The 144,179-nt window shown below is 46.0% G+C and overlaps 1 long non-coding RNA gene and 1 pseudogene across 1 annotated transcript; one reads left to right on the top strand and one right to left on the bottom strand.

The window, feature by feature from the left end:
• Positions 1 to 54,525: 54,525 nt before the first annotated feature.
• Positions 54,526 to 117,715, bottom strand: LOC141201495 (uncharacterized; annotated as a pseudogene).
• Positions 77,566 to 105,437, top strand: LOC141201533 (uncharacterized). The gene is made up of 3 exons (XR_012272946.1): positions 77,566 to 77,852; positions 77,971 to 78,047; positions 101,450 to 105,437. It is a non-coding gene; the product is annotated as an uncharacterized lncRNA (long non-coding RNA).
• Positions 117,716 to 144,179: the final 26,464 nt, after the last annotated feature.

Below are 144,179 nucleotides of genomic sequence, written 5' to 3'. Positions count from 1 at the left end.
TCCACGGATCTTCTGTCTTCAGCTCTGCTACATCTTTGCCATCAGACGAGTATGTCTGCTGACAGATGAGCCGGCACAGAATGACGCTGGAGCACTGTTACTGTGGAGTGCCGCACTATGTTGCTTTTTTGTCATTTCATGTAGTGCAGAAATCTTGGGAAAAGTGTGTATTGTGCTCTGGAAGTGATCAGTTATAGCTAACTATGTTATCTCCTGCAGAGATAAGTCCTGCACAGAAGATGTGATATATCGGTCTGCGGCAGATAAAGAACTTGTGAGTATGTGTATTACCTATACATGCACACTGACACTATATACAGAGCTCCTGTGTATAATATCAATGGTGATCATTGCATTACCTGTACACTGACACTATATACAGAGCTCCTGTGTATAATATCAATGGTGATCATTGCATTACCTGTACACTGACACTATATACAGAGCTCCTGTGTATAATGTCACTGGTGATCACTGTATTACCTGTACACTGACACTACATACAGAGCTCCTGTGTATAATGTCACTGGTGATCACTGTATTACCTGTACACTATACACTATATACAGAGCTCCTGTGTATAATGTCACTGGTGATCACTGTATTAGCTGTACACTGACACTATATACAGAGCTTCTGTGTATAATGTCACTGGTGATCATTGCATTTCCTGTACACTGACACTATATACAGAGCTTCTGTGTATAATTTCACTGGAGATCATTGCATTACCTGTACACTGACACTATATACAGAGCTCCTGTGTATAATATCAATGGTGATCACTGTATAACCTGTACACTATATACAGAGCTCCTGTGTATAATGTCACTGGTGATCACTGTATAACCTGTACACTGACCCAATATACAGAGCTCCTGTGTATAATGTCACTGGTGATCACTGTATTACCTGTACACTATATACAGAGCTCCTGTGTATAATGTCACTGGTGATCACTGTATAACCTGTACACTGACCCAATATACAGAGCTTTTTTACATTTTTATTATTTTAGTATTATTTGTCACTATGTGGTGGCATTATGTGCTTTGGTCATGACATGACGATATTTGTCCATTGTATGTGGTATTATTCGGTCACTATGTGGTGGTAATATGTGGTCTCATGGTGTGTCAGTATTTATACCTTGTATCTGGTAGCATTTGATCACTATGTGGTGGTATTATGTGCTTTGGTCATGGTGTGGTGGTATTTGTGCCTTGTATGTGGCATTATTTGGGCACTATGTGGTGGTAATACGTGATCTGGTCACGGTGTGGTGGTATTTCTGCCTTCTATCTGGTAATATTGGTCTTGGTAGAGTGGATTGTGGTTGGTCATTTGTTTTATCTGATATCAATAAGGGGAAACCTCTTTATTTCCAATAGATATTAAATACTTGGATGTTTAACCCCTCCCTGTCCTGTGACTATTACACAGCAGCAGAGATGCAGTCACAGAGGTTCACCAGAGAAAGCAAGTTGGCATTTGGTGAGATTTTCACCTCTGTATTGATAAGACAAAACCAGGAGTGGGTGAGAAATGCATAAAACATGACCTCGGATCGCTCCACTCCTGGATTTGTCTTATAAATACCGAGGTGAAAATCTCACCAAATACTCAAAGTGCCACAATCTTCTGACAGTGCGGATTCCACCAATAAATAAGTGATCTCCTTCCCAACCTGTGCATCGCTGAGAACTTCACCAATAAAAACCCTTTAATGCAAACTCCAGTAATTGTACATGGCATTTCTGGTGAGCGCACGGTGATGGGCAGGAGCCGCCAATATAATGGGGATAACGGCGAACAGGTATCTGCAAATAGCTGAAGGGTGGGCCCGGGTGGGTGGGCCCCGGGAGTCAATGTCCCTGGTGGGCCCCAGACACCCCAGTCCGGCGCTGGACGGAAGGCAGCTGGAGTTTCATGGTGGATGAGGTGTGGATTTATTAGAGACCTGGATCCCTGTTTTGTACCTACACTTGAGTGAAGGTGTGAATGAGATTCTACAAATTTAATTTGCCTAATTTGTATCACATGAACGGCAATAAATCATCTCCAGCTGTAATTTACTGATACATATATGCCGATAAGAATGTAAAGAGTCATAAAGAGAAAAACAATAGAAACTGAAATGATACAACGGCTTCTGCTTCTGACGTCTAATTGTGGAAAAGTATTTCACTAAATGTAAGAGGATTTAATTATATATATATATGTGTATATACTGTATATATATATTATAGAATGTTATCACTTCATGTAATCCACTTATATACATTCTAATCCATATATATATATATACACACAGCCTTGACTCTTACAAAACTAAAGGGTTTTTCCCAAAATTCCTAGTTGTCCCATATGAATAATAAAACTTACTAATCGTTTGGGGTCCAACCACTGGCCCCCTTAGCAATCCAGACAATGGGTCCCTAGATCCCAGGAACCAGGCTCTGCATAGCCCTGTATTGAATGGAGTGGAGGTGTACATGCTAGACCACAACTTTATTCATTGTCTATAAGACTGTCAGATTACAGCCCCGACTATTCCCTACAGTCCCATAGGGAATAAATGACGATTTTTGGAATAACCTTTTTAATCTAAGCAGCTTTAAATGTTTATTGGAATCTCGCACTCCCTGTCTGCCGTGTAAGTGACGCAGCTCTAATGATTGTGTCATATCGCACTTCCTGTCTGCCGTGTAAGTGACGCAGCTCTAATGATTGTGTTATATCGCACTTCCTGTCTGCCGTGTAAGTGAGCGCAGCTCTAATGATTGTGTTATATCGCACTTCCTGTCTGCCGTGTAAGTGACGCAGCTCTAATGATTGTGTTATATCGCACTTCCTATCTGCCGTGTAAGTGAGCGCAGCTCTAATGATTGTGTTATATCGCACTTCCTGTCTGCCGTGTAAGTGAGCGCAGCTGTAATGATTGTGTTATATCGCACTTCCTGTCTGCCGTGTAAGTGAGCGCAGCTCTAATGATTGTGTTATATCGCACTTCCTGTCTGCCGTGTAAGTGACGCAGCTCTAATGATTATGTTATATCGCACTTCCTGTCTGCCGTTTTAGTGAGCGCAGCTCTAATGATTGTGTTATATCGCACTCCCTGTCTGCGGTGTAAGTGACGCAGCTCTAATGATTATGTTATATCTCACTTCCTGTCTGCCGTGTAAGTGAGCACAGCTCTAATGATTGTGTTATATCGCACGTCCTGTCTGCCGTGTAAGTGACGCAGCTCTAATGATTGTGTTATATCGCACTTCCTGTCTGCCGTGTAAGTGACGCAGCTCTAATGATTGTGTTATATCGCACTTCCTGTCTGTCGTGTAAGTGAGCGCAGCTCTAATGATTCTGCTTCTTGTGTTATATCGCACTTCCTGTCTGCCGTGTAAGTGACGCAGCTCTAATGATTGTGTTATATCGCACTTCCTGTCTGCGGTGTAAGTGAGCGCAGCTCTAATGATTGTGTTATATCGCACTTCCTGTCTGCCGTGTAAGTGACGCAGCTCTAATGATTGTGTTATATCGCACTTCCTGTCTGCCGTGTAAGTGACGCAGCTCTAATGATTGTGTTATATCGCACTTCCTGTCTGCCGTGTAAGTGACGCAGCTCTAATGATTGTGTTATATCGCACATCCTGTCTGCTGTGTAAGTGACGCAGCTCTAATGATTGAGTTATATCGCACTTCCTGTCTGCCGTGTAAGTGAGCGCAGCTCTAATGATTGTGTTATATCGCACTTCCTGTCTGCCGTGTAAGTGAAGCAGCTCTAATGATTGTGTTATATCGCACTTCCTGTCTGCCGTGTAAGTGAGCGCAGCTCTAATGATTGTGTTATATCGCACTTCCTGTCTGCCGTGTAAGTGAGCGCAGCTCTAATGATTGTGTTATATCGCACTTCCTGTCTGCCGTGTAAGTGACGCAGCTCTAATGATTATGTTATATCGCACTTCCTGTCTGCCGTTTTAGTGAGCGCAGCTCTAATGATTGTGTTATATCGCACTCCCTGTCTGCGGTGTAAGTGACGCAGCTCTAATGATTATGTTATATCTCACTTCCTGTCTGCAGTGTAAGTGAACGCAGCTCTAATGATTGTGTTATATCGCACGTCCTGTCTGCCGTGTAAGTGACGCAGCTCTAATGATTGTGTTATATCGCACTTCCTGTCTGCCGTGTAAGTGACGCAGCTCTAATGATTGTGTTATATCGCACTTCCTGTCTGCCGTGTAAGTGAGCGCAGCTCTAATGATTCTGCTTCTTGTGTTATATCGCACTTCCTGTCTGCCGTGTAAGTGACGCAGCTCTAATGATTGTGTTATATCGCACTTCCTGTCTGCGGTGTAAGTGAGCGCAGCTCTAATGATTTTGTTATATCGCACTTCCTGTCTGCCGTGAAAGTGACGCAGCTCTAATGATTGTGTTATATCGCACTTCCTGTCTGCCGTGTAAGTGACGCAGCTCTAATGATTGTGTTATATCGCACTTCCTGTCTGCCGTGTAAGTGACGCAGCTCTAATGATTGTGTTATATCGCACATCCTGTCTGCTGTGTAAGTGACGCAGCTCTAATGATTGTGTTATATCGCACTTCCTGTCTGCCGTGTAAGTGAGCGCAGCTCTAATGATTGTGTTATATCGCACTTCCTGTCTGCGGTGTAAGTGAGCGCAGCTCTAATGATTGTGTTATATCGCACTTCCTGTCTGCCGTGTAAGTGAGCGCAGCTCTAATGATTGTGTTATATCGCACTTCCTGTCTGCCGTGTAAGTGAGCGCAGCTCTAATGATTGTGTTATATCACACTTCCTGTCTGCTGTGTAAGTGAGCGCAGCTCTAATGATTGTGTTATATCACACTTCCTGTCTGCGGTGTAAGTGAGCGCAGCTCTAATGATTGTGTTATATCGCACTTCCTGTCTGCGGTGTAAGTGACGCAGCTCTAATGATTGTGTTATATCGCACTTCCTGTCTGCGGTGTAAGTGACGCAGCTCTAATGATTCTGCTTCTTGTGTTATATCGCCGGGTCTAAGTCTAGGAAGAGAGGACTGAATCCACCCGATTCTGAAACTCTCCTCTCCACATCCTGTTTATACAATTCTCATTATTGTTTGACGACATTAAATTATTTTAATACAACGTTGGACTGTGATGATCCTGATTTAGTAATAGGAGACGGTGAATGTGGTTGAACCAACAGGTCCACGAGCCGATATTAGAAAGCCGACAGATTTGTAGTTGTAGAAAAGAGAAAAGTAGAAAAATCAAATCAAAATAAAAACCAAAAGACGAGATAAGCCGGAATTACAGCTAGAATGTAAAGCTGCCATAAGGCTGCTACATGGATTTCTATATACATTTTTGGCATGCTACTTTTATTTTTCTTAGAAAAGCTGCCTTCCTAAAGGTGCTGGTGAGTGACCCGTCTGCTGTCTGCTGAGCGGGGGCCGTGTGCCGGAACCTCTTCATTTACAGGACCCCACAAATTATAAGTTACAATTAGTCAGAAGTGATCACTGTCCCTTTATAAAGAATTGTTACTAAATATCAGGACGGTTTATTAAAGAGGTCGTCCTCTGCAATCAATAATGCCCCCATCCATTTCAATTTGGAAAAAAGTTTTTTTGTGATTCCCTTTGGTTGTTATAAGGGTCTGTGAGGGGCGCTATCGCTGACGGCTCATTGGGCGTCTCTGACCCCGGCTACAGCCGGCTCTGACCCCGCTGAGGTCATGTCACATTCCAGATTCATGCCGGCGTGACCCAGTGGCGCCACCTCCTGTCACAGCCCAGCATCCACCGCGCGCTCTCCCTCTCCTCTGCATTCATCTACCAATTAACAGACTATATACGGTACATAAATATATATCAGCAGGCCGCTGTGAATAAAGCACATACGTCATTACAGTAAATATTGCAGGAATCCTTCATCATCTCCCCTCCAGATTATAAGCAGTGTAATGATTGCAGTAATCATCCATACCATCCACCCCAGTTTATTACCATAGTAACATCATTGTCAGTTATCATCCATTCTATGCCATTCCCCATGCTCGCTGCTCCCTATGGTTTATTGTCACAGACAGTCACCATGACGACCGGCACTAATCATTCATCACATACTCTTATGTTCCCCAATAACTGTGCAGTGTAAACTGCTGCCAATCACCCAATGAACAAGTGTAAAGAGGTGGTCCGCTACATTGTAAAATGCCCCCATCCATTTACACCTTTTAACTAACTATTTTTGGAAATACCTTATGTAGCCAGATGTGCCTGTGGGTGGCGCTATCCCTTCTTGCTCAGTCCACATCACGTGACCTCGGCTGATGTCACGTCAACTTCCGGATTTCTTGGATTCACCTAGGCATGACCCAGTCGCACGCACTAAACCCCCCGCCATGATTGACTGGGTTGTGAACGGCGTTTCACCGCACGTCACATCCCAAAAGGCCTTCACACAGGAAGTGCAGGAGCGCCCTTACTGCCATTCCCCATAAGGACTCAACGGAATATGCATCCCCCCTGGGATCTCTCTCATATGGTTTGGACCATCACAGCCTTACTCAGAGCGACTATGTGAGCAAGGCCCAGGAGCGGACCGAAACGTAAAAGTCCCCTCTAAACAAAAGAACTGTTTTTCTCCGCCACTTGCAGGTTTTTCTAAATATCATTAAAACTTTTGCATTGGATCTCCTGAGTGTGCGGTGGAAGTTTCTATCCTCTAGTGATTGTGGGGTCTGCAGCTCCCTTCCACCCGCCCCTCACTCTATAGCTGGGGGCAGGACAATTATTGTAATCGTGAACATCCCAAAATCCAGAGAGCGCTTGCGGCCGATGAAAGCAGAGGAGAGAGGGAAAGCGCGCGCTTGATTTTGGACCGATACTGGATGGAAGGGGGCATTATAGAATGTAGCGGACCACCTCTTTAAGCTTAAAAATAATCATTCTCAGAATTATATCGTCCTGTAAACAAGAGATGCGCTGTCAAGAAAAATGACCGTCTATGTGCACACAATGATGTGTTACTGATAGGGATGTGTGGATCCATGGATGTTCAGGTTCGGCAGATTCTACAAAGCTACAGTTAAAAGTTTGGTTTTGGACCGAACTTGACCCCGAACCCAATAGAAGTCAATAGGGACCCTAACTTCAGTGCTTAAAAAGGGCTGTAAAATGTTCATAGTAAGGGCTAAGGGGCTGCAAAAGGAAGCCAAATGGGGGTAAGTGCAGGACAATTGCCCTGAAAACAAATGTTGATAGGAAAATGACTTAAAATAACATAATAAAAAAAAAGAAACAATTAGGCTGAGTTCACACGATGCGTATTTCATGCGTTTCCGCGGCGTTTTTGCAGTTGCGGAAACGCATGAAAAATGCATGGTAGAAGGGCAGCAATGTTCCCCAATGGAAATCCGCATGTGCTGTGCCCATGATGCGGATTTTTCCGCAGCGTAAACGCTGCGGTCAAAAATCCGCAGCATGTCAATTAATTTTGCGGAAACGCGGCGATTTCGCCGCCATTGACTTGCATTAGAACGCGCCAATTCCGCAAGACTGCATCTGTACTTGCGTAATTGGCGCGTTCTAATGTGCGGATGGTACCCGGGTGTGGAAGAGAGGAGAGTCTCATCCACACCCAGGTACCATTAAAAAAGCTGTAAAAACAAGAATAAAATAAAAAATAAATGTATTCTTACCATCTGTCGGCCCGCGCAGCGCTCCCGCTTGCTTCCCGGCACTTGCAGTGAGTTGTAGGACCTGCGGTGACGTCAGAGTCATGTGACGGGTCACGTGACGCTGACGTCGGCAGGTCTTTCAATTCAAAGTTGCCGGGAGAACGGAGTGAGCAGGACAGCGCGGGCCATCGGAGGTAAGTATATACACTCTCTCGGGTCACACTATATAAATCCATGCTGTTTGCTGTTTGCATGGATTTATATAGTGTGACCTAGTTGTCAAGCACTTTCCAGGTGATGCTAAAATCGCCTGGAAAGCGCTTGTCAATCTGCATGCGGAAACGCATGTGAATCTGCATGTGGATCCGCATGTATTCTGCAGGAAAAACGCATGCACAATCTGCATGCGTTTTTTCTGCCAGGGAGATGCAGAAATGATGCAGAAATTTTCTGCTTCATTTCTGCATCGTGTGCACATAGCCTTATAATCTTGAACCAGGAGGCAGAGGTCCAAGTGAAGCAGGAGGTTGAGGAGGAGGAGGTGGAGGTGGCGGTGTAGGTGGAAAAAGTGGAGGAGGAGTAGGTAGCCAAAACTGTATTTTTTTTTTTTGTTTTGTTTAGGAGGTACTCTGAAAACAGGCAGTGTAATAATCTGCGAGCCACTCTCTCTCTGAAAACAGGCAGTGTAATAATCTGCGATCCACTCTCTCTCTGAATACAGGCAGTGTAATAATCTGCGATCCACTCTCTCTCTGAATACTGGCCGTGTAATACTCTGCAATTTTTTGGGTTGAAAACAAAGCGGAGAGCATCAAATAGATGTGTCAGTTTTGCTGGTGGTGGTGAATGTAGCTGCTGCAGGGAGAGAAAGGCCGTGGTCGATCTGTGTCGGCTACGTGCCCAAATGAAACACCTTCCTGTGCTGCAAGTAGGCGACAGGATGCTCTGTGTAATTTCGTAGGCCCGAGTATCGTTGGATGAATGGTGAGGCCAGAACAAGTAGAAGTGGTTTTAGGTTGGTTGGCTGAGAGTGCCTTCAGTCCCATTGCTTTGTCTTCCACCTAATCCCCTGCTGAAAGCGCAGATTTGGCACCTGCGGCTCATGGGCATCTGTCTTCCACCTCACCCCCTGGCAAGCAGTCTGAGCCCCAAGTCATGCAGCGGTATCTTCTGCTTTTTGATGACTGCTGGCTGTGGTTCCGTGGGCCATCCATCTGGCCCTGGCCAACAATTGGAAGAGATTGAGTGCACTGATGCCCAACCTCTTGTTTTGTTGGAGGATGAGTACGTGGGATGGGTAGTGTAAACGGTCAGCAGACCACTGCAGCACATCTCTGATGATGCTGACGATGAAACACTGTGCCAACTACTGCTGCAGCTTCCTGCAGTGTGCACACCGGCATGGAGGGCAGGGGTGAAGACTGGGTGGAACATTATGTGGGGGATTATTGTTATTATTTATTTTTAGAGCACCATTGATTCTATGGTGCTGTACATGAGGAGGAGTTACATACAAACACAAATAGAAATTGCAATGAACAAACTAATAGTGACGGACAAGTACAAAGGGGAGAGGACCCTACCATTGCGGCCTTACATTCTACAGGATAATGGGGAAGGATAGTAGTCTTGGGGGGTGCAACAGCTCTGCTGTTGGTAAGGTGGCAGTGGGGTCATTGCAGGCTGTAAGCTGTTCTGAAGACATGGGTTTTAAAGTTCCGCTTGAAAGTTCCAAATGAGGGGATAATCGGATGTGTTGGGCCACAGAATTCTACAGGATGGGGAATACTCGGGAGAAGTCTTGCAGGCGATTGGATGAGGAACGTATGATTGTGGAGGAGAGAAGGAGGTCTTGGGATGACCAGAGATTACGTGGTGGGAGATATCAGCAGATTAGTTCAGAGACAGGGGCGGACCTACCGCTGGTGCAGCTGCACCAGAGCCTGGCCGTGCAAGGGTGCAGGGGGGCCCTTACCGGGCGGTTAATATTGAGGGCAATCTGGCCTGCTTCTCGGAGTCCCAGGCTCTGGGGGGCCCATGGCCAGATTGACCTCTCATATGCGGCGAGCAGCGAGCGATCCCTCCAGCTCCGCTGCTGACAGAGGGAAAATGGCAGTGGAGCTGAGGAATCCGTTCTCTGCTTCCTGCCCGGCGCTTCCTCCCTGACACAGGCTCATACAGCTTGATGACGTCATCAAGCAGCTCGGGCCTGTGTAAGGGGGGAAGTTACCGGCAAGAAGGAGGATGCTGCGGGAGCGTGCTGAGAGGTAAGTTGTGTTTTTTATTTTGTTTTTTTTTGTACTGATACACTGGGGAGAGGAACAGGAGAATGAGGGGAGGTGGGGGGAGAGCAATGATGGGCAGAGCAATGATGGGCAGAGCAATGATGGGGACAGCAATGATGGGAGAGCAATGATGGGAGAGCAATGATGGGGACAGCAATGATGGGGACAGCAATGATGGGGACAGCAATGATGGGAGAGCAATGATGGGAGAGCAATGATGGGAGAGCAATGATGGGCATAGCAGTGATCGGCAAAGCAATGATGGGGAGAGAAATGATGGGCAGAGCTATGATGGGGACAGTGGGGATGAGCAGAGCAATGATGGGGATGGGGAAAGCAAAGATAAGGATGGTGGGGATGGGGAGAGCAATGATGGGGATGGTGGGGATGGGGAGAGCAATGATGAGGATGGTGGGGATGGGAGAGCAATGATGAGGATGGTGGAGAAGGGGAGAGCAATGATGGGGATGGTGGGGATGGGTAGAGCAATAATGGGGATGGTGAGAATGGTGGGGATGGGGAGAGCAATGATGGTGCTGGGGAGAGCAATGATGGGGGTTGCTGGGAGAGAGCAATGATGGGGGTGCAGTGCTGGGAGAGAGCAATGATGGGGTACTGGGAGAGAGCAATGATGGGGGTGCTGGGAGAGCAATGATGGGGGTGCTGGGAGAGAACAATGATGGGGTGCTGGGAAAGAGCAATGATGGGGGTGCTGGGAGAGAGCAATGACAGGGGTGCTGAGAGAGAGCAATGATGGGGGTGTTGGGAAAAAGCAATGATGGGGTGCTCGGAAAGAGCAATGATGGGGGTGCTTGGAAAGAGTAATGACTGGGGTACTTGGGGAGAGCAGTGATGGGGGTGCTGGGAGAGAGCAATGATGGGGGTGCTGGGAGGGAGCAATGATGGAGGTGCTCGGAAAGAGCAATGATGGGGGTACTTGGGGAGAGTAGTGATTGGGATGCTGGGAGAGAGCAATGATGGGGGTGCTGGGAGAGAGCAATGATGGAGGTGCCTGGAAAGAGCAATGACGGGGGTACTGGGAGAGAGCAGTGATGGGTGTGCTGGGGGAGAGCAATGATGGGGGTGCTGGGAGAGAGCAGCGATGGGGGTTTCACTTTGCTTGTACTGTAAAACCTGGTATATTTTCCGTGTGCACATAGCCTTACAGTTAATTGGGGAGAGTCACAGAGACTGAATAATTTATACTATTGGCCGGTGGAGATTATAGTTAATGGGGGACACAGTGCTGCTTATCACTTTATATTTTGATTACTAAGTGGCTAATAGTATATTAATGGGGGGGGGTCTACATATCTGTATTCAGGGGCGCAGTGTGGGGGAAACACGTGTATATATACAATATATGTGACCTTGTTATTTTCTAGACTGGAGATCATCGTGACAAGACGAGTCGTGGCTGGGAGATGTCGACATGAAGGTCCGACCAGATGGAGAAGAAACAGCAGAAACCGACTCTGATCAGATGAGACGTCAGCGGTAAGTGCCTGGATGTAAATATTATTCTATATCTGCGCTGTGTGACTTGGAGTGATAATGTTATCTGTAAAATCCCTTAGGCTGCATTCTCACATTTGTGTGAAATGTCCTTGTGCTGCCAAATGTTTTTATCGGATGGTCCACGGACTCGTAGAGTTTTATAGGTCCATTCACAAATCCATGAAAATCATGGATCTGAGAATAAGATCTGTGAGGGTCAGAGAATGTCCAGTTGTGATCTGATTTTGAGGATCAGAATAGGACATGCTCAATGCAGGAATGTAGCCTTATTATGTATAGCACAGTCAGGCTTGGACTGGCCCACAGGAGAACAGGAGAATCTTCCGGTAGGCCCTTGTGCAAGAGTGCAGGGTCGGCTTCAGCACATTGCGCACCCCGGCAAGTGCCGGGGCCCTAAGCAGGCGAGGGGGCCACTCACTGTCGGGCACCCCGCTGCGCTATGGGACCCGTGAGCGGAGGAGAGCGGTGTCAGTGCCCACTCCCCCTCGCTTACTCAGGGCCCCGGCAGCCGGCGGCACAATACTTACCTCTTCCCAGGCCTCTGCAGCAGCTCCTGTCTCTTCTGCGTCCTCTGACTGTGATGTCTCAGGTCAGAGGGTGTGGTGACCGCTTTCCACCGCGCTCTATCCTGAGCCATCACAGCGCAGAGCAGGAAGAGGCTGGCGACGCGGGTGAGGGGTCTGGAGCAGCGGCAGCAGGTGAGAAGTGTGGTGAGTATTTCATTTTTTTTTAATGTATGGAGGCATGGGGCATTATAAGGGATGGGGGTGTGACATACTGCAAGGGGCATTAAAAGGGAGGAAATGAAATACTGCATGGGGCATTATAAGGGAGGGGGGTGACATCCTGCATGGGGCATTAAGGGGGGGAGTGACATCCTGCATGGGGCATTATATGGGGGGGGAGTGACATCCTGCATGGGGCATTATAAGGGGCGGGGGTGTGACATCCTGCATGGGGCATTATATGGGGGGGAGTGACATCCTGCATGGGGCATTATAAGGGGCGGGTGGTGACATAATGCATGGGGCATTATAAGGGGGCGACATCCTTCATGGGGCATTATAAGGGGGTGACATCCTGCATGGGGCATTATAAGGGGGGCAACATCCTTCATGGGGCATTACAAGGGGGGTGACATCCTGCATGGTGCATTATAAGGGTGGGTGACATCCTGCATAGGGCATTATAAGGGGGGAACAGCCTGCATGGGGCATTATAAGGGGGGAACAGCCTGTGTGGGGCACTATGTGGGGGGAACAGCCTGCATGAGGCATTATGTGGTGGGAACAGCCTGCATGGAGCGTTATATGGGGGTCAGTATTCTGTATGGAGCTATATATGGGGCCAGTATCCTGTATGGGGCCTTATATGGGGGCCAGTATTCTGTGTGGAGTGTTTCGCCGGTTTCTGAGCTATTGTTGAATTTACAATAGATATCACTCATGTAATGTAAGAAGTGAAATCTTTGGCATTGTACTATATATATATATATATATATATATATATATATATATATCTGCGGTATCTGTGTATCATGAATCGTAGTATGTGTTAAAGGGGCCACTGAGACTCTTTCGCCCGGGGCCCAGAAAAACCTGGAGCCGGCCCTGCAAGAGTGTCCACCACCCTCTTATATGAGCAGCACTTGGCACAATATAATTGACTCACTATGTACAGACAAAGGGAGAATCTTATTCATTTACCAATCTACCCCGTTCATTGTTATATATATTAGTAATTGAGAATAACGTCATATTTGCATGAAGCTGAAACGTGGGGCCCTGGAGTTGGATAGTGGGGGGCCACTTGGCACCACAGTCAGACACTGCTTGTGTCTCTTGTATTCGGGGGCTCTGTGTCCGGTCTTCAGTCTTCGATCAGGTAGTTTGTTGTGTAGGACATATACTATTTTAGTGCCCTGCCCCCATCACAGAGATTGACCCCCGTAACACTTGTAATGTAACTTGGGTCAGGAGCTGACATTATGATACCACAATGGGTGGAGATAGACGTGGTCTGCCGTCTGTAAATGGCGCCCCCATAATTCCTGGTTCTACTTCAGGAATATTGAGGGTAGTAATGGCCACTTCCATCATTGTAACTGTGTAAAAAAAAAAAAGTCAAGACAAAAAAACTCACATGACACTTTTATTTTCTTTCTTTTTATTTTTTTATTGGTATAGCAATAAGCAACATTGTAATAAAAATATTACTGGCCCCTTAAGAAATTAAACTCTGATCACAATGACTCTCAGATCAGGCTTCATAAAGACCACAGAACTGGCTGTGGTCATTGAGGACTGGCTGAGAGCCATTGAAGCCAGAGATCCAGAGGAAGGCGAAGAAACCCCCCGGAGAGCTCTGCCTCAGGGGGGAAAAAAATTCCTTCCTGACCCCAGTGGTGGCGATCGGATATTTCCCTGGATCACGTCTGTCCTGCTGCATATTGCTGTATATCTACATGTATTATAAGCTCAGGCAAAGGAAAAGACAAATACACCCTGCTCAAGAGGAGTTTACAAACTAATATACAGGCTGCTCCTGAGGACATGCAGAATAATGTACACCCTGTCCGAGGAGCTTACAATCTAATATACAGTATACAGACTGCTCCTGAGGGCATGCAGAATAATGCACACCCTGTCCTAGGAGCTTAAAGCCTAATATACAATATACAGACTGCTCCTGAGGGCATGCAGAATAATGCACACTCTGTCCTAGGAGCTTAAAGCCTAATATACAGTACACAGACTGCTCCTGAGAACATGCAGAACAATGCACACCCTGTCCTAGGAGCTTACAGCCTAATATACAATATACAGACTGCTCCTGAGGGCATGCAGAATAATGCACACCCTGTCCTAGGAGCTTACCATCTAATATACAGTATACAGACTGCTCCTGAGGGCATGCAGAATAATGTACACCCTGTCCTAGGAGCTTACAATCTAATACAGTGTGGGGTGCACACATGTGTCCTCTTCAACAAAGTGTCCTGTTCGACAAGTGTCTGACAGTCATTTCAATGGCAACCAACTAACGTCCATCCATCTCTTCTATCTTCACTCTGGTATAACATCTCTGCTTGCTGGATCTATGTCATCTGCTGAACTCTCATCTTGAAACCATTTCTATGGTATAACATCTCTGCTTGCTGGATCTATGTCATATGCTGAACTCTCATATTGAAACCATTTCTATGGTATAACATCTCTGCTTGCTGGATCTATGTCATCTGCTGATCTCTCATCTTGAAACCATTTCTATGGTTTAACATCTCTGCTTGCTGGATCTATGTTATCTGCTGAACTCTCATCTTGAAACCATTTCTATGGTATAACATCTCTGCTTGCTGGATCTACGTCATCTGCTGAACTCTCATCTTGAAACCATTTCTATGGTATAACATCTCTGCTTGCTGGATCTATGTCATCTGCTGAACTCTCATCTTGAAACCATTTCTATGGTATAACATCTCTGCTTGCTGGATCTGTGTCATCTGCTGAACTCTCATCTTGAAACCATTTCTATGGTATAACATCTCTGCTTGCTGGATCTGTGTCATCTGCTGAACTCTCATCTTGAAACCATTTCTATGGTATAACATCTCTGCTTGCTGGATCTGTGTCATCTGCTGAACTCTCATCTTGAAACCATTTCTATGGTATAACATCTCTGCTTGCTGGAACTGTGTCATCTGCTGAACTCTCATCTTGAAACAATTTCTATGGTATAACATCTCTGCTTGCTGGATCTATGTCATCTGCTGAACTCTCATCTTGAAACCATTTCTATGGTATAACATCTCTGCTTGCTGGATCTTTGTAATCTGCTGAACTCTCATCTTGAAACCATTTCTATGGAATAACATCTGTGCTTGCTGTATCTATGTCATCAGCTGAACGCTCATCTTGAAACCATTTCTATGGTATAACAACTCTGCTTGCTGGATCTATGTCATCAGCTGAAATCTCATCTTTAAACCATTTCTATGGTATAACATCTCTGCTTGCTGGATCTATGTCATCTGCTGAACTCTCATCTTGAAACCATTTTTATGGTATAACATCTCTGCCTGCTGGATCTATGTCATCTGCTGAACTCTCATCTTGAAACCATTTCTATGGTATAGCATCTCTGCTTGCTGGATCTATGTCATCTGCTGAACTCTCCTCTTGAAACCATTTCTATGGTATAACATTTCTGCTTGCTGTATCTATGTCATCTGCTGAACTCTCATCTTGAAACCAATTCTATGGTATAACATCTCTGCTTGCTGGATCTATGTCATCAGCTGAAATCTCATCTTGAATCCATTTCTATGATATAGCATCTCAGCTTGCTGGATCTATGTCATCTGCTGAACTCTCCTCTTGAAACCATTTCTATGGTATAACATCTCTGCTTGCTGGATCTATGTCATCAGCTGAAATCTCATCTTGAAACCATTTCTATGATATAACATCTCTGCTTGCTGGATCTATGTCATCAGCTGAACTCTCATCTTGAAACAATTTCTATGGTATAACATCTCTGCATGCTGGATCTATGTCATCTGCTGAACTCTCCTCTTGAAACCATTTCTATGGTTTAACATCTCTGCTTGGTGGATCTATGTCATCTGCTGAACTCTCCTCTTGAAACCATTTCTATGGTTTAATATCTCTGCTTTCTGGATCTATGTCATCTGCTGAACTCTCATCTTGAAACCATTTCTATGGTATAACATCTCTGCTTGCTGGATCTATGTCATCTGCTGAACTCTCATCGTGAAACCATTTCTATGGTATAACATCTCTGCTTGCTGGATCTATGTCATCAGCTGAACTCTGATCTTGAAACCATTTCTATGGTATAACATCTCTGCTTCCTGGATCTATGTCATCTGCTGAACTCTCCTCTTGAAACCATTTCTATGGTATAACATCTCTGCTTGCTGGATCTATGTCATCTGCTGAACTCTCCTCTTGAAACCATTTCTATGGTATAACATCTCTGCTTGCTGGATGTATGTCATCTGCTGAACTCTCATCTTGAAACCAATTCTATGGTATAACATCTCTGCTTGCTGGATCTATGTCATCAGCTGAAATCTCATCTTGAATCCATTTCTATGGTATAGCATCTCTGCTTGCTGGATCTATGTCATCTGCTGAACTCTCATCTTGAAACCATTTCTATGGTATAACATCTCTGCTTGCTGGATCTATGTCATCAGCTGAAATCTCATCTTGAAACCATTTCTATGGTATAACATCTCTGCTTGCTGGATCTATGTCATCAGCTGAACGCTCATCTTGAAACCATTTCTATGGTATAGCATCTCTGCTTGCTGGATCTGTGTCATCTGCTGAACTCTCCTCTTGAAACCATTTCTATGGTATAACATCTCTGCTTGCTGGATCTATGTCATCTGCTGAACTCTCATCTTGAAACCAATTCTATGGTATAACATCTCTGCTTGCTGGATCTGCATCATCTAATGAACTCTCATCTTGAAACCATTTCTATGGTATAACATCTCTGCTTGCTGGATCTATGTCATCTGCTGAACTCTCATCTTGAAACCATTTCTATGGTATAACATCTCTGCTTGCTGGATCTTTGTAATCTGCTGAACTCTCATCTTGAAACCATTTCTATGGTATAACATCTCTGCTTGCTGTATCTATGTCATCAGCTGAACGCTCATCTTGAAACCTTTTCTATGGTATAACATCTCTGCTTGCTGTATCTATGTCATCAGCTGAACTCTCCTCTTGAAACCATTTCTATGGTATAACATCTCTGCTTGCTGGATCTATGTCATCAGCTGAAATCTCATCTTGAAACCATTTCTATGGTATAACATCTCTGCTTGCTGGATCTATGTCATCAGCTGAACGCTCATCTTGAAACCATTTCTATGGTATAACATCTCTGCTTGCTGGATCTATGTCATCTGCTGAACTCTCATCTTGAAACCATTTCTATGGTATAGCATCTCTGCTTGCTGGATCTGTGTCATCTGCTGAACTCTCCTCTTGAAACCATTTCTATGGTTTAACATCTCTGCTTGCTGGATCTATGTCATCTGCTGAACTCTCATCTTGAAACCAATTCTATGGTATAACATCTCTGCTTGCTGGATCTGCGTCATCTGCTGAACTCTCATCTTGAAACCATTTCTATGGTATAACATCTCTGCTTGCTGGATCTATGTCATCTGCTGAACTCTCATCTTGAAACCATTTCTATGGTATAACATCTCTGCTTGCTGGATCTATGTCATCTGCTGAACTCTCATCTTGAAACCATTTCTATGGTATAACATCTCTTCTTGCTGGATCTTTGTAATCTGCTGAACTCTCATCTTGAAACCATTTCTATGGTATAACATCTCTGCTTGCTGGATCTATGTCATCAGCTGAAATCTCATCTTGAATCCATTTCTATGGTATAGCATCTCAGCTTGCTGGATCTATGTCATCTGCTGAACTCTCCTCTTGAAACCATTTCTATGGTATAACATCTCTGCTTGCTGGATCTATGTCATCAGCTGAAATCTAATCTTGAAACCATTTCTATGGTATAACATCTCTGCTTGCTGGATCTATGTCATCAGCTGAACTCTCATCTTGAAACCATTTCTATGGTATAACATTTCTGCATGCTGGATCTATGTCATCTGCTGAACTCTCCTCTTGAAACCATTTCTATGGTTTAACATCTCTGCTTGGTGGATCTATGTCATCTGCTGAACTCTCCTCTTGAAAACATTTCTATGGTTTAACATCTCTGCTTCCTGGATCTATGTCATCTGCTGATCTCTCATCGTGAAACCATTTCTATGGTATAACATCTCTGCTTGCTGGATCTATGTCATCGGCTGATCTCTCATCTTGAAACCATTTCTATGGTATAACATCTCTGCTTGCTGGATCTATGTCATCAGCTGAACTCTCATCTTGAAACCATTTCTATGGTATAACATCTCTGCTTGCTGGATCTATGTCATCAGCTGAAATATCATCTTGAAACCATTTCATTGGTATAACATCTCTGCTTGCTGGATCTATGTCATCTGCTGAACTCTCATCTTGAAACCATTTCTATGGTATAACATCTCTGCTTGCTGGATCTATGTCATCAGCTGAAATCTCATCTTGAAACCATTTCTATGGTATAACATCTCTGCTTGCTGGATCTATGTCATCAGCTGAACGCTCATCTTGAAACCATTTCTATGGTATAGCATCTCTGCTTGCTGGATCTGTGTCATCTGCTGAACTCTCCTCTTGAAACCATTTCTATGGTATAACATCTCTGCTTGCTGGATCTATGTCATCTGCTGAACTCTCATCTTGAAACCAATTCTATGGTATAACATCTCTGCTTGCTGGATCTGCGTCATCTAATGAACTCTCATCTTGAAACCATTTCTATGGTATAACATCTCTGCTTGCTGGATCTATGTCATCTGCTGAACTCTCATCTTGAAACCATTTCTATGGTATAACATCTCTGCTTGCTGGATCTTTGTAATCTGCTGAACTCTCATCTTGAAACCATTTCTATGGTATAACATCTCTGCTTGCTGTATCTATGTCATCAGCTGAACGCTCATCTTGAAACCTTTTCTATGGTATAACATCTCTGCTTGCTGTATCTATGTCATCAGCTGAACTCTCCTCTTGAATCCATTTCTATGGTATAACATCTCTGCTTGCTGGATCTATGTCATCAGCTGAAATCTCATCTTGAAACCATTTCTATGGTATAACATCTCTGCTTGCTGGATCTATGTCATCAGCTGAACGCTCATCTTGAAACCATTTCTATGGTATAAAATCTCTGCTTGCTGGATCTATGTCATCTGCTGAACTCTCATCTTGAAACCATTTCTATGGTATAGCATCTCTGCTTGCTGGATCTGTGTCATCTGCTGAACTCTCCTCTTGAAACCATTTCTATGGTATAACATCTCTGCTTGCTGGATCTATGTCATCTGCTGAACTCTCATCTTGAAACCAATTCTATGGTATAACATCTCTGCTTGCTGGATCTGCGTCATCTGCTGAACTCTCATCTTGAAACCATTTCTATGGTATAACATCTCTGCTTGCTGGATCTATGTCATCAGCTGAAATCTAATCTTGAAACCATTTCTATGGTATAACATCTCTGCTTGCTGGATCTATGTCATCAGCTGAACTCTCATCTTGAAACCATTTCTATGGTATAACATTTCTGCATGCTGGATCTATGTCATCTGTTGAAATCTCCTCTTGAAACCATTTCTATGGTATAACATCTCTGCTTGGTGGATCTATGTCATCTGCTGAACTCTCCTCTTGAAAACATTTCTATGGTTTAACATCTCTGCTTCCTGGATCTATGTCATCTGCTGATCTCTCATCGTGAAACCATTTCTATGGTATAACATCTCTGCTTGCTGGATCTATGTCATCTGCTGATCTCACATCTTGAAACCATTTCTATGGTATAACATCTCTGCTTGCTGGATCTATGTCATCAGCTGAACGCTCATCTTGAAACCAGTTCTATGGTATAACATCTCTGCTTGCTGGATCTATGTCATCAGCTGAAATCTCATCTTGAAACCATTTCTATGGTATAACATATCTGCATGCTGCATCTATGTCATCTGCTGAACTCTCCTCTTGAAACCATTTCTATGGTATAACATCTCTGCTTGCTGGATGTATGTCATCTGCTGAACTCTCATCTTGAAACCAATTCTATGGTATAACATCTCTGCTTGCTGGATCTATGTCATCAGCTGAAATCTCATCTTGAATCCATTTCTATGGTATAGCATCTCTGCTTGCTGGATCTATGTCATCTGCTGAACTCTCATCTTGAATCCATTTCATTGGTATAACATCTCTGCTTGCTGGATCTATGTCATCAGCTGAAATCTCATCTTGAATCCATTTCATTGGTATAACATCTCTGCTTGCTGGATCTATGTCATCTGCTGAACTCTCCTCTTGAAACCATTTCTATGGTATAACATCTCTGCTTGCTGGATCTATGACATCAGCTGAAATGTCATCTTGAAACCATTTCTATGGTATAACATCTCTGCTTGCTGGATCTATGTCATGAGCTGAACGCTCATCTTGAAACCATTTCTATGGTATAACATGTCTGCTTGCTGGATCTATGTCATCTGCTGAACTCTCATCTTGAAACCATTTCAATGGTATAGCATCTCTGCTTGCTGGATCTATGTCATCTGCTGAACTCTCATCTTGAAACCAATTCTATGGTATAACATCTCTGCTTGCTGGATCTGCGTCATCTGCTGAACTCTCATCTTGAAACCATTTCTATGGCATAACATCTCTGCTTGCTGGATCTGTGTCATCTGCTGAACTCTCATCTTGAAACCATTTCTATGGTATAACATATCTGCTTGCTGGATCTATGTCACGTGCTGAACTCTCATCTTGAAACCATTTCTATGGTATAACATCTCTGCTTGCTGGATCTATGTCATCTGCTGAACTCTCATCTTGAAACCATTTCTATGGTATAACATCTCTGCTTGCTGGATCTATGTCATCTGCTGAACTCTCATCTTGAAACCATTTCTATGGTTTAACATCTCTGCTTGCTGGATCTATGTCTCGTGCTGAACTCTCATCTTGAAACCTTTTCTATGGTATAGCATCTCTGCTTGCTGGATCTATGTCATCTGCTGAACTCTCATCTTGAAACCATTTCTATGGTATAACATCTCTGCTTGCTGGATCTATGGCATCTGCTGAACTCTCATCTTGAAACCATTTCTATGGAATAACATCTCTGCTTGCTGGATCTATGTCTTCTGCTGAGCTCTCATCTTGAAACCATTTCTATGGTATTACATCTCTGCTTGCTGTATCTATGTCATCTGCTGAACTCTCATCGTGAAACCATTTCTATGGTATAACATCTCTGCTTGCTGGATCTATGTCATCTGCTGAACTCTCATCTTGAAACCATTTCTATGGTATAACATCTCTGCTTGCTGGATCTATGTCATCTGCTGTACTCTCATCTTGAAACCATTTCTATGGTATAACATCTCTGCTTGCTAGATCTATGTCATCTGCTGAACTCTCATCTTGAAACCATTTCTATGGTTCAGCATCTCTGCTTGCTGGATCTATGTCATCTGCTGAACTCTCCTCTTTAAACCATTTCTATGGTATAACATCTCTGCTTGCTGGATCTATGTCATCTGCTGAACTCTCATCTTGAAACCATTTCTATGGTATAACATCTCTGATTGCTGGATCTGTGTCATCCTCTGAACTCTCATCTTGAAACCATTTCTATGGTATAACATCTCTGCTTGCTGAATCTATGTCATCTGCTGAACTCTCATCTTGAAACCATTTCTATGGTATAACATCTCTGCTTGCTGGATCTATGTCATCAGCTGAACTCTCATCTTGAAACCATTTCTATGGTATAACATCTCTGCTTGCTGGATCTATGTCATCTGCTGAACTCTCATCTTGAAACCATTTCTATGGTATAGCATCTCTGCTTGCTGGATCTATGTCATCTGCTGAACTCTCCTTTTGAAACCATTTCTATGGTATAACATCTCTGCTTGCTGGATCTATGTCATCTGCTGAACTCTCTTCTTGAAACCAATTCCATGGTATAACATCTCTGCTTGCTCGATCTGCGTCATCTGCTGAACTCTCATCTTGAAACCATTTCTATGGTATAACATCTCTGCTTGCTGGATCTGTGTCATCTGCTGAACTCTCATCTTGAAACCATTTCTATGGTATAACATATCTGCTTGCTGGATCTATGTCACGTGCTGAACTCTCATCTTGAAACCATTTCTATGGTATAACATCTCTGCTTGCTGAATCTATGTCATCTGCTGAACTCTCATCTTGAAAGCATTTCTATGGTATAACATCTCTGCTTGCTGGATCTATGTCATCTGCTCAAGTGTCATCTTGAAACCATTTCTATGGTTTAACATCTCTGCTTGCTGGATCTATGTCATCTGCTGAACTCTCCTCTTTAAACCATTTCTATGGTATAACATCTCTGCTTGCTGGATCTATGTCATCTGCTGAACTCTCATCTTGAAACCATTTCTATGGTATAACATCTCTGATTGCTGGATCTGTGTCATCTGCTGAACTCTCATCTTGAAACCATTTCTATGGTATAACATCTCTGCTTGCTGAATCTATGTCATCTGCTGAACTCTCCTCTTGAAACCATTTCTATGGTATAACATCTCTACTTGCTGGATCTATGTCATCTGCTGAACTCTAATCTTGAAACCAATTCTATGGTATAACATCTCTGCTTGCTGGATCTGCGTCATCTGCTGAACTCTCATCTTGAAACCATTTGTATGGTATAACATCTCTGCTTGCTGGATCTGTGTCATCTGCTGAACTCTCATCTTGAAACCATTTCTATGGTATAACATATCTGCTTGCTGGATCTATGTCACGTGCTGAACTCTCATCTTGAAACCATTTCTATGGTATAACATCTCTGCTTGCTGGATCTATGTCATCTGCTGAACTCTCATCTTGAAACCATTTCTATGGTATAACATCTCTGCTTGCTGGATCTATGTCATCTGCTGAACTCTCATCTTGAAACCATTTCTATGGTTTAACATCTCTGCTTGCTGGATCTATGTCTCGTGCTGAACTCTCATCTTGAAACCATTTCTATGGTATAGCATCTCTGCTTGCTGGATCTATGTCATCTGCTGAACTCTCATCTTGAAACCATTTCTATGGTATACCATCTCTGCTTGCTGGATCTATGGCATCTGCTGAACTCTCATCTTGAAACCATTTCTATGGTATAACATCTCTGCTTGCTGGAACTATGTCATCTGCTGAGCTCTCATCTTGAAACCATTTCTATGGTATTACATCTCTGCTTGCTGTATCTATGTCATCTGCTGAACTCTCATCGTGAAACCATTTCTATGGTATAACATCTCTGCTTGCTGGATCTATGTCATCGGCTGAACTCTCATCTTGAAACCATTTCTATGGTATAACATCTCTGCTTGCTGGATCTATGTCATCTGCTGAACTCTCATCTTGAAACTATTTCTATGGTATAACATCTCTGCTTGCTGGATCTATGTCATCTGCTGAACTCTCATCTTGAAACCATTTCTATGGTTCAGCATCTCTGCTTGCTGGATCTATGTCATCTGCTGAACTCTCCTCTTTAAACCATTTCTATGGTATAACATCTCTGCTTGCTGGATCTATGTCATCTGCTGAACTCTCCTCTTTAAACCATTTCTATGGTATAACATCTCTGCTTGCTGGATCTATGTCATCTGCTGAACTCTCATCTTGAAACCATTTCTATGGTATAACATCTCTGATTGCTGGATCTTTGTCATCTGCTGAACTCTCATCTTGAAACCATTTCTATGGTATAACATCTCTGCTTGCTGAATCTATGTCATCTGCTGAACTCTCATCTTGAAACCATTTCTATGGTATAACATCTCTGCTTGCTGGATCTATGTCATCAGCTGAACTTTCATCTTGAAACCATTTCTATGGTATAACATCTCTGCTTGCTGGATCTATGTCATCTGTTGAACTCTCATCTTGAAACCATTTCTATGGTTTAACATCTCTGCTTGCTGGATCTATGTCATCAGCTGAACTCTCATCTTGAAACCATTACTATGGTATAACATCTCTGCTTGCTGTATCTATGTCGTCTGCTGAACTCTCATCTTGAAACCATTTCTATGGTATAACTACTCTGCTTGCTGGATCTATGGCACCTGCTGAACTCTCATCTTGAAGCCATTTCTATGGTATAACATCTCTGCTTGCCGGATCTATGTTATCTGCTGAACTCTCATCTTGAAACCATTTCTATGGTTTAATGTGCCTGCTTGCTGGATCTGTGCTCTGTTATTTGATGCATTGTATTCAATAGTCTCTGTCTGTCCTTCCATCATTGTAGACTTTATCTGATGGTGAAAGGTGTTATACTGTGTCAGGCATAGTGTGTTAGGTCTGTGCCTTTGATCAGCTATCCACTCCCTGGTGAGCTGAGCAGCTGCCAATTTAGTCACAAGCAGCTCCTACAATCCCTCTCACCTGATGCTACAGTCCTTCCTATAAATCTAGATGCATCATAAGGGGTGCACGCAGTGTGGGTTGCAAGCACGTGTCCTCTTCAGCAAAGTGTCCTGTTCGACAAGTGTCTGACAGTCATTTCAATGGCAACCGACTAACGTCCATCCATCTCTTCTATCTTCACACAGGTATAACATCTCTGCTTGCTGGATCTATGTCATCTGCTGAACTTTCATCTTGAAACCATTTCTATGGTATAACATCTCTACTTCCTGAAACTATGTCATCTGCTGACCTCTCATCTTGAAACCATTTCTATGGTATAATGTGTCTGCTTGTTGGATCTATGTCATCTGCTGAACTCTCATCTTGAAACCATTTCTATGGTATAACATCTCTGCTTGCTGGATCTATGTCATCTGCTGAACGCTTATCTTGAAACCATTTCTATGGTATAATATCTCTGCTTGCTGGATCTATGTCATCTGCTGACCTCTCGTCTTGAAACCATTTCTATGGTATAATGTGACTGCTTGCTGTATCTGTGCTCTGTTATTTGATGCAATGTATTCAATAGTCACTGTCTGTCCTTCCATCATTGTAGACTTTATCTGATGGTGAAAGGTGTTATACTGTGTCAGGCATAGTGTGTTAGGACTGTGTCTTTGATCAGCTATCCACTCCCTGGTGAGCTGAGCAGCTGCCAATTTAGTCACAAGCAGCTCCCACAATCCCTCTCACCTGATGCTATAGTCCTTCCTATAAATCTAGATGCATCATAAGGGGTGCACGCACGTGTCCTCTTCAGCAAAGTGTCCTGTTCAACAAGTGTTTGACAGTCATTTCAATGGCAGTCATTCAGGGCAGGAGTCAGGTAACCGACACTTTATACTCTCTTCTAATTATGTACTTTACTCCTGCATCCATATTCCTGTGTCCTTTTTTTCATCCACATTGACTGCCCTATCCCCCCTCCATCACCACTCATCCATATCTGCCCCTCTCTCCTTCCCTCTCCTATGTACAGCTCCCATACTCTTTTGAACTTCTTGAAAAATCTCAGTCTATCTTATCCAAAGGTATTGCACAGGAAATCATGTCACAAATCCAAAAACTATCTCCTCTTTCTCTTTTAACTGCTACTACTCATTTCAGGGGATATCTCTTCTAGCCCCAGACCACTCTCCACCAACCTCAACCTCTCCCTTACCTCACATCGCAACCCTGCTAACCTTATTAACATCAGCTGTACTCCTTCATCTACCTCCTTCAATTGTGCACTGAGGAATCCACGCTCTATATGCAACAAGCTTCCTTTCCTGCACAATTACTTTCTGACCATCGCTTTCAATCTGCTGGCCCTCACTGAAACCTGGATCCAGGATTCTGACACTGTCTCCCCTGCTGCTATTTCTCATGGCGGCCTGCATTTTTCCCATTCCCCGAGACCTGCAAACAGACTTGGTGGTGGGGTCGGCATACTCCTGTACCCACATTGCACCTTCCAGGTCATCCCCCCCAGTACCATCACTCTCATTCCCTTCTTTTGAGGTCCACACAATCAGGCTCTTCCATCCCTTCTCCCTCAGAGTAGCGGTCGTATACCCTTCCCCAGGCTCACCCACCCAGTTCTTTGACCATTTTTCTGCCTGGCTGCCGCACTTCATGTCCTCAGATTTACCAACCCTTATCCTGGGAGACTTTAACATCCCCATAAACAGCCCCACCTCTTCATCCGCATCCCAGCTTCTATCTTTAACCACTTCTCTTGGCCTCTCACAGCTTTCAACCTCTGAGACACACAAAGATGGAAACACCCTTGATCTGGTCTTTGTCCGGCTTAGTTCAATCCCCCACCTAAATAACTCCCCTCTTCCCCTCTCTGATCATAACATTCTCTCTGTCACACTCACAAATCCTTGCCTGCCCCAGCACACTCCTACCTATCACACATTCAGAATTCTACAAGCCATTAACCCTCATACACTTACAGACTCCCTTCACTCATCACTGTCCCCGATCTCCTCTTTTTCCTGTCCTGATCTGGCTGTAAACCACTACAATGACACACTCAGAAGCACGCTGGACCAAGTAGCGCCCATCACCCTCAGAACCTCTAAACACAGAGCAAAACAGCACTGGCTCACACCGCAAAGCCGATTTCTCCAGCGTTGCTCTAGAAGTGCCGAACGCCTATGGAGGAAAACTCGCACACTAGAAGACTTTATCCACTACAAATTTATGTTAAAAACATATAACTCTGCCCTTCAAAGCGCAGGCCCCCATCACGGACATTTGTGCCGAGTACTTGGCCTCCTACTTCACAGAGAAAATAGACACCATCCATCAGGAAATCAGCTCCCAGCCACCAAGAGCCGTGACTCCCATCCCTCCCCACATCCCCTCTGCATCACTCTCCACATATGACCCAGTCACAGAAGACAAAGTCTCCAGGCTCCTCTCTTCTTCCCATCCCACTACATGCACCACTGACCCCATCAACTCACATCTACTCCAGTCTCTTTCTTCAGTAGTCACTACTCGCCTAACTAAAATCTTCAACCTCTCCCTCTCTTCTGGTATCTTCCCCTCCTCCTTCAAACACTCCATCATTACTCCATTATTAAAAAAGCCCTCTCTTGACCTTTCCTGCACAAACAACTACAGACCAGTCTCCAATCTTCCCTTCATCTCTAAACTCTTGGAGCGCCTGGTCTACTCCCGCCTTACCAGTTACCTCTCCACTCACTCTCTTCTAGACCCATCACAGTTCGGCTTCCATCCCCTATATTCTACAGAAACTGCACTCATCAAAGTAACCAATGACCTTCTGACAGCAAAATGTAATGGTGACCGTCATTCTTCTTGACCTCTCTGCAGCCTTTGACACCGTTGACCACCACCTCCTACTCTCTACGCTCCACTCAATCGGCATTAAGGACACTGCTCTCTCCTGGTTCTCCTCCTACTTATCTGACCGCTCTTTCAGTGTATCGTTCGCTGGCTCCACTTCTTCCCCTCTTCCTCTCACTATTGGGGTTCCTCAGGGTTCAGTCCTTGGCCCTCTTCTATTCTCTCTCTACACAGCCCCAGTTGGACAGACCATCAGCAAACTTGGTTTTCAGTACCATCTTTATGCTGATGACACACAACTATACACCTCATCCCCTGACCTTACCCCCGCTGTACTACAGAACACCAGTGACTGTCTGGCCGCAGTTTCTAACATCATGTCCGCTCTCTACCTGAAACTCAACCTTTCCAAAACTGAACTTCTTCTACTCCCGCCGTCTGCTCACCTCTCTAAATCTGACATCTCTCTCTCCGTGTGTGGCACCACAATAATGCCGAGCCAGCAGGCGCGTTGTCTGGGCGTTGTGTTTGACACCAATCTTTCCTTCACCTTCCACATACAATCTCTTGCCCACTCTTGTCGCTTGCACCTGAAGAACATCTCTAGAATCCGCCACTTTCTCACCTTGAAAACAACAAAAACCCTCACTGTTGCCCTGATCCACTCCCATTTCGACTACTGTAACTCTCTATTAATTGGCCTCCCCCTCACTCGACTTTCCCCCCTCCAGTCCATCTTTAATGCTGCTGCCAGGGTCATCTATTTGGCTAACCGTTACTCAGACTCCTCCGCTCTGTGCCAGTCATTGCACTGGCTGCCCATGAATTATAGGATCCAATTTAAATTGCTTGTTCTCACCCACAAAGCTCTCCACAGTGCGGCACCACCCTACATCTCTTCCCTCATTTCTGTTTATCGGCCTACCCGATCTCTACGCTCCGCAAGCGACTTTCGACTAACATCCACACTAATCCGTACCTCCCACTCCCTGCTTCAAAACTTCTCCTGAGCTGCACCTATTCTTTGGAATGCTCTACCCCAAGAAATTAGGATGAACCACAATTTACACAGTTTTAGGCGCTCCCTAAAAACACACTTGTTTAGGGCGGCCTATCACCTTCCCTAATCGAAGTCATTTTATCTTCTTATAACCCATCCCTTATTTCTCCACACAACTCTCCACCGAACCAAAAAGCACCACAAATACTGGCTGGTGATGAGCTCATGCAGCGTTTATCTATCCCTCATCCCCTCAAGATGGCTGGACCATCCTTGCAAATAAGCCATTGTACTTTGTGTCACCCCCACCTCATTGTAGATTGTAAGCTCTTACGAGCAGGGTTGCCATTATTTTTGCTGTAATTATTGTATTATCTTTAGCTATGTTACTTATGACTGTTGTTTATGAACCTGTGTATTGTTAAGAGCTGCGGAATATGCTGGCGCTATATAAATAAAGATTATTATTATTATATTATACAGGCTGCTCCTGAGGGCATGCAGAATAATGTACACCCTGTCCTAGGAGCTTACAATCTAATATACAATATACAGACTGCTCCTGAGGGCATGCAGAATAATGTACACCCTGTCCTAGGAGCTTACAATCTAATGTACAATATACAGACTGCTCCTGAGGACATGCAGAATAATGTACACCCTGTCCTAGGAGCTTACAATCTAATGTACAATATACAGACTGCTCCTGAGGGCATGCAGAATAATGTACATCCTGTCCTAGGAGCTTACAATCTAATGTACAATATACAGACTGCTCCTGAGGGCATGCAGAATAATGTACACCCTGTCCTAGGAGCTTACAATCTAATGTCCAATATACAAACTGCTCCTGAGGGCATGCAGAATAATGCACACCCTGTCCTAGGAGCTTACAATCTAACATACAGCATACAGACTGCTCCTGAGGGCATGCAGAATAATGTACACCCTGTCCTAGGAGCTTACAATCTAATATACAATATACAGGGTGCTCCTGAGGGTATGCAGAATAATGTACATCCTGTCCTAGGAGCTTACAATCTAATATACAATATACAGACTGCTCCTGAGGGCATGCAGAATAATGCACACCCTGTCCTAGGAGCTTACAATCTAATATACAATATACAGGCTGCTCCTGAGGGCATGCAGAATAATGCACACCCTGTCCTTTGAGCTTACAATCTAATATACAATATATAGGCTGCTCCTGAGGGCATGCAGAATAATGCACACCCTGTCCTTTGAGCTTACAATCTAATATACAATATATAGGCTGCTCCTGAGGGCATGCAGAATAATGTACACCCTGTCCTAGGAGCTTACAATCTAATATACAATATACAGACTGCTCCTGAGGGCATGCAGAATAATGCACACCCTGTCCTAGGAGCTTACAATCTAATATACAATATACAGACTGCTCCTGAGGGCATGCAGAATAATGTACATCCTGTCCTAGGAGCTTACAATCTAATGTACAATATACAGACTGCTCCTGAGGGCATGCAGAATAATGTACACCCTGTCCTAGGAGCTTACAATCTAATGTACAATATACAAACTGCTCCTGAGGGCATGCAGAATAATGCACACCCTGTCCTAGGAGCTTACAATCTAACATACAGCATACAGACTGCTCCTGAGGGCATGCAGAATAATGTACACCCTGTCCTAGGAGCTTACAATCTAATATACAATATACAGGGTGCTCCTGAGGGTATGCAGAATAATGTACACCTTGTCCTAGGAGCTTACAATCTAATATACAATATACAGGCTGCTCCTGAGGGCATGCAGAATAATGCACACCCTGTCCTTTGAGCTTACAATCTAATATACAATATATAGGCTGCTCCTGAGGGCATGCAGAATAATGTACACCCTGTCCTAGGAGCTTACAATCTAATATACAATATACAGACTGCTCCTGAGGGCATGCAGAATAATGCACACCCTGTCCTAGGAGCTTACAATCTAATGTACAATATACAGACTGCTCCTGAGGGCATGCAGAATAATGTACACCCTGTCCTAGGAGTTTACAATCTAATGTACAATATACAGACTGCTCCTGAGGGCATGCATAATAATGCACACCCTGTCCTAGGAGCTTACAATCTAATATACAATATACAGACTGCTCCTGAGGGCATACAGAATAATGTACACCCTGTCCTAGGAGCTTACAATCTAATATACAATATACAGACTGCTCCTGAGGGCATGCATAATAATGCACACCCTGTCCTAGGAGCTTACAATCTAATATACAATATACAGACTGCTCCTGAGGGCATGCAGAATAATGTACACCCTGTCCTTTGAGCTTACAATCTAATATACAATATACAGGCTGCTCCTGAGGGCATGCAGAATAATGTACACCCTGTCCTAGGAGCTTACAATCTAATATACAATATACAGACTGCTCCTGAGGGCATGCAGAATAATGTACACTCTGTCCTTTGAGCTTACAATCTAATATACAATATACAGGCTGCTCCTGAGGGCATGCAGAATAATGTACACCCTGTCCTAGGAGCTTACAATCTAATATACAATATACAGACTGCTCCTGAGGGCATACAGAATAATGCACACCCTGTCCTTTGAGCTTACAATCTAATATACAATATACAGGCTGCTCCTGAGGGCATGCAGAATAATGTACACCCTGTCCTAGGAGCTTACAATCTAATATACAATATACAGACTGCTCCTGAGGGAATGCAGAATAATGCACACCCTGTCCTAGGAGCTTACAATCTAATATATAATATACAGACTGCTCCTGAGGGCATGCAGAATAATGTACACCCTGTCCTAGGAGCTTACAATCTAATATACAATATACAGGCTGCTCCTGAGGGAATGCAGAATAATGCACACCCTGTCCTAGGAGCTTACAATCTAATATACAATATACAGACTCCTCCTGAAGGCATGCAGAATAATGTACACCCTGTCCTAGGAGCTTACAATCTAATGTACAGTATACAGACTGCTCCTGAGGGCATGCAGAATAATGTACACCCTGTCCTAGGAGCTTACAATCTAATATATAATATACAGACTGCTCCTGAGGGCATGCAGAATAATGTACACCCTGTCCTAGGAGCTTACAATCTAATATATAATATACAGACTGCTCCTGAGGGCATGCAGAATAATGCACACCCTGTCCTAGGAGATTACAATCTAATATACAATATACAGGCTGCTCCTGAGGGCATGCAGAATAATGCACACCCTGTCCTAGGAGCTTACAATCTAATATACAATATACAGACTGCTCCTGAAGGCATGCAGAATAATGTACACCCTGTCCTAGGAGCTTACAATCTAATATACAAAATATAGGCTGCTCCTGAGGGCATGCAGAATAATGCACACCCTGTCCTAGGAGCTTACAATCTAATATACAAAATATAGGCTGCTCCTGAGGGCATGCAGAATAATGCATACCCTGTCCTAGGAGCTTACAATCTAATATACAATATACAGACTGCTCCTGAGGGCATGCAGAATAATGTACACCCTGTCCTAGGAGCTTACAATCTAATATATAATATACAGACTGCTCCTGAGGGCATGCAGAATAATGTACACCCTGTCCTAGGAGCTTACAATCTAATATATAATATACAGACTGCTCCTGAGGGCATGCAGAATAATGCACACCCTGTCCTAGGAGCTTACAATCTAATATACAATATATAGGCTGCTCCTGAGGGCATGCAGAATAATGCACATCCTGTCCTAGGAGCTTACAATCTAATATATAATATACAGACTGCTCCTGAGGGAATGCAGAATAATGTACACCCTGTCCTAGGAGCTTACAATCTAATATACAGTATACAGGCTGCTCCTGAGGGCATGCAGAATAATGCACACCCTGTCCTAGGAGCTTACAATCTAATATACAGTATTCAGACTGCTCCTGAGGGCATGCAGAATAATGTACACCCTGTCCTAGGAGCTTACAATCTAATATACAATATACAGGCTGCTCCTGAGGGAATGCAGAATAATGCACACCCTGTCCTAGGAGCTTACAATCTAATATACAATATACAGACTGCTCCTGAGGGCATGCAGAATAATGCACACCCTGTCCTAGGAGCTTACAATCTAATATACAATATACAGACTGCTCCTGAGGGCATGCAGAATAATGTACACCCTGTCCTAGGAGCTTACAATCTAATATACAAAATATAGGCTGCTCCTGAGGGCATGCAGAATAATGCACACCCTGTCCTAAGAGCTTACAATCTAATATACAATATTCAGGCTGCTCCTGAGGGCATGCAGAATAATGCACATCCTGTCCTAGGAGCTTACAATCTAATATACAATATACAGACTGCTCCTGATGGCATGCAGAATAATGCACACCCTGTCCTAAGAGCTTACAATCTAATATACAGTATACAGACTGCTCCTGAGGGCATGCAGAATAATGCATACCCTGTCCTAAGAGCTTACAATCTAATATACAGTATACAGACTGCTCCTGAGGGCATGCAGAATAATGTACACCCTGTCCTAGGAGCTTACAATCTAATATACAATATACAGACTGCTCCTGATGGCATGCAGAATAATGCACACCCTGTCCTAGGAGCTTACAATCTAATATACAATATACAGGCTGCTCCTGAGGGTATGCAGAATAATGTACACCCTGTCCTAGGAGCTTACAATCTAATATACAGTATACAGACTGCTCCTGAGGGCATGCAGAATAATGCACACCCTGTCCTAAGAGCTTACAATCTAATATACAGTATACAGACTGCTCCTGAGGGCATGCAGAATAATGCACACCCTGTCCTAAGAGCTTACAATCTAATATACAGTATACAGACTGCTCCTGAGGGCATGCAGAATAATGCACACCCTGTCCTAAGAGCTTACAATCTAATATACAATATACAGGCTGCTCCTGAGGGCATGCAGAATAATGTACACCCTGTCCTAGGAGCTTACAATCTAATATACAATATACAGACTGCTCCTGATGGCATGCAGAATAATGCACACCCTGTCCTAAGAGCTTACAATCTAATATACAGTATACAGACTGCTCCTGAGGGCATGCAGAATAATGCACACCCTGTCCTAGGAGCTTACAATCTAATATACAGTATACAGACTGCTCCTGAGGGCATGCAGAATAATGTACACCCTGTCCTAGGAGCTTACAATCTAATATACAATATACAGACTGCTCCTGAGGGCATGCAGAATAATGCACACCCTGTCCTAGGAGCTTACAATCTAATATACAATATACAGGCTGCTCCTGAGGGTATGCAGAATAATGTACACCCTGTCCTAGGAGCTTACAATCTAATATACAGTATACAGACTGCTCCTGAGGGCATGCAGAATAATGCACACCCTGTCCTAAGAGCTTACAATCTAATATACAATATACAGACTGCTCCTGAGGGCATGCAGAATAATGTACACCCTGTCATAAGAGCTTACAATCTAATATACAATTTACAGGCTGCTCCTGAGGGCATGCAGAATAATGCACAACTTGTCCTAGGAGCTTACAATCTAATATACAGTATACAGGCTGCTCCTGAGGGCATGCAGAATAATGTACATCCTGTCCTAGGAGCTTACAATCTAATATACAATATACAGACTGCTCCTGAGGGCATGCAGAATAATGTACACCCTGTCCTAGGAGCTTACAGCCTAATATACAATATACAGACTGCTCCTGAGGGCATGCAGAATAATGTACACCCTGTCCTAGGAGCTTACAATCTAATATACAGTATACAGACTGCTCCTGAGGGCATACAGAATAATGTACACCCTGTCCTAGGAGCTTACAATCTAATATACAGTATACAGACTGCTCCTGAGGGCATACAGAATAATGTACACCCTGTCCTAGGAGCTTACAATCTAATATACAGTATACAGACTGCTCCTGAGGGCATGCAGAATAATGTACACCCTATCCTAGGAGCTTACAAATCTAATATACAATATACAGGCTGCTCCTGAGGGCATGCAGAATAATGCACACCCTGTCCTAGGAGCTTACAATCTAATATACAATATACAGGCTGCTTCTGAGGGCATGCAGAATAATGCACACCCTGTCCTAGGAGCTTACAATCTAATATACAGTATACAGACTGCTCCTGAGGGCATGCAGAATAATGTACACCCTGTCCTAGGAGCTTACAATCTAATATACAATATACAGGCTGCTCCTGAGGACATGCAGAATAATGTACACCCTGTCCTAGTAGCTTACAATCTAATATACAATATACAGACTGCTCCTGAGGGCATGCAGAATAATGCACACCCTGTCCTAGGAGCTTACAATCTAATATACAGTATACAGACTGCTCCTGAGGGCATGCAGAATAATGCACACCCTGTCCTAGGAGCTTACAATCTAATATACAATATGCAGACTGCTCCTGAGGGCATGCAGAACAATGCACACCCTGTCCTAGGAGCTTACAATCTAATATACAATATGCAGACTGCTCCTGAGGGCATGCAGAATAATGCACACCCTGTCCTAGGAGCTTACAATCTAATATACAATATACAGACTGCTCCTGAGGGCATGCAGAACAATGCACACCCTGTCCTAGGAGCTTACAATCTAATATACAATATGCAGACTGCTCCTGAGGGCATGCAGAATAATGCACACCCTGTCCTAGGAGCTTACAATCTAATATACAATATCTGAATGTAGCTTAGCGAGGGGTGGTTGCGGTGGAGCGCGGTCACAGGAGGCCGGTGTCGGCGGGCCCTGGGCTCTCATAAGATGTCGGCGCCGGTGAGCAGAGTAGCTTTTCCCATTTATTGCCCTGCAGTGGGCTTTGGGAAAATGGACGCTTGAGGCGGCGCATGCATCTCCCGAGATCTCAATCTGCACATGCGTCACCTCCAGCAGCCATTTTCCCAAAGCCTACTGCAGGGCAATCTATAGGAAAGGGGACTCTGCTCACCGGCGCCGACATCTTATGAGAGCCCAGGTCCCGCAGAATCGCCCCACTCCTGTCGCCGCCGACTGCCTAAAGCAGTGGCCCTGCCTCCTGTTACCCCGCTCCACCACCGCCACCCCCTGGTAACCTACTGTTAAACGGACTATAAGAGGCACCACCATTTTATTTAAAAAAATTATTTTCCACCCCAAAATTTGGGGTGCGTCTTATACTCTGCAAAATATGGCAATGGCAATGCAAGTCTATGCGCTTGTGGAAAAATTGGACGGCGCTTTGACATCGGAGTGTGGTCCGATTTTCACCGACTTGCAGAAGGGAGAAGGTGAGAAACCTTTTCTTTCTCCTCTCCATGTCCGAGAAAACCTGATACCACTCTGATGAAAGTCTGCTCAGAGTCTGTCCCTCTATTATACCAGGTGCCGCTGCTTCAATTCTGCTCCTGATTTCCTGTGGTTCCAGTTCTGGTCTTCCTGCTGCCATCAAGCCACGGCGTTCTCCGTTGTTTCTGCTCGGCCATCCTGCTGCGCCGTCGTCATCTGTCCGTGCTTCATTACTGCTGCTCATCTGAACTAGATGAGACATAACACCTATCATTACAAAAAAGAGGATTACATGATAGGTCCTATTTAAGGAATCATCCTGATGCACAAGAGAGAACACGTCGCTCAGAGATGTTTGCTGAGATTATTTTAGGGGTAAATGATGAAGTTCTAAACTTCACCACAAACTCCCCACAGCTACACAATGTGTGAACAGGGCCTTAGTGTTAAGTGAAGAGCTACCTACATAGACTTGTCTTCCTCAAGATGCCGCCTCTGGGACACAAGATGGTTCAGGATTAGAACTTTACACATTCTGTACCAACTGTGATGTCATGTGATATCTATGATGTCATGTGCCCTGTGATGTCATGTCCCCTGTGATGTCATAATAACTGTCACTGCTGTGTTATGTATCGAGTTTCCAACATCAAGGAAGAGTTGAATTAATAAAACGAAATCACCGGCTGCAAATAACCACCAGCCTCATTATTAATTGAGTCATGACGCAGATAATAACCGAAACATTTCCACTCTTTTATTCTAATCCGCATCACCTACTGCTCTATGACCTAAAGGAAAACACCGGCGCCATCCTGCAACTCCTGATCACCATAAACCGTCAGCTCCCGGTCACTCCTGATCCAGCAGGACCATGAGAGCGGATAATGGAGAACTGGACCCGTCTGCTATTAAATGGATGTTCTGAAAACGCTAGGTTCTGACAACATTAATGGCAAAGCTGCCCAAAAATGGAGCCAAATGGGGGGGTGTCAGCCGGCCCTCCCCTTTTATTAGAGCACATGGGGGTCATAGAGGGCAAAGCCAGCCCATTGCTGAGGGTCTTCCAGACCAGTGACACATGATCAGGTGATCGCCAGCAAGTCCTCATTTAGGGAAGGGTTTCTCCAGATTGGTAGCCCCCGTTAGGCCGGGCTCACACTGCTTTACTAAAGCCCCCAAATGATTTTCCAAGGAATCTGCTCAATAACATTTTTTTGTAAATCATAGACTCATTATAACAATCCCAGCATGGGACACGTGATCCAGCGCCATCTGCTGAGATTTTCAGGTTAATGATGCAGCTCTGAATCCCACTACTGACCCCCCATCTATACAATGTATGAGTGAGGTCATAGGTGAAGAGTTCCCGACCTGGACTTGTCACCTTCAAGCAATCAGCCTCGAATGAAACAAGATGGCTCAGGAGTTACACTCTGTACATTCTATACCAATTGTGATGTCATAGGATGTTTATGTGCTTTGTGATGTCATCAGAACTGCCTGTTTAACCCCTTCCAACCCAATGACATACTTTGATTTTGTGAACAGGTTATTTGGATGCAACAGCGCAGACAATGAAGGGACAATAGTAATCATCCAAAACTATAACTATAGGGACACATACACACACAGCTGAAACCAGAAGTTTCCATACACTATATAAAAAGACGCAGGCTTTTCTCAATATCTGACATGAAATCAGAATAAACCTTTCCCGTTTTAGGTCAATTAGGATTTTACCATCATTTTTAATATTTGCCAAATGCCAGAATAATGAGAGAGAGGGAAGGTTTTCAGGCATTTTTATGACTTACTGATTCCAGTGATTCAGCTCCAGGTGCGATATCACAGTGTTCAGGATCCAGCAGGATGGATCAGTGTTCTGGTCAGTATGAGGAGTGAGCCGCTGTCTGCAGCTGGAGAGATTCAGTGACCCGTGCACTGCTCTCCCGGGATGTCTAATGCTGGGAGGAGCAGTCAGCAGCACTCAGCGCACTAGCACATGACATGCTGCAAGCACGGCAGCTCACACGTGTCACTGATTACTATTCACCGCTCCTCCCAGCATTAGACATCCCGGCAGAGTACGGGAGTCACTGGATCTGTTCTGCTGCAGTGCAGACAGCAGCTCACTTCAGGGACTGACTGATCGCTGATCAATAATGCTGAATCTCTGCCTCTGCGATACCGCACCTGGAGCAACCAGGGAGAGCGGTGCTGCTGCTGGTAAGTCTAATAGTGATTGGCAGCATCGCAGCCAATCAGTGTTAGTTTTGTTTGTGGCCTCTTCCCCGTGCTAACAGCAGAGCTGAGGTAATGAGCCATGATGTGCTGAGTAACAGCGCTCCCCCCTAACTGTGTCACAGGCTGACAGTGAGAAGCACAGGGAGATGGATGGCTGCCTGCTACACCACTCACCAAAGGTCAGATATATGTAGCTGAGCAGGATTATCACATAACTAAGTGACCCCCATCAACACCAACAGTGAGGGGCTTTACTCATTGGTGATAGAGGGTGAGAGGGCTCAGTCACTAAGGGAGGATTTCCCTCAATTTTTTGTTTCACCCCCGACTGACTGAGCCTCCCCTGTATTACCCCTGAGTGCCCCTGTATCAACCCTGACTGATGCCCACCCTGTACCACCCCTGACTGATATAATGTCCCCATTTTGGTATAATGTCCCCCATCCTGGGCTCCATGCTATAACCATGTCTCCCTTCTGGTATAATGTCCGCCATTCTGGTGTAATGTCACTCATCCTGGTATATTGTGCCCATCTTAATATAATGTTCCCAGCCTGGTATCTTATCTCCCATCCTGATATAATGTCCTTCATTCTGATATCATTTCCCCATCCTGATATAATGTCTGCCATCCTGATATAGTGTCCGCCATCCTTATGTAATGTCCGTCACCCGGATGTAATGTCCGCCATCCTGGTATAAGGTCCGCCATCCTGGTATAATGTTCCCCCAGCCGGTAGCTGACTTCTGCGGGCCGCCAACACCTGCTGCTTGCCTCTGATTGGCTGGCCGCATATCTTGAAGTGCAGGGAGCCGGCGGGTCTCTGCGTCACAATACATTTCAGCAGAATGTGTGTCAGAGAATGAACATCCAGGTGAAATTGGTGTCGTCGGGCCACGCACAAGCACGGGTCTGGTCCCGGTTGTACCCTCTATGACCGCGATCATTACGCCCCTGCTTGTTTTGTATGTTTTAATATAACAGTAACAGTATTGCGGTATATAGTGGAAATAATGATCCCATATGAATCCAGCCTAATTCTGGATATCACAGGAGTATCAAGATGGGTGTGCACAGCTGAATGGTCACCATACAGGCACATGCCCGCTGTATGTTGCGTGTGCACAGCTGAATGGTCACCATACAGGCACATGCCCACTGTATGTTGTGTGTGCACAGCTGAATGGTCACCATACAGGCACATGCCCGCTGTATGTTGCGTGTGCACAGCTGAATGGTCACCATACAGGCACATGCCCGCTGTATGTTGCGTGCGCACAGCTGAATGGTCACCATACAGGCACATGCCCGCTGTATGTTGCGTGCGCACAGCTGAATGGTCACCATACAGGCACATGCCCGCTGTATGTTGCGTGTGAAGTGGTCTCCACTCCTGAGCCAACTCCACACACGTGGACCCTGCTGTGGACGTACTGGTACTGTATGTTCATCTGTGCCAAGGGATTAATATATTTCTAATTGATTTTATGTATGTGCCTGGGGACAGGAGCACCCTGGCACCGGCTGTCTTAAAAAAGGCGCGGAACAAATGCATTCATATTAAAACCATTTTTACATGTAGAAAAAGTTGCAATTTGTACAAAATTATATTACTATGCAACATTTGACCCACTGGATGTCAGCTCTTTTTTAGCATTGAGACGTGTGCTACCATGCTTAAAATGTTCTGCTTAAATAATTTGCACCAGATGTATCATTAGTGACGAAATGTGATAAATATGGAATAATGGAGTTGAAGTGAGTATAAAGGATTTTGCTCAAATTATGCCATTTTTGATAAATGTGAACCATTGTGTTTTTATGTTACACCACAATACTAGCATATTTTATCTCACAATTGGTGGGCTTGTATTATTTCTATGTAGTTACATATTGGGCCCCAGGAATAATTTCCTCTGGTGGGCCCAAGGCTCACCAGTACGACGCTGCACCTGAGTATGGAGCTAGCATTGGAGCGTCCCCCTCTGCTCTGCGATCTTGCCCCTCTGTCTGATACACTGTGACTGGCAGCTGCCTACAGGCCTGTGTCTAGTGTCTCTGAGGGGGCAGCAGCAGCCTACAGGCCTGTATCTGGTGTCTCTGACGGGGCAGCAGCCACCTACAGGCCTGTGTCTAGTGTCTCTGAGGGGGCAGCAGCTGCCTACAGGCCTGTGTCTAGTGTCTCTGAGGGGGCAGCAGCTGCCTACAGGCCTGTGTCTAGTGTCTCTGAGGGGGCAGCAGCCGCCTACAGGCCTGTGTCTAGTGTCTCTGAGGGGGCAGCAGCTGCCTACAGGCCTGTGTCTAGTGTCTCTGAGGGGGCAGCAGCTGCCTACAGGCCTGTGTCTAGTGTCTCTGAGGGGGCAGCAGCCGCCTACAGGCCTGTGTCTAGTGTCTCTGAGGGGGCAGCAGCCGCCTACAGGCCTGTGTCTAGTGTCTCTGAGGGGGCAGCAGCTGCCTACAGGCCTGTGTCTAGTGTCTCTGAGGGGGCAGCAGCTGCCTACAGGCCTGTGTCTAGTGTCTCTGAGGGGCAGCAGCAGCTGCCTACAGGCCTGTGTCTAGTGTCTCTGAGGGGTCAGCAGCCGCCTACAGACCTGTGTCTAGTGTCTCTGAGGGGGCAGCAGCCGCCTACAGGCCTGTGTCTAGTGTCTCTGAGGGAGCAGCAGCCGCCTACAGGCCTGTGTCTAGTGTCTCTGAGGGGGCAGCAGCCGCCTACAGGCCTGTGTCTAGTGTCTCTGAGTGGGCAGCAGCCGCCTACAGGCCTGTGCCTAGTGTCTCTGAGGGAGCAGCAGCCGCCTACAGGCCTGTGTCTAGTGTCTCTGAGGGGGCAGCAGCCGCCTACAGGCCTGTGCCTAGTGTCTCTGAGGGAGCAGCAGCCGCCTACAGGCCTGTGTCTAGTGTCTCTGAGGGGGCAGCAGCCGCCTACAGGCCTGTGTCTAGTGTCTCTGAGGGGGCAGCAGCCGCCTACAGGCCTGTGTCTAGAGTCTCTGAGGGGGCAGCAGCCGCCTACAGGCCTGTGTCTAGTGTCTCTGAGGGGGCAGCAGCCGCCTACAGGCCTGTGTCTAGTGTCTCTGAGGGGGCAGCAGCAGCGTACAGGCCTGTGTCTAGTGTCTCTGAGGGGGCAGAAGCCGCATTCTGCCACCCCTCTCACACAGCTCCAACAAGCGCCTGGGGCAAGATGCTCATCTCACCTCATGACAGAAGCAGCCCTGGTTGACATATAGAGAATGAGTAGAAGGAATGATGGTGCAGAGAACCAGTACAGTACAGACCAAAAGTTTGGACACACCTTTTCATTTTAAGATTTTTCTGTATTTTCTTGACTATGAAAATTGTACATTCACACTGAAGGCATCAAAACTATGAATTAACATGTCTTGAAGCTCATCAAGAGAATGCCAAGAGTGTGCAAAGCAGTCATCAAAGCAAAAGGTGGCTACTTTGAAGAACCTAGAATATAAGACATATTTTCAGTTGTTTCACACTTTTTTGTTAAGTATATAATTCCACATGTGTTAATTCATAGTTTTGATGCCTTCAGTGTGAATGTACAATTTTCATAGTCATGAAAATACATAAAAATCTTTAAATGAAAAGGTGTGTCCAAACTTTTGGTCTGTACTGTATATACAATGTGTGTACATTTCAATTCCACTACATTGCAGTCTATGAGGATCCGGGAATCTGCTCCATTCTGGACATTGGAGATGATTTTTTGAGGAACATCACTGTAGAAACTGAACTGTCTAGAATGGAGAAGCTGCAGAGAGATCATCAAAAGATCCACTCCGATCCAGTCACCTCCCCAGTGATCAGCGAGAGGGAGACGCTAAAATGAGGTCCTCAAAAACATGTGACTACAGTGAGGCCTCAAAAACTCAACTCCAATCCAGTCACCTCACCAGTGAACCGTCTAGAGGGGAGATGCTGGAATGAGGACCACAAAGTATCCCCCCGATCCAGTCACTTCCGGGGTGAGCCGTCTAGAGAGGAGCTGATAAAATGAGGCCTCAAAAAATCACCTCCAAACTAGACGCAACCATAAACTATAAAGTTATTATAATGGTGAAGGAGCTGTGATGAGGCTGCGGTCATGTGACAGTGATGATGTCACCGCAGCTCCTCCCCCTCAGGGGTCATTGCCCCGCCCAGATCTGCAGATGATCCCGGCAGTCGCTCCTCCGGCTCCTCCTCCCTCTGACGTCACATAGTGGCCGCTTTCTCCAGTGATGAGGATTTCTCTGCTCCCGGAGGTTCTGTAAGTCCAGTAGTCTCATCAGGTCCACATCTATAGTAAGTTCATCTGTTTCCCCAGTCAGGGCTCGCTCTCACTTGTGATTAAATCGGATGAATGCAATCAGATAAAACATCAGACTCCATTGTTCCCATTTAGTCCTATGTTTCTGTGCTCAGTGCTGTTTTTTTTTCCAGCTCCGATCGGATTGCGATCGGGCTGGAAAAAAATCGCAGCATGGTGGATTAGGATCGCACGCATCTATATAATCTACGGGTGCGTGTGAAACATCGCGCTGCACTCAGATACCACCCGAGTGCAGTGTGATTCCCGCCAATGCCAGCAACAGAGGAGATGGAGATAGTGATTTCCCCGTCCCCTCCGCAGCCGTGCGAGAGGATCAGAGCATGGAGCACTGACATTCGGCTCCCGCTCGCAGCAGAGCAGCAGCGAGTGTCATTAGCATATCGCATCGGGGGGTCTCGCATCGCATACCGTACGCTAGTGGGACCCCGGCCTAAGAGATACGTCTGTGTCTTGTATAGCAGAGCGGAGTTGTACAGATACCTGTCTTTACGTAGGCTCAGGTTCTTCCGGGTGCCACTCAGCCTCAGCATCCTCCCGCGCCATCTCCTCCTCTCCATGTTGTTGTGCAGAGTTCTCGGCGCCATCTTGTGATCAGGGTCTGGAGAATTTTTCATTTTTTTTTTTTTCTCCTATTTTTTTAATTTTAAAAAATGTTATTAAAATGTTCTAATGCTGATAATTTAGTCGTCCGTTCAGATATTAAAATATTCACCCAATGACAAATGAAAGCAATTCTAAACCCATAACCCTTCAATGACCTGATCACTGTCTACATACTGAAAAAACAATGAGTATACCGACATTATCACAACATAAGAGCCGAAGCCACAAATAGTAATGTGAAAGCTTCTTCCCCGGAATCCAATGTTGCTCTATCCATAAAAAACCTTCATCAAATCTCAACTTCATTCCTGACTCCGATCATTTCTATAACCATAGATGTGTTAGTGCACAATGCGGTATCTGCGCTCCAGCGAGACCACCGTGTCTGTACTGTCTGCAAGAAGAAAGAAGAGAAAGGGGACATTTGTCCCCCAGCTCTACTGACGGACTCACATTATACTCTAGATTCAGGCCTTTAGGAGACAGACGATTTACAGTCAATATCCAGAAGGCTTCCCTCCTTAATAACCTTCTCTTAATACCGCCTCCTCTCCTAGGAGCACTCACTTGTTCTATCACCTGGTATTTTGTCTCAGACAACGATATCTACGGACTTTCTCAAAATATCCACAAGTGAATTCAGGAGACGTGACTGGGAAAAGAAACCAAAAGGTGAGTCTCCTATGAACTTCATGCTGCAACTCTAATGGAATACTGTGGAGAAAAACGCCTATCGCGAGGACTGCGAGTCCATCTGCGCCCCACTCTGTTTTCAGAGGATGGGACTTTATGCGATCAATTCGAGCAGATTAATAAGTGTTCCCTGGATTTAGTCTTGTTGACTGCTGATAGACTGCAGGTGGCAGATACAGATTTAAAAGTGGAGATTGCAAAAAATGTAAAATAAACAATATATAAATTAGGTCAATAATTTTTCCTTCTCATTTATGATATACAGAGGAGAATTAGAATGTGTTGTGGGTGAATTATGATATTTGTTTTTTAGACTTTGGTGCGTATAGTTAAATGGTACGATGATTATTATCTTACTTGTTTTAACTTCTGCTTTCTCACATATCGTCCGCCCTTTAACACATTCTGTGCACTCTCTCCATATCCACCCCTCCCTTCTCCCCTCCCTCATGTATAACTCTGAGGCTCTACTGATATTTCTCACCCCCTCCAAACCATCCACTACCTCCATACAGCACTCAAAACGTTCATACAAATTATTGCACCACCTGCTCTTTCTCTTTTTTTTCTCCTTCTCCGAGTTGCTGGTGACATCTCCCCCAATCCTGGGCCTCCCTGCACTAGCATGCACCACTCTCCTCCAGCTGCATATAGAAATCCTGCTAATCTTATTAACATTCAGTGCATGCCCTCTCCTATTGCTTTCCATTGTGCTCTCTGGAACGCACGGTCTGTGTGTAACAAACTAACTTACACTCACGATTTTTTCCTCTCTAATTCCCTTAACCTTCTGGCTATTACAGAAACCTGGATCCAGCATTCAGACACCACCGCAGCTGCTGCTCTCTCATTTGATGGCCTGAAATTTTCACATATGGCCAGACCTGAGAATAGACAGGGTGGAGGTGTTGGTTTGCTCCTTTCACCACAATGTGCTTTCCAGGTCACCACCCACCCCGGTTCCCTCACTTATGTTTCCTTCCTTTGAAGTCCACACCGTCAGACTCTTCAAACCCTTCTCCCTGTGAGTGGCAGTTGTATATCGCCCTCCAGGCTCCTGCCGCCAGTTCCTGGATCACTTTGCCAACTGGATTCCTCACTTTCTATCCTGTGACATCCCCACCCTCATCATGGGAGAGTTTAACATCCCCATCAATGATCTCCTCTCCCAATCTGCCTTTCATCTACTTTCTCTAACCTCCTCATTCGGCCTCTCACAGGTTACTAACTCTCCTACACATGAAGACGCGAATACTCTGGACCTGGTTTTCTCCCGTCTCTGCTCGCTGCATGACTTTACTAACTCCCCTCTCCCGCTCTCGGACCACAACCTTCTTTTCTTCTCTGTCAAGAACTGTCTCCTCACCCGGGACACCCCCACTTACCTTACTTATAGGAATACATGTACCATTAATACCCAGCAGCTTATGGACAATCTCCACACATCTTTAGCCCCCATCTCCTGCCTCTACTGTCCAGACTTGACATTGTCACACTACAATAATACACTGAAGAGCGCCCTAGATGAAGCAGCACCTTCTACATGCAGAAAGACCCGACACAGACAACGGCAGCCCTGGCACACAATGCAAACACGTTTTCTTCAGTGTTGCACAAGGTGTGCTGAGCGTCAGTGGAGAAAATCTCTTTTAGCAGAGGACTTCATCCACTATAAATTCATGCTCAAAACCTATAACTCTGCCCTTCATCTGGCCAAACAATCCTACTTCACCACCATCATCACTTCACTGTCCAACAATCCAAAATGACTTTTTGAAACCTTACACTCCCTCCTGAAACCTAATGCACAGGTCCCCACCACCAACCTCAGCGGGGAGGAACTGGCCACTTATTTCCTAGAAAAAAATCAACCACATCCATCAGGACATCTCAACCCAATCTCCTCAGTGCCTGGATCCCCTTCCCTGCCGCACTTCAAGCTCACTAGCCATCTTTGAGCCTGTTACAGAAGAAGAAGTTACCCAGCTTCTCATTTATTCTCGACCTACAACCTGCAACAGTGACCCCATTCCTTCACATCTCCTGCAGTCTCTCTCACCGGTGGTCACCACTCACCTGACTAAAATATTTAACCTCTCTCTTTCTTCAGGTATCTTTCCCTCCTCATTTAAACATGCCATCATAACCCCTTTACTTAAAAAGCCATCCCTGGACCAGAACTGCGCTGCTAACTACAGACCTGTCTCTAATCTTCCTTACATCTCTAAACTCCTGGAACGCTTGGTCCACTCCCGTCTAATCCGCTATCTCTCAGATAACTCTCTTCTTGACCCTCTACAATCTGATTTCCGCTCCTTACACTCCACTGAAACTGCCCTCACTAAAGTCTCTAATGATCTAGTAACAGCTAAATCCAAAGGTCACTGCTCCCTGCTGATTCTCCTGGATCTCTCTGCTGCATTTGACACTGTGGATCACCAGCTCCTCCTCACTATGCTCCGGTCTATCGGCCTCAAGGAAACCGTTCTCTCCTGGTTCTCCTCCTTACCGCTCCTTCACTGTATCTTTTGCCGACTCCTCTTCCCCTTACTGTCGGGGTCCCGCAGGGCTCAGTTCTAGGCCCCCTCCTCTTCTCTCTATACACGGCCCCTATTGGACAAACAATCAGCAGATTTGGGTTCCAGTATCATCTCTATGCTGACGACACCCAACTATACACTTCTTCACCTGACATCACCGCTAACCTAATACAAAATACCAAGGACTGTCTGTTCGCTGTCTCTAACATCATGTCCTCCCTCTATCTTAAACTGAATCTCTCCAAAACTGAACTTCTTGTGTTTCTCCCCTCTACTAACCCAACTCTACCTGACATTGAAATTACCTTGGATGGTTCAACCATAACTCCCAGCAGTACGGCCGCTGCCTGGGGGTCATATTTGACACTAACCTTTCCTTTACTCTCTATATCCGATCACTCACTCGCTCTTGTCACCTGCATCTTAAAAACATCTCCAGAATCCGACCTTTTCTCACCTTTGAAACTGCTAAAACTCTTACTGTCGCTCTTATTCACTCTCGTCTGGACTACTGCAACTCTCTTCTGATTGGTCTCCCTCTTACCAAACTTTCTCCTCTCCAATCCATCCTGAATGCGGCAGCCAGGGTCGTATTTCTGTCCAGCCGCTTCACCGATGCCTCCATCTTGTGCCAGTCATTACACTGGTTGCCCATTCGCTACAGGGTCCAATATAAACTCATCGCTCTCAACCACAAAGCTCTCCACAGTTCTGTACCGCCTTATATCTCCTCTCTCATCTCTGTCTATCGCCCTACACGTGCCCTCCGTTCTACAAAGGACTTAACATCCCCCATAATCCGAACCTCGCACCTCCGTCTCCAAGACTTCTCTCGTGCTGCACCAGTTCTCTGGAATGCTCTACCCCAGACGATCCGACTGATGCCTAGCCCCCATGTCTTCAAGAGCGCTTTAAAAACCCATCTCTTTAAACAAGCCGACCACCTCAACTACTCAGTAAACCAACTTTCCCCTGTTCCCTCCTTCTAAATATTATTCAGAATCTGTTCCCTACTCTTCATCTGTCTCCACACCCTCCATGCACACGACAACTGCACTCGATACTTGATTATTACACTTATACATACGGGCTGATGACCGGATCATGCAGCTTTATATGAAAATCCCTGTTTATTATAATTGTCAGACCTGAAATAACAAGCACTTTTCACCTACTGTGTCCCCCCATTCCCTTGTAGAATGTAAGCGTGCGAGCGGCCGGACCCTCGCTCCTAATGTAACTGTTTAAACTGTCTTACCTTGTATTGAATTTATTGTCTGTACATGTCCCCGCTTAATTGTAAAGTGCTGCGGAATATGTTGGCGCTATATAAATAAAACTTATTATGTTTTTTTTGCATTTCCTATATACGCCTATATATATATATTTGTGGCGATGTGTATTGGTGTAAAATTACATATTTTATTTGATAGTTATTATACTTTGTTATGGGCGTTTTTTCATTTTTGTGTATATACACTGCTCAAAAAAACAAAGGGAACACTGAAATAACCCATCCTAGATCTGAATGAATGAAATATTCTCATTGAATACTTTGTTCTGTAGAAAGCTGAATGTGCTGACAACAAAATCACACAAAAATCATCAATGGAAATCACATTTATTACCCAATGGAGGCCTGGATTTGGAGTCACCCCCAAAATTAAAGTGGAAAAACACACTACAGGCTGATCCAACTTTGATGTAATGTCCTTAAAACAAGTCACAATGAGGGTCAGTATTGTGCGTGGCCTCCACGTGCCTGTATGACCTCCCTACAATGCCTGGGCGTGCTCCTGATGAGGCTGAGTATTGTGTGTGGCCTCCACGTGCCTATATGACCTCCCTACAACGCCTGGGCATGCTCCTGATGAGGCTCAGTATTGTATGTGGCCTCCACGTGCCTGTATGACCTCCCTACAATGCCTGGGCATGCTCCTGATGAAGCTGAGTATTGTGTGTGGTCTCCACGTGCCTGTATGACCTCCCTACAATGCCTGGGCATGCTCCTGATGAGGCTGAGTATTGTGTGTGGCCTCCACGTGCCTGTATGACCTCCCTACAACGCCTGGGCATACTCCTGATGAGGCTGAGTATTGTGTGTGGCCTCCAGGTGCCTGTATGAGCTCCCTACAACGCCTGGGCATGCTCCTGATGAGGCTGAGTATTGTGTATGGCCTCCACGTGCCTGTATGACCTCCCTACAACGCCTGGGCATGCTCCTGATGAGGCTGAGTATTGTGTGTGGCCTCCACGTGCCTGTATGACTTCCCTACAATGCCTGGGCATGCTCCTGATGAGGTTGCGGATGGTCTCCTGTGGGATCTCCTCCCAGACCTGGACTAAAGCATCCGCCAACTCCTGGACAGTCTGTGGTGCAACGTGACGTTGGTGGATGGTGCGAGACATGATGTCCCAGATGTGCTCAATCGGATTCAGGTCTGGGGAACGGGCAGCCAGTCCATAGCTTCAATGCCTTCATCTTGCAGGAACTGCTGACACACTCCAGCCACATGAGGTCTGGCATTGTCCTGCATTAGGAGGAACCCAGGGCCAACCGCACCAGCATATGGTCTCACAAGGGGTCAGAGGATCTCATCTTGATACCTAATGGCAGTCAGGCTACCTCTGGCGAGCACATGGAGGGTTGTGCGGCCCTCCAAAGAAATGCCACCCCACCCCATTACTGACCCACTGCCAAACCGGTCATGCTGAAGGATGTTGCAGGCAGCAGATCGCTCTCTACGGCGTCTCCAGACTCTGTCACATGTGCTCAGTGTTAACCTGCTTTCATCTGTGAAGAGCACAGGGCGCCAGTGGCGACTTTGCCAATCCTGTTGTTCTGTGACAAATGCCAAGCGTCCCGCACGGTGTTGGGCTGTGAGCACAACCCCCATCTGTGGACGTCGGGCCCTCATACCACCCTCATGGAGTCGGTTTCTAACCTTTTGTGCAGCAGACACATGCACATTTGTGGCCTGCTGGAGGTCATTTTGCAGGGCTCTGGCAGTGCTCCTCCTGTTCCTACTTGCACAAACGAGGAGGTAGCGGTCCTGCTGCTGGGTTGTTGCCCTCCTATGGCCCCCTCCACGTCTCCTGGTGTACTGACCTGTCTCCTGGTAGCGCCTCCAGCCTCTGGACACTACGCTGACAGACACAGCAAACCTTCTTGCCACAGCTCGCACTGATGTGCCATTCTGGATGAGCTGCATTACCTGAGAAACTTCTGTGGGTTGTACAGTCCGTCTCCTGCTACCACGAGTGTGAAAGCACAACCAACATTCAAAAGTGACCAAAACATCAGCCAGAAAGCATTGGTACTGAGATGTGGTCTGTGGTCCCCACCTGCAGAACCACTCCTTTATTGAGGGTGTCTTGATAATTGCCAATAATTTCCATCTATTGTCTATTCCATTTGCACAACAGCATGTGAAATTGATTGTCAATCAGTGTTGCTTCCTAAATGGACAGTTTGATTTCACAGAAGTTTGATTGACTTGGAGTTATATTCTGTTGTTTAAGTGCTCTCTTTATTTGTTTGAGCAGTGTATACCGTATTTTTCAGACCATAAGACGCACCTAGGTTTTAGAGGAGGAAAATAGAAAAATAAAAATTTAAGCAAAAAATGTGGTCATGATGCACTTTTAAGGGGGAGGGGGTCTTCTGCTGACACTGGTATAGGGGTAATGTCCCCCAATTCTGCCAATATCCCCCATCCTGGTATATATGCCGTCCCCCTTCCTTTTATATGTGGTCTCCATCCCCATCCTGGTATGCATGGCACCCTTCATACCTATCCTGATATGCATGGCTCCCTCATCCTTATCCTGGTATGCATGGCACCACTCATCCCAAATCCTAGTATGCATGGCACCCCTAATCCCTATCCTGGTATGCATGGCACCCCTCATCCCTGTCCTGGTATGCATGGCACCCCTAATCCCTATCCTGGTATGCATGGCACCCCTAATCCCTGTCCTGGTATGCATGGCACCTCTCATCCCTGTCCTGGTATGCATGGCACCCCTAATCCCTACCCTGGTATGCATGGCACCCCTAATCCCTGTCCTGGTATGCATGGCACCCCTCATCCCTGTCCTGGTATGCATGGCACCCCTAATCCCTATCCTGGTATGCATGGCACACCTAATCCCTGTCCTGGTATGCATGGCACCTCTCATCCCTGTACTGGTATACATGGCACCCCTAATCCCTGTCCTGGTATGCATGGCACCCCTCATCCCTGTCCTGGTATGCAAGGCACCCCTCATCCATGTCCTGGTATGCATGGCACCCCTCATCCCTGTCCTGGTATGCAGGCACCCCTAATCCCTATCCTGGTACGCATGGCACCCCTCATCCCTGTCTTGGTATGCATGGCACCCCTAATTCCTGTCCTGATATGCATGGCACCCCTCATCCCTGTTCTGGTATGATTGGCACCCCTCATCCCTGTTCTGGTATGATTGGCACCCCTCATCCCTGTCCTGGTATGCATGGCACCCCTAATCCCTGTCCTAGTATGCATGGTCCCCCTAATCCCCATCAAGGTGCACATAAAAAATAAATAAACACTCCTACTCACCTCTCTTCTCTCTCCTCCAGCGCTGCGTCCTGTCTGCCTGCACTGATCTCTCCATGTGAGCCGAGCATGACGTCACTGCCATGCGCGGCTCACAAGGAGAGATCAGCTGCCGGAAGTCACTGCTCCCCACGCCGGGTCTGTGTGCGCGAGGAGCAGTGACTTCACTCTCCTTCATAGCCGGCACACAGCGGAGCCGCGATGCTCATTAAAGGGCATGAATATTCACCCCCTCCCCACGCCCATGGGCATGGAGAGAGGTTGAATATTCATGCCCTTTAACAGCGGGCACAGGAGATAGCCGGCAGCAGCCGCAGCGCGGCTACACTGTATACCGCTATTAAGGAGCATGAATATTCAGTGCTCCCCACGCTCATGGTCGTGGGGAGCAGTGAATATTCATTTTCTTTAGCAGCGGGGACAGTGTAGGCTGCAGCGGGCGGCTGCTGCCTCCTGTGCCCACTCCTCCACCGATACCGCTCCCCCCACACCCCACATAAATATACACACCCCCCAACATTCGGACTATAAGACGCACCCCCCATTTTCCTCCAAAATTTTGGAGGAAAAAAGTGCGTCTTATGGTCCGAAAAATACGGTATTTTATATAATGAGACTTATATGATTATATGAATGTTTGTAGTTTTCTTCATTTTCTATTTCATTGTGATGTCATTTCCTTGTTTTCTTTCTATATAAATGTTGTATTTCTATGTGATTGGCCACAATTGACAAAAGCTCTGGAGGAGCTGAAACGTTTTGCAGATTTGCGGATGTGGAATAAATGATTGACTACAGGTGAGTGCCGGGATCTCTTTCCTTTCCCTCTCCATTACTAACCTGAGGGCTTGAAGACAGCTGTGTTTTATGACAAATCACAGCTGTCATCAACCCTAACCACCATTACCCCGATCGCCACCGCACCAGGGCAATCGTGAAGAGCCGTGCAAAGCACCTGAATTGGTGCGCCATTTCTGAGGCGGCTGAGGGCTGGTATTTTTAGGCTGGGAAGGGCCCAGTAACCGAGGACCTTCCTACCCTGATAATATCCGCTCACAGCTGTCTGCTTTACCTTTGCTGGTTATCAAAAATAGGGAGGACTCCACATCGCTTTTTTAATTTATTAGCTAAACACAAGTACAGTAAACTCCACACACAGGGCACTAATTATATATCTCACGGATATCGATCATCTATCTCGCTCTTTGCACATCTAACACCTAAATATCTGTCATTTCTATTCTGCACTCTCTTCCAGCACGTGTCACACAGACGTGTGTGCGGATGTCACACTCTATGTCATATGTGTGCAGGACGTACTGACGTCCGAGCTGCCGGCAAAAAACGGACATGTCCGGTCCGTGTGACCATGTGCGCAGCCTATAGATTATAATGGGTGTACGTGTGTGTCTCCGGTACGTGTGAAGGGGGCCTAAAGGGTATGAGCACTTTTAGTATGGATTACCAGTAGGGGGCGTGACCACTTAAAGTGCCTAGGGCAGCATGAATGCCAGATACGGCCCTGAGCACAGCCCTAATAAAGTCATTAGAGCTGCAGATAAAGGGGGCTCGATCACAGCTCTGGATAGTGGGTTGTATGAGCCGGAGGTTATGAACATGGATGACGATACTAATATATGCCGCACTCTAGATGGAGATCCTACTAATTCATACAATACCCCCTTACATTGTCTTTTGGAGGAGGGTTTGGTATCGGCTGTACTTAATGCCAAACAAATAGAACGATTAAAGGAAAATCACCCACAATGTCCAATATTTCATACATTACCGAAAACTCACAAAGAAGGAAACATCCATCAGTCTAGAGATACATTCAATACTGGCTGCAGAGAAGATTCCTATAATATAGTGAATATTACCAGAAAACATTTACCTATGTTATACACCGACAAGGATCCAGCAACAAGAAAGACAACTGACACGTGGAGGACAAACACCAAAGGTTTCATTGAATGTGGGGGAAATAAATGTGGTTGGTGCAAGTCTGTGCACAAAGCAAAAATGTCTGCATCTACTAACCATAATAAACCCTATAATATCCGACATCTCATTAGTTGTAGCTCCACACGTCATTGACACCATACAATGTGAAGCTTGTCTGCTGCAATATGTGGGGGGCACGGTCAGACCCTTACATCACCGCATTGGGGGACACGTTAGGGACGTTCTTGGCCCCACAACACGTAATACATCTGCAGCATCACAACATCTCATACAACACAATAGGAATTAATCACTTTACAGTTGTGGGTATTGAATATGTCACCAGACCAGCTAAGGGGGGAGATTGGTATAAAAAGTACACCCCCGAGAAGCCTTGTGGATTCTGGAATTGGCCTCCAGATTCCCCAGTGATATGAATCTTCGTTCAGACCTTGTATCCATTTACTGAATTGTATTTTTTCCTCTTTTATAGTAATTATACATAATATACACATTATAGATGCAGACACTTCATTCTTCTATTGCACGGATGCTTTTTGTTGTGGACATATGATCATCCATAGGGGTAATGTAGACATACTTGCACATGTCCATTTGGGGCTGGGGGTCTCCGCTGTGCATTAGACCCTATGATGTGTATAAGAAGCCGGTTACTGGTGATTTATTATGTCATGAAGAAGAACTGAACACAAATACCAGGTAGAAACGCAGAGATGTTTTGCTCCTATCTGTTTTTTAATGTTTCTATGATTTTAATTTGATTTGTTCAATAAAAGTTTTTGGTTTTATTCACACTGGAAAACAAGTGCTGGATTATCAGTAACTTTCTTTGTCCCGTCCATTCCTTCCCAACTGTGATTTTTCATCCAAGCATTGAGAGATGAGCTGAAAGCAGACATATTTTTCTATAGAGGAATGGCAGACATGGGTGTTGTCCACATAGAAAGCCTCTCCTAAATCCCATACACAAAAAAGCCGCCCTACAATCTGCCAGGACACATGCGGAAACATATGAAGCCTCCTGGGACTTTATACTCTGGAGTGATCAGACCAAGATAAAGGTTTTTTTTGGAACTGATGGCTTCAAAACTGTATAACATTGAAGAGGTGAGGAATACAATGAGAACGCATGGTGTCTACAGTGAGACCTGGTGGTGGCCGTGTCCTTATGTGGGGCTGCATGAGGAGCTACATTTCATTGATGGGATCTTGAATTCACAGATGTTCTGCTCTGTAGTGACAGAAAAGATGCTGCCATCACTCTGTTCCCTTGGTAGGCCACTGCTGCATTTCTGAAGAACAGGGTGACAGTGATTCAGTGGCCAAGTGTCTCCTGATCTGAACCCAACCAAACACCTATGGGGGATTCTGAAGAGACAAGTTGTCATCGCTCCATCCAGCATCCAGGCTCTAAGAGCTTGTTATCGAAAGAGAGATAAAAGATAGATGTAGTATTGTCACTAACTTGTTCATTCCAGGCCTAGAAAACTTGGTGCCGTCCTTTAAAATTATCGAGGCCATACAAAATAATAGATGTAGTAGCTTTTGATGTGGGGTGTACTCATTTTTGCATCAACTAATTTGAGTAAAACTGAAGATTTTGTAATGATAGTTATATTATTACCTTTACTTTCATGTTTTGATTACAAAAAAATGTTCTATGAAACTTAGTGTTGGCAAAATTGTAGAAATTGATCTTGTGTTCAGTGAGCTATTAAACAAAATCTTACTCATCAAAGGGGGTGTACTCATTTATGCTGAACAATGTTTATTAAACTTTATAAAACACAGTGAACATAATTACACTTTCTTTCCCGTATGACTTCTCTCATGTTTTACAAGGTGTGATTTATGTATAAAAGATTTCCCACATTCTCAACATGAATACGGCTTCTCTCCTGTATGACTTCTTTGATGTCTAATAAGATGCGATTTATATATAAAACATTTCGCACATTCTGAACAAGAAAATGGCTTCTCTCCTGTATGAATTATCTTATGAGCAGAAAGATTTGATTTACGCATAAAACATTTCCCACATTCTGGACATGAATACGGCTTCTCTCCTGTGTGAATTCTTTGATGTTTAACAAGGTATGATATACTTCCAAAACATTTCCCACATTCCGAACATGAAAATGGCTTCTCTCCTGTGTGAATTTTCTCGTGTGTCACAAGATTTGATTTCTCTGTAAAGCATTTCCCACATTCTGAACATGAATATGGGTTCTCTCCTGTGTGAATTCTCTGATGTTTAACAAGTTGTGATTTATCTGGAAAGCACCTTCTACATTGTAAACATGAAAAAGGTTTTTCCCCGGTGTGAATTCTTAGATGTTTAACAAGGTTTGATTTACTACTAAACCATTTCCCACATTCCGAACATGAAAATGGCTTCTCTCCTGTATGAATTCTCTGATGTGTAATAAGACTCAAGTTATTCGTGAACGACTTTCCACATTCTGAACATGAATACGGCTTTTCTCCTGTGTGAATTCTCTGATGTTTAACAAGTTGTGATTTATCTGGAAAGCACCTTCTACATTGTAAACATGAAAAAGGTTTTTCCCCGGTGTGAATTCTTAGATGTTTAACAAGGTTTGATTTACTACTAAACCATTTCCCACATTCCGAACATGAAAATGGCTTCTCTCCTGTATGAATTCTCTCATGTATAACAAATTGTGATTTATATGTAAAGCATTTCCCACATTCTGAACAGGAGTATGGCTTTTTACCTTTGTGTTTTCTGAGTGTTATAAAATCTGAGCTTTTTGTAAATTTCTTGTCACACTGAAATCTTGAATCCACTCTGCCCCCTGGACTTTTGGTAATAATGTGAGATTGCTCAGGAGATGATTCCTCATGATTAGGATTATAAGAAAGTGAAGTGCTGTGAAGTCCAGGAGGTGCAGGAAGGGTGATGAGGTTTTCTCCATTAGAGTGCTTCATGATATCTTCTTTTTTACAATTTAGTGATGAACCGTTATTCTCACAAGGATTTCCTATCAGGATGAAAGATAAATTAGATGTGAGTTTTTTCTTCAACACAAAAGAGATTTCTGAATGTATTTTCTGGAGCTCACAATGAAGACCCTCGTCAGTGAAAGTACCGGGAATAAGGAAGACAACTACATGCCATAACATTAACACAATGACGGGTAAAGTGAATGACACTTATAAACTGGTGACATTGGCACAAGTCAGGGGTGGCAGAGATTAGACAGCAAATAGTTCTTTAAGTGGTAATTACTGATGACCGGTTCCCTTAATGTACCTCCGGTGCCATTTCACTCTCAAGCTTCGTATCTTGCCCTCAGTATAAAAGTGTCCACGTAATTAAAGAAGTTGTCCACTACTATTAAAAATGCCCCCAATGTAATTAACCCGTTGAGAGAAGATTTTTTTAATTACCTTGCTTTGTCTTTATTGGCTGTGAGCGGCGCTATCGCTGGCCACTCACCGGCATCACGCGACCCCCGGCCTCAGCCGGCTCTTGCTTCCCCTGATGTCACGTCAAGTGAGGCGTGACTTGGTGATGCGATCCCCGCGGTGGATGCCGGGCTGTGGGTGGGGTTTCACCGTGCGTCACATCCAGCATCCACCGCGCACTTTCCCAATGAATGCAAGGTAATTGTGATTCACAAAATGTTATACAATTGAACAGTGAAGAAAAAAAAATTAAATTTTTACCACTATAATGTTGTTTTAGCCCCAGATTTTACATTTTCACAAGGGAAAATGGGTAAAAATGACCACATAATTTTATACAATTTCTGCTGAACGGGGCAATACCCCATATGTGTCTGTACTGTACTGCTTAGCCACATGGCGAGACTCCGGAGGGACGGAGCAATATTTGACTCTTGGAGAACAAACTTTAGTAGAACAGTTTGCAGACTCCATATACAGAGCCCCAAAGTGGCAGAAGAGCAGAATCCCCCCTCAAGTGACACCAGTTTGCAAATTACACCCTATGGAAATTTATCTACAGGTGTAGAATTTGACTCCATGGGTGCTTTCCAGAAACGAGCAGTAATGGATGTTGTGAAGTGAAAATGCAAATATTCCCTTATAGTGGCCAGTACATTGTAGTGTCCGGTACATTGTAGTGCCCTTACGTTGTAGCGCCCAGTACATGATTCCCAGCTAGTGCTTTCTGGAGAAATAAATTGCCTCTCCCCGCTACAGTAATGCCAAACATGTGGATGCTAACTGCACACTGTGGGTCCCAGGAGGAGGGGGCATTTGGATTTGGGAGCCCAGATGTCACTGGATTTCTTTAAGTGGGAGCCAAGTCACTTTCCAGAGCCTTTGTGCTACCAGTAATATGGACACCCCCTATATTACCGTTTACAGATGATGAACCTGAGTGGGGACTTGATTTTCTGTGGGTTGAGTAGAGGCTCTTAATGGTGGCATTTTGGGGTACAGAACATTTTGGATCATATTTATCCTGTGCTGTACGCTGAACACTTACAGTGGGTACGGAAAGTATTCAGACCTCTTTAAATTTTTCACTCTGTTTCATTGCAGCCATTTGGTAAATTCTAAAAAGTTCATTTATTTTTCTCATTAAAGTCCACTCTGTAGACATTTTTGCAAATTTATTAAAAAAGAAAAACTGAAATATCACATGGTCATAAGTATTCAGACCCTTTTCTTAGACACTCATATTTAAGTCACATGCTGTCCATTTCCTTGTGATCCTCCATGAGATGGTTCTACTCCTTCATTGGAGTCCAGCTGTGTTTAATTAAACTTATAGGACTTGATTTGGAAAGACACACACCTGTCTATAGACCTCACAGCTCACAGTGCATGTCAGACCAAATGAGAATCATGAGCTCAAAGGAACTGCCCAAGGAGCTCAGAGACAGAATTGTGGAAAGGCACAGATCTGGCCAAGGTTACAAAAGAATTTCTGCATTACTCAAGGTTCCTAACAGAACAGTGGCCTTCATAATCCTTAAATGGAAGAAGTTTGGGACCACCAGAAGTCTTCCTAGACCTGGCCGTCCAGCCAAACTGAGCAATCGTGGGAGAAGAGCCTTGGTAGGAGAGGTAAAGAAAAACCCCAAGATCACTGTGGCTGAGCTCCAGCGGAGTAGTAGGGAGAAGGGAGAAAGCTCACAAAAGTCAACGATCACTGCTGCCCTCCACGAGTCGGGCCTTTATGGCAGAGTGGCCAGATGGAAGGATCTACTCAGTGCAAGACATATGAAAGCCCGCATAGAGTTTGCTCAACAACACATGAAGGACTCACAGACTATGAGAAATAAGATTCTCTGATCTGATGAGACGAAGATAGAACTTTTTGGTGATAATTCTAAGCGGTATGTGTGGAGAAAACCTGGCACTGCTCATGACCTGCCCAATACAATCCCTACAGTGAAACATGGTGGTGGCAGCATCATACTATGGGGGTATTTTTCAGCTGCAGGGACAGGACGACTGGTTGCAATTGAAGGAAACATGAATGCAGCCAAGTACAGAGATATCCTGGATGAAAACCTCTTCTAGAGTGCTCTGGATCTCAGACTTGGCCGAAGGTTCATCTTCCAACAAGACAGTAACCCTAAGCACACAGCTAAAATGACAAAGGAGTGGCTTCAGAACAACTCTGTGACCATTCATGACTGGCCCAGCCAGAACCCTGACCTAAACCCAATTGAGCATCTCTGGAGAGTCCTGAAAATGTCTGTCCACCAACGTTCACCATCCAACCTGACGGAACTGGAGAGGATCTGCAAGGAAGAATGGCAGAGGATCTCTAAATCCAGGGGTGAAAAACTTGTTGCATCATTCCCAAGAAGACTCATGGCTGTACTAGCTCAAAAGGGGCTTCTACTCAATACTGAGCAAAGGGTCTGAATACTTATGACCATGTGATATTTCAGTTTTTCTTTTTTAATAAATTTGCAAAAATTTCTACATTTCTGCTTTTTTTTCAGTCAAGATGGGGTGCAGAGTGTACTATAATGAGAAAAAAATGAACTTTTTAGAACTTACCGAATAGCTGCAATGAAACAAAGAGTGAAAAATGTAAAGGGGCCTGAATACTTTCCGTACCCACTGTACATCGGGGTTTCCATCTAAATCTACAAAATACATGATTCAGATGACACCCCCGAGGGATCCATTCAGAATAATGAGGCAGCAGAGTTACACCGGACTCCGTCTAGCCTCCGGTCGACTGCGCTTTTATGCACGCTGAAAAAGATGGACATCACTGGATCATAGGCCAGACGGCGTCCACAGCGCCTCATTATACGGAATCTTCCCCCGGGGTTCTGTCCGAATCGCAAGCGCAGTCATTTATATGGCAGCATGAGACTTGTTTAAGAATAATATGAAAGTAAAAGATGGAAGTAATATTAAAAAACACAATTAGGAAAATTAAAAATGTGCTTATTAAATCATTAAGAAGAGGTGTGAATGCGGCCCAGTTATTCATCGGTGCGCAACCGGACTCTGTACAAGAGCAGCCGCGCCATCACCGGACGCTTCTGCTGTGATGTGACGGCGGATAAAGCTTCACTGCACCGGAGACTTCATACAATATCACACACCGGTCATCGTCAGGCACCGCTAATCATAGTCACATGCCAATCATCATCATCATACGCCAGTCATCACCATCACACGCCGCTAATCATAGTCACATGCCAATCATCATCATCATACGCCAGTCATCATCATCACACGCCACTAATCATAGTCACATGCCAATCATCATCGTCATACGCCAGTCATCATCATCACACGCCGCTAATCATAGTCACATGCCAATCATCATCGTCATACGCCAGTCATCATCATCACACGCCGCTAATCATAGTCACATGCCAATCATCATCATCACACGCTGCTAATCATAATCACATGCCAATCATCATCATCACACGCCGCTAATCATAGTCACATGCCAATCATCATCATCACACGCCGCTAATCATAATCACATGCCAATCATCATCGTCATACGCCAGTCATCATAATCACACGCCGCTAATCATAATCACATGCCAATCATCATTGTCATACGCCAGTCATCATCATCACACGCCACTAATCATAGTCACATGCCAATCATCATCGTCATACGCCAGTCATCATCATCACACGCCGCTAATCATAGTCACATGCCAATCATCATCGTCATACACCAGTCATCATCATCACACGCCGCTAATCATAATCACATGCCAATCATCATCGTCATACGCCAGTCATCATCATCACACGCCGCTAATCATAGTCACATGCCAATCATCATCGTCATACGCCAGTCATCATCATCACACGCCGCTAATCATAGTCACATGCCAATCATCATCGTCATACGCCAGTCATCATCATCACACGCCGCTAATCATAATCACATGCCAGTCATCATCATCATACGCCAGTCATCATCATCACACGCCGCTAATCATAATCACATGCCAATCATCATTGTCATACGCCAGTCATCATCATCACACGCCACTAATCATAGTCACATGCCAATCATCATCGTCATACGCCAGTCATCATCATCACACGCCACTAATCATAGTCACATGCCAATCATCATCGTCATACGCCAGTCATCATCATCACACGCCACTAATCATAGTCACATGCCAATCATCATCGTCATACGCCAGTCATCATCATCACACGCCGCTAATCATAGTCACATGCCAATCATCATCGTCATACGCCAGTCATCATCATCACACGCCGCTAATCATAGTCACATGCTAATCATCATCATCACACGCCGCTAATCATAGTCACATGCCAATCATCATCATCATACGCCAGTCATCATCATCACACGCCACTAATCATAGTCACATGCCAGTCATCATCGTCATACGCCAGTCATCATCATCACACGCCGCTAATCATAGTCACATGCCAATCATCATCGTCATACGCCAGTCATCATCATCACACGCCGCTAATCATAAGTCACATGCTAATCATCATCATCACACGCCGCTAATCATAGTCACATGCCAATCATCATCGTCATACGCCAGTCATCATCATCACACGCCGCTAATCATAGTCACATGCCAATCATCATCGTCATACGCCAGTCATCATCATCACACGCCGCTAATCATAGTCACATGCCAATCATCATCATCATACGCCAGTCATCATCATCACACGCCACTAATCATAGTCACATGCCAGTCATCATCGTCATACGCCGGTCATCATCATCATCATCACACGCTGGTCATTATTACACACCTGTGGAAACTTCTACAGGAATCTCCTCCTTCCCGTCACTCACACACGGCTGATCCCCCCTCGTCATCGCTTCTTCTTCTGTCTCGTCCTTCACTTTATTCTTAGTCGGATCTTCCTCCTGATATATCAGATGTAACAATCAGCACAATACAAGAAACCACCAAAATCTGTGACATCTATGACCTCGATCAGAAATGTCCCCCCATATACAGATCCGGTACAGGGCTCAGCACCGTCTACCTGATGACTCTCCGGGATGTTGTGATTCTCCTCTGGACAGTCCTGGGAATACAGAGGACGGGGACATCTCTCTGGTGGATTTCTTTCCATGAGTCCATCTGTAGGAGACACACAGTGACAGAATACAGTGACATGTAAAAGTTTGGGCACCAATGGTCAAAATTACTGTTATTGTGAACAGTTAAGTCGAAGATGAAATAATCTCTAAACGGCCTAAAGTTACAGATGACATTTCCTTTGTATTTTAGGCAAAACAATAAATAATAAATTATATATATTTTCATCTTTTACATTTAAAAAAAAATTCAATAAGGAAAAATGGGCAAATGCAAAAGTTTTGGCACCCGGCAAGGTTAGTACCTAGTAGCGCCCCCTTTTGAAAGCATCACAGCTTGTAAATGCTTTTTGTAGCCAGACAATAGTCTTTCAATTCTTGTTTGAGGGATTTTCATTCATTCATTCATTCTTCCTTGGAGAATTCTTCCAGTTCCGTGAGATTCTTTTGTCGTCTTGCATCGTCTGCTATTTTGAGGTCTAGCCACAGATTTTCAATGATGTTCAATCAAATCAGGGGACTATGAGGGCTATTGTAAAACCATCAGCTTGCGCCTTTTGACGTGTGTTTAGTATCATTATCATTTGCCATCCTCTTTTCACCTCCAGCTTTTTTGCAGATGGTGTTATGTTTGTATCAAGAATTTGCTGAAATGTCATGGAATCCATTCTTCCCTCTACCCATTCCCTGTGCCATTGGCTGCAACACTACCCCAAAGCATGATTGATCCACCACCATGCTTAATGGTTGGCGAGATGTTCTTTTCCTAAAATTCTGTGCCCTTTTTTCTCCACACAACTTTGATCATTGCTCTATTTTAACCTCATCGGTCCACAAGACTTGTTTACAAAATGCATCAGACCTTCTTAGATGTACTTTTGCATACTTCTGACGCTGAATTTCATGGTGAGGTCGCAGGAGAGGTTTTCTTCTGATGACTCTTCCATGAAGGCCATATTTGTGCAGGTGTCTCTGAAGAGTACAACAATGTACCATGACTCCATAGTCTGCTAAATCTTTCTGAACGTCTTTTGCAGTCAGGCGGGGGTTCTGACTTGCCTCTCTAGCAATCCTACTGAAAATTTGCTTGGTCTTCCAGACCTTATCTTTACCTCCACTGTTTCTGTTAACTGCCATTTCTTTATTACATTTTGAACCGAAGAAAGGGCAACTTGAAAACGCTTTGTTCATAGCCTTCTCCTGCTTTGTGGGCCTCCACCATTTTCAGAGTGCTAGACAGCGGATACCTTGGTTGATGAAATCGGTCTTGTGGTTCTTGTGTAATCTTTACTTTCAGTTTGGAGATAATGATATGCTCGTGCTCCGGTGCAGCCTATGGGGGGCGCTCTATCTGGGTTTCTGCTTACATATTCATCTGTATGCTCTTATGACAGCTCACTTATCGTTCACTGACCTGCCTCCTATTTTACATAATGCATCTAGTAGTGCGTGGCTAGGTAAAATAGGAGGCAGGTCAGTGAAGGCACAGTGAGCTGCCATAAGAGCATACAGGTGAATATGTAATCAGAGCACCAGATATAGCGCCCCCCACAGGTCGCCCTGGAGCACAGGCATATCATTATCTCCAAACTGAAAGTAAAGATTACACAAGAACCACAGGACATCAAAAAAGGTATCATTTTAATCAGTGTAATGTCGCCCACCTGTCAGTCTATGTAGTTTGCTAAGCACAATCCTGCTGACAGATGCGCTTTAAGTACATAATGTGGAATATCTCCTGAAAAAAATGAATAAAGTGAAACAGGTTTTTTTGTATAGACTCATGTTAAATACAAAAGAGCAAATGATAATTTAAAACAAAAAACAATGGGAGGGAAAAATAGAAAAATCTAAAGCTTTCTGTGTCACTGGTATTTCCACCTTTACCTTAATTTAGTATGGAAACACATTTTTACTCGCCTGTGGTAAATCACAAAATAGATTCTCCTGTGATTGTCAGTGCCCATGTGACAAGAATTAGCCAATGAATGATGACTTCAGTGTTTTAAAAAGCCACATGGTAGGCCCTGTTCCTTTGTCACAATGGATTAGACAAAGGAGCTGCTTGAGGACATCAGAACTCCTATTAGCAAACACAAGACTTCCAAAGGGTAGAAGGCCATCTCCAAAAACCTTGGTATCCCAGTTTCAACAGTGCGCAATGTCATTAATAAGTTTGCCAAGCATGGAACCGTCAAGAACCTCCCTGGAAAGAGGAAAATTGGCAAAAGAGGTCTTCGAAGATTGGTGGAAATAGTGGAAAAAAAAAACATCACGTCAAACATCCAAAGACCTGAAGGCCAACCTGGAATAGTCTGGGGTAATGGTTTCAAAAAGTACCATACGCCGCACACTAAACCAAGCACAGCTTTATGTCCGAAGGCCAAGGAAGAAACCATTGCTGAATAAAAGACATAAAAAGGAACGACTGATCTTTGCCAAAGAGTACCTTGACAAGCCTCAATCCTTCTGGGAAAATGTTCTGTGGACAGATGAAACAAAAATAGAGCTTTTTGGCAATACAAAGAAACAGTTTGTTTACAGACGACGCAATGAAGGTTATATAAGGAAAGAAAACCTTACCAACACTTAAGCATGGTGGAGTATCCACAACGCTGTGGGGTTGCATTGCAGCATCTGGTACTGGAGGCCTTGACCATATCACAGGAATCATGAAATCAGAGAATTATCAAGAGGTTTTAGAGCGAAATGTCCTACCCAGTGAAAGAAAATGTAGTTTGAGTCAAAGATCATGGGTCCTCCAGCAAGACAATGACCCAAAGCACACATCCAAAAGTACACAGGAATGGTTGAAAAAGAAAAAACATGGACTGTTTTATAATGGTCAGCAACGAGTCCAGACCTCAATACCACTGAAAATCTTTGGGGTGAGCTGAAATCTGCCGTTGGGAAAAAGAACCTGCAAACACTCAAGAGCTCGAACAAACTGCAAAGGAAAAGTGGGAGAAAATCCCAGCTGAGAAGAGCAAGAAGCTTATAGATGGCTACAAGAAACGTGTGGAGGCCGTCAGCAATGCCAAAGGGTGGGCAACCAAGTATTAATTACTTGAAGAACAGAGGGGAATGGGGTAAAGGAATAGTCCGCTCACCCAACGTTGATTAGCAGTCTTCATCCAGTCTCGGACGTGGAGACAAACAGCAGAAAATAGAATAGAATATCTATGGATCTCTTTTGGTGACTTGCTACTACAGTTTCTAATGTGATCAATAAACTTTGCTTTTTATATTTTTGGCTACCGCTGGAGGAGGTTCTTGTTTTTCTGCCAAGTATTAATTAGGGGTTTAGGGGGGCCTTTATTGCTGCACATGCTGTTTATTCGGTTTCTTCTTTGAAATTGCCACAAGGAGGTTAAACAATGTTCTATTGTTGTATTACTTTGGACCACCAATTAAAAAATCCTAAGGATATACTGTAACTTTCATTATTTCTGGAGATATTGTACAGGCCATGAAATAAATGAAGGGATGCCAATAATGGTGATCAGCAGTGCACAGAAGCCCAGTCACTGAGCAGCGGGAGAAGCAGGTCCTCCGAGCCGTCACCACATGGATTATAGGAGGACTCCCAACACAGATTTATGTCATAGTCACAGGATAATGAATAAGGGACACATGCCGATTCCCCATGGGGGGTCGTCTGAGGAGTTTTTTCCTTCTGAGAACTAGAAATAAGTAAACCTCCGGCTATTTAACCTCTTTATTGTTGAAAATAATAGCACCCGAGGAGTCTATGTGAGGGGGTCCCGGTATGAGCCCATCGGGGTCTTCACTTTATAGTTATTTTCAGATGGGATGACCGAAAAACATCTGTTCTAATAAAATATACATTTTCCTATAAAGTATTTAATCCCTTCCCAATATCCAGCATCTACCTGTAACGGCAGCGATCGGCGCTTAAACTCTGACCTTTGCGATTAACCCCATGAATACATAGTTATATAGGTGTAAATAAGACTCAGGTCCATCAAGTCCAACCGGTCTCCACAAGTTCTACATTCTTTTTCAATTATTTTAACCTACAATGACATTCACTTTGAGAAAATCATCCGGCCCTTCTATAAACGCCATTTCTCTTGATTTAACAAATCTAATCGTCTGGAATAACTGAGAAGAAAAGCTGTATTGTCACAGGTAATACATTGGGATCACAGGTTTTTATCCCTGTATTACAGTCGTGAGGCAGTGAGGGGGATTATATGCGGGGGACGGTATGTATCCCCCAGGATGCTCATAGAGGCACATTGAACCCGCTGGAGTGCACTGGAGTCACAGAAACACCTGTGGCTGCAGAGCAAAATAAAAGGAAAGTTTGGACTTGGTGAAACTATTTGACCAAGTTGGATTTAAGAAAACCCAGCGTGGGCTTTTATTTTGGGAGTGATCTGCAGGTGGCAGTGGGGCGGTCCACTCCCTCCTGCCGAGTCTTACAAGTGGCTCATGGCCACAGAATCCATTAAAAAACCTTCAGCAAAGGTTTGGGTGTGTCAGTGGTTTGTTTGCTAAGCTGCAGAGCAGGAGGCGCTGTACAATGCAAGCCTGGGTGAAGGTACAACAAAGGCCTGTGAAGGCAACGTAACTGGCGCACCCGAGTGAAACGGCGGCAGGTTTACACGGACTGTTTGGATCACCCGGCTGCGATCCGGAGGACATTGTGCAAATAAAGACATTTAAAGTTGAACTTTCCTTGGGTCACCGCCCCATTACAATATGGTGGAGAATGCGGGCAGTGTGAACTGAGGCATACCCCAAAACCAGCATGTCTGTGATCAAGTCTGCAAAGCTACAGCTCAAGCCTGCTGACAAGCAGGAGCTACTAAAGCAGTTAGTACTCACCCAGCAGCACCAGCATCTCCAGAGGCAACAGCAGGATCAGCAACAGCAGCGCACTAATGACTTAATCGTGCAGCAGATTGCGGCTCGGCGAGAGACGCCACCAGCACCGACCCCGGAAAGTTGTGAGGTCCGGGACAAGGTCCGCTCAGTCTTGAGGAAGCCGAGTCCGGAGGATGACGTAGAAGCCTTCCTCACCATCTACATGCACACCACGGAGTGGGAGAACCTGCCAACTTCCCAGTGGGCTGACGTGGTGGCTCAGTTTCTGATAGACGATGCGCAGAAGGCCTACTTTGGCCTGAGTTGCGATGATGGCCAGGACTATGGGAAGCTGAGATGTGAGATCCTTGCCCTACTGGGAGTTAATACATATTTGAGAACCCAACGGGTGTTTTCATGGACCTTTGTGGAGGCCGGGACCGCCAGGTCTCAGGCATATGACTTGCTGCAGCTAGTTAAAAGGTGGCTCCAGCCTGAGACTTTGACTCTGGCCCAGATGGTGGAGAGGATCATGGGTGATCGGCTAGAGAGAACTCTGCCAGCAGCTATACAGAGTTGGGTGTGGCAAGGGGACTCGGGCACTTTAGACCAGGTGGTTAGCCTGATCGGGCGGTGCACGGCCACTCAGGACTTCATACGGGACTCTGCCCCACTGCGACTATCACGCCGGACTCTGCAAGCCCAGGAGCCGGTGAAACGGTTGCGTCCCTCTGCTGGGGACTGTGGGTTCACGCGCAGAGTCTCAATGTATGCCCAGACAGTCTGCACCGTGACTGCAGACGATGCGGGCAGCAAAACCCAATTGTGCCAGGTACTCATCAAAGGGTACCAGAAGGAGGCTCTCTTGGACTCAGGGAGCCTAGTGACTCTGGTCCATGGGTCACTGGATGCCAAGGAGAACCCCAGTGGACGGAGGTTACTTTTTCCACCCCGTGTGGGGAGATGAAACATGTGGTGGGAGTGGTCAAGACCCTTCCTGATCGGACTGTTTTGGGAAGATACTTGCCCCTGTACTGATCCCACTCTAGCCAGCACACGAGAAAGGGTGGTAGAAATAAATGGGGTGCCTCAACAACCAGGTGCAGAGGTGGTTTTCCCGCGCATGGCTGTCAACCAGGATCTATTATATAGAGTTGATAAAATCTGGGATGAAGTGGTGGAATAGCTGGCAGTACTACAGTCGTACCGCTGGGCGGTGCTGGAGATGGCTCACACACAAACACACACACGCACACAAACACACGCTGGGTGGACACCTAGGGGTGAAAAAAAAACGCAAGAACATATTTTGCAGCGGTTCTTTTGGCCCAGGATTTATGCCGAGGTACAGAGGCATTGTGAGTCGTGTCCCAAGTGTCAACTTACCACACCCACTGCAAATTTCCGGACTCCATTGGTACCTCTACCCATTATAGGAGGTACCTTTTCAGCGGATTGCGATGAATCTGGTGTGGCCTATAGTAAAATCTTCCCGTGGCCACCAACATATTTTGGTGGTAGTAGATTATGCCACCCGTTACCCGGAGGCAATATGTATCCCCTGCGAGCTGTTTGCCATGTTCTGCCGCCTTGGGCTACCCAAGGAGATCAAGTGGCAAGGGCCAAATGAAGTCCGGGAAAAGGTGGGGGAGGTGAATTACCGAGTGTACCAGCCCGGAAAGAGAAAACCGGAACAACTGTATCATGTGAACCTGCTAAAAGCCTGGAAAGTCCGGGAATGTTTGATTATGGATGAGACGCCAGTCGTACCGTCTGGGAACCCTCTGACACCGGCCAGGGACGAGGTCGGGTGTGAGGTTAAGATAAGTGATGCTCTCACTAAACAGCAGCGATGGGAGGCTCGGAATTTGATGCAGCAGAATACAGACGTATTCTCAGTATTGCCTGGGCATGCATCTGTGATCCGACATGACACTGTCACCGAGCCCCGAGTAAGGGTACGAGTGAAACCGTACTGTGTACCAGAAGCCCGTAGGCAAGCCATCGCGGCTGAGGTAAAACAAATGCTCCAGTTAGGAGTCATTGAGGAATCTAGGAGTGAATGGGCTAGCCCCATTGTTCCGATTCCGAAGCCTGATGGATCATTACGGTTTTGTAACGACTTCAAAGAATTGAATGAAGTGTCAAAATTTGACCTTTATCCAATGCCCCGGGTGGACGAGCTTATCTAGAGACTGGGGTAGGCCCAGAACTTCACCACGCTTAATCTCACCAAGGGTTACTGGCAGGTGCCTCTGACAGAATCGGCGAAAGAAAAGACCACCTTTATAACACCGGAGGGTCTATCACTATGTCATCTTGCCTTTTAGATTACATGGGGCCCCGGCTACATTCCAGAGGTTGATGGACATAGTATTGCAGCCTCATCAGAAGTACGCGTCAGCATATTTAGATAATATCATCATCTTTAATACTAACTAGCAGACCCACCTGTCCCAGGTACAAGCGTTGCTGGATTCACACAGAGTCGCAGGAATAACAGTGAACCACAAAAAAATGTGCGATAGGTCTCGAAGCCCGGTACTTGGGGTACGTGATGGGCCGTGGGGTTATTAAACCCCAAATAAACAAGATTGAGGCCATTCAAAACTGGCCTAAGCCTTAGACTACTAAACAGGTAAGAGCGTTCCTTGACATTATTCGGTACTACCGATGGTTTATACCTAATTTTGCTGGGAGATCGGCACCCCTGACCAATCTCTTAAAGGGAAAGAGGTCGGCCATGGTTCGGTGGAACCCTCATGCGGAGGAAGCATTCCAATCCATGAAGTTGGCATTGTGCGGACAGCCGGTCCTCATCAGCCCCAACTTCAAGAAAAGCTTCATTGTGCAGACAGATGCCTCAGAGGTAGGCCTAGGAGCGGCAGTGTCGCAAGAGGTGAATGGAGATGAACATCCAGTCACCTACTTGAGCAGGAAACTTACCCCGGCAGAGAAAAATTATAGCGTAGTGGAGGAGTGCCTGGCCATTAAGTAGGCCTTGGAGTCCCTATGTTATTATTTGCTCGGGCGAGCTGTGAAGTTGCAAGGGAATGCAGATGCTCTGTCACGGGCACCCTGTATGGTGACAAGTGTTCAACCCCACAAGTTTGAACAGAGGGTGGGGGATATGCGAGGCAGTGAGGGGAATTATATGCGAGGGACCTGTGGTTGCAGAGCAAAATAAAAGTAAAGTTTTGGACTTGGTCAAACTATTTGACCAAGTTGGATTTAAGAAAACCTGGCATTGGTTTTTATTCTTGGAGTGAACTACAGGTGGCAGTGGGGCGGTCCACTCCCTCCAGTCGAGTCTTACAAGTGGCTCATGGTCACAGAATTCATTTAAAAACCTGCAGCAAAGGATTGGGTGTGTCATTGGTTTGTTTGCTAAGGAGGCTCTGTGCAATGCAAGCCTGGGTGAAGGCACAACACAGGCCTGTTAATGGCAACGTAACTGGCGCACCCCAGACTGAAACAGCGCGGCCATCTCCAACAGCAACAGGTTTACACGGACTGTTTGGATCATCTGGCTGCGATCCAGAGGGCATTTTGCAAATAAAGACATTTAAAGTAGAACTTTACTTGGGTCACTGCCTCATTACCGCACAGTGTGAACACCGCTGCACTACACAGTATATAAAGTAATCAGATGATAGACTCACATACCCTAAGGGACTAAAGAAAAAACATATAATCACCCATCCTCAATTATACAAAAGAAACCTCATCTGGTGTTGCCACATCTGTAAATATTAAATCTATAAAAATATTGAACCCATACGGTAAAAGCTGTGAAGGAAAAAGAAACAAATAAACTGAAAAAAAAAAACTGAAAGGCCACAATTGGCACACCTCTGTAAGAAGAAAGCTCTAAAAACTGATCCAAATGCTGAACGAGCATCAAAATGCACCAACAAATGCATTTATACACTGCTCAAAAAATAAAGGGAACACTTAAACAACAGAATATAACTCCAAGTAAATCAAACTTCTGTGAAATCAAACTGTCCACTTAGGAAGCAACACTGATTGACAATCAATTTCACATGCTGTTGTGCAAATGGAATAGACAATAGATGGAAATTATTGGCAATTATCAAGACCCCCTCAATAAAGGAGTGGTTCTGCAGGTGGGGACCACAGACCACATCTCAGTACCAATGCTTTCTGGCTGATGTTTTGGTCACTTTTGAATGTTGGTTGTGCTTTCACACTCGTGGTAGCATGAGATTTATTTTTTTGAGCAGTGTATATGTGGCACCCCAGGGGTCTGGTTTCCACAGTAACGGCAATGTTATATCTGAGAGCAGGTGGGAGGTCTCTTGGTCAGGGATCCTTTGCATGCCACACCTCCTGCCCAGTCCTGGAGTAGAAGAAGAACAGAAGTAGAGACAGAGAAGCAGCATAGGAAGAAACAACAGGAGCTCTGTGGGAGCAGTGTTACAAAGAGTCAGGGGCTGGCAGCTGCAGAGCTCGCCCTGACTGAGAAGTATCACTGGACCCGGAGTTCGAGGCTGTGGGGACTAATCTCTACCCAGCAGCAGAAACCGACCGGCAGGGGATTGCAGGTCCTCTGGCCCAGAAACCCGAAGGCACGGTCACAAGAGTGGGACCAGCACCGCCATCGTGGAGCGGAAGCCATTAGAAGGCCCCGAGTCACCGGCCATACGGGTGAGCACCACACGGTACACTCAGGGACGTGGGCTACTTATACCCGCCTCTAGCAAGGTAGCCAGAAGAGTATCGTTAGTTTGGGAGGCCTACAACTCCGCCTGGCCAGGGGAGATCCCATCTGCTCAAGGACTGACCAGGCCCCAATCGCTAGCCAGTACTCCGGGAGGGTCTATCTTTGTTACCAGTAAAGACCCTGAACTTCACCGTACCGTCTCCGAGTGGTTCCTGCTACCCCCATCATCCACGTCGGCTGCCCTGAGGCCATACCCCTCCCGTTGGGGGTTATACTACCACGCTGCACAATCCTACCACCGGCCTCAGCGGTCTGCCCTGCAGCAGCAGCTCTAAAGCTGCATTCAACGGGTGGCGTAGTCATCTAACATCACTGCTAATACAGCGCCACTTCAGCTGACTCCCTGGGCACGGACCGGGTCACCGCCACGAGACTACAACCCTCAACAGATCCGGCTCCGGGTAAGCTCCCGCATGCGCAACGCAGCGCGACACAGGCCCAGGGGCGCGTCAACTTTTGGCGTAGTCGGCAGGATTTCGTGCCCGCAACCACCGGGTACTGCGTGCCTGAAAAAGAGACTTTCAAAACTTACATGTGGTGAAGATTCCCGCCATCCGGCGCCATCTTCAGCCTTCTTCCCGCCATCGGTGAAGATTCCCGCCATCCGGCGCCATCTTCAGCCTTCTTCCCGCCATCCGTGGAGTTTTCCCGCCATTGGACGCCATCTTGAGGACGCCGCGCGGGAAGAAGAGGGGCGTGGACTCCGAGAGCGCGCGAGAACTGAAGCCCCGCCTCACGTCCGGACGTTGCGTAAGGTCCTGGAAGGAGCCCAGCAGACGCCGACGTCACAGGAGCGCGACGGAAGGTCCTCGACCCTGATGATCAACTGCGGAGCCGCGGCCTACGGAAGAGGATCATCGCCAGGTAGGCCACGGTCCGCCATGGGGGGAAGAGGACACCAGGAACGGACAGCAAGATGGCGGACCGGCAGCAGACTAAGCTGCCCAGCATCGGCAGCGCCCCAGCCGTCGCGGGCCCCGACCAGCACCAGGAGAAGACGCGTGACGCAGGAGCGGTCGCGGGAGCAGGTAAGAGGAGTCTCCCTGTCCCGGACGCTGCCAGCGTCAGCCTGCTCCCGGGCCCCCTGGTGGAGCCGCTGACCCCGGGCGCTGTAGACACCGATCTGCTCCAGCCCCCGCAACAAGCCCTGCGGCCGAGCCCTCCAGCCCTGGGCACTGCCGCCACCAGCCCGCGCCCAGGCCCAAAGTCGCACCCTCTGACCCCGGGCGTCATCAACGGCGACCCTTTCCACGCCCGGTCGCAAGGCCTGAGCTCCCCACGTGCAAAAGGACTGTACGCCCTCCACGTTCATCGGCTAACCGAGGAGGAGCTGCAGTACTACCAGTACGAGGAAAGCCAAGAGGACCCGGACGGGTCTGAAGACTACCCTCAGGAGGGAGCACAGAGAGGACACCGCTACTGAAGAGAAGTAGCATGAACAAAGAACTGTATATAGTTACCCGTCAGGGTATAAGAACTGTTGTGGGACTGTTTCCACTGAGAGTGTGGTCCCCGTTGGGACTGATACAGAACTGATAAAAATTGCCCCATCCCCTAAGTTACCTGGCCGAGGACTGAGAGCGGCCAACTCTTGTATAAAGTTTGCACTTTTGGTGAAATGGACACCTTGCTTTCTTCAAAGACTGCACCCGGTTGCGGACACGCCGTGACCATCTTTATGTGTTTTTTCTTATTGTATTTTTTATTGTTTATACCCTGTTATGTTTACAAAAGTATGTTTAGTCCCGGAGTACTAAATTTCACTAGGGGGGAATGTGGCACCCCAGGGGTCTGGTTTCCACAGTAACGGCAATGTTATGTCTGAGAGCAGGTGGGAGGTCTCTTGGTCAGGGATCCTTTGCATGCCACACCTCCTGCCCAGTCCTGGAGTAGAAGAAGAACAGAAGTAGAGACAGAGAAGCAGCATAGGAAGAAACAACAGGAGCTCTGTGGGAGCAGTGTTACAAAGAGTCAGGGGCTGGCAGCTGCAGAGCTCGCCCTGACTGAGAAGTATCACCGGACCCGGAGTCCGAGGCTGTGGGGACTAATCTCTACCCAGCAGCAGAAACCGACCGGCAGGGGATTGCAGGTCCTCTGGCCCAGAAACCCGAAGGCACGGTCACAAGAGTGGGACCAGCACCGCCATCGTGGAGCGGAAGCCATTAGAAGGCCCCGAGTCACCGGCCATACGGGTGAGCACCACACGGTACACTCAGGGACGTGGGCTACTTATACCCGCCTCTAGCAAGGTAGCCAGAAGAGTATCGTTAGTTTGGGAGGCCTACAACTCCGCCTGGCCAGGGGAAATCCCATCTGCTCAAGGACTGACCAGGCCCCAATCGCTAGCCAGTACTCCGGGAGGGTCTATCTTTGTTACCAGTAAAGACCCTGAACTTCACCGTACCGTCTCCGAGTGGTTCCTGCTACCCCCATCATCCACGTCGGCTGCCCTGAGGCCATACCCCTCCCGTTGGGGGTTATACTACCACGCTGCACAATCCTACCACCGGCCTCAGCGGTCTGCCCTGCAGCAGCAGCTCTAAAGCTGCATTCAACGAGTGGTGTAGTCATCTAACATCACTGCTAATACAGCGCCACTTCAGCTGACTCCCTGGGCACGGACCGGGTCACCGCCACGAGACTACAACCCTCAACAGATCCGGCTCCGGGTAAGCTCCCGCATGCGCAACGCAGCGCGACACAGGCCCAGGGGCGCGTCATATATACCAGTGATTAGCTGCAGAGCATTGCAAGTAACATGGAGATACAATGCAGATTTCAGAAGAGATAACAAGTAGCAGAGGAGTGAGATATTAATATCACGGGGGGAGGAAATGTGTAAGAGGGTGACCAGGACGGTCATGCGCCTCTTCCCTCTTTCTGCACATATTGCTGTACCCTGTGTTTATATATGAGTATGTATGTGACCTAATGTCTGATGTGTTAGTTATAGGGTGAGTATATATAGAGTATTAGATTAGGTGCTGCATGTTAGCAGACATTTCAATTCATATATATTCAGCTCTGGCTCAGAATAGCACGCGTGCTGGGTCACGCGTGCAACAGACTAAGTGCAATAGCTTAAAGTGCTTTTAATAAGCAGTTATACAATAGCAGTTGGACAGGGCAGGAGACAGGTAAGGTGCATAAGATATTCATACAAACATGCAGCTTCTTGGTCAGTTGTATTACATTATACATTGGTCAAACCATCCACTACCTCCATACAGCACTCAAAACATTCATACAAATCATTGCACCACCTGCTCTCTCTCTTTTTTCTCCTTCTCCTATTCACTGGCGACATCTCCCCCAACCCTGGGCCTCCCTGTGTGTAACAAACTAACTTACATTCACAATTTTTTCCTCTCTAATTCCCTTCACCTTCTGGCTATTACAAAAGTCTGGATCCAGCATTCAGACACCACCGCAGCTGCTGCTCTCTCATTTGGTGGGCTGAAATTTTCACATACGGCCAGACCTGAGAATAGACAAGGTGGAGATGTTGGTTTGCTCCTTTCACCACAATGTGCTTTCCAGGTCATCCCCCAGTTCGCTCACTAACATTTCCTTCCTTTGAAGTCCACATCGTCAGACTCTTCAAACCCTTCTCCCTGTGAGTGGCGGTTGTGTATCGCCCTCCAGGCTCCTCCCGCCAGTTCCTGGATCACTTTGCCACCTGGCTTCCTCACTTTCTATCCTGTGACATCCCCACCATCATCATGGGAGACTTTAACATCCCCATCAATGATCTCCTCTCCCAATCTGCCTCTCATAGGTTACTAACTCTCCTACACATGAAGACGGGAATACTCTGGACCTGGTTTTCTCCGGTCTATGCTCGAGCATGACTTTACTAACTCCCCTCTCCTGCTCTCGGACCACAACCATCTTTCCTTCTCTGTCAAGAACCGTCTACTCACCCGGGACACCCCCACTTAACACACTTATAGGAATACACGTACCATTAATACCCAGCAGCTTATGGACAATCTCCACACATCTTCAGCCCCCATCTCCTCCCTCTTCTGTCCAGACTTAGCATTGTCACACTACAATAATACACTGAAGAGCGCCATAGATGAAGCAGCACCTTCTACACGCAGAAAGACCCGACACAGACAACGGCAGCCCTGGCACACAATGCAAACACGCTTTCTTCAGCGTTGCTCTAGGTGCGCTGAGCGTCAGTGGAGAAAATCTCTTTTAGCAGAGGACTTCATCCATTATAAATTCATGTTCAAAAACTATAACTCTGCCCTTCATCTGGCCAAACAATCCTACTTCACCCCCCTCATCACTTCACTGCCCAACAATCCAAAACGACTTTTTGAAACCTTAAACTCCCTCCTGAAACCTAATGCACAGGCCCCCACCACCAACCTCAGCGGTGAGGATCTGGCCACATATTTCCTAGAAAAAATCAACCACATCCATCAGGACATCTCAGCCCAATCTCCTCAGTGCCTGGATCCCCTTCCCTGCCGCACTTCAAGCTTACTAGCCATCTTTGAGCCTGTTACATAAGAAGAAGTTACCCAGCTCCTCACTTCTTCTCAACCTGCAACCTGCAACAGTGACCCCATTCCTTCACATCTCCTGCAGTCCCTCTCACCGGAGGTCACCACTCACCTGACTAAAATATTTAACCTCTCTCTTTCTTCAGGTATCTTTCCCTCCTCATTTAAACATGCCATCATAACCCTTTACTTAAAAAGCCATCCCTGGACCAGAACTGCGCTGCTAACTACAGACCTGTCTCTAATCTTCCTTACATCTCTAAACTCCTGGAACGCCTGGTCCACTCCTGTCTAATCCGCTATCTCTCAGATAACTCTCTCCTCGACACTCTACAATCTGGTTTCCGCTCCTTACACTCCACTGAAACTGCCCTCACTAAAGTCTCTAATGATCTACTAACAGCTAAATCCAAAGGTCACTGCTCCCTGCTGATTCTCCTAGATCTCTCTGCCGCATTTGACACTGTGGATCACCAGCTCCTCCTTACTATGCTCCACTCTATAGGCCTCAAGGACACTGTTCTCTCCTGGTTCTCCTCCTACCTCTCTGACAGCTCCTTCAATGTATCTTTTGCTGGCTCCTCTTCCTCTCCTCGTCCCCTTGCTATCGGGGTCCCGCAGGGCTCAGTCCTAGGCCCCCTCCTCTTCTCTCTATACACTGCCCCTATTGGACAAACAATCAGCAGATTTGGGTTTCAGTATCATCTCTATGCTGAAGACACCCAATTATACACCTCTTCCCCTTACATCACCCCTACCCTAATACAAAACACCAAGGATTGTCTGTGTGCTGTCTCTAACATCACGTCCTCCCTCTATCTTAAACTGAATCTCTCTAAAACTGAACTTCTTATGTTTCTCCCCTCTACTAACCCAACTCTGCCTGACATTGAAATTACCTTGGAGGGTTCAACCATAACTCCCAGCAGCACGGCCGCTGCCTTGGGGTCATATTCGAAACTAACCTTTCCTTTACTCCCTATATCCGATCACTCACTCGCTCTTGTCACCTGCATCTTAAAAACATCTCCAGAATCCGACCTCTTCTCACCTTTGAAACTGCTAAAACTCTTACTGTCGCTCTTATTCACTCTCGTCTGGACTACTGCAACTCTCTTCTGATCGGTCTCACTCTTACCAAACTTTCTCCTCTCCAATCCATCCTGAATGCGGCAGCCAGGGTCGTATTTCTGTCCAGCCGCTTCACCGATGCCTCCATCTTGTGCCAGTCATTACACTGGTTGCCCATTCGCTACAGGGTCCAATATAAACTCATCGCTCTCACCAACAAAGCTCTCCACAGTTCTGTACCGCCTTATATCTCTTCTCTCATCTCTGCCTATCGCCCTACACGTGCCCTCCGTTCTACAAATGACCTAAGACTAACATCCCTCATAATCTGAACCTCGCACCTCCGTCTCCAAGACTTCACTCGTGCTGCGCCAGTTCTCTGGAATGCTCTACCCCAGACGATCCGACTGATGCCTAGCCCCCATGTCTTCAAGCGCGCTTTAAAAACCCATCTCTTTAAACAAGCCGACCACCTCAACTACTCAGTAAACCAACTTTCCCCTGTTCCCTCCTTCTAAATATTATTCAGAATCTGTTCCCTACTGTTCATCTGTCTTCACACCCTCCATGCACAAGATAACTGCACTCGATACTTGATTATTGCACTTATACATACGGGCTGATGACCGGATCATGCAGCTTTATATGAAAATCCCTATTTATTATAATTGTCAGACCTGAAATAACAAGCACTTTGCACCTATTGTGTCCCCCCATTCCCTTGTAGATTGTAAGCGTGCGAGCGGCCGGACCCTCGCTCCTAATGTAACTGTTTAAACTGTCTTACCTTGTATTGAATTTATTGTCTGTACCTGTCCCCGCTTAATTGTAAAGTGCTGCGGAATATGTTGGCGCTATATAAATAAAAATTATTATTATTACTAGGAATTGGGTACAGTGTAGGGGTGAACGCAATAGTTTAGGATAGAAACAGTTACTGTGTTCAGCAATAGCTGCAGAGCAGGAGGAGCCGGGGTAGTTACCAGGAGGTTTAGTGACTGCAGCAGGGGAGTAACGGGGAAGTCTGCCCAGCAACCGAAGGAGGATTGGTGATTGGCCCAGTCAAAAGGGGAGGAGATTAGGCCAGGGCGGAGCAACGGTTTTTCCTGTCAGTTAGTTCTGAGAGAGGGATGTGACAGAGCAGTAGCTGGAGGTCCAGGGGGCACAGAAACCCGGTCCGACCAGCAGCAGAGCAACGTTAGTCAGGAACTCTAAAACGACTTTCCCTTAATGTTCGGGGCCTACGGTCCACAGGAGTCAGCAGAGTAACTTGTCTCAAAATCTTCCCAGAAGGGGGAAGTCGGACGGGGAATAGTACAGAGGAAATGGAACGGGACTCTAAAAACTGCGAGGGTCTCAGAGGCCAAAGAGGTCGACTATGGAAGGGACATCTCAGGAGAAACAGACGGTGAATATTAACATATGCTGTGCAATGAACTGTGAACCTGGAAAAGGATGCGCCCAATACTGCGTGTTCCCTCATGGTGAAGTTGGACTGTTAAGTAAAGTTCTTTTTTATAAAACAGAGTGGAAGTCCCCTATCGTGTGTGCGGCGGTTACTGAAGTGGAAAAACCGAAGACGGCAGAGATCTGCGACCAAAACGTGAGTGTTCTGCACCACACGCACAGCACAGGAGAATGGGGACATTTGTCTTTGTCAGGGAGCCAGGGTGTAGGAACACAACAGTCCCTCGCCACTACTACCACCCTCACAAAAAATGCATAGGCCTGATGTAATCCTAAGAAGGTGTAGCTACAGTCACCACTGGCAGCACTGTGAGCAACAGCTGTAACTGCGCCCCGAAACTGAGTGACGGTCGCTCTGTACTGATGCACGGCTGTCAGTCTCAGTCCCGGGTGCAGTTACAGACGCCGCTCAGTGCTGCGTACGGTGACTGTAGCTGCGTTGGCGCCTGCATGACTGAAAGCCGGCGGCTTCCGGGTGCCGCACACTCAGTACAGCGGCCGGGCACCTCCCTAATGCTATTAACCAGCAGATTAACCCCATATGTGCATGTTACTGGCGATATCCAACCACACAGGTTCCCTGTAAGGAACAATACACAATAAATGTAAATCACTACAAATCTGAGACCTCAGAGACGAGTAACATCTTATTCTGGTCGTGTCCGATAGGAAACTCCTTCTATTCCCCTGTAACATGTAGACTGTGAGCAGGGCCCTCCCTTATATTGTACCATACTGATACCGGGGGGGACATCACCGGAGTAACCGTCCAGTGTGGGACGTCGGATCAGGGGATAGAGGACCCCATCAGTCACCAGAACAAGTCCTGAGACCCCAAAAAGCTCAGGAGGAACGACCCTTCATAACCCTCATTACTAATCGGCCATTATGTCATGAAGCGATGAATCTTCCTAATATTTCTTCTGCTGTCGCCTTATGAGGCTTCATTGTCCTCCAAACACAATCGGAAATCTGCTGATTTATCCACAGAATGTAAAATCAAATGCTGCGGACAATCACTCTGTGTGAGCGATGGGGGAGGGGAGTGGAGAAGACGAGACAGGGAGCGAGAACAGCAGCACAAGAGTCACATGTACAAGGCAAAAAAAGAGGAGAAAAGCCGAAAATGGGAGATTCATCATTACACGTCATCTACAGCGAACCTGGTGTAAGAGGCCGGAGCTCCTCCATCATCACCTCCTGGTACCGATCCTGGTGTCCTTCTAGATACTCCCACTCCTCCATGGAGAGATAGACAGCAACGTCCTGACACCTTATAGGAACCTGACAACAACGACACCGTCATCACCCAGAATCCTCCAGTGCTGCCCTGTATAATGTCCCAGCAGTCACCTCTCCGGTCATCACCCAGAATCCTCTAGTGCCGTCCTGTATAATGTCCCAGCAGTCACCTCTCCGGTCATCACCCAGAATCCTCCAGTGCTGTCCTGTATAATGTCCCAGCAGTCACCTCTCCGGTCATCACCCAGAATCCTCCAGTGCTGTCCTGTATAATGTCCCAGCAGTCACCTCTCCGGTCATCACCCAGAATCCTCCAGTGTTGTCCTGTATAATGTCCCAGCAGTCACCTCTCCGGTCATCACCCAGAATCCTCCAGTGCTGTCCTGTATAATGTCCCAGCAGTCACCTCTCTGGTCATCACCCAGAATCCTCCAGTGCTGTCCTGTATAATGTCCCAGCAGTCACCTCTCCGCTCAGCAGCTCAATCATCTTGTTGCTGAGCTCTAGGATCTTCTTCTTCCTCTCATGTATCGGGGGGTGTGGGGGAGGCTCTGTGATGGGGCCCGGGCTCCGCCCTCCTGACTCCTGGAGATGGATGATGGGAGTCACACCCTCCCCCGGTGTCTTCCTCACTATTGTGTAATCCTGTGTATGGAGAGAGACACTAAGGGAGAAGAATTCCTTCCCGACTCCAGATCTGACAATCAGTAGAAATTCCGGGATCAATAACCGTCTCCAGCAATCTGGGGCCATAACCTGGAATATTATTACACTCAGGACAGACATCCAGGCCCCTCTACAGCTCTTATAGGGAATCCCCATGACAACTCCTCCTGGCAGAGAGCTGCACACAATCACTGCTCTTACAGTAAAGAATCCTTCTCTTCCTCCTCTGGATTTCCTCTTCCCGATGTCGGACTTGTTACATAACACAATAAAGCTGATAGAAATGTAGAGGAGTTACCTCTCCGCTCAGCAGGGAGATGATCTCCAGGGTGAAGTGTAATAATCTTCTGGTGGTCTCGTCCTCGTCCATCCTCGGGGGGTCATTCAGAAGAAGGAGGGATGAACACTGGATCAGCTGGAGGGATCTCGTCCTGCCGGCGTCTTCATGATAAAGGAGAAGATGGAGATCACAGGGGACGATATAACGACAATCACAGAATTCTGCCCCAAATATCCGACATTTATCAGGAAGAATCTGGAGGAAAAGCCACAAACTCCACCACGGCCTCCTCCGCCGACCTGACCGCTTATTATCAGCCTCGCAGGAGGATGGTCACCGTGGTAACCACACCGCCAGTGGAGGATGGTCACCGTGGTAACCACACCGCCAGTGGATGAAGGTCACCGTGGTAACTATACAGCCAGCGGAGGACGGTCATCGTGGTAACTACACCGCCAGCGGAGGACGGTCACCGTGGTAACTACACAGCCAGAGGAGGACGGTCATCATGGTAACTACACCTACTGTGGGGGACGGTCACCGTGGTAACTACACAGCCAGCGGGGGCGGTCACCGTGGTAACTCCACCTCCAGCGAGAGACGGTCACCGTGGTAACTCCACCTCCAGCGGGGGACGGTCACCGTGGTAACTCCACCTCCAGCGGGGGCGGTCACCGTGGTAACTCCACCTCCAGCGGGGGACGGTCACTGTGGTAACTCCACCTCCAGCGGGGGACGGTCACAATGGTAACTCCACCTCCAGCGGGGGACGGTCACCGTGGTAGCTGCACCTCCAGCGGGGACGGTCACCGTGGTAACTACACCTCCAGCGGGGGACGGTCATCGTGGTAACTCCACCTCCAGCGGGGGACGGTCACCGTGGTAACTCCACCTCCAGCGGGGGCGGTGAGGTGAGGAGGAGCCGCTGCACATCCCCCATACAACACTGAGGAGCCGCAGTCACATGGAGCAGGAGCCTCCACAGGAACAGCTCTGATCTCACCCCACACTCTCCTCTCACAGATTCACCACAAACCCTCCCTGTAATCTCACCGGAATGGCGGGAAGCGGAAACCTGCTGCTGGCTGATACCAGAGAGCAAGAGCTGCGCACAACCAGGACGGAGCTGCTGCACTGAGAGCGGGAGGACCTGTGGTGACGTCACCGCCATGTGATCAGGGGGCGGGGCTTAGCAGTGAGAGCTCCGGTTGGTGATTGGCTCCAGCAGTGTGACGTGTTTGATCCCTTTTCTTCTTCTGTTGCTTCTTCTCTTCAGATTTTGCAGCACACAGTTTACGCCTCAGACCCTCACTGCCGCCAGCCCCGCTCCACCTCAGACCCTCACTGCCACCAGCCCCGCTCCGCCTCAGACCCTCACTGCCACCAGCCCCGCTCCGCCTCAGACCCTCACTGCCACCAGCCCCGCTCCGCCTCAGACCCTCACTGCCTCCAGCCCCGCTCCGCCTCAGACCCTCACTGCCGCCAGCCCCGCTCCGCCTCAGACCCTCACTGCCGCCAGCCCCGCTCCACCTCAGACCCTCACTGCCACCAGCCCCGCTCCGGCTCAGACCCTCACTGCCGCCAGCCCCGCTCCGGCTCAGACCCTCACTGCCACCAGCCCCGCTCCGCCTCAGACCCTCACTGCCGCCAGCCCCGCTCCGCCTCAGACCCTCACTGCCGCCAGCCCCGCTCCGCCTCAGACCCTCACTGCCACCAGCCCCGCTCCGCCTCAGACCCTCACTGCCGCCAGCCCCGCTCCGCCTCAGACCCTCACTGCCACCAGCCCCGCTCCGGCTCAGACCCTCACTGCCGCCAGCCCCGCTCCGCCTCAGACCCTCACTGCCGCCAGCCCCGCTCCGGCTCAGACCCTCACTGCCACCAGCCCCGCTCCGGCTCAGACCCTCACTGCCGCCAGCCCCGCTCCGGCTCAGACCCTCACTGCCGCCAGCCCCGCTCCGCCTCAGACCCTCACTGCCGCCAGCCCCGCTCCGGCTCAGACCCTCACTGCCTCCAGCCCCGCTCCACCTCAGACCCTCACTGCCTCCAGCCCCGCTCCACCTCAGACCCTCACTGCCACCAGCCCCGCTCCGGCTCAGACCCTCGCCGCCGCCAGCCCCGCTCCGGCTCAGACCCTCACCGCCACATGGTGTCATGTTGTTATTTTTCTTTTTTCAAAACTAAGTTGAATATTTCATAATGGTCAAAATTGGTAATAAGGCCTCGGGAGCAACCTCTGGGTCAATTACGTCTCTCACTCAAATTGACATGAACAAATACCTCAAAAAAACAACAAGCTAAATCTACTACATCTAAACCTAAGTCCCAGCAACCTTCATATTTGCATTCTCAATAGGACTCTGATTCTGAACTGGAAAGTGACGCAGATTACTGCGGATCTACAAATGATCATCCAGTATCTCGCTCCTTCATTAAAAGGATACTTGCTAAATCATTAGAACCTATTGTGAAGGACCTCACCGACATAAAACAAGAAATCACACAAATAGGTCAGAGAGTAGATTCTCTAGAAACTACCCATTCTACTCTAATACAACAATCTAATGCTTCATTAACCAGCATTCAAAATCAAGAAGGCCAAATTAATCAAATATATTCCATCCTAGAAGATCACGAAAATAGAGAAAGACGAAACAATCTTCGCATAAAAGACCTCCCTGAATCGGTAGCAACTGAAGCAATAAATCCAACACTCAGAAAAATTTCTCAAGATTTTGAATTCTGACAATCCTCCCAACATTGAAATAGTGAGAGCGCATAGAGCCCTGAGGCCCAGACCCAAGCCAGGAGATCCACCACGTGACGTCATTTGTCGATTCTTGGACTTTCACATCAAAGATCTATTATTAAGGACAAGCGAATCCCAGCTAGGACCTCGACTGAGATCCAAGATGCTTGTAAAGAACTCGGAATCACTCTTGAAAAATACCTGGATCTGGAAGCATCCAATTCTGCATCTTCCTTGAATCCCCTATTTCTACCCACACCTTGGAGTGTCTTCTCGCCTACCAAGTCGCAACGATCCAAACGTAAACTAACAAAGCACTCTTCTATCTCTAAGGACAGCGAAGCCGGCTGAACCAAAGTTCTTCTTGCCAGACTTAATTAGTCCTAAGTCATTATAACTTCTGTTTTTGATTACTATAATTTGATGACTGTTCAAACTTATGAACCTTTTACTTATTTAGCCATTAATCTAATTCTGAATAGAGTGCAATTTGTTGATGTTTCCCTGCACCCTGGCATTACGAGTCAAAAGACTGTTATACTAATTCTCAGTAATGAACTGTTTAAGTCCAAGGACTATTCTTTTTTATTTTCTCTATTTTTCTGCTTCCCTGTTGAGTGAGGCACAATTGGTGAGGTTTTCTTTGCCAACTGACATCTTAGGCTAAAAGAATGGCCTTACTTGTTCCTTAAGCTCTGTGTGTTAGCTCCAACTGGAGTCCTCTGCAACAGGTCTGTCCCTGCATCTTTAATGTTACCCTTAACTTTAGTTGCAGCGACGGGTTCGCCTTTACGAGATCACGTGTAAATGATCATACACAGAGCTTATTGCACTGACACCATCACACCCCCCTTCCTACTGTTTGTAATACAATACTATATTTTATAGTACTGTTATTTGTATTTACAAATACTTTTTGTACCTCTCTTGTTGATACTGTTCCTACTGTTCTAATGACACTATATCTCTACAATTTTCCATCTCTCCTATCCCTTCTCTTCCCTCTAATACTTCTAAGGATAAACTTCCACGTTCCAACACCGCCCCCCCCCCCATGGATTCCAGACAAGGTAATATCAAACTAACAAACTTTAATTCCCATGGCCTCAATTCACCTATACCAAGATCCCAAACATTAGACAGATTTAGAAAGGAAAACTTCCAATATTCTTTTCATACAAGAAACACATTTTCAATCAGAGAAACTCCCCACCTTTGAAAAAGCTTATTATAACCAATGGTATCACGCCACTACACCTCAAAAGAGATCTCGAGGAGTGTCAATAGCTTTTGCCAAGGACACACCTTTCTTCTGAACGATTCTCTAATCGATTCAGAGGGGCGATTTATTTTTGTGAAAGCCCTTTTGGCAGGCACCCTGGTAACAATCGGTAACTTATACGCTCCAAATTAAAAACAAATCAAATGGATTATTTCCAAACTGAATAAATTCTGCTCTTTTATGGAGGGTATTCCAATCATCGGAGGAGACCTTAATATACCCATGGATCCCTCTTTAGATTCTTCCTCAAAACAATGCCAAGTTTCCTACCGAGATCTAGCCAGAATAAAAAAATCACTCCATACCTCATCACTTATAGATATTTGGTGATACCTCCACCCTTCTGATTTAGACTATACATACTTTTCTCATTCTCACAATTCCTACCATAGGATTGACTGTCTTCCTTCCAAGGCCCTTACTACCAAGAGCTTTAAAGGCAGAAATACTTCCATCGGTTCACTCGGACCACTCAATAGTCTCAGTTTGTTTTTTAATCTCCAAACCCCATTCTATTTATCGCACATGGAGATTAAATGAATCAATCCTGTCTTCAGATTCCAATAAACAACGTATTCAAACTACACTAACCAACTTCTTTGCAACTAACGCCACACTAGAAATAAGTTATCCAATCCTTTGGGAAACCCATAAATCCGTGGTCAGAGGTGAGCTGATTTCCATATCTTCCTTTCTAAATAAACAGAGAAAAAAAAATTCACAAGACCTTTATGAAGAATTAGCCGAACTAGAGCATAAAAGAACTCTTGTACATCAAAGTTTGGAGGCTTTCACAGCCAAACGCCTACAATTAAAAGACCTGCTAAACAAGCAGTCTGCAAAAATATACCTTAACTGGAAAAATCGCATGTTTGTGCATGGCGATAAGACTTCTAAACTTATGATGTCGTTAATCAAATCAAGACAAGCTAAAACCTTTATCCACTCTTTAAAAACCCCTAATGGCCAAAGTACAACAGACTACAATAAGATTTCCTCAGAATTCTTAAAATATTACTCTAACCTGTACAATCTCCACCCAGACGAACCTCTTCCAAACATAGAGAAAAAAACGCTCAGACATTCAATCCTTTTTAGCTACAATTAATTTGCCTAAACTATCCCCGGAACAACAGGCATTTCTATCCAAACCATTCGACATTAAAGAAGTCCGCTCCATTCTGTCAAATAGCTGCAAGGGAAAAGCTCCTGGCCCAGATGGCCTTCCTATCTTATACTACAAAACCTTCTCCAAGATCTTAGAACCTCATTTCACGAAAATGTGTAACAAGGTACTCCAGGGCGGACCTTTCCCTCCCCAATCTTTGGAAGCCCATATATCCCTTCTTCATAAGGAAGGCAAGGATCCAGAACTCTAGCAATTACAGACCGATTTCTCTACTAAACGTAGATCTTAAAACTTATGCAAGCATGCTTGCAAAACGCATTGCAGAATTCCTCCCTAACTTAATCTCATCTTGGATCAGGCAGGCTTCATTAAAGGTAGGGAGGGTAAGGACAATGCTTGGCGGATCCTTCACCTGACACAATACTCTATTTACCACAAGCTTCCCTTGGTACTTTTAGGTACTGATGCAGAGAAAGCTTTTGACAGAGTGGATTGGAACTTCCTACAAGAAACTCTTAATTGCTTTAATTTCCCTCCATTAGTAACATGAGCCATTCTCCAAATGTATTCTCACCCCTCGGCCAAAATTAAACTAAATAACTCCCTGACTAAACCATTTACTATACATAATGGAACAAGGCAAGGCTGCCCTCTCTCACCATTGTTATTCATTATGGTAATGGAATCCTTGATCAAATCCATTAATCTCTGTGATGACATAATTGGTGTTAAACTTCAGGGATTACATCACAAAACCATGGCCTTTACAGACGATCTCCTAATCACTATGACGCAGCCACACAAAGGCATACCAGCCCTTATGCAGATCCTAGAGAGATATGGCTCCCTGTCTAATTTTAAAATAAATGTAACCAAATCTGAGGCCTTAGGAATAAACATACCCATATACTCTCTAACTCACCTAAAATCACGATACCCCTTCCGCTGGCCAGACAAATACATTACCTATTTGGGCATTAACCCTCCGTCACATACAATATCGGTTCTAACGAGTTCACATACAATGTGACTGTCAGGCTCAGGCTAGAAAAATACCTATAATATCTAACATCCAGCATGGGGCATTATATGGGGGGTGACATCCAGCATGGGGCATTATATGGGGGGGGGTGACGTGCTGCATGGAGCATTATAAAGACAGGGGAGTGATATCTTGCACGGGGCATTATATAGTGGGAGAAAGGGAAATCCTGCATGGGGCATAATAAGGGGGGAACAGCCTGCATAGGACATTATAAGGGGGAAACAGCCTGCCTATTGGGGACATTTACCTGCCTATTGGGGACATTTACCTGCCTATTGGGGACATTTACCTGCCTATTGGGGATATTTACCTGCCTATTGGGGATATTTACCCGCCTATTGGGTACATTTACCTGCCTATTAGGAACCTATGCTGCCTATTGGGGACATTTACCTGCCTATTGGGGACATTTACCTGCCTATTGGGGATATTTACCCGCCTATTGGGTACATTTACCTGCCTATTGGGGACATTTACCTGCCTATTAGGAACCTATGCTGACTATTGGGGACATTTACCTGCCTATTGGGGACATTTACCTGCCTATTGGGGACATTTACCTGCCTATTGGGGATATTTACCCGCCTATTGGGTACATTTACCTGCCTATTGGGGACATTTACCTGCCTATTAGGAACCTATGCTGCCTATTGGGGACATTTACCTGCCTATTGGGGACATTTACCTGCCTATTGGGGATATTTACCCGCCTATTGGGTACATTTACCTGCCTATTAGGAACCTATGCTGCCTATTGGGTACATTTACCTGCCTATTAGGAACCTATGCTGCCTATTGGGGACATTTACCTGCCTATTGAGGACATTTACCTGCCTATTGGGGATATTTACCTGCCTATTGGGGACATTTACCTGCCTATTAGGAACCTATGCTGCCTATTGGGTACATTTATCTGCCTATTGGGGACATTTACCTGCCTATTGGGTACATTTACCTGCCTATTGGGGACATTTACCTGCCTATTAGGAACCTATGCTGCCTATTGGGGACATTTACCTGCCTATTGGGGACATTTACCTGCCTATTGGGGACATTTACCTGCCTATTGAGGACCTATGCTGCCTATTGGGTACAGTTACCTACCTATTGAAATACCGGTTGATTTAACTTTACTTGTTCTTCATTTTAAATATTGTATTTGTTCCTGTATTGTTTTTTTTTACTACAAAATAAGATGTGTGCAGAGGAATTTGTTCATAGTTTTTTTTAAAAAACTATATTCCGGCCCTCCAATGGTCTGAGGGACCGTGAACTGGCCCCCTGAGTAAAAAGTTTGAGGACCCCTGGTCTACATACTCAAAAAACAATGAGTATACCGATATTATCACAACATAAGAACCGAAGCAACAAATAGTAATGTGAAAGCTTCTTCCCTGGAATCCAATGTTGCTCTATCCATAAAAAACCTTCATCCAATCTCAACTTCATTCCTGACCCCGATCATTTCTATAACCATAGATGTGTTACTGCACAATGCGGTATCTGCGCTCCAGCGAGACCACCGTGTCTGTACTGTCTGCAAGAAGAAAGAAGAGAAAGGGAACATTTGTCCCCCAGCTCTACTGACGGACTCACATTATACTCTAGATTCAGGCCTTTAGGAGACAGACGATTTACAGTGAATATCCAGAAGGCTTCCCTCCTTAATAACCTTCTCTTAATACCGCCTCCTCTCCTAGGAGCACTCACTTGTTCTATCACCTGGTATTTTGTCTCAGACAACGATATCTACGGACTTTCTCAAAATATCCACAAGTGAATTCAGGAGACGTGACTGGGAAAAGAAACCAAAAGGTGAGTCTCCTATGAACTTCATGCTGCAACTGTAATGGAATACTGTGGAGAAAAACGCCTATCGCGAGGACTGCGAGTCCATCTGCGCCCCACTCTGTTTTCAGAGGATGGGACTTTCTGCGATCAATTCGAGAAGATTAATAAGTGTTCCCTGGATTTAATCTTGTTGACTGCTGATAGACTGCAGGCAGCAGATACAGATTTAAAAGTGGAGATTGCAAAAAATGTAAAATAAATAATATATAAATTAGGACAATAATTTTTCCTTCCCATTTATGATATACAGAGTAGAATTAGAATGTGTTGTGCGTGAATGATGATATTTGTTTTTTAGACTTTGGTGCGTATAGTTAAATAGTACGATGATTATTATCTTACTTGTTTTAACTTCTGCTTTCTCACATCTCGTCCACCCTTTAACACATTCTGTGCACTCTCTCCATATCCACCCCTCCCTTCTCCCCTCTCCCATGTATACCTCTGAGGCTCTACTGATATTTCTCACCCACTCCAAACCATCCACTACCTCCATACAGCACTCAAAACGCTCATACAAATCATTGCACCACCTGCTCTTTCTCTTTTTTCTCCTTCTCTAAGTCGCTGGCAACATCTCTCCCAACCCTGGGCCTCCCTCCACTAGCATACACCACTCTCCTCCAGCTGCATATAGAAACCCAGCTAATCTTATTAACATTCACTGCATGCCCTCTCCTATTGCTTTCATTGTGCTCTCTGTAACGCATGGTCTGTGTGTAACAAACTAACTTACATTCATGATTTTTTCCTCACTAATTCCCTTCACCTTCTGGCTATTACAGAAACCTGGATCCAGCATTCAGACACCACCGCAGCTGCTGCTCTCTCATTTGGTGGCCTGAAATTTTCACATACCACCAGACCTGAGAATAGACAGGGTGGAGGTGTTGGTTTGCTCCTTTCACCACAATGTGCTTTCCAGGTCACCCCCCCACCCCGGTTTCCTCACTTATGTTTCCTTCCTTTGAAGTCCACACCATGAGACTCTACAAACCCTTCTCCCTGTGAGTGGCGGTTGTGTATCGCCCTCCAGGCTCCTGCCTCCAGTTACTGGATCACTTTGCCACCTGGCTTCCTCACTTTCTATCCTGTGACATCCCCACCCTCATCATGGGAGACTTTAACATCCCCATCAATGATCCCCTCTCCCAATCTGCCTCTCATCTACTTTCTCTAACCCCCTCATTCGGCCTCTCACAGGTTACTAATTCTCGCACAAATGAAGACGGGAATACTCTGGACCTGGTTTTCTTCCATCTCTACTCGCTGCATGACTTTACTAACTCCCCTCTCCCGCTGTTGGACCACAACCTTCTTTCCTTCTCTGTCAAGAACTGTCTCCTCACCCAGGACACCCCCACTTACCTCACTTATAGGAATACACGTACCATTAATACCCAGCAGCTTATGGACAATCTCCACACATCTTCAGCCCCCATCTCCTCCCTCTCCTGTCCAGACTTAGCATTGTCACACTACAATAATACACTGAAGAGCGCCCTAGATGAAGCAGCACCTTCTACACGCAGAAAGACCCGACACAGACAATGGCAGCCCTGGCACACAATGCAAACACATTTTCTTCGGCGTTGCTGAAGGTGCACTGAGCATCAGTGGAGAAAATCTCTTTTAGCAGAGGACTTCATCCCCTAAAAATTCATGCTCAAAACCTATAACTCTGCCCTTCACTGTCCAACAATCCAAAATGACTTTTTGAAACCTTAAACTCCCTCCTGAAACCTAAAGCACAGGCCCCCACCTCCAACCTCAGCAGTGAGGATCTGGCCACTTATTTCCTAGAAAAAATCAGCCACATCCATCAGGACATCTCAGCCCAATCTCCTCAGTGCCTGGATCCCCTTCCCTGCCGCACTTCAAGCTCACTAGCCATCTTTGAGCCTGTTACAGAAGAAGAAGTTATTATTATTATTATTATTTATTATTATAGCGCCATTTATTCCATGGCGCTTTACATGTGATAGGGATATACATAACAAAAGCATTTACATAATCTTAACAAAACGAGTCAGCGACTGGTACAGGAGGAGCGAGGACCCTGCCCGCGAGGGCTCACAGTCTACAAGGGATGGGTGAGGATACATTAGGGCAGCACAGATATATAGGGCAGCACAGAGGCTCAGTGGTTAGCACTATACTATATAAAAGGGACCACATGGGCTCAGTGGTTAGCACTGTACTATATATAAAGCAGCAGGGTTGCTCAGTAGTTAGCACTGTACTATATATAGGGCAGCATGGTGGCTCAGTGGTTAGCACTGTACTATATATAGGGCAGCACGGTGGCTCAGTGGCTAGCATTGTATTATATATAGGGCAGCACTGTGCCTCAGTGGTTAGCACTGTGCTACATACAGAGCAGCATCATAGCTCAGTGGTTAGCACTATACTATGTATAGGGCATCACAGTGGCTCAGTTGTTAGCACTGTACTATACAGAGAGCATCACAGTGGCTCAGTGGTTAGCATTGTACTATATATTGGGCAGCACGGTGGCTAAATGGTTAGCACTGTACTATATATAGGGCAGCACGCTGGCTCAGTTATTAGCACTGTGCTATATATAGGGCAGTACGGTGGCTCAGTGGTTAGCACTACTATATATAGGGCAGCACAGCGGCTCAGTGGTTAGCACTGTGCTATATATAGGGCAGCACAGCGGCTCAGTGGTTAACACTACTATATAGTGCTGCATGGTGGCACAGTAGTTAGCACTGTACTATATATAGAGCAGCATGGTGGCTCAGTGGTTAGCATTGTGCTATATATAGGGCAGCATGATGGCTCAGTGGTTAGCACTATTCTATATATAGGGAAGCACAGTGGCTCAGTGGTTAGCACTGTACTATATATAGAGCAGCATGGAGGCACAGTGGTTAGCACTGTACTATAAATAGATCAGCATGGTGGCTCAGTGGTTAGTATTGTGCCATCTCTCTCTCTCTCTCTCTCTCTCTATATACATATATATATATACATACACACAAATATATATATATATATACATACACACAAATATATATATATATATATATATATATATATCTCAGCGTGATGGCTCAGTGGTTGGCACTATACTATATATAGGCCAGCACAGCGGCTCAGTAGTTGGCACTGCACTCTATATATGGGGCAGCACTGTGCCTCAGTGGTTAACACTGTGCTACATACAGGGCAGCATGATGGCTCAGTGGTTAGCACTGTGCTATATATAGGGCATCACAGTGGCTCAGAGCTTAGCACTGTACTATATATAGAGCAGAACTGTGCCTCAGTGGTTAGCACAGTACAATATACAGAGCAGCATGGTGGCACAGTGGTTAGCACTGTACTATACATAGAGCAGCATGATGGCTCAGTGGTTAGCATAGTGCTATATATAGGGCAGCATCATAGCTCAGTGGTTAGCACTACTATATATAGGGAAGCACCATGGCTCAGTTGTCAGCACTGTGCTATATATAGGGCAGCATGATGGCTCAGTGGTTAGCACTATACTATATATAGGGAAGAACAGTGGATGAGTTGTTAGCACTGTTCCTGGGCAGCACTGGGATCTTTAGTTCAAATTCCACTAAGTACAGTATATATGCAAGGAGTTTGTGTGTTCTCCCAGTGTTTCAGTGGGTTTCCTCCAGGTTCCCCAGTTTCCTCCCACACTCCAAAGACATACTGATAGGGAATTTAGATTGTGAGCCCCAATGGGGACAGAGATGACAATATCTGTCAAGTACCATGGAAATAATGGTGCTATATAAGTAATGTAATAATAAAATATCAGCAGGGAGTTTTTCAGTAAGGGAACTGCATATTTCCAGGCTCCATTTACCCAATCCATGTTTTTTTTTATATGATTGTAGCTAATCATATGCAAAGCTTAGGTGTGCTTTAAAAGAGCAAGAGCGGAGCATTCACAAGCTGGGGCTGTCTGTGCTCCTGAGAAAACGGCTGTGAGTATAGCTAATGTCATGTTTGGGATGCTGAGCAGAAGGCTCCACTTTCTGTACTTTGTATTTTCATGTTTAAAACAAGAAATAACACCAGTGCTTCCACCCCACTATACACATACAGCTGCAGCGTGTTGCGGGTCATCAGCTTATCCCGCACCTACACTTCGATCATAAAATCACAAGTAATATTTTACATGATCCATTTGAGATTATTTTCATGTTTAGTTAGCGGACAGGCGGCATAGGATTTTCTTTTATATATCGTTTTTGTTTATATAGTTTGCATTTTGTTTTTCCTGAACTGCACGAGAAGAAAATAAAACTGGATGCGGCCAGTAGAAACAAATCTATCTGGACTGTGATTCTTGGTGTGCCCCCAAATCCCAAGAGACGGCAAACCATTTCTCTGAACCTGTTACAGTGGTTAGCCAAGAAAAGGGAAACTTAGTGCAGCTGATGAAAATCACATTATGATTACTTTCTTTCAAAATCTGAAGATGTTCAGCAGTGCCATCAGCTCAGAACTAGCAGAAAATCAGTGGGACTCAGCTACACCCACCTACTGTTCAGAGACATCTAGCCACAAGTGGTCTTCATGGAACAATGACAACAAGGCAAAGCAACTGAAATATGTACCAAAACATAGGAACTGGGGTGCAAAATAATAGCAACAGGTGGTCTGGACTGAAGAGCTAAAATTTGAAATATTTGGCTGGAACAAAATTCAGTTTGTTCCCTAAGAGCAGGAGAGGGGCACAGAAATGAGTGTCTGCAGACAACAGCGAAGCATTATAGCAGGTCGTGGAAAGTTTGGGGCTGCATTTCAACAAATGAAATTGTGAATTTGGTCATGATAATGGTGTCCTCAATGCTGAGAAATACAGACACTTATCCATCATGTAATACCATCAAGGAGGCGTCTGAATAGCTACAAATTTATTCTACAGCAGGACAAAAATCCCAAACACACAGCCATTGTAATTACAGGAGGTGTCCACTAATTTCACATTGATGCCCCATCCATAAGATAGGGCATCAATGTATGATCGGCTGGGGTCTCACACGTGGCACCCCCACCGGTCAGTTGTTATAGGTGCCGGCGGCCGCAGGCTGAAAGTGCGTACCTGCTGAGCGGGCGGTCAAGTTGTAGTGGCCGGCGCTTGTTACTGCATATCCGCCTCCCATTCAATGGGAGGTGGATGCGCAGTACCCTGCTGCGGCCACTACAGATGGAAGGCCAAGGACAGCAGGTAAGCACCTTCGTCCTACGGCAGCCGCAGCCACCGGTACCAGCAGACCGGCGGGGGTGCCGAGTGCGAGACCCCGACCGATCATACACTGATACCCCAGCCTACAGATAGGGCATCAATGTGAAAGTAGTGGACAACTCCTTCAATAACTATCTGCAGCGTAAAGAAGAACGAGGAGTCTTGGATGATACGCCACACAGAGCCTTGATCTCAACATCATCCAGTCTGTCTGGGATTACATGAAGAGACTGAAGGATTAGTACAAGCCTTAGGCTATGTGCCCACGATGCAGAAACGCTCCGGATTTTTTCCTGAGTGTTTCTGCATCTCCCTGGCAGAAAAAACGCATGCGGATTGTACATGCGGATTGTACATGCGTCTTTCCTGCCAGGGACAAGCGGATGTGAAGCGTTCTTCACTGGCATTTCCGCATGCAGATTGACAAGCGCTTTCCAAGCGATTTTAGCATCACTTGGAAAGTGCTTGACAACTTGGTCACACTATATAAATCCATGCAACCGGCATGGAATTATATAGTGTGGCCTTAAAGAATGGTAAAAAATACAAAAATAAATACCCAGCTTCTCATTTCTCCTCGACCTACAACCAGCAACAGTGACCCCATTCCTTCACATCTCCTGCAGTCTCTCTCACCGGTGGTCACCACTCACCTGACTAAAATATTTAACCTCTCTCTTTCTTCAGGTATCTTTCCCTCCTCATTTAAAAATGCCATCATAACCCCTTTACTTAAAAAGCCATCCCTGGACCAGAACTGCGCTGCTAACTACAGACCTGTCTCTAACCTTCCTTTCATCTCTAAACTCCTGGAACACTTGGTCCACTCCAGTCTAATCCACTATCTCTCAGATAACTCTCTCCTCGTCCCTCTACAATCTGGTTTCAGCTCCTTACACTCCACTGAAACTGCCCTCACTAAAGTCTCTAATGATCTACGAACAGCTAAATCCAAAGGTCACTGCTCCCTGCTGATTCTCCTGGATCTCTCTGCCGCATTTGACACTGTGGATCACCAGCTCCTCCTCACTATGCTCCGATCTATCGGGTTCAAGGACACTGTTCTCTCCTGGTTCTCCTACCTCTCTGACAGCTCCTTCACTGTATCTTTTGCCGGCTCCTCTTCCTTTCCTCGTCCCCTTACTATCGGGGTCTCGCAGGGCTCAGTCCTAGGCCCCCTCCTCTTCTCTCTATACACTGCCCCTATTGGACAAACAATCAGCAGATTTGGGTTTTAGTATCATCTCTATGCTGACGACACCCAATTATACACCTCTTCACCTGACATCACCCCTACCCTAATACAAAATACCAAGGATTGTCTGTTCGCTGTCTCTAACATCATGTCCTCCCTCTATCTTAAACTGAATCTCTCTAAAACTGAACTTCTTGTGTTTCTCCCGTCTACTAACACAACTCTACCTAACATCAAAATTACCTTGGATGGTTCAACCATAACTCCCAGCAGCACGGCCGCTGCCTTGGGGTCATATTCGACACTAACCTTTCCTTTACTCCCTATATCCGATCACTCACTCGCTCTTGTCACCTGCATCTTAAAAACATCTCCAGAATCCGACCTTTTCTCACCTTTGAAACTACTAAAACTATGACTGTCGCTCTTATTCACTCTCGTCCGGACTACTGCAACTCTCTTCTGATCGGTCTCCCTCTTACCAAACTTTCTCCTCTCCAATCCGTAGTGAATGCAGCAGCCAGGGTCGTATTTCTGTCCAGCCGCTTCACCGATGCCTCCATCTTGTGCCAGGCATTACACTGGTTACCCATTCGCTACAGGGTCCAATATAAACTCATCACTCTCACCCACAAAGCTCTCCACAGTTCTGCGCCGCCTTATATCTCCTCTCTCATCTCTGTAAATCGTCCTACACGTGCCCTCCGGTATACAAATGACCTAACATCCCCCATAATCCGAACCTCGCACCTCCGTCTCCAAGACTTCTCTCGTGCTGCGCCAGTTCTCTGGAATGCTCTACCCCAGACGATCCGACTGATGCCTAGCCCCCATGTCTTCAAGCGCGCTTTAAAAACCCATCTCTTTAAACAAGCCGACCACCTCAACTACTCAGTAACCAACTTTCCCCTGTCCCCTCCTTCTAAATATTATTCAGAATCTGCTCCCTACTCTTCATCTGTCTCCACACCCTCCATGCACAAGATAACTGCACTCGATACTTGATTATTGCACTTATACATACGGGCTGATGACCGGATCATGCAGCTTTATATGAAAATCCCTATTTATTATAATTGTCAGACCTGAAATAACAAGCACTTTTCACCTACAGTGTCCCCCCCATTCCCTTGTAGAATGTAAGCGTGCGAGCGGCCGGACCCTCGTTCCTAATGTAACTGTTTAAACTGTCTTACCTTGTATTGAATTTATTGTCTGTACATGTCCCCGCTTAATTGTAAAGTGCTGCGGAATATGTTGGCGCTATATAAATAAAACTTATTATGTTTTTTTTGCATTTCCTATATACGCCTATATATATATTTGTGGCAATGTGTATTGGTGTAAAATTACATATTTTATTTGATAGTTAATATACTTTGTTATGGACGTTTTTTCATTTTTTTTGTATATACACTGCTCAAAAAAATAAAGGGAACACTGAAATACCCCATCCTAGATCTGAATGAATGAAATATTCTCATTGAATACTTTGTTCTGTACAAAGTTGAATGTGCTGACAACAAAATCACACAAAAATCATCAATGGAAATCACATTTATTAACCAATGGGGGCCTGGATTTGAAGTCACCCCCAAAATTAAAGTGGAAAAACACACTACAGGCTGATCCAACTTTGATGTAATGTCCTTAAAACAAGTCAAAATGAGGCTCAGTATTGTGTGTGGCCTCCACGTGCCTGTATGACCTCCCTACAATGCCTGGGCATGCTCCTGATGAGGCTCAGTATTGTGTGTGGCCTCCACGTGCCTGTATGACCTCCCTACAACGCCTGGGCATGCTCCTGATGAGGCTGAGTATTGTGTGTGGCCTCCACGTACCTGTATGACCTCCCTACAACGCCTGGGCATGCTCCTGATGAGGCTCAGTATTGTGTGTGGCCTCCACGTGCCTGTATGACCTCCCTACAACGCCTGGGCATGCTCCTGATGAGGCTTAGTATTGTGTGTGGCCTCCACGTGCCTGTATGACCTCCCTACAACGCCTGGGCATGCTCCTGATGAGGCTGAGTATTGTGTGTGGCCTCCTCGTGCCTGTATGACCTCCCTACAACGCCTGGGCATGCTCCTGATGAGGCTGAGTATTGTGTGTGGCCTCCACGTGTCTGTATGACCTCCCTACAACGCCTGGGCATGCTCCTGATGAGGCTCAGTATTGTGTGTGGCCTCCATGTGCCTGTATGACCTCCCTAGAACGCCTGGGCATGCTCCTGATGAGGCTGAGTATTGTGTGTGGCCTCCACGTGCCTGTATGACCTCCCTACAACGCCTGGGCATGCTCCTGATGAGGCTGAGTATTGTGTGTGGCCTCCACGTGCCTGTATGACCTCCCTACAACTCCTGGACATGCTCCTGATGAGGCTGAGTATTGTGTGTGGCCTCCACGTGCCTGTATGACCTCCCTACAACGCCTGAGCATGCTCCTGATGAGGGTGCGGATGGTCTCCTGTGGGTTCTCCTCCCAGACCTGGACTAAAGCATCCACCAACTCCTGGACAGTCTGTGGTGCAACGTGACTTTGGTGGATGGAGCGAGACATGATGTCCCAGATGTGCTCAATCGGATTCAGGTCTGGGGAACGGGCGGGCCAGTCCATAGCTTCAATGCCTTCATCTTGCAGGAACTGCTGACACACTCCAGCCACATGAGGCGCATTGTCCTGCATTAGGAGGAACCCAGGGCCAACATATGGTCCAGCATATGGTCTCACAAGGGGTCTGAGGATCTCATCTTGGTACCTAATGGCAGTCAGGCTACCTCTGGCGAGCACATGGAGGGCTGTGTGGCCCTCCAAAGAAATGCCACCCCCCACCATTACTGACCCACTGCCAAACCGGTCATGCTGAAGGATGTTGCTGGCAGCAGATCGCTCTCCACGGCGTCTCCAGACTCTGTCACATCTGTCACATGTGCTCAGTGTGAACCTGCTTTCATCTGTGAAGAGCACAGGGCGCCAGTGGCGACTTTGCCAATCCTGGTGTTCTGTGGCAAATGCCAAGCGTCCTGCACGGTGTTGGGCTGTGAGCACAACCCCCATCTGTGGACATCAGGCCCCCATATCATCCTCATGGAGTCGATTTATAACCGTTTGTGCAGACACATGCATATTTGTGGCCTGCTGGAGGTCATTTTGCAGGGCTCTGGCAGTGCTCCTCCTGTTCCTCCTTTCACAAAGGCGGAGGTAGTGGTCCTGCTGCTAGGTTGTTGCCCTCCTACGGCCCCCTGCACGTCTCCTGGTGTACTGGCCTGTCTCCTGGTACCGCCTCCAGCCTCTGGACACTACACTGACAGACACAGCAAACCTTCTTGCCACAGCTCACATTGATGTGCCATCCTGGATGAGCTGCACTACCTGAGCAACTTCTGTGGGTTGTAGAGTCTGTCTCATGCTACCACGAGTGTGAAAGCACAACCAATATTCAAGAGTGACCAAATCATCAGCCAGAAAGTATTGATACTGAGATGTGGTCTGTAGTCCCCACCTGCAGAACCACTCCTTTATTGAGGGTGTCTGGATAATTGACAATAATTTTGATCTATTGTCTATTCCATTTGTATAACAGCATGTGAAATTGATTGTCAATCAGTGTTGCTTCCTAAGTGGACAGTTTGATTTCACAGAAGTTTGATTCACTTGGAGTTATATTCTGTTGTGTAAGTGTTCCCTTTATTTTTTTGAGCAGTGTAGATTTTATATAATGAGACTAATATGATTATATGAATGTTTGTGGTTTTCTTCATTTTTTATTTCATTGTGATGTCATTTCCTTGTTTTTTTTCTATATAAATGTTGTATTTCTATGTGATTGGCCACAATTGACAAAAGCTCTGGAGGAGCTGAAACGTTTTACAGATTTGTGGATGTGGAATAAATGATTGATTGACTACAGGTGAGTGTCGGGATCTCTTTCCTTTCCCCCTCCATTACTAACCTGAGGGCTTGAAGACAGCTGTGTTTTTTGACAAATCACAGCTGTCATCAACCCTAACCACCATTACCCCCATTGCCACCTCACCAGGGCAATCGTGAAGAGCCATGGGTGTTGTCCACATAGAAAGCCTCTCCTAAAGCCCATGTACACAAAAGCCGCCCTACAATCTGCCAGGACACATGCGGAAACATATGAAGACTCCTGGGACTTTATACTCTGGAGTGATGAGACCAAAATAAATGTTTTTTTTGGAACTGATGGCTTCAAAACTGTATGACATTGAAGAGGTGAGGAATACAATGAGAATGCATGGTGTCTACAGTGAGACCTGGTGGTGGCCGTGTCCTTATGTGCGGCTGCATGAGGAGCTACATTTCATTGATGGTATCTTGAATTCACAGATGTTCTGCTCTGTAGTGAAAGAAAAGATGCTGCCATCACTCTGTTCCCTTGGTAGGCCACCATTGCATTTCTAAAGAACAGGATGAAAGTGATTCTGTGGCCAAGTGTCTCCTGATCTGAACCCAACCAAACACCTATGGGGAATTCTGAAGAGACAAGTTGTCATCACTCCATCCAGCATCCAGGCTCCAAGTGAGCTCGTTATTGAAAAAGAGAAAAAAGATAGTTGTAGTAGTTGTAGCCAAAAAAAAGGATGGATGAAGGAAGAAAATACAGACAATAAGGGAAAGATGCCATGTTACGTGTATTACAAAGATACTGCTCTCCAGCCACCGCCCGATAATGGCAGACGGGGGGGGAGATGGACCTGTACAAATTCCAGTCAGCAGATTATTGTGTTGCATGTCACGCGCCCCGTCCAGGAGGCCCACCCCTTGCTACTACCCAAGCCACTCCTAGTGCCCCATCCTCATCTGTTATACCTATGTCTGCCCAAAGTTCCAACCCTTCCTGCAGCAGCCATGTTGCTACACCCATTGCATCACCTCCAGCCTCTGACCACATGTCCCTTTGGTGGCGGCCATCTTGGCACACCGGGAATACAGGCAGCATTACACCCGGAATGTGTATGATGAAGATCATCATGTCAGTATGTTATACATGCGGTGGGACCAAAATATGATCCCCTGGATGTACCCAGGTCACAACACCTGCTCACAGAAACAATTCAAAACACCATAGCATACGCATCACAGCTTCATGCGGTCCCAACCCTAGCCCTGCCATTTATTTCCACCGGTATCTTTGCCTAATCAGTTTGCAAAGAACATGTCTAGCTGTCTGCTGCCATGGCAGCTGGACAACTCTGAGGTAGTACTGTTACAATACGTGGATGATCTGCTTTTGTGTGCCCCCACGGAGCAAGTGTCCATCAGGGCCAGTGCTAGCCTTCTCAAGCATCTGGCAAAACTGAATTGTCGAGTCTCGGCCTCGAAACTTCAGTTTTGCCTCGGTCAAGTGGTCTTCCTAGGCCACTGCCTTACTCAGGTTGCCAGACATCTCGCAGAAGAAAGAAAGACGACCATCTACCTGCTACCATTCCCAAAAGATCCCATAGAGCTGCAACAGTTCCTTGGACTATGTACATATTGCAGACAATGGATCCCAGACGCCTCACGTCTGATGCAGCCCCTATATGACGATTAAAAGAAGACACTCTGGCAGGTTTCATACTGGATATGCTGTCACAACTGAAGATACATTGGTAGAGGCTACAGCCTTACCTCCCAGTATGTCAGCACAGGAAGCAGAGCTCAAAGCTCTGACTGCAGGTTCTCCTGTGAAAAATGCTGAAAGCGTCAGACAATTGATGGAAGCGGTGCAGCTACCAAGACAGTTGGCTGTCGTAAAGGTAAAAGCTCATACCCAAACCGATGCCCCTAAAGCAAGAGGTAATGCACTTGCTGATCTCCATGCTAAGCGAGCAGCTCTTCTTCCGACATCCATGTCCATGGCTGTTACGCGGCAACAGGCCAAACAGCTAAATTCCATGCCAACCCAGGATCAACCTGCAGAAGAGCATCAACCGGTCTCTCCAATCACAAAGCTACGCTCCACACAGCAGAAAGTCTCTAAAGAAGAACGCCAGTCATGGAAGGAGGCGGGTGCTAAATTGATAGATGGGCTATGGAAGAAGGAACAACTGTATTGTTTGCCTCGACTCCTATATCCAGCCACTGCAGCCTGGGCCCATGGACCGGTACATCGAGGGAAGAATCAAGCTTTGCTACTGGTACAGAAACTCTATTGGGCTCCAGGAATTTCCACCGTGTTGAGTGCACAGAACAAAGGTTGCACAATATGCCAAACCTGCAACCCAGGCTGATTACAGAAGGTACCGACAAAACACCTTGCCAAACCAGAGTATCCGTTCCAACGATTGCAAGTTGATCACATCACTCTCCCTAAAGCAGGACAATATGAATACTGCTTAGTAGTAGTGGATATGTTTTCCAGTTGGCCAGAAGCATTCGCCGTTCCAAACATAACTGCCAAGACTACCGCCAAGAAGCTGGTCTCTGAAGTTGTTTGCCGGTATGGAGTCCCAGAAGTTATTGAAAGTGATCAAGGACCAGCCTTTTCCTCATGCATGTATCAAGAAATACTTGCCATGATCGGATCAACAGTGGCGCTGCATACTCCTTATCATCCACAGTCAAGCGGCAAGGTGGAGAGATTGAATGGCACACTGAAAAGGCAGTTGACCAAAATGATGCAGGAGACTACGGCCCAGTGGCCTGAGCTCCTTCCCATTGCACTATATCACATACGCACCACCCCCATAGGGAAACACAAACTGTCACCATATGAGATACTATTTGGGTCACAACCAGCTATAGCTCTATTTACCCCACAACAATTATCAGAAGAAACAGATCATGTTGTGCAATATGTAATTCAGCTTGCCAAAGCACTAACACCCATGCGTTAGTATCATCTTCTATTCCAGATCCAGCTGATGCAGAAGGTTGTCATACCCCCAAGCCTGGAGATTACGTGTATGTGAAGAAGCATGTTCGGAAACACGGACTAGAACCATTATATGATGGAGCATACCAAGTGCTCCTGACAACCCCAACAGCAGTAAAACTTGAAGGGAAGTCAACATGGATCCATGCTTCACACTGCAAACGTCAACCATCCTGAGATGTTTTATAATATTATGTATGGTTGTGACGCGACCCCTGGGCCGTGGGGTACCCGGAGCCGGGCCAGTAGATGCTGGGGGTTGTAGTCACTGTGGCGGTGACCTGGTCCGTGACCCAGGGCGGTCAATAAAAGGGTAATTAAGATATATAGGTTGTATAATGTCCAACTATGCCACCTGTGGAGTGCGGCTAATGGAGGCCGCCGCTGCGGAACAGTCCTCTGAAGCTGGTGGTTTGGCAGCAAAGGTGATATAACTCCCCACAGGAAGAGTTAGCTTCAGGGCAGCGTGTGAATGATGGTGGTTGTGCAGGGTGTCGCGGTGCATAAATAACCACAAAGTCCGTATAGTGCAGTCCCAGGGTCGTTACTGGTGGCAATTAGACAGGCCTGGACTGGAGTACTGGCTAGAGATAAGAGTCTGGTCAGCCTGGGAGCAAGCATAGAGCTCTCCTGGCCAGGTGGAGTTGTAGGCCTGCCGTTCTAATATACTCCGTGGCTTTACTGGTTGTAGCTGTGTTGTAGTCCACGTCCCTGAGTGTAACGTGCTGTGCTCACCCGTATGGCTAGCAGCTCGGGCCTTGCGGATGCTTCTCTCCTCCGTGGCGGTACTGGTCCTTCGGTGCTGCTGAGCCTCCGAGCGTCTGATGGGGCCAGGAGACCTGCAATCTCCTGCCCTGCGGTATCTGCTGCTGGGCCTGAAGTGCCCTACAGCCTCGGACTCCGGTGTCCGGTTCTCTGTGTATTCCAGCTAGGACGAGCTATCTCCAGCTCCAGTCCCTAGCTCCTCTCTCCTCAATGTCCTAAACTCAACTCCTCACACTAGACTCAATTAACCCCGCCTCCAGATCCAGTTATCAAGGGGAGTCTCCTCCCCTTGCTGGTCTGGAGCCAGGAAGTGTTGCATGTGTAGTGTTCCTGACCAGGAAACCCCTGTTTGCTTCCAGACATGGTATTACCTCTTTTGAGGGAGGCAATACCACTGTGGCAACCAGACCCTTGGGGTGCCACAGTTGGACTAGGCAATACCTGGAATAGCCTACAACAGAGTACTGACCCTTTTAATAACAAGTTCATTACTCACCACCAGATTTTGGTACAAGAATTGAGACAATTAGAGAACAACCAGATCAGTGACTGTTGGATATGTACTCACTCACCAGTTTCAGCCGCTAGTATGCCCAGTCACTCTGGAAGAAATACTAAACTGGCCCAATTGTAGCGACGCCCTTGCTAATAACACTACTATGTTTAGTAGATTATGGAGCACCACTGTAGGTATACCAGTAGTTGGGTGGGTGGATCTCCCCTGGTGGCAAGGAAATCTTACTGCCACCAGCAAATACCTACAATTCCTTGCCCTTAATGGAAACAAATGGGTGCCCAGAAACAAGTCTTCCTTGACTAATTTAGGCTTCATACCAACTGAAGGTCTGCAAATCAGTTTTAATGCTACCTCTAGTACGGCAGATGCTTTTAAACCGTCATTGTTGGAAAGATACATTCATAATCACTCATGGGTACATGCAAATCTGTTTATAAAAGGTACCAATGACACATGTTATAAAATACCTGGTAATATCCCTTGCAATGAATCCTCTGAATATAAGCCTAGTGATCCAACATGTGGTAATCCGGATGTTGGATATTGTAGCCCCCTGGGACAAATGCCTTCATGGTGTATGTTATCAAATAACACAGTTTTTAACGATTTGGTACATAAATTAGTATTACAGCACTCTGCTTTATGGGATCCACCATCAGCCACATATTGGGTCTGTGGGAATAATGCGTATAAATGGCTCCCAGTCGGAGTAGGGGGGACTTGTACGTTGGCCCGGCTAACTCCAGCCACTTATCTTTTTCCCCATAGTAAAGTAGATATGAGAGCCATCCCTCTTCATACCATCTATAAACGTGCCAAAGACAACACCCCACGCCCATCAGGAAGACCTCATTTAATTCAAATGAGTATACCCAATAAGATAGCCAGTACTGTCTTCCTCTACCCTATGGTAACACAAATGTGGGACAAGTTAGTGGAAGTCACTGATTATTTAGATGACCAGATTTGGAATATTTTGGAAGTAATTAATACTACTGTTGCAGTGCAGAGTCAGCTTATTATAGTGGCTAATCAACATACGTTAGTGCTGGCCTATTTGACAGCAGCTCAAGGAGGGATGTGTCAGGTTATAGGCCCAGCCTGTTGTCACTGTATTGATCCCGACTCTACCATACGGTTAAAGACTAAAATGGAAGACATTAGGAAACTCAGGGAGGAATATAACAAACATAAAGAATTGACCAAAGACAATTGGTGGTCTGATACATTATCCTTTTTGAATCCTGCTAATTGGTTTAAAGGGATTGGTGGATGGATTGCTGGAATATTACAAGGAGTGTTGCATATTGCTGCTTGTATCTCGTTAATATATGTCTTACTAAAACTAGTCTTTTATTGCATCCCATTTTTCATGAGGAAAACCTGCCAGCCATCAGAGAGCAAGGAGGACGCTGTTAACCGACATCCAGTGCTACTGTACACGGACCTCCCAGATGTAACCAGCATTGAGGACTTGGATGACAAGGGAATGATGACCTTTACCCGCACGCCCCGACCAACCTCACGTCTGAAGATCAGAGCTTTATGATTATATCAACCAACAAGGGGGGATGGACATGCCGCGACAGCCTCGATTGGTAACAAGGGCACTAATTGAGTGAAGACCAATGTCCCTCAGGCTCAAAGCATGACCCTGGGATAGCACCTCTATTGTTGATAATAACATAATTTTTAGGGGGGAAATGTAAAGGACATATTGATATTCATGCTATAATTCCCCTATGGGGAATTCTGTAGAGACAAGTTGTCACCACTCCATCCAGCATCCAGGCTCTGAGAGATCTCATTTTTGAAAAAGAGAAAAAAGATAGTTGTAGTATTGTGGTTGTCAGGCAAAATGTATTTTTGTCCTAGTTTTAAAAATGAGAGATGTCTTAAATCTTCACCCCCTGCTCATTTGGAAGAGGCTACATAGAAGTCTCTTGCTTTCCCCCTAACAAGGAATTTTTATTACCGCCATAAAACGTCAGCAAGCATACTGGTATACCCTGGATTTTCCCTCCAATCCTATTGTTTAACTGTGCAAACTTTTAATGTCGATTTTAATAATGCCCATGACTGTCACAAACACAGGGACCACATTTTTTAGATGTTCACCTTTTCCCAATTGTGATGGTGTGGTTTTCGTGGCTGGGAGACCACTAGGAACCGGGGAAATAGGTTCTGAGCTTCTGAGCGTCATAGAGATATCATATTTGATATCCATCTTCATGAATAGTGGTGACGGCAAACATGATGTCTCCATCTTGGATGTGGGACCCCCTATACCAAGATATGAAATCTAAAGGATTTTTATGTCTTATGCAGCTGGGTGGGTTCACAAAACCGAGCCCCCGTGTGAGGTAAACAACATGGGTGTCTCCTAATGTTTTGGCCCCTTACTAAAAACCAGAACGGCCATTTTAATTCATTCTTGCCCGGGACGTCAGACGCATGCAATCCTCGCTGCGTGGAAGAATCACATCTAATTTCCGGGGAGCCGTCCCCCCCACAGAATCTGAGACCATCACCCCGTGGTGCAGGTTTTGCTATTCTTTATCCTTTTTATTTTAACAACTGTTTATGCATATATGTACATTGTCTCTTTTATAATATCTTGTATATCTTTTGTAAACACTGCCCACTTTCGGGAGTAAATCATTATTATTTACCAGCTTCGTTCTTCTTGTCCTATGTCGAGTAAACACGTTCCTCACCCGCTAATTCATGTTACCTAACGGGTACCCGATCCACCTGTTAAGCGATTGGTGGTGGCAGTATACCAGTATTTATGTGATATTGTGGTTTGAGGGTGGCTGGTCGGAGGTATATATACGTTCCTGGAAGGAACTGGTGGTATATATACATCCTGTCACATCACGTGCCACAATAGTCTACATAAATTAGAGCAGCTGCGCCCGTGCTTATCCTCGGTCAACACCGTGTTTGACCAGCAGGATAAGGGGGCGCCAGAGGGCTGCAAGGTCTGACTAAGTGTTTTTTATGACAGTGGTAAAGGACATATTGATATTCATGCTATAGCAACTCCATTTTGTCTGTTTGTTTCAAAATCATGTTATTATCACTCCTTGCATAACATACTTCTTTCCTTCTTTTCTCATGCTTTACATGGAACTTTATCACACTAACTTTTTCTCACAAGAACATTTTGTCAGACACCCTGCTCCTGTTATCTAACTAGTCTAGGCCAGGATTGACCTTGTAAATTTCCATCGTGCTTCGAACTAACGATGATAATATGACCATATATGTGTTTCTCGTAATAATTGCACTAACGTTGGCTCAAGACTGTAGTACTGTAGTATGGCTGTAGGTGATTGGCTATTGATATACTCAAAACAATATAAAATGCTAAGCAAAATAAACGGGATCAGAGATTCGTTGAATCCTCCCAATACAGAGCACTGTCTCCGTCTGGTTCCCTGTTGGATTGCGCAATCAACATAATAATTTGACACTCACTTGGTCAACCATGAAGGGCCATTGCCCTCCCTCAACATTGTCACTAACTTGTTCATTCCAGGCCTAGAAAACTTGGTGCCGTCCTTTAAAATTATGGAGGCCATACAAAATAATAGATGCAGTAGCTTTTGATGTGGGGTGTACTCATTTTTGCATCAACTAATTTTAGTAAAACTGAAGATTTTGTAATGAGAGTTATATTAATAACCTTACTTTCATGTTTTGATTACAAAAGAAATGTTCTATGAAACTTAGTGTTGGCAAAATTTTATGAATTGATCTTGTGTTCAGTGAGATATTAAATAAAATCTTACTCATCAAAGGGGGTGTACTCATTTATGCTGAACAATGTTTATTAAACTTTATAAAACACAGTGAACATAATTACACTTTCTTTCCCGTAAGACTTCTCATGTTTTACAAGGTGTGATTTATATATAAAAGATTTCCCACATTCTCAACATGAATACGGCTTCTCTCCTGTGTGAATTCTTTGATGTTTGACAAGATCCAATTTATATATAAAACATTTCCCACATTCTGAACAAGAAAATGTTTTTTCTCCTGTATGAATTCTCTCATGTGCAGCAAGTTGATATTTATGTATAAAAGATTTCCCACATTCTGAACATGAATACGGCTTTTCTCCTGTATGAATTATCTTATGAGCAGAAAGATTTGATTTACGCATAAAAGATTTCCCACATTCTGAACATGAATACGGCTGCTCTCCTGTGTGAATTTTCTCGTGTGTCACAAGTTTTGATTTCTCTGTAAAGCATTTCCCACATTCTGAACATGAATATGGCTGCTCTCCTGTGTGAATTCTCTGATGCCTAATAAGACTTCCTTTACCTGTGAAGGACTTTCCACATTCTGAACATGAATACGGCTTTTCTCCTGTGTGAATTCTCTGATGTATAACAAGATGTGATTTATCTGGAAAGCACTTTCTACATTGTAAACATGAAAAAGGTTTTTCTCCTGTGTGAATTCTTTGATGTGCAACAAGGTCTGATTTACTTCTACAACATTTCCCACATTCTGAACATGAATATGGCTTCTCTCCTGTATGAATTCTCTGATGGTAAATAAGACTAAAGTTATTGGTGAACAACTTTCCACATTCTGAACATGAATACGGCTTTTCTCCTGTGTGAATTCTCTGATGTCTAACAAGTTGTGATTTATGTGTAAAGCACCTTCCACATTGTAAACATGAAAACGTTTTTTCCCCTGTGTGAATTCTGTGATGTTTAACCAGCTCTGATTTACTTCCAAAACATTTCCCACATTCCGAACATGAATATGGCTTCTCTCCTGTATGAATTCTCTGATGTGTAATAAGATCCCTTTTATGTTTGAAGGACTTCCCACATTCCGAACATGAAAATGTTTTTTCTCCCGTGTGAATTCTCTCATGTATAACAAATTGTGATTTATATGTAAAGCATTTCCCACATTGTGAACAGGAGTATGGCTTTTTTCCTTTGTGCTTTCTTTGTGTTACAAAATCTGAGCTTTTTGTAAATTTCTTGTCACACTGAAATCTTGAATCCACTTTGCCCCCTGGACTTTTGGTAATAATGCGAGATTGCTCAGGAGATGATTCCTCATGATTAGGAGGATTATAAGAAAGTGAAGTGCTGTGAAGTCCAGGAGGTGCAGGAAGGGTGATGAGGTTTTCTCCATTAGAGTGCTTCATGATATCTTCTTTTTTACAATTTAGTGATGAACCGTTATTCTCACAAGGATTTCCTATCAGGATGAAAGATAAATTAGATGAGATTTTTTTTCTTCAACACAAAAGAGATTTCTGAATGTATTTTCTGGATCTCACAATGAAGACCCTCGTCAGTGAAAATACCGGGAATAAGGAGGACAACTACATGCCATAACATTAACACAATGACGGGTAAAGTGAATGACACTTATAAACTGGTGACATTGGCACAAGTCAGGGGTGGCAGAGATTAGACAGCAAATAGCTCTTTAAGTGGTAATTACTGATGACAGGTTCCCTTAATGTACCTCCGATTCCATTTCACTCTCTCAAGCTTTGTATCTTGCCCTTAGTATAGAAAAGTGTCCACGTAATTAAAGAAGATGTCCACTACTATTAAAAATGCCCCCAATGTAATTAACCCGTTGAGAGAAGATTTTTTCTAATTACCTAGCTTTGTCTTTATTGGCTGCGAGCGGCGCTATCGCTGGCCACTCACCGGCATCACGCGACCCCCGGCCTCAGCCGGCTCTTGCTTCCCCTGATGTCACGTCAAGTGAGGCGTGACTCGGTGATGCGATCCCCGCGGTGGACGCCGGGCTGTGGGTGGGGTTTCCCCGCGCGTCATACCCAGAATCCACCGCGCAGTTTCCCAATGAATACAAGGTAATTGTGATTCACAAAATGTTATACAATTGAACGGTGAAGAAAAAAAAATTACATTTTTACCACTATAATGTTATTTTAGCCCCAGATTTTACATTTTCACAAAGGAAAATGGGTAAAAATGACCACATAATTTGTTCTACAATTTCTGCTGAACGGGGCAATACCCCATATGTGGCTGTACAGTACTGCTTAGCCACATGGCGAGACTCGGGAGGGAAGGAGCGCTATTTGACTCTTGGAGAACAAACTTTAGTAGAACAGTTTGCAGACTCCATATACAGAGCCCCAAAGTGGCAGAAGAGCAGAATCCCCCCTCAAGTGACACCAGTTTGGAAATTACACCCCTATGGAAATGTATCTACAGGACTAGTGATGAATTTGACTCCCTGGGTGCTTTCCAGAAACGAGCAGTAATGGATGTTGCAAAGTGAAAATGCAAATATTTCATTATAGTGGCCAGTACATTGTAGTGTCCGGTACATTGTAGTGCCCTTACGTTGTAGTGCCCAGTACATGATTCCCAGCTAGTGCTTTCTGGAGAAATAAATTGTCTCTCCTCGCTACAGTTATGCCAAACATGTGGATGCTAACTGCCCACGGTGGGGCCCAGGAGGAGGGGGCATTTGGATTTGGGAGCGCAGATGTCACTGGATTTCTTTAAGTGGGAGCCAAGTCACTTTTCCAGAACCTTTGTGCTACCAGTGATATGGACACCCCCTATATTACTGTTTACAGATGATGAACCTGAGTGGGGACTTGTTTTTTGTGGGTTGAGTAGAAGCTCTTAATGGTGGCATTTTGGGGTACAGAACATTTTGGAGCATATTTATCCTGTGCTGTACACTGAACACTTACAGTGGGTACGGAAAGTATTCAGACCCCTTTAAAACTTTTCACACTTTGTTTCATTGCAACCATTTGGTAAATTCTAAACAGTTATTTTTTTTCTCATTAAAGTGCACTCTGCACCCCATCTTGACTGAAAAAAAGCAGAAATGCAGACAATTTGGCAAATTTATTAAAAAAGAAAAACTGAAATATCACATGGGCATAAGTATTCAGACCCTTCACTCAGACACTCATATTTAAGTCACATGCTGTCCATTTCCTTGTGATCCTCCTTGAGATGGTTCTACTCCTTCATTGGAGTCCAGCTGTGTTTAATTAAACTGATAGGACTCAATTTGGAAAGGCACACACCTGTCTATATAAGACCTCACAGCTCACAGTGCATGTCAGACCAAATGAGAATCATCAGCTCAAAGGAACTGCCCAAGGAGCTCAGAGACAGAATTGTGGCAAGGCACAGATCTGGCCAAGGTTATAAAAGAATTTCTGCATTACTCAAGGTTCCTAAGAGCACAGTGGCTTTCATAATCCTTAAATGGAAGAAGTTTGGGACCACCAGAAGTCTTCCTAGACCTGGCCGTCCAGCCAAACTGAGCAATCGTGGGAGAAGAGCCTTGGTGAGAGAGGTAAAGAAGAACCCCAAGATCACTGTGGCTGAGCTCCAGCGATGCAGTAGGGAGATTGGAGAAAGCTCCACAAAGTCAACTATCACTGCATCCCTCCACCAGTCGGGCCTTTATGGCAGAGTGGCCAGATGGAAGCCTCTACTCAGTGCAAGACATATGAAAGCACGCATAGAGTTTGCTCAAAAACACATGAAGGACTCACAGACTATGAGAAATAAGATTCTCTGGTCTGATGAGACGAAGATAGAACTTTTTGGTGATAATTCTAAGCGGTATGTGTCGAGAAAACCTGGCACTGCTTATGACCTGCCCAATACAATCCCTACAGTGAAACATGGTGGCAGCATCATGCTATAGGGGTATTTTTCAGCTGCAGGGACAGGATGACTGGTTGCAATTGAAGGAAACATGAATGCAGCCAAGTACAGAGATATCCTAGATGAAAACCTCTTCCAGAGTGCTCTGGACCTCAGACTTGGCTGAAGGTTCACCTTCCAACAAGACAATGACCCTAAGCACACAGCTAAAATGACAAAGGAATGGCTTCAGAACAACTCTGTGGCCATCCTTGACTGGCCCAACCAGAGCCCTGACCTAAACCCAATTGAGCATCTCTGGAGAGACCTGAAAATGTCTGTCCACCAACGTTCACCATCCAACCTGATGGAACTGGAGAGGATCTGCAAGGAAGAATGGCAGAGGATCCCCAAATCCAGGTGTGAAAAACTTGTTGCATCATTCCCTAGAAGACTCATGGCTGTACTAGCTCAAAAGGGGCTTCTACTCAACACTGAGCAAAGGGTCTGAATACTTATGACCATGTGATATTTCAGTTTTTCTTTTTTAATACATTTTCAAAAATTTCTACATTTCTGTGGTTTTTTTTCAGTCAAGATGGGGTGCAGAGTGTACTATAATGAGAAAAAAAAATGAACTTTTTAGAACTTACCGAATAGCTGCAATAAAACAAAGAGTGAAAAAGTTAAAGGGGTCTGAATACTTTCCGCACCCACTGTACATCGGGGTTTCCATCTAAATCTACAAAATACATGATTCAGATGACACCCCCGAGGGATCCATTCAGAATAATGAGGCAGCAGAGTTACACCGGACTCCGTCTACCCTCTGGTCGACTGCGCTTTTATGCACGCTGAAAAAGATGGACATCACTGGATCATAGGCCAGACGGCGTCCATTATACGGAATCTTCCCCCGGGGTTCTGTCCGAATCGCAAGCTCAGTCATTTATATGGCAGCATGAGACTTGTGTAAGAATAATATGAAAATAAAAGATGGAAGTAATATTAAAAAACACAATTAGGAAAATTAAAAATGTGCTTCTTAAATCATTAAGAAGAGGTGTGAATGCGGCCCAGTTATTCATCGGTGCTCAACCGGACTCTGTACAGGAGCAGCCGCGCCATCACCGGACGCTTCTGCTGTGATGTGGACGGCGGATAAAGCTTCACTGCACCGGAGACTTCATACAATATCACACACCGGTCATCGTCACACGCCGCTAATCATAGTCACATGCCAATCATCATCGTCATACGCCAGTCATCATCATCACACGCCGCTAATCATAGTCACATGCCAATCATCATCATCATATGCCAGTCATCATCATCACACGTCACTAATCATAGTCACATGCCAATCATCATCGTCATACGCCAGTCATCATCATCACACGCCGCTAATCATAGTCATATGCCAATCATCATCGTCATACGCCAGTCATCATCATCACACGCCAATCATCATCATCATATGCTAGTCATCATCACACGCCGCTAATCATAGTCACATGCCAATCATCATCGTCATACGCCAGTCATCATCATCACACGCCGCTAATCATAGTCACATGCCAATCATCATCGTCATACGCCAGTCATCATCATCACACGCCGGTCATTATTACACACCTGTGGAAACATCTACAGGAATCTCCTCCTTCCCGTCGCTCACACACGGCTGATCCCCCCTCGTCATCGCTTCTTCTTCTGTCTCATCCTCCTCTTTATTCTTAGTTGGATCTTCCTCCTGATATATCAGATGTAACAATCAGCACAATACAAGAAGCCACCAAAATCTGTGACATCTATGACCTCGATCAGAAATGTCCCCCCCATATACAGATCCGGTACAGGGCTCAGCGCCGTCTACCTGATGACTCTCCGGGATGTTGTGATTCTCCTCTGGACAGTCCTGGGGATACAGAGGACGGGGACATCTCTCTGGTGGATTTCTTTCCATGAGTCCATCTGTAGGAGACACATAGTGACAGAATACAGTGACATGTAAAAGTTTGGGCACCAATGGTCAAAATTACTGTTATTGTGAACAGTTAAGTTGAAGATGAAATAATCTCTAAACGGCCTAAAGTTAAAGATGACATTTCCTTTGTATTTTAGGCAAAACAATAAATAATAAACTATATATACAGTGGTGGCCAAAAGTATTGGCACCCCTGCAATTCTGTCAGATAATACTCAGTTTCTTCCTGAAAATGATTGCAATCACAAATTCTTTGGTATTATTCTCTTCATTTAATTTGTCTTCAATGAAAAAACACAAAAAGAATTGTCCTAAAGCCAAATTGGATATAATTCCACACCAAACCTAAAAAAGGGGGTGGACAAATGTATTGGCACCCTTTGAAAAATCATGTGATGCTTCTCTAATTCGTGTAATTAACAGCACCTGTAACTTACCTGTGGCACCTAACAGGTGTTGGCAATAACTAAATCACACTTGCAGCCAGTTAACATGGATTAAAGTTGACTCAACCTCTGTCCTGTGTCCTTGTGTGTTCCACATTCAGCATGGAGAAAAGAAAGAAGACCAAAGAACTGTCTGAGGACTTGAGAAACCAAATTGTGAGGAAGCATGAGCAATCTCAAGGCTTCAAGTCCATCTCCAAAGACCTGAATGTTCCTCTGTCTTCCGTGCGCAGTGTCATCAAGAAGTGTAAAGCCCATGGCACTGTGGCTAACCTCCCTAGATGTGGACGGAAAAGAAAAATTGACGAGAGATTTCAACGCAAGATTGTGCGGATGGTGGATAAAGAACCTCGACTAACATCCAAACAAGTTCAAGCTGCCCTGCAGTCTGAGGGTACAACAGCGTCAACCTGTACTATCCGTCGACGTCTGAATGAAAAGGGACTGTATGGTAGGATACCCAGGAAGACCTCACTTCTTACCCCGAGACATAAAAAAGCCAGGCTGGAGTTTGCCAAAACTTACCTGAGAAAGCCTAAAACATTTTGGAAGAATGTTCTCTGGTCAGATGAGACAAAAGTAGAGCTTTTTGGGAAAAAGCATCAACATAGATTGTACAGGAAAAAAAAAGAGGCATTCAAAGAAAAGAACACGGTCCCTACAGTCAAACATGGCGGAGGTTCCCTGATGTTTTGGGGTTGCTTTGCTGCCTCTGGCACTGGACTGCTTGACCGTGTGCATGGCATTATGAAGTCTGAAGACTACCAACAAATTTTGCAGCATAATGTAGGGCCCAGTGTGAGAAAGCTGGGTCTCCCTCAGAGGTCATGGGTCTTCCAGCAGGACAATGACCCAAAACACACTTCCAAAAGCACTATAAAATAGTTTTAGAGAAAGTACTGGAGACTTCTAAGGTGGCCAGCAATGAGTCCAGACCTGAATCCCATAGAACACCTGTGGAGAGATCTCAAAATGGCAGTTTGGAGAAGGCAACCTTCAAATATCAGGGACCTGGAGCAGTTTGCCAAAGAAGAATGGTCTACAATTCCAGCAGAGCATTGTAAGAAACGCATTGATGGTTACCGGAAGCGGTTGTTCGCAGTTATTTTGGCAAAAGGTTGTGCAACCAAGTATTAGGCTGAGGGTGCCAATACTTTTGTCGGGCCCATTTTTGGAGTTTTGTGTGAAATGATCAATGATTTCATTTTTGCTTCATTCTCTTTTGTGTTTTTTCATTGAAGACAAATTAAATGAAGATAATAAGACCAAAGAATTTGTGATTGCAATCATTTTCAGGAAGAAACTGAGTATTATCTGACAGAATTGCAGGGGTGCCAATACTTTTGGCCACCACTGTATTTTCATCTTTTACATTTAAAAAAAATTTCAATAAGGAAAAATGGTTAAATGCAAAAGTTTTGGCACCCGGCAAGGTTAGTACCTAGTAGCACCCCCTTTTGAAAGTATCACAGCTTGTAAATGCTTTTCGTAGCCAGACAATAGTCTTTCAATTCTTGTTTGAGGGATTTTCATCCTTTCATCCTTGGAGGAATTCTTCCAGTTCTGTGAGATTCTTGGGTCGTCTTGCATCCTCTGCTATTTTGAGGTCTAGCCACAGATTTTCAATGATGTTCAGGGGACTGTGAGGGCCATTGTAAAACCTTCAGCTTGCGCCTTTTGAGGTTGTCTATTGTGGATTTTGACATGTGTTTAGTATCATTATCATTTGCCATCCTCTTTTTACCTTCAGCTTTTTTGCAGATGGTGTTATGTTTGTATCAAGAATTTGCTGAAATTTCATGGAATCCATTCTTCCCTCTACCCGTTCCCTGTGCCATTGGCTGCAACACAACCCCAAAGCATGATTGATCCACCACCATGTTCTTTTTCTAAAATTCTGTGCCCTTTTTTTTCCACACAACTTTGATCACTGCTCTATTTTAACCTCATCGGTCCACAAGACTTGTTTCCAAAATGCATCAGACCTTCTTAGATGTACTTTTGCACTTCTGACGCTGAATTTTATGGTGAGGTCGCAGGAGAGGTTTTCTTCTGATGACTCTTCCATGAAGGCCATATTTGTGCAGGTGTCTCTGAAGAGTACAACAATTTTCCACAACTCCAGAGTCTGCTAAATCTTTCTGAAGGTCTTTTGCAGTCAGGAGGGGGTTCTAATTTGCCTCTCTAGCAATCCTACTGAAAATTTGCTTGGTCTTCCAGACCTTATCTTGACCTCCACTCTTTCTGTTAACTGCCATTTCTTTATTACATTTTGAACCAAGGAAAGGGCAACTTGAAAACACTTTGCTCATAGCCTTCTCCTGCTTTGTGGCCTCCACCATTTTCAGAGTGCTAGACAGCTGCTTAGAAGAAGCCATGGCTGCGGTTATTTTGGCACAATGTTAGAGTAAGCTGTGTTTTTATAAAGCTGGAAATTTGCATCACCTGGCCTTTCCTAACGATGATAGTGAACGAGCCATAACCCTAACAGGATAAGTAAGGTCTGAATCATTGGTCAAAGTTATCTGAGCACACAAATGTCCCAAGGTAACGCAAAGGAAATGTGTCATCTTTAACTTTAGGTCTTTTAGAGATCATTTCATCTTCAACTTGCTTAACTGGTCACAATAACAGGAATTTGGCCAGGGGTGCTCAAACGTTTACATGCCACTGTAGATTGTGTCATGCAATGATGGAAGTAGTAGTAGATGACCATAGAACCAACATGACAGTCTCCCCTCCTCACCCTGCTGATCGGCCCATATTGCGGTCGCCTCTTGTGCTCCATGTATAACCTCAACCTTAATATCAATCAGATCTTCACCCTAAAAAAGAACAATGTGAGATGAGCTCAAATCCAATCACGTCACGGTCAGATGTTGTGGGGACTTCAGTGTCATCTACCTGATGATCCTTTAGGATGTTGTGATTCTCCTCCGGACAGTCCTGGGGATACAGAGGACGGGGACATCTCTTTGGTGGATTTTTCCTCCTGGATCCATCTGTGGAGACACACAGACTGAATACATGACCTGCCGTGTATCTGTCTATATATGAGACTCGTCTCTCAGAACCAGTAATTCTATGTTTATGTATCAGGGAATAAATTACATTGTTGTGGTCCTCACCACTGGTACCGAGGTCCCAGAACATTGTGGCCTCAAGTATGAAGTGATAATCAGCGAGGCCAAAGCCTAATGCTCTCTGCTCTGCACTCGGAGGATGAGGACCCTGAGGAGAGGGACAGAGAAGACCCTCGTCACTCAGATGGAGGAGGCGTACTAAAAAACACAACTTCTCCAAGTTTCGTCTCCAGGGATGGAACCACAGAGGAGCTGGAGAAAGCTCCACATTTCTATCCATTGGTTTCCTCTCCTAATTCACTGTATGGAGATTGGGGGAAGGACGGTCACCATTTACCAGTGATTGTATTTTGAGAGCTCATGATGTCACCATGAGGACACGGCCTCCCTCCTGGACAGGATCCTCTGGGATCACTCAGAGGAGAGAACCTGACTTCCTCCTATTAAAAGACGAGTTAACGTGTATTTCTTCTTCTTTAAATAGAGATAAATCTCCACATCCGCCTCGGTATAAACACTGAAATAGGCAGCAAGTTCTGCGTTTGTCTCTAAAGGAGGAAAAAAGGCACATGTACGACTAACGTACGAAGTCACAGAACCCGGAAGGACGGTGTTGTGGGGAGCACCCGGTACACAGCGGTTAGTACCTATCAATGTGTAGAAAGGACAACTAGAGAGCAGGCACCGGGGTCATGGGCGCTTACTGATGCACACGGGGAGCCAAGGAGAGATTGTCTGGTCAGACTCCAAGGAAAAGCTCCATAATACATATTCTACTGAACAAACATCCCTGTAAGGGAGACTTACAATTATTATTACCACCAGACCAGGATCTCAGATTGAAGTCCCCATTATTTTAGTTTTGTCTCCCAAAATGAGAACAAATGTTTTTTTTTAATAAAAATAAATCTATCTATCTACATACATATACACACACACATATATATATATTATTATTTGGCAAAATAAAGTATTATTATTTAGCATTTTCACGTCAGGATTTATTGCACACTGTAAACGCCAAAAGAAAAAAACACATCAGAAACACCTCCCCAAAACTGCAATGAAAAAACAACAATCAAAAAAGTCACCAACAAAAAGGTCAAGGGCCATTCAAGAAGAGAAGCCCTCACACAGCTCCGATAACGGAAGATAAAGTGATGGGTGTCAGGAACAGTTCTGAAAATGGCAGCAACGTCGTTCTTACCACCCAATAAATGCTGAGAAACAAAACCCAAAAAGCCAGAAGCCCGACCACGACTGATGACGACATTGAGCCTGACCGATTCTGAGGGACGGACTAGCGACAGAGGATTAGGGGGAAAATCATCAGTAAATTAACCCCGACTCTGCTGAGTAACAATCCACGACAGACTCAGATTCCGAAAGATCTCACAGGAGAGAACGGACAGAAGCGCTGGGACATCTGCAGACAAAATGTGACCGATGCTCTAAGGAAGGTGAAAGATTCTGAAAGAAGCCGCCGAGGACGAAGACTCAAGACTGATGAAGACGACAGCGGAGAAACCGCGACTCACAGATCAGAAGAGAATAATCAGGGAATGAAAGCTGTGAGAAAATGTAGAGAAAACCAGAGCAAGTCTGGAGAAAAATCATCTATTATAGGACGAGGCCGAGAGACGTCATCACATCCACCGGAGCCAACAAGAGTCTCCTCTCACCTGGTGATGTCAGAGGCCGGAGCTCCTCCATCATCACCTCCTGGTACCGATCCTGGTGTCCTTCTAGATACTCCCACTCCTCCATGGAGAGACAGACAGCGACGTCCTGACACCTTATAGGAACCTGACAACAACGACACCGTCATCACCCAGAATCCTCCAGTGCTGTCCTGTATAATGTCCCAGCAGTCACCTCTCCGCTCATCACCCAGAATCCTCCAGTGCTGTCCTGTATAATGTCCCAGCAGTCACCTCTCCACTCATCACCCAGAATCCTCCAGTGCCGTCCTGTATAATGTCCCAGCAGTCACCTCTCCCGTCATCACCCAGAATCCTCCAGTGCTGTCCTGTATAAGGTCCCAGCAGTCACCTCTCCGGTCATCACCCAGAATCCTCCAGTGCTGTCCTGTATAATGTCCCAGCAGTCACCTCTCCAGTCATCACCCAGAATCCTCCAGTGCTGTCCTGTATAATGTCCCAGCAGTCACCTCTCCGCTCATCACCCAGAATCCTACAGTGCCGTCCTGTATAATGTCCCAGCAGTCACCTCTGCGCTCATCACCCAGAATCCTCCAGTGCTGTCCTGTATAATGTCCCAGCAGTCACCTCTCCGCTCATCACCCAGAATCCTCCAGTGCTGTCCTATATAATGTCCCAGCAGTCACCTCTAAGCTCATCACCCAGAATCCTCCAGTGCTGTCCTGTAAAATGTCCCAGCAGTCACCTCTCCGGTCATCACAGAGAATACTCCAGTGCTGTCCTGTATAATGTCCCAGCAGTCACCTCTCCGGTCATCACCCAGAATCCTCCAGTGCTGTCCTGTATAATGTCCCAGCAGTCACCTCTCCGCTCATCACCCAGAATCCTCCAGTGCTGTCCTATATAATGTCCCAGCAGTCACCTCTAAGCTCATCACCCAGAATCCTCCAGTGCTGTCCTGTAAAATGTCCCAGCAGTCACCTCTCCGGTCATCACCCAGAATCCTCCAGTGCTGTCCTGTATAATGTCCCAGCAGTCACCTCTCCGGTCATCACCCAGAATCCTCCAGTGCTGTCCTGTATAATGTCCCAGCAGTCACCTCTCCGCTCAGCAGCTCAATCATCTTGTTGCTGAGCTCTAGGATCTTCTTCTTCTTCCTCTCATGTATCGGGGGGTGCGGGGGAGGCTCTGTGATGGGGCCCGGGCTCCGCCCTCCTGACTCCTGGAGATGGATGATGGGAGTCACACCCTCCCCCGGTGTCTTCCTCACTATTGTGTAATCCTGTGTATGGAGAGAGACACTTAGGGAGAAGAATTCCTTCCCGACTCCAGATCTGACAATCAGTAGAAATCCCGGGATCAATAACCGTCTCCAGTAATCTGGGGCCATAACCTGAAATATTATTACACTCAGGACAGACATCCAGGCCCCTCTACAGCTCTTATAGGGAATCCCCATGACAACTCCTCCTGGCAGAAAGCTGCACACAATCACTGCTCTTACAGTAAAGAATCCTTCTCCTCCTCTTCTGGATTTCCTCTTCCTGATGTCGGACTTGTTACATAACACAATAAAGCTGATAGAAATGTAGAGGAGTTACCTCTCCGCTCAGCAGGGAGATGATCTCCAGGGTGAAGTGTAATAATCTTCTGGTGGTCTCGTCCTCGTCCATCCTCGGGGTCATTCAGGAGAAGGAGGGATGATCACTGGATCAGCTGGAGGGATCTCGTCCTGCCGGCGTCTTCATGATAAAGGAGAAGATGGAGATCACAGGGGACGATATAACGACAATCACTGAATTCTGCCCCAAATATCCGACATTTATCAGGAAGAATCTGGAGGAAAAGCCACAAACTCCACCGCGACCTCCTCCACCGATCTGACCGCTCATTATCAGCCTCGTAGGAGGAGAACGGTCACCGTGGTAACTACAGCGCCAGCAGGGGACGGTCACCGTGGTAACTACAGCACCAGCGGGGACGGTCACCGTGGTAACTACACCGCCAGCGGGGGACGGTCACTGTGGTAACTACAGCGCCAGCGGGGGGAGGTCACTGTGGTAACTACAGCGCCAGCGGAGGACGGTCACCGTGGTAACTACACCGCCAGCGGAGGACGGTCACCGTGGTAACTCCACCTCCAGGGGAGGACGGTCACCGTGGTAACTCCACCTCCAGAAGGGGAAAGGTCATCGTGGTAACTCCACCTCCAGCGGAGGACGGTCACCGTGGTAACTCCACCTCCAGCGGAGGACGGTCACCGTGGTAATTCCACCTCCAGAGGAGGACGGTCACCGTGGTAACTCCACCTCCAGCGGAGGACGGTCACCGTGGTAACTCCACCTCCAGCGGGGGGCGTGTCCTGACTGTGCATTATGGGCGTGTTCTAGTTTAGCAGCAGACGCCATAGCCTCATGCAGAGGGACTGGGAGACAAGCTGCTGGTGAAGCTGCAGGAGGAGGTCTGTGCTGCGGGCTTGTGGGGGCTCTGGGTGGGATGCACACTTGGGGGCTGGTGGCTATGTGAGGGATGCTGCGGGCTCTGGGTGCTGTGTGGGGATGCTCTGGGGGCACGCTGCGAGCTTGTGGCTCTGGGGGCATGCTGTGGGTGGATGCTGCGGGCTTGTGGTGGCTCTGGGGGCATGCTGTGGGTGGATGCGGGTTTGTGAGGGCATGCTGTGGGCTCTGGGGGGGGATGCTGCGGGTTTGTGGGGGCTTTCTGGGGGGCATGCTGTGGGTTTGCGGGGGCTTGCTGTGGGCTCTGGGGCATGCTGTGGGTTTGTGGGTGCATGCTGCGGGTTTGTGGGGGCTTTGGGTGGGATGCACGCTTGGGGGCTGGTGGTGGCTGTGGGGGATGCTGCGGGCTCTGGGGACATGCTGATGGCTCTGTGGGGATGATCTGGGGGGGCATGCTGTGGGCTGGGGGGGCATGCTGTGGGCTCTGGGGGAGTATGCTGTGGGCTTGTGGGGGCTCTGGGAGGGTATGGTGCGTGTTTGTGGGGGCTCTGGGGGGATGCTCTGGGAGGTTTGTGGGGGCTCTGGGGGAATGCTGTGGGCTTTGGGGGGTTTATGGGGGCTCTGAGGGCATTCTCTGGGGGGTTTGTGGGGGCTCTGGGGAAGGGGGGCGGAATGATGGTGCACGCCTGTGGGGGCTCTGGGGAAGGGGGGCGGAATGATGGTGCACGCCTGTGGGGGCTCTGGGGAAGGGGGGCGGAATGATGGTGCACGCCTGTGGGGGCTCTGGGGAAGGGGGGCGGAATGATGGTGCACGCCTGTGGGGGCTCTGGGGAAGGGGGGCGGAATGATGGTGCACGCCTGTGGGGGCTCTGGGGAAGGGGGGCGGAATGATGGTGCACGCCTGTGGGGGCTCTGGGGAAGGGGGGGCGGAATGATGGTGCACGCCTGTGGGGGCTCTGGGGAAGGGGGGGCGGAATGATGGTGCACGCCTGTGGGGGCTCTGGGGAAGGGGGGGCGGAATGATGGTGCACGCCTGTGGGGGCTCTGGGGAAGGGGGGGCGGAATGATGGTGCACGCCTGTGGCGGCTCTGGGGAAGGGGGGGGGGGGCGGAATGATGGTGCACGCCTGTGGCGGCTCTGGTGAAGGGGGGGGGCGGAATGATGGTGCACGCCTGTGGCGGCTCTGGGGAAGGGGGGGCGGAATGATGGTGCACGCCTGTGGCGGCTCTGGGGAAAAGGGGGGGGGGGCGGAATGATGGTGCACGCCTGTGGCGGCTCTGGGGAAAAGGGGGGGGGCGGAATGATGGTGCACGCCTGTGGCGGCTCTGGGGAAAAGGGGGGGGGCGGAATGATGGTGCACGCCTGTGGGGGCTCTGGGGAAAAGGGGGGGGGCGGAATGATGGTGCATGCCTGTGGGGGCTCTGGGGAAAAGGGGGGGGCGGAAGGATGGTGCACGCCTGTGGGGGCTCTGGGGAAAAGGGGGGGGGGGCGGAAGGATGGTGCACGCCTGTGGGGGCTCTGGGGAAAAGGGGGGGGGTGGAATTATGGTGCACGCCTGTGGGGGCTCTGGGGAGGGGGGGTGGAATGATAGTGCACGCCTGTGAGGGCTCTGGGGAAGGGGGGGGGCGGGATGATGGTGCATTCCTGTGGGGGATGGTGCACGCTTTTGGGGCCTCTGGAGGGGGCGAATAATGTTTGTAGAGGGCAGTCTGCTGGGATTTGGGGTGGGGGTTTATGCTTTGGGGCCCTCTGGTTGATGTGGGGGGATTAATGCTGTGGGGATTTGGGGTGGTGGGTTAATGTTTCATTGGAGGACACAAAAAAACATTGGTGTATGTTGCTGACACTATGCAAAAAAAGCTTAGCTCTTCCCCAGAAGGGTGCATCATCAACTGGCATGAAGCTAATCCGTTTTAGCTTAGTGTCTGTAGGAGGCAGACATGAGTCTGGACCCAGGCCCATCTCTACCCTAGGGTGTTTTCACATTGCGTTCTGTGTCGCCGTCGGGGCATACGTCTACTGTGTCTGAGAGTCCGCCTCCTCTAGGCGTACACTCCCGAAAAAAGTGCATGTTCGCTCTGCCATCACCATTGCAGTCTATGGCCCCCGTCAGCGCATACGTCAGACCCCGTTTTGCTGGGGATTTCGGACGTATACCCCGACTGGGACACAGAACGCAATGTGTAAGTAGCTGTAGGATTTTTATTTTTTTATTTAATGATTCCCCTTTTTCTTTCAGATACTGTTTGTGAGGGCGACAGTGGAATTGTTTCACTACTGTATCCTCTGTGGTCTACGAAGCTGGACCCTAACACAAGAGTGTTTGGGATTCCCTGGCAGACTGTCCTTGGCACTAATCTTCTGCCCTCTCGCCCCCCCAGATCCAGAAGGATCAGGTTATCTCATGCCCAGCTTCATCATCGGTTTGTGAAGAAGGATTCAGGTTCTTCACTATAGATATATCCTACCAGGCAGTGAGGGTGCTCGATTCGCCACCTCCACGTTTTCCAGAGGCTCCTGCAGCACCTCTTTTAAAAATCCAGACTTCAGTCTAGACTTTCTCCGGTGGCCGGGCCACACACCTAGCAGCCTAAACAATCACGCACGCCGGCTCTCCAGCGCTTTCCGCCCTCCACCTATCAGGGAACACTTTGCATTCTGGTGCGCAAGATCCCTGCACGTGTTTTTCCTGTTACTGCCTCTTTCTCCTCCTTCTACACGGCGCCATCTTTCTGTCGCCAGTTTATAACACTGCCGCAGCTCACCTGAACTCTGCTGCCTCATTGCCTTGTTCTGCTGGATCACCGCCACCTTCAGCCTCTCAAGGTCTTCAGGATGCAGTGTCTGAGTAACCTCTGCCACCGGGGGCAGATCTTTATCCACAGCCTAGCTCCCCTCTAGCATCTGTTTCTTTCTTTTCTCTCTATACCTAACCCCAGGGAGTCTCATTTTGCATGTTTCTCCTGTAACAAAAGGTTTCCCTCAGGTCAGACCTGGTCCCTCTGCCAGGACTGCAGTCTGCCCACAATGTCACCTCCCCAGGAGCTCCTCACTGCCTATAACGAGAGTGTGCCCCCCCCTGCAGCCGCCTATTCAGCCCTGGCAGGCGGCAACATCACCATCCACATGGCCTCATAGCTGAAATCATGGAACGTGGATTCAGCTTCCAAAAGGTCCACCAGCCTCACCTTCCAGGGCTCCCGTCTTTTCGAAGAGCTAGATAAGATGATCTCTAATGCCATGGGGGGTAAGAGTATTTTGTTTCCGTAACAGAGGGCCAAATACCCTCCTCCCAAGAGACGCACAGTCCAGTTTTTTTTCGTACTTTCGGAAATTTTCAGTGTAGAACAGCAGCCAAAAGGACAACTCTCCGGCCCACCAGGAAAAGAAGAGACCTTCCTTTAGGCTAGCCCCCTCCTGGCATCAACGAACTCGTCAGCGCCGGTACGGATCTAGCAGATTCTCTTCGGTATGACGCGGTGTTCCCACCTGAGATGTTTCTGAGGGTGGATAGCCGTCTCCTTTGGTTCTGAGATGAGTGGCTCTCAGTAGTCAACAACGCTTGGGTCTGAGATGTTGACTACAGCCACAAAATAGAATTTTCCATGCTGCCTTATATTCGAGACCAATTTCCCCAAAGACCCCCTTCTCTTATTCCCGGGTTATTCAAGGCTATTGATTTGCTATCCAAAGCAGGCATCATGATCTCCGTTCCAGGACGCTGAAACATCAGACACCGGAGGCAGGCTGAGGGGTTGGGGCAAAGCCAAAAACCTTACCCACAATCCTCCCATAAATGACCTTTTATAAAATTAGAATTATTTCTATACATAATGTTAAAATGTTATTTCTACAATTAAATGTTTGAGATTTCGGTGGTAATGGTTATTTGTTTCTGTTCTGAATGTAAATAAAACATTTCTCTGATTAAGCTTCCACATTGTATTTTAGCCTTTCATTTTACTCATAGGGCAGGAAAAGCCCATGATGCATCTGTGTAAACCATGTAAGGCTGTGTGCCCACGTAGCGTTTTTCAAGCGTTTATGCTGCGGAATTTCCGCAGCATAAACGCTTGTGAAACGCTAGGTAATCCGCACCCCATGGTCCCCAAGGGGATTCCGCATGTTCTATGCACATGCTGCGGATTTTTCCGCAGCGTTTATGCTACGTACAAAAATCCGCAGCATGTCATTTAATTTTGCGGAAGCGCAGCGGAACTCCCGCCATTGACTTGCATTGAGACGCACAGAAACCGCGACTGTACATTTGTACAAGCGGCTTCTATGCGTCTCTATGTGCGGATGGTACCCAGTTCTGGAGGAGATGAGACTCTCATCCAGACCTGGGTACCATTTTACCTGTAAAAAAAGAATAAAATAACAAATAAAGTTTATACTCACCTGTCCGGCGTCTTCTCTCTGAATGCCAGCAGCGCTGAAGGACCTTCGGTGACGTCACAGTCATGTGACCGCAGGCCCTTCACCGCTCTGTCTCGCGATATGCCGGCAGCCGGGAACCAGACAGGAACGAGCGCTGCTGCACACACCGGGGCCTCGGGGGTGAGTATAGCTTTATTTGTTTTAATTTTTACGGTTCACACTGTATAAATCCATGCTGTTTGCATGGATCTATACAGTGTGACCTAGTTGTCAAGCACTTTCCAAGTGATGCTATCGCTTGGAAAGCGCTTGTCAATCTGCATGCGGAAACGCATGTGGATCCGCATGTATTCTGCAGGAAAAACGCATGCACAATCTGCATGCGTTTTTTTCTGCCAGGGAGATGCAGAAATGCTGCAGAAATTTTCTGCTTCATTTCTGCATCGTGGGCACATAGCCTAAAAGGTACTATAATAACATGGCTTAGACAGGTAACCCACTTTTGAAACAATGAAGTTCACTTGTACAAGCTGCATAGATGAAAACCTGCTTAAAGGTAATCTGTCACCTTGTTTTCCCCATATAAAGTATGACCACCACCTGTATGCCCTAGAATGCTGTATATAAGTCCCCAAGCCGATCTGCATAACGTAAAAAAAAACTTATATTAGACTCACCTACAGGGTGGTCCCGTCCAATGGGTTTCTCTAGTGTTAATCTGGCGCCTCCTCCTGAGATTGCCGTCCTTCTTTCTTCAAGTGGAGGACGTGTCCTACATCATCCAGACAGTGTCTTACATCGCGCTCCTGTGTAGGCGCACTTCTCTCTGCCCTTTCCCCGCACAGAGCAGAGAAGTGTGCCTGCGCAGGAGCGTGATGGCAGAGGCTGTGTGGCTGACGTTGGACGTGTAATCCACATGAAGCAGAGAAGGAGGACAGTGTTGGATGAAGACCAGCGACATCCATAGGACTGGACGTTACTAGATTATGCTGGCCGTGCCCTAGACCACACGTGAGGACGGTACTAGAGAGTGCCTGCTGTGCCCTTGACCACATGTGAGGATGGTACTAGAGTGTGTGCTGTGCCGCCGACCACATGCTGCAGATAGCAGAGCAGAAAGGCAGTTATCTATAATATAACCGGAGATGTGCGTCTCAGTTTGAAATACACTGCTCAAAAAAATAAAGGGAGCACTCAAATAACAACAAAATCACACAAAAATCATCAATGGAAATCAAATTTATTAACCAATCGAGGCCTGGATTTGGAGTCACCGCCAAAAGTAAAGTGGAAAAACACACTACAGGCTGATCCAACTTTGATGTAATGTCCTTAAAACAAGTCAAAATGAGTCTCAGTATTGTGTGTGGCCTTCACGTGCCTGTATGACCTCCCTACAACGCCTGGGCATGCTCCTGATGAGGCCCAGTATTGTGTGTGGCCTCCACGTGCCTGTATGACCTCTCTACAATGCCTGGGCACGCTCCTGATGAGGTTGCGGATGGTCTCCTGTGGGATCTCCCAGACCTGGACTAAAGCATCTGCCAACTCCTGGACAGTCTGTAGTGCAACGTGACGGTGGATGGAACGAGACATGATGTCCTAGATGTGATCACTCTCCACGTCGTCTTCAGACTCTGTTATGTCTGTCACATGTGCTCAGTGTGAACCTGCATTCATCTGTGAAGAGCACAGGGTGCCAGTGGTGACTTTGCCAATCCTGGTGTTCTGCGGCAAATGCCAAGCGTCCTGCACGGTGTTGGGCTGTGAGCACAACCCCCATCTGTGGAGGTCGGGCCTCATACCACCCTCATGGAGTCGGCTTCTTACTGTTTGTGCAGACACATGCACATTTGTGGCATGCTGGAGGTCATTTTGCAGGGCTCTGGCAGCGCGCTTCCTGTTCCTCCTAAAACAAAGGCGGAGGTAGCGGTTCTGCTGCATGGTTGTTGCCCTCCTACGGCCCCCTCCACGTCTCCTGGTGTACTGGCCTGTCTCCTGGTAGCACCTCCAGGATCTGGACACTACGCTGACAGACATGGCAAACCTTCTTGCCACACCTCGCATTGATGTGCCATCCTGGATGAGCTGCACTACTTGAGCAACTTTTGTGGGTTGTAGAGTCCGTCTCATGCTACCACGAGTGTGAAAGCACAACCAACATTCAAAAGTGACCAAAATATCAGCCAGAAAGCATTGGTACTGAGATGTGGTCTGTGGTCCCCACCTGCAGAGCCACTCCATTATTGAGGGGTCTTGATAATTGCCAATAATTTCCATCTATTGTCTATTCCATTTGCACAACAGCATGTGAAATTGATTGTCAATCCGTGTTGCTTCAAGTTGACAGTTTGATTTCACAGAAGTTTGATTTATTTGGAGTTCTATTCTGTTGTTTGTGTTCCCTTTATTTTTTTGAGCAGTGTAGTTTAGAGCATATCTGCTATCTTATAGAGGCCTCATCCACACTAAAATACGTTCTTCTGTTACGTCATACACTGGGGGACATCTCAGGGTGCCAAGGGAGGGTGGTTCACTGCGATTGAAGGGGGGTTGGTGGTACCAGACAAATTGTTAGTGAAGGTGCAAGAGGCGAGGAACAAATGGAAGAGGTGATGGGGGCGAGCAACAGTCAGAACATGAAGAGGATAATCATCCCCTCTCTGTTCGTGTTTGGTGGGAGGGGACAGAGGAAACAAGCTTCAGAATTACCCAGCCACCAACACAGCATGGGCTTGAACCTCTTCGAAGAGCCCAACATATGAGTGCCTTCTTGCTGCACTATCTGCAACATGATCCCCGTATAGTTATGATTCTAAATAATGCTGACTACTGGCTTGTAATTCTGTTTGATCCATATTATAAGAGTACATTTTGCCACATGCTTCCCGCCCTGAAAAAGGACCCTCGAATACTGGAGTATTGAAACATGTTTTTACAAAACCTTAAGAGAGTTTTTTCCCAAGACAGCAATGAGGCACACAGAATGCACTGCAGCTCTACACTTCCAACCTAGCACGTCAATTTATCAACGCAAAAATATTAGTAGCAACAGTAGTGTAAGTGGCAGAAGCAATTTCTGTGAGTCCTTTCACACATTTATTAGATCAGCTCATGCACCAGCACAACAGAGTACAAGTCTGACACATGAACGACTGGAGAGGATGGTGCACTCCTGATTGAGTCTCCATCTGCTGGGTTGGCTGTAGTGGAAGAGGTTTTGGTCTCTATTATAATAGTTATATTTTAGTGAAATTAATTTTTTGGTGCAGATATTGATCTCCACACAGGGGTACACAAACATGTTAAACTTAAAATTGATTTTCAATAAACAACCATTAGCCAACCCATCAAACGCATCTGCTGCTTCTTCCTCTTTTGTTACCATGCCAAGTATTGTCAAGCAGGTCTCCGACTGCAGAACCTCCGATTCTTTACCCACTTCAGTCAGGCTGAGTGAGAGCCCATCACCTGTAATGGAAGAGGACATGCCTGCTGTTTTTGACCGATCTCCGAGAACGAGCACACCACAACCTTATCCATTGTAACATCTCCGTCTGCATCTCACTCACGGTCCAGTTGTTTGTCCGGTCCACCGTACTCCGCCCTTCCTAAGCACTGCAGCCAGCAAAAGATTGTTTCCTCCTACACATGACAAAGCTAAGAGACTGAACTCCACCATCTCCAATCTGTTGGCCACGGAAATGGTGGAGTCTGGTCCTAATTTTTTGAAATGTGAACACTCCTGGTTGGGTCTTCATTTGCTGGATTCGCTGTAGTAGGTGTCGGTCCCCATTATACTAGTTCTATATCTAGTGAAATTAATTCTTTGGTACAGATATTGTCACAGGAGTACACATGATATAATCGAAATTGGTTTTCTTTGTACTGTACTGTAGTGATTCAGTGGTTTCTCAAAAATTACCCAGATCTGCCAGAGCTGCTCATGAAAAGGCCGCGCATGTGCCCATTTTAGAAAGTCAGCTACAGCTTTCGCCACCCTGGCAGTACTTCAGCAGCGTTTGCAGCTTCCAGCTCACTGACTGGTGTGTGATGTGACCATACGTTGGAAATCAACATTGCAGATGTTGGGAAGGATTTGTGAGCAGCAGAGGGCAGTTGTTGAGTGCCAGCATCAACATGCTCGTTGGAATTCAGGTCAGCCTCCACACATAACAGCTGATGAGTGGGGATGGATGTTTGACATCTGTGTTGTCTCCAAAACTTTGAGGATTCCACGAAGATGGTGAGTGGTGATGACGCCATAATTAGCATCATCATCCCGCTTCTCTGTCTACTGAAATGCTCGCAGCTCACAAAGACAAGGCCTTGCACGCAGAGCAAGGAACTATACAGGGTGATGCTACACAGCCCAGCCTCATCTTATCTCAAGGCCGATTGGGTGATAATGAGGAAGAGGAGAACATGGACAGTCGTCCTCTTAGTGAGGACAGGGAAGTCTTGGCTTTCTTGGAAGTCTTAATACCCCTCTTTCAGTCTGTGGGAAAGCTGTATGAGTTTCGCTTAATGATGACCTTCAGTGGCTTTGCTTATGCATGTTATTTCTGAAAACACATTGTAGATCAGGCCGTTGCCCAACTCTGTAGTCATGAAATTCAAGGTGCAAAGAAACATCTTTGTGTGTTGAAGCACCACCAAGAAGTGTGAGCTGATGTTGGACGGGCTGTCATTGCTTATGGAAGAAGCTGCATTAAAGGACTTTCCTGGGAGAAATGACAGCTGGCGTAGATACAGTTTCCCTCTATGCCAGTCCTTTCACCAAGCTAAATAATATGGCTGTGGTGAAATACAATTGTCACCAAGAAGCAATGTCAGACTGAAGAACAGTGGGCCCACTAGAGGATTTGATTCTGAGTGATTTCTCCCCTGCTCAAGAGCCCCATAGCAGCGTTAAGGTTTGCATTATGAACTCTCCTGAAGGAGAAGCCAGGGCCCACCGGGGGAGTCTCCGGTTCTCTGGTGGGCCGAGAAGCATCCCTGGCCAAGGTTCCCGGACACTCTATGGCTACTTTTTAACTGTGGACTGGCTCCAGCAATCTATAACATTGCAATCTATAAGATCCATTCACTGGCTCCCAATTGCCTAGCGTATCCAGTTCAAACTTGCACCTACTGCCACTCAGTGTCTTCAGCTCCTTTGTGAGAAACTAATATTTGGGCAGCCATTCTACTAACTAAAATTCCTGATATATAGAAATTGTGGATGGCTTCATTTCTGGTACTGGGTGCTAATACCAAACTGTGGCGTGCCATTCACTGGATATTCCTGACTGGTTGGAGACCAGCTCATTCTCACAGAAAAGTACCAGCAGCAAGCTAAGGAGATAGTGGCCTCTGTCATCATGAAGGAGTTTGCTCGTTGTCTAGGGGACCGATCACTGCTGTTGTCTACCTTGTGAACATTGTGTTGAAGCTTGCGAGGATTAAGAGGTTACATTGGCGAGTCTGGTTTTTATACTAACGATCCTACTGTTTTTATATTTTTAAATGAGCACACACCGACCGTGGTTTCTGCAGCAGCGCATCCAGGCCGGGATAGTGGCGGAGAAATTGCTGTACCATCAGGTAAAGGATGCAAGACACGTGTGTGAGGTTGCCCCGGTGTGTGAGGTTGCCCCGGCATAGGGTCGCCACCAGGTTTGCACCGTTATTGCACACGACCTTCCCTTGCTCCAGGTTCAGTGGAGACAGCCATTGCTCAAACTCGGCCTGGAGAGCTGTCCACAACTCTTCAGCTGTATGACTGTGATCTCCAAGGCATATTCATTTTAACACTGCCTGATTGCGGTGAACCATGGCTGCGCAGTACGGAGGTGGGGGGATTCTTTCTGCACTGTTGGAACATGTCTCATTAAGGCAGAGGTTGAGGGCGCAGATAGAGGCCCTAGAGGAGGCACAGGCATCGGACGAAGTGTTAGATATAGAGGTTTGTCCCACAAGCCTTGAGGATTCCAACACTTGCTGTCTAGGGACACCTTGATGTCTAGTGGTCCAGTTCTCCATCCCCTGGTGTGTAGTAATTTAGTTCTCCAACCATAGCTGTTTAGAAGTTTAGTTTTCCAACCCCTGTTATCTGTTAGTTTAGTTCTTCATGTTCTGGTGTGCATTTGTTTCATTCTCCAACCTTAGCTGTTTAGTAGTTTAGTTCTCCAATCCCTGTTGTCTATTAGTTTGGTTCTCCATCTTCTGGTGTCTAGTGGTTTAGTTCTCCATCCCCTGGTGTATATTACTTTAGTTCTCCAACCCTAGCTGTTTAGTAGTTTAGTTTTCCAGCCCCTGCTGTATATTAGTTTAGTTCTCCATGTTCTCGTGTGTATTTGTTTCATTCTCCAACCCATCCATGCACACCCCCAGGGGTTAACGTCTGATGACGAGGATTTGGATTCTGTTCGGATCCTACTTCGTCCGGGCCTGGATCAACTGAAAAAAAATTTGGGCATTGCTACACATGCTTTCCCCATCTCTTGAGTCTGTGAAGCTTTGTATCACACCTCTGATTCCCCGGAATAGAATGTGTGAACAGCTCTGCAGACTCGCCCATTTCTAGTTCCCCACAGTCAGTTGAGCAGTTGGAGATGGAGAGTTGTGACGCGGGGGAAAACAAGGTAATTGGGTTGCCACCTCTGAGGACTGTACTATGTGTGATGTTAAAATGGAGGAAGAAGAGCAGAGGCCACTTGATGCCACGGTTGTCATCCACTGGAGCAGATATTCTTTCTGGCCCTCATCTACAAAGCGTACCGCTGTCTCTGCATCACCAACTTGGCCCTAGCTTGGATCTCTTCATACCTAACCGACCGGACATTCAGTGTCTCCCACTCACACACCACCTCTACCTCTTGTCGGTGTCCCCCAAGATTCAGTTTTAGGACCCCTGCTCTTCTCCATCTACACTTTCGGCCTGGGACAGCTCCTACAGTCTCAAGGCTTTTAGTATCACCTCTATGTTGATGACACACAGATCTACCTCTCTGGACCTGATATCTCCTCCATATTAACCAGAATCCCACAATGTCAGTCCGCTATTTCAGCTTTCTTCTCTGCTAGATGTATAAAACTTTACATGGTTAAAACCAAATTCATCATCTTTCCACCATCTCATTCAGCCCCCCCAACTGGCCTATCCATCAAAGTCAATGGCTGCCCACTCTGATCTGTCCTTCAAACGTCAGATCCAAGATCTTTCCACTTGCTGCCGACTACAACTCCAAAATATCTCCAGTATCCACACATTCCTCAACTATGAATCTACAAAAACACCAGTGCATGACCTCATCCTCTCCCGCCTCGATTACTGCAAGCTCCTACTCTATGGCCTCCCTTCTACCACTCTTGCACCCCTCCAATCTATCCTAAACTGTGCAGGCCGGCTAATCCACATGTCATCCCACTATTCCCCTGCTTCTCTCCTCTCTCTGTCAATCCCTGCACTGGCTCCCCGTTGCCCAGAGACTCCAGTTGAAAAACCTAAGTTTGGCATACCAAGCCATCGAAAACCTGTCTCCTCCATACATGTGTGACCTAGTCTCCCTGCACGCAACCGCCCATCATTCCAAGATCTTCTCTATTTCCCTCTTATCTCTTCTTGCCACAATCGCATACAAGATTTGTCCCGTACTTCTCCCCTACTGGGTAACTCTGTACCCCAACACATCAGACTGTTGCCTACCCTGGAAACCTTGAAAAGGAAGCTGAAGACCCACCTCTTCCGACAAGCCTACAACCTGCAGTAACCCTCGCTCCATGACCAGCTCTACCCTCACCTACTGTATCCTCACCCATCCCTTGTAGACTGTGAGCCCTCGCAGGCAGGGTCCTCTCTCCTCTTGTACCAGTCAGTGATTCCTTTTCACATGTAAAGCGCCACAGAATAAATGTCAATTGATGGCACTTTCCTGGTGTCTGCCCCTAATTTGATGCGTTTTGGCAGCTTTTGGACCAGTTTGAAGGTGTTGTGTATGCTTTTGTTGTTGCCCCCCATTGAATCCTATGACGTTCGTCAATGTTCGGCGAATTTTGCAAATTCGACAATCGTAATCTGACCCGAACATTGAAACATTCGCTCATCTCTGCTCACTAAAATATCTCGAACAGGAACACATACATTCTGATCAGAGGCGTAAGTAAAGTCTGATGGACCTGGTGCAAGATTTGGACCATCGCCCACCCAGGAAAAAATAAATAAAAAAAATAATTTTTTTTATATATAGATAGATAGATATATATGACTTCCATCTGGTATATATGTCCCTCATCATGGTCCCTTATCTTAGAGCCCCATACTGGTATATATTCCCCATTCTGGTGCTGTTCTTTACTGTATAGAAAAAAAGCAAAGCATTACACTCCCCAGGGGTGAACACAGAAGTCATAGTTCCCCATAGTCCCCCCTACAGTATTATGCTCCTACTTATAGTATAATGCACTCCCCATACTCCTCCATACACTATAATGAACCCCATAGTACTCCATACAGTATAATGCACAGCCCATAGTCCTCCCTATTGTATAATGCACTCCCTATACTCCTCCATATAGTATAATGCACCCTCAATAATCCACCATACAGAATAATGTACACCCTATAGTCATGCATGTAGTATAATGCACAGCCTATATTCCTCTGTATAGTATAATGCACAGCCCATTCTAAAATATGTTCCCCATCCTGGTATGCGGCCCTCATCCTGGTATATATTCCCCATCCTGGTGTATGGCCCTCATCTTGGTATTTGGCCCCATCCTAGAATATGGCCCTCATCCTGGTATAAGTCCCCCATCCTGGTATATGGCCCCATCCTGGTATATGGCCCTCACCCTGGGCCCCCATCCTGATATATGGCACCGCTGTTGGTCAATACACAGAAAAAAACAATAAACGCTCCTAGTCACCTTCCTAGCACTCACCATGCTGTGCGGCGTCCACATCTGAAGCTGGCAGCTGATTTTGGTTGATTTTGACAGGAGCACATAACGTAACTGCCATGAGCCCCCAGCTGCCTCTGATTGGCCAGCAGCATGTATTGCGGAGCATGGATCCGGCAAGTTTTTGCGCTGCAATACACTTCAGCTGAATATGTGTTCGAGGATGCACATTCAGCTGAAATAGGGGCTGGCACCGGCGAGTCCCTTGTCCGCCGGGTACGTTATGGCCCTGATTCTGATGTTCTATTGTATATCTGACAGGAGCCAATATATTGTGATGCCTTCACGATTATATACCACCAGGAGCCCTTACATTATAGTGTCTTTAACAGTGAAACGGCTAAAATGTATGGGCGGCAGTCAAGACCTGGATGGAGACCATACATTGTAGGCTACATTCTGCTAGCTTCACTAATGTATAACTGGGAAGAGATCATAGATTCTGCTGGCTCCAATAATATATACCTGACAGGAGCCCATACATTCTGCTGCCTCCAATAATATATACCTGACAGGAGTCCATACATTCTCCTGCCCCCAATAATATATACCTGACAGGAGCCCATACATTCTCCTGCCTCCAATAATATATACCTGACAGGAGCCCATACATTCTCCTGCCTCCAATAATATATACCTGACAGGAGCCCATACATTCTCCTGCCTCCAATAATATATACCTGACAGAAGCCCATATATTCTCCTGCCTCCAATAATATATACCTGACAGGAGCCCATACATTCTCCTGCCTCCAATAATATATACCTGACAGGAGCCCATAGATTCTGCTGCCTCCAATAATATATACCTGACAGGAGCCCATACATTCTGCTGCCTCCAATAATATATACCTGACAGGAGCCCATACATTCTGCTGCCTCCAATAATATATACCTGACAGGAGCCCATACATTCTCCTGCCTCCAATAATATATACCTGACAGGAGCCCATAGATTCTGCTGCCTCCAATCACATATACCTGACAGGAGCCCATACATTCTCCTGCCTCCAATAATATATACCTGACAGGAGCCCATACATTCTCCTGCCTCCAATAATATATACCTGACAGGAGCCCATACATTCTCCTGCCTCCAATAATATATACCTGACAGGAGCCCATACATTCTCCTGCCTCCAATAACTTTTTGGAAGTGCATTGAGGTGAAGGGTACATTGCAGGAAAAGGAGAAAAAAACAAAAAACTTTAAATCTCTTAGTTTGCGAGTGTGAACGAGCTGCGTGTGTCTGGAGCGTAAGTGCTAACGAAAGTAAGTGTGTGACTTGTTTTTCAGTGACTTTGGATTCAGGGAGTTTGGAAGGGAGGACTTAAGACTGAATTGCTGACTGTATTTCATTCTTTCTTTACTTTACTTTTTACTTAATTAATCCACTTGACCTACTTATCTGATTCCCCCGTCCATACTTGATACTTAACTGATCCCCCGCCGATATCTAATTGATACACTTGCACATCCCTAATTGATCCCCGTCCATACACCTATATATAAATAATTGTGTTTTGTACTTGTATATATATACTGACTGTATCCCCATATTTAGAATGACGTCCATGTTGGCCGGAGACGTGCAGTGTACATCTTGCGCAATGTATGCATTCCGTGAGCAACCGCTCGAGGATCCATACTGCTGCGAGAGATGTGAGCATATCGTGCACTTGGAAGCCCAAATTCTGGATCTAAGTGCTCAGATAGCGGTACTGAGGAGCATCGACAACATGGAACGGAGTTTGCTGCTCACCGAGCAGACACTCAATGGGTCAATACTGGGGGTGGAGCATAGAGGGGAAGTGCAGGCTGAACAGGCAGGGAGCTGGATAACAGTTAGGAGGGATAGAGGGAAGAAGTATAGGAAGGCTGGTTCAGAACCGGCATTATTGGAGCACGACAGATCCTCTGACCGCCGGGGGAGTGTATGCTCCAGTAATGAGGGGGAGGGGGGAAGTGTAGGGCAGGCAAGACAGGTTCTGGTAGTGGGTGACTCTATTATTAGGGGGACAGACAGGGCAATCTGTCACAAAGACCGGGATCGCCGAACAGTGTGCTGCCTCCCTGGCGCTCGAGTCCGGCACATCGCGGATCGGGTTGACAGGTTACTGGGTGGGGCTGGCGAAGACTCAGCGGTCATGGTCCACACCGGCACCAATGACAAAGTGAGTGGTAGATGGAGGGTCCTTAAAAATGATTTCAGGGACCTAGGTAGGAAGCTTAGGGCAAGGACCTCCAAGGTAGTTTTCTCAGAAATACTACCAATCCCGCGAGCCACACAGGAGCGCCAACGGGAAGTTAGGGAGGTGAATAAGTGGCTAAAGAGTTGGTGCAAGGCAGAAGGGTTTGGGTTCATGGAGAACTGGGCCGACTTCGCGGTCGGCTACAGGCTCTACCGTAGGGACGGGCTGCACCTCAATGGGGAGGGTGCAGCGGTGCTGGGGAAGAAGATGGCTAATAGGTTGGAGGAGTTTTTAAACTAGAGACGGGGGGAAACCAAGGAAATAGGTGGGATGTGAGGCAAGCAAGGGGGAAGGGGAGAAGTGAATATAATGAGGGTGGAGAGGGGGGTGGGGATAGTACAGTTAGATCGTTAGAGAAGAATAGGATGCTAAATAACCCCAAAGTTTTATCTTGCATGCTGACCAACGCAAGAAGCCTGACCAATAAGGCGGATGAGCTGCAGGCGCTTATATCGGAGGAGAGGTATGACATCGTAGGTATAACAGAGACTTGGCTAGACGATAGCTACGACTGGGCGGTAAATTTATTAGATTATAGTTTATTTAGAAGGGACCGGAAACAGGGGAAAGGCGGAGGAGTCTGCTTATATGTAAAGTCATGTCTAAAACCCAGACTAAGCGAAGATATAGGAGAAGGAGAAGAGGGGGTCGAGTCCATGTGGGTAGAGATAGAGGGAACTAAAAATAATAATAAAATATTACTGGGGGTCTGCTATAAGCCACCAAATATAACAGAGGAGAATGAGAATCTGCTATTAGGACAAATAGACAAAGTAGCAAAACATAATGAAGTGATTGTAATGGGGGATTTCAACTACCCGGATATTGACTGGGAAACAGAAACCTGTAGATCTCAGAAAGGTAAAAGGTTCTTGACAAATATTAAGGATAATTATCTCTCCCAACTAGTGCAGGAACCAACGAGAGGGAAGGCCGTGTTGGACTTAATATTGACTAATAGGCCTGATAGAATAACTGAGGTACAGATAGGGGGGCACCTAGGTAATAGCGATCATAATATTATCGACTTCAAAATGCCCTTCAGTAGGGTTATCAATAAGGGAACAACAAAAACATTAAACTTTAGGAGGGCGAAGTTTGATCAGCTGATACAAAACCTTCAACTTATTGACTGGGACAAAGTTCTTAATCAAAGGAATACGAATAGTAAATGGGAAACCTTCAAAAGAATTCTGAATACTCAGTGCGAGAGGTATATACCGTATGGGAATAAAAGGGCCAGAAATAAGAGGAAACCAATATGGTTGAACAAGAACGTAAAAGGGGCGTTAAATAGCAAAAAAGAGGCATTCAAGAGATTAAAACAGGAAAACAGTAAGGAGGCACTAATGTGTTACAAGGAAAAAACGAGAACCTGCAAAAAACAAATAAAAATAGCGAAGGAGGAAACAGAGAGACGTATTGCTAGGGAAAGTAGATCAAATCCCAAACTGTTCTTTACGTATATAAATAGTAAAAGGATTAAATCGGATAATATTGGACCGATAAAAAGTGAGGAAGGCAAAATCATAGAGATGAGGATAAAGCTAATCTATTAAATAATTTTTTTTCAACAACTTTCACAAAGGAAATCGAACTAGCAGGAGAAATGAGAAGTGACAAACTTAATCCTCCACTAAGTATGACAAATCTAACCCAAGCTGGGGTACAGAAACGCCTCAGTAACATTAAAATAAACAAATCACCAGGACCTGATGGCATACACCCACGGGTACTAAGGGAACTAAGTAATGTGATAGACAGACCGTTATATCTTATATTTAAGGACTCTGTTGAGACTGGGTCTGTACCACTTGATTGGCGACAGGCGAATGTAGTGCCAATATTGAAAAGGGAGCGAAAAGTGACGCCGGAAACTATCGGCCGGTGAGTCTGACGTCCGTTGTGGGCAAAATTTTTGAAAGCTTCATTAAAGAGGCAATTACGGAGCATCTTGATGCTAATAATCTTTTAATCCCGAACCAACATGGATTCATGAGGAATCGCTCCTGCCAAACAAACCTGATTGACTTCTACGAGGAGGTTAGCTCTCGAGTAGATCAGGGGGAACCAGTGGATGTCGTGTATCTCGACTTCTCAAAAGCGTTCGATAGCGTGCCACATAATAGGTTGGTATACAAAATGAGAATGATGGGGCTGGGGGAAAATGTCTGCAAGTGGGTAGCAAACTGGCTAAGGGATAGAAGGCAGAGGGTGGTTATAAATGGAATATACTCAGATTGGGTAAGCGACACTAATGGGGTACCACAGGGGTCTGTACTAGGCCCAATGTTATTTAATATCTTTATTAACGACATAGTCAACGGGATAAATAGTAAAATATCAATATTTGCAGATGACACAAAGTTATGTAAAACAATTAATACAAAAGAGGACAGTGCAGACCTACAGAGGGATTTGGATAAGCTGGGTAGGTGGAGCATTAAATGGCAAATGAGGTTTAAAGAGGAGAAATGTAAGGTCATACATATGGGAAGGAAAAATGGAAGTCACCAGTACTCACTGAATGGGAAATCATTGGGGAATTCAGAGATGGAGAAGGACTTGGGCATCTTAATTGATAGCAAACTAAATTGGAGTGCCCAAAGTCAGGCCGCTGCTGTAAGGGCAAACAGGGTAATGGGATGTATCAGAAGAGGAATAGCTGCAAAGGATGAGAACATTGTTCTTCCACTGTACAAAGCACTGGTCAGACCACACTTGGAATACTGTGCTCAGTTATGGGCCCCAATATATAGAAAGGATATAAATGAGCTTGAAAAGGTACAAAGGAGGGCAACAAAATTAATAAAGGGAATGGAGGGACTGCAATACCCAGAGAGGTTGGCAAAACTAGGACTATTCAGCCTGGAAAAGAGAAGGTTGAGGGGGACATAATAAATGTGTACAAATATGTTAGGGGACAGTATAGAGATCTTGCCCGGGATTTGTTCAAAAGGAGGGATATTACGGTAACAAGAGGGCATTCACTAAGACTGGAAGAGAAAAGGTTTCAGCACCAGCATAGGAAGGGGTTCTTTACGGTAAGAGCAGTGAGAATATGGAATTCACTGAGTGAGGAGACGGTAATGTCAGATTCACTAAACCAGTTCAAGCGGGGACTGGATGCATTTCTAGATACCAGGCAGATTTCAGCATATACTTAAAAATAAAATAAAATAGTAGGTTGATACAGGGATTTATTCTGACTGCTGGTTTCAGAGTCGGGAGGGAATTTTTCCTCAGGTGAAGATTGGCTAAATCATTTGGGGTTTTTGCCCTCCTCTGGATCAACTTTAGCAATTACAGAACTTACAGGTCGAACTTGATGGACGCAAGTCTTTGTTCGGCTTTACAAACTATGTATATAACTGACAGGAGCCCATACATTCTCCTGGCTCCAATAATATATACCTGACAGGAGCCCATACATTCTCCTGCCTCCAATAATATATACCTGACAGGAGCCCATACATTCTCCTGCCTCCAATAATATATACCTGACAGGAGCCCATAGATTCTGCTAACTCCAATAATATATACCTGACAGGAGCCCATAGATTCTGCTGCCTCCAATAATATATACCTGACAGGGGCCCATAGATTCTCCTACCTCCAATAATATATACCTGACAGGAGCCCATACATTCTCCTGGCTCCAATAATATATACCTGACAGGAGCCCATACATTCTCCTGCCTCCAATAATATATACCTGACAGGAGCCCATAGATTCTGCTGCCTCCAATAATATATACCTGACAGGGGCCCATAGATTCTCCTACCTCCAATAATATCTACCTGACAGGAGCCCATACATTCTGCTGCCTCCAATAATATATACCTGACAGGAGCCCATACATTCTCCTGCCTCCAATAATATATACCTGACAGGAGCCCATACATTCTCCTGCCTCCAATAATATATACCTGACAGGAGCCCATACATTCTGCTGCCTCTAATAATATATACCTGACAGGAGCCCATACATTCTCCTGCCTCCAATAATATATACCTGACAAGAGCCCATACATTCTCCTGCCTCCAATAATATATACCTGACAGGAGCCCATAGATTCTCCTACCTCCAATAATATATAACTGACAGGAGCCCATACATTCTCCTGGCTCAAATAATATATACCTGACAGAAGCCCATACATTCTGCTGCCTCCAATAATATATACCTGACAAGAGCCCATACATTCTGCTGCCTCCAATAATATATACCTGACAGGAGCCCATACATTCTCCTGCCTCCAATAATATATACCTGACAGAAGCCCATACATTCTGCTGCCTCCAATAATATATACCTGACAGGAGCCCATACTGTTATGTTCTGCTACCAAAGCTAAGGAAAGAGAGGAGATCTGTCCCTACTATAAGACTCAGCTGAATCCCTACGATGTAACAGGGAACCTGATCCTGCGATCAGACCTGCTAAAGTCCTAATCTAGTCTGTACGGAGACCTATAGATTTGGGGAGGGAATCCCTACAAGTACTAAGGACTGGGAGGAATATGGGACACCTCCTAACAGAAATAGCAGCAGACAGACGAACAAACAAAATAGATAGAACCTAGAGGTCCGTAGACCAAGCAAACTAACAGAGTTAGATACAGAGCACAGGCTAGCTAGAAAGTAGATATACAATGAAGTCCAGCAAAGCCAGAAGGGCGGAGCAGGATTAAATAGGCCAACAAGGTCATGTGACCAGCAAAGGAAAAAAAACCTAACAGCAAGGTTCTAACAGTACCCCCCCTTCTAAGAGGATCCTCCGGATCCCCTAGGACCAGGCTTATCAGGAAATCTCCTGTGAAACGCTCTGATAAGTCTGGACGCGGAAACATCATCTGACCTCACCCAAGAGTTATCCTCGGGTCCGAAACCTTTCCAGGCCACAAGATACTGCAAACTACCTCTATACCGTCTAGAGTCAAGGATGCGAGAAATTTCATATTCCCCGTCCTCCACCACCGGAGGAACAGAGGCAGAGGCGTCACCATCCGACACAACAGCTTTTTTTAACAGAGAGACATGAAAGACCGGATTAATTCTCCAGGAGGTAGGAACCTCCAACCTAACAGCAGATTGGTTGACAACCTGAAGCACCTTAAAGGGCCCTACAAACTTGGGACCCAATTTCTTAGAAGGAATCCTCAACCGCAGATTCCTAGAGGACAACCAAACCATGTCACCAACAGCGAACAAAACCTCCTGTCGTTTCCTATCAAAGTAGTCTTTAGATTTTCTGTTGGCCTCCTGAAGATTACCACGCACATCCGTCCAAACTCTTTCCAAATCACCGGAAAAATTCTCCTCCTCAGGCACGGCAGATCCCAACTTGGAGAACGACCCAAACGACGGATGTCTCCCAGAACAACAAAAAAAAGGCGAACAACCAGCAGAAGAAGATGTATGATTGTTCAGAGCAAATTCGGCAAGTGGCAGAAACTCAGACCACCCCTCTTGATTGTCTGCCACAAAACAACGCAAGAACTGCTCAACATCCTGGTTTTTCCTTTCTGTCTGGCCATTAGATTCAGGATGATATCCGGACGAAAACGACAAATGAATTCCCAACCTGTCACAAAAGGCACGCCAAAAACGAGCCACGAACTGAGGACCCCTATCAGAAACAATGTCAGTAGGAACGCCATGAAGTCTGACAATTTCCTTGACAAAGGCCTTAGCGAGAGTTTTAGCGCAGGGCAGTTTGACGAAGGGAACCAAGTGACACATCTTGCTAAAACGGTCCACGACCACCCAGATGACAGTAAAACCCTCAGGTGTAGGATAAGCAATTAGCAGGTCTTTAACCTTTTCACTGAGCCCAGCAAGAAATAGACTTTTCAGAGCAGAATCGTTCCACCCTGTTTGAGTGGACCAACGACGAAAATGTGTACAATATTTTTCCATATTACCTGATCCTTGTTTTAAACGTCTCAACTCAGTCTCAGCTGATGCCACACGGTCAGGATCATCATATAATAGTCCTAAAGCAGAAAAAAAACTATCCACTGATCTGAAGCATGTATCACTAGGTTGCAAAGAAAAGGCCCACTCCTGAGGCTCTTTGCGCAAAAGTGACATTATGAACCCTACGCGCTGGGATTCATCCCCAGAGGACTTGGGTCTCAAACGAAAATACAATAAGCAAGCATTTTTAAATGAAAAAAATTCTCGATGTTCACCAAAAAATAAATCCGGCAAACATACCTTAGGCTCCAAGAAATATGCTCCAGGACAGTTACTCACGTGCTGACGGAGCTCGGCCACTTCCAGAGAGAGTCCCTGCAGGTGTTTAGCCAAATCCTGAACCGACACCATGATGGAACAAAAAAAAAATCTTTCCTTAGAGAATTTACAGGCTGGACTTACTGTTATGTTCTGCTACCAAAGCTAAGGAAAGAGAGGAGATCTGTCCCTACTATAAGACTCAGCTGAATCCCTACGATGTAACAGGGAACCTGATCCTGCGATCAGACCTGCTAAAGTCCTAATCTAGTCTGTACGGAGACCTATAGATTTGGGGAGGGAATCCCTACAAGTACTAAGGACTGGGAGGAATATGGGACACCTCCTAACAGAAATAGCAGCAGACAGACGAACAAACAAAATAGATAGAACCTAGAGGTCCGTAGACCAAGCAAACTAACAGAGTTAGATACAGAGCACAGGCTAGCTAGAAAGTAGATATACAATGAAGTCCAGCAAAGCCAGAAGGGCGGAGCAGGATTAAATAGGCCAACAAGGTCATGTGACCAGCAAAGGAAAAAAAACCTAACAGCAAGGTTCTAACACATACATTCTCCTGCCTCCAATAATATATACCTGACAGGAGCTCATACATTCTCCTGCCTCCAATAATATATACCTGACAGGAGCCCATAGATTCTGCTAACTCCAATAATATATACCTGACAGGAGTCCATACACTCTGCTGCCTCCAATAATATATACCTGACAGGAGCCCATACATTCTGCTGCCTCCAATAATATATATCTGACAGGAGCCCATACATTCTGCTGCCTCCAATAATATATACCTGACAGGAGCCCATACATTCTGCTGCCTCCAATAATATATACCTGACAGGAGCCCATACATTCTGCTGCCTCCAATAATATATACCTGACAGGAGCCCATACATTCTCCTGCCTCCAATAATATATACCTGACAGGAGCCCACACATTCTGCTGCCTCCAATAATATATACCTGACAGGAGCCCATACATTCTCCTGCCTCCAATAATATATACCTGACAGGAGCCCATACATTCTCCTGCCTCCAATAATATATACCTGACAGGAGCCCATAGATTCTGCTGCCTCCAATAATATATACCTGACAGGAGCCCATACATTCTCCTGCCTCCAATAATATATACCTGACAGGAGCCCATACATTCTCCTGCCTCCAATAATATATACCTGACAGGAGCCCATACATTCTGCTGCCTCCAATAATATATACCTGACAGGAGCCCATACATTCTCCTGCCTCCAATAATATATACCTGACAGGAGCCCATACATTCTCCTGCCTCCAATAATATATACCTGACAGGAGCCCATACATTCTCCTGCCTCCAATAATATATACCTGACAGGAGCCCATACATTCTCCTGCCTCCAATAATATATACCTGACAGGAGCCCATACATTCTCCTGCCTCCAATAATATATACCTGACAGGAGCCCATACATTCTGCTGCCGCCAATAATATATACCTGACAGGAGCCCATACATTCTCCTACCTCCAATAATATATACCTGACAGGAGCCCATACATTCTCCTGCCTCCAATAATATATACCTGACAGGAGCCCATACATTCTCCTGCCTCCAATAATATATACCTGACAGGAGCCCATACATTCTCCTGCCTCCAATAATATATACCTGACAGGAGCCCATACATTCTGCTGCCTCCAATAATATATACCTGACAGGAGCCCATAGATTCTCCTGCCTCCAATAATATATACCTGACAGGAGCCCATACATTCTGCTGCCTCCAATAATATATACCTGACAGGAGCCCATACATTCTCCTGCCTCCAATAATATACACCTGACAGGAGCCCATACATTCTCCTGCCTCCAATAATATATACCTGACAGGAGCCCATACATTCTGCTGCCTCCAATAATATATACCTGACAGGAGCCCATAGATTCTGCTGCCTCCAATAATATATACCTGACAGGAGCCCATAGATTCTGCTGCCTCCAATAATATATACCTGACAGGAGCCCATACATTCTGCTGCCTCCAATAATATATACCTGACAGGAGCCCATACATTCTGCTGCCTCCAATAATATATACCTGACAGGAGCCCATACATTCTGCTGCCTCCAATAATATATACCTGACAGGAGCCCATACATTCTAGGCTCAACCCAGGATGGAGCTGCTGCACTAAGAGCTGGAGGACCTGTGGTGACGTCACCGCCATGTGATCAGGGGGCGGGGGTCAGGAGAGACGCGAAGGACCTGTGATAATGATGACGTCACCACAGCTCCTCCCCCTCAGTGCAGCAGACACTTCATAC

The sequence above is a fragment of the Phyllobates terribilis genome, unplaced genomic scaffold (genome assembly GCF_046119375.1).
Source record: "Phyllobates terribilis strain yellow unplaced genomic scaffold, ASM4611937v1 Scaffold_117__1_contigs__length_5270597, whole genome shotgun sequence".
Classification (NCBI taxonomy): domain Eukaryota; kingdom Metazoa; phylum Chordata; class Amphibia; order Anura; family Dendrobatidae; genus Phyllobates; species Phyllobates terribilis.
This window is presented reverse-complemented; position numbering and strand designations above follow the sequence as displayed.